At 42.1% G+C, this 116091-nt stretch overlaps 3 protein-coding genes across 4 annotated transcripts; 2 read left to right on the top strand and 1 right to left on the bottom strand.

Annotated features, from left to right (window-relative positions):
* Nucleotides 1-20044: 20044 nt before the first annotated feature.
* LOC133131578 (potassium voltage-gated channel subfamily V member 2-like) lies at nucleotides 20045-22645 on the top strand. The gene is made up of 3 exons (XM_061246950.1): nucleotides 20045-21346; nucleotides 21956-22190; nucleotides 22254-22645. Exons 1-3 carry the CDS (start codon nucleotides 20045-20047, stop codon nucleotides 22643-22645), a joined length of 1929 nt encoding a protein of 642 aa, XP_061102934.1.
* Nucleotides 22646-28469: 5824 nt separating this feature from the next.
* Nucleotides 28470-51700, bottom strand: LOC133130493 (uncharacterized). 2 transcript variants are annotated; one of them, XM_061245114.1, is made up of 15 exons: nucleotides 51493-51700; nucleotides 43068-44880; nucleotides 42622-42743; nucleotides 42469-42529; nucleotides 41702-41745; nucleotides 40385-40526; nucleotides 35695-35773; nucleotides 35501-35576; nucleotides 34942-35052; nucleotides 32614-32707; nucleotides 31996-32201; nucleotides 30749-30892; nucleotides 29967-30047; nucleotides 29366-29437; nucleotides 28470-28844 (listed from the first exon to the last, which is right to left on the bottom strand). In XM_061245114.1, the coding sequence occupies exons 1-15, from the start codon at nucleotides 51601-51603 to the stop codon at nucleotides 28794-28796; spliced, it is 3207 nt and encodes a 1068-aa protein (XP_061101098.1). In that variant the 5' UTR covers nucleotides 51604-51700; the 3' UTR covers nucleotides 28470-28793. The 2 variants fall into 2 exon arrangements, 1 of the variants encoding a protein (XP_061101098.1); XR_009708958.1 differs by lacking the exons at nucleotides 28470-28844; nucleotides 29366-29437; nucleotides 29967-30047; nucleotides 30749-30892 and adding an exon at nucleotides 33734-33761 and having other exon boundaries at nucleotides 32183-32201.
* Nucleotides 51701-53923: 2223 nt separating this feature from the next.
* Nucleotides 53924-72233, top strand: blm (BLM RecQ like helicase). The gene is made up of 21 exons (XM_061245929.1): nucleotides 53924-54456; nucleotides 55820-56586; nucleotides 57305-57449; nucleotides 57544-57656; nucleotides 58055-58181; nucleotides 58459-59174; nucleotides 59436-59612; nucleotides 59815-59933; nucleotides 60229-60342; nucleotides 60916-61014; nucleotides 64181-64329; nucleotides 64479-64585; nucleotides 65545-65705; nucleotides 66614-66809; nucleotides 67320-67510; nucleotides 68039-68183; nucleotides 68704-68903; nucleotides 69334-69529; nucleotides 69771-69893; nucleotides 70326-70533; nucleotides 71162-72233. The coding sequence occupies exons 1-21, from the start codon at nucleotides 54356-54358 to the stop codon at nucleotides 71334-71336; spliced, it is 4329 nt and encodes a 1442-aa protein (XP_061101913.1). The 5' UTR covers nucleotides 53924-54355; the 3' UTR covers nucleotides 71337-72233.
* Nucleotides 72234-116091: the final 43858 nt, after the last annotated feature.

The raw sequence follows: 116091 nt of genomic DNA, 5'->3' as shown, positions 1-116091 counted from the left end.
TAGACTAAGCAGGGGGCAAATCCCCCCTGGAGCAATGTGGGGTTAAAGGCCTTGCTCAAGGGCCCAACCCTACACTGGGGCTTGAAACGCCAACCTTCCAGGTCCTAGTCAAGCAAGTTTGCCAGTCGGCTATAGCCTGCCACCTTGTAATCTAGTGTATGAAAACTATTCAGTTGACATACTTATTCAAACACTGTCTTATTCTAGTTGATTAATATACTCAGTTCTTTTTCTTTTTTTTGGATGTCTAAATCACTACATTTCCAGATGGCCCAGGGGTGTTCTGTCCTCAGCAGACAATTGGGATTGGGAGAGGGTAGAATAGCAAACACTAATTATCATAAATCCACTATAAGCATGCAAAGCAGCTGGGCGAGTGCTTTCTCGATCTGTCACTTTTGGACCAGATAGGATATTGTCTCAAATACATTTGAATACAAAGAGGGGAACAATGCCATACTGCTCATTAGATGTGAAAATGCCTAATGCTATTAATGAGGTTTTACAATGTATTTGTATCTAAAGAATTTAGAGAAAAGGCCACAAGAGCAATTCACTGCGGTTACAATTCCCATTTCTCCATTTCTCCTGCGTGATTAATTATCGCATCTGTCCTATCAGAGGCTGTAGTGAAGAGGTCTGTTGGAAAACTGCAAATAAGCACTGGCAACAATCTTAACGTGCTTATGATAAAATTAAAATTAAAAACAGCCAGTGCCGTGCGTGACCTGAATCGTAATAAGGGGAATGCCAGAATCTTCAAGTTGGTGTCCATGGCGACCAAACAGAAGATTTTAAAACGCACAATAATGAGGCTCTGGGAAATGCTATTTATTATTCCTATCTGATTTGTGGTGAAGGATATTAATAATGCATGTCACTCTTGTTATTCCATAAGCCTCAGGCGTCATGTTCATTTTGTACAAATATTGCACAGCAAGGATTGCAGCTATGTGACTTCCATTAAAGGCTGCAAATAATTAAAAGCCCTTTTAATTGCATAATGCACGTGTAAGAACAAAAAGGTACTGAATGAACCTTAATGAAAATACGCACTGGAAAGAAAAAAAAGAAAAAATTAAGATTTTAAGAAATGTAGGTAATGAAAGAGCCCTGTTGTGTTAAATGTGATTTATTCAGTCTCTCCCCACGGCTTCATGCTGAAACACATTAGTGAGGAAATATATACGGTAGTTCATGCTCATCAGCGTTGTTATACATTGACCTTGAAACTATTCCTTCAATAGAGGAATATTAATATTAATAGAGCATATTAATGGGGCTTTCTGCACTCATATCTTTAAATACCATAAATAAATTTGCATTAAAGCGGCCCTTATATTAAATGGTTTAAAATCTGGGCGCCATTAGCTCTGGAGGTAAGAGCAGTGGTCTGGCAATCGGTTCGATTCCTGCCCTGGGTGTGTCAAAGTGTCCCTCAGCAAGACAGCTAACCCCTAAATGCTCCTGACGAGCTGTTTGGTGCCTTGCATAGCAGCCAAGCGCCGTGTGTGTGTGTGTGTGTGTGTGTGTGTGTGTGTGTGTGTGTGTGTGTGTGTGTGTGTGTGTGTGTGTGTGTGTGTGTGTGTGTGTGTGTGTGTGTGTGTGTGTGTGTGTGTGTGTGTGTGTGTGTGTGTGTGTATATGAATGGGTGAATGAGAAGCATCAATTGTACAGCGCTTTGGATGAAGGCACTATATAAATTCCAACCACTTACCAAAATGATTTGATCTCTGCTGAGTTCTAATTCTAAATAGTTAAAAAGCTAGTTAAACTGAGTTGGTCATTGATGTTTTATATATTTAATGTTTTATTGTTAACATTTAATTCATTACAGAAAACAAAATTGATCATTAAAGCCCACTGTTGCATTTTGCATCATGAAAAGGCCTCTACATGTATATTGTGATTTATTTCTCGTGTGGACGCAGCTGTGCAGTGTGTTTTTTATACTCAGCGTTATGGACAGAACGATCATGACCTGGTGAAAACCGCCAAGTGTCCCCGAGGCTTATCGGCAGAAGGTTTGCCGTCATGAAAAACCAGACAGACAATCATATGTAGAGTCAGCCAGTGAAAAAGAATCCCTCGTTGTACGTCATGGGGTGCGACATTTCCAACAGCTCCGTGATTTGGTTGTGCTTGAGGAGTTTATAAAGCGCCTGCCTGAGAGTCGCCACAGATCTAAAGAGTAAAGTAAGGCGTGGACACTGCGCTAATGGCTGAAGGGTACGTCCTGACGCATGAGAACGTGTTGGAACATGTTTGTCACCTGTGAGGAAATCCCAGGCCCGTGAGAGAGTGTGTGAGGCCGCCCTGATGGTGAGAGAGTGTGAGGCTCTGATGGTGAGAGTGTGTGAGGCTCTGATGGTGAGAGAGTGTGAGGCCTCTCTGATGGTGAGAGAGTGTGAGGCTCTGATGGTGAGAGTGTGTGAGGCTCTGATGGTGAGAGTGTGTGAGGCTCTGATGGTGAGAGTGTGTGAGGCCTCTCTGATGGTGAGAGTGTGTGAGGCCTCTCTGATGGTGAGAGTGTGTGAGGCCTCTGATGGTGAGAGTGTGTGAGGCTCTGATGGTGAGAGTGTGTGAGGCTCTGATGGTGAGAGTGTGTGAGGCTCTGATGGTGAGAGTGTGTGAGGCCTCTCTGATGGTGAGAGTGTGTGAGGCCTCTCTGATGGTGAGAGTGTGTGAGGCCTCTCTGATGGTGAGAGTGTGTGAGGCTCTGATGGTGAGAGTGTGTGAGGCTCTGATGGTGAGAGTGTGTGAGGCCTCTCTGATGGTGAGAGTGTGTGAGGCTCTGATGGTGAGAGTGTGTGAGGCTCTGATGGTGAGAGTGTGTGAGGCTCTGATGGTGAGAGTGTGTGAGGCCTCTCTGATGGTGAGAGTGTGTGAGGCTCTGATGGTGAGAGTGTGTGAGGCTCTGATGGTGAGAGAGTGTGTGAGGCCTCTCTGATGGTGAGAGAGTGTGTGAGGCTCTGATGGTGAGAGAGTGTGAGGCTCTGATGGTGAGACAGTGTGTGAGGCCTCTCTGATGGTGAGACAGTGTGTGAGGCCTCTCTGATGGTGAGACAGTGTGTGAGGCCTCTCTGATGGTGAGAGAGTGTGTGAGGCTCTGATGGTGAGAGAGTGTGTGAGGCTCTGATTGTGAGAGAGTGTGCGAGGCCTCTCTGATGGTGGGTCTCCTGGTGCTTCTGTCCAAACAGGTGCACGCATGCAGCCGCTCAAACAAAAGGGCGTCTTTCTCTGGTTTGTTTTTACTCTAGGAAGCATGGACGTGTATTGGCTGACTGCTTCTCTTTAGAAGAAGAAGAAACCATCGTAATCCTGTGGCTCTTGGACGGGGAGGGTTTGGTTGAAGGGGGGAATGTCAGAGTAAAAGTTTAACACGACCCTGTGCGCCTTGTGTCAAAAACCTAGAAAATGCAGTCACACACACAGCTTCTGCATTCAGGCAATGCTTTTGTCTGTTGTGGCTGAATGAAACATTTGTCACGTTTATCCCTCTTTTGTCACATTCTCTGTACGTCAGCGTTTCTGTTGGCCTCTCAATCAGCCTGAGTCCACCGGGCACATTTTAAAAGGCAGAACCGTTCTAAGAGCAACGTTTTGTTCAAAAGATGAAAATGACTCCTCGTACTCCTATACACGAGGAGTTCCATGATAGTGAAAGGTATTGAGAAATATTAAATAAAAGTAACGTGAGATTCCAGAGACTTAACCTCAGTCAGTACTGCCCCACAACCTACATGCCGCTGATTACTGGAGCTGCTATAAAGTGTTGCACTGAACTATTGTGGGACGTCATTTCATTCTGTTTCTGCAGCTCATGTGAGAATTGGCTCAGCTCTGTGAGAATTAATTAATGATTCATAATGCTCCCGTCTTGTGATGGATCTGGGAATTTTTACATTATTTTGTAATCAATAATCTCAAGGCAAATACGTACAAAAAACTCTGTACAGTAGATATCCTATAAGTGTTGCATTGTAATAGTTTGTTAGAATATGATGTCATTGATGGTTCCTCCAGGCTTATGTACAGTGGGATGCAAAAATTTGGGCACCACTGGATTAAATGTCTGCTGCAATGGATCAGTTTGTGATCCATAGCAAACCTGAACAATGAGACGATTCTGCATATTTTAAAAGCAAGATTGCTTTTTATTGACGTATTTTACTGTTTATGAATTATTTAAGGAAAAGGGCCCTGTGCAAATGTAAACCCTTTTGAATTATTCTCTGTTACTTTTTTAAAAAGATGATTACTCAGGCCCAGACCCAGGTGATTTACTTGTTAGGGCTTCAGTGACTCAGATGAGTGTAATTCCAGGGCTGACCTTTTAATTCTGAAGTAACTAGATGCCTGTTGTGGCTGTTTTAACAACAGTTTAAACAGTTTAAACAGTTGTCCAAGGATTTCAGAATGAAGATGGATAATTTCCCCCAACTTTAAACTTTAAACTTTAAACAACAAAAGACCTACATGGCAGAAAGAACAACCTCAACAGAAAATTAAGCGACTGAAGTATACAAAAGAAGACATTGAGGATCCTGAAGAGTTTTGGGACAATGCACTTTGGACTGACAAAACCAAAATTGAACTTTTTGGGCAGCACCAAAGAAGGTATATTTGGAGAAAAAAGGTGGATCCATTATGCTTTGAAATGTGTTGAACCATTTAGAGGCCATGGTAGTCCAGCTGCGCTTGCTGCTTCTGTTAGAACTACCTTGTCTGTTTCCACTAACAAGGGCAGTTTGTGTTTATAGTATATATGAATGAAGACCAATTTCCCCACATCCGGGATGAAAATGGCCTGCTGGCCTCTCTCTCTCTCTCTCTCTCTCTCTCTCTCTCTCTCTCTCTCTGAATACTTCAATACTTCTTCCATTTCTTTCTATTTGTCAGGGGAGATTATCTTATAAACCACATTTCATGCTGGCACTGTAGGATTATATGTACATATTGAAAATGCCAATAAATACGCTGTCAACATCGTTCATTTTGAAATGATGTCCTTCAGGCAAATGTTTAGGTTTGCCTCTAACTAAACACAGCTTATATAAGTTCACTACAGTTTGGTAAGTATTAATTACTCATTAACTTGATTTAAATTAATTACGCAAATTCAAACAAAGCTAGAATATTTTTCCAGTTCAAATGAGATGCTACAGTGCAGTCCATAAGTATTTGGTCATATAGGCGGTGCAGCATCCTAACGAGCTGCCGCCCCTGGCCCAGCGCCCCCCAGTGGACATTCACCTCCACGGCACCCCCCCGCCCTGCCTGCACAGACTGCACAGTAAACTTTCTGATATCCTTCATTTTGACCCTAAATCTTATCAGGCCACATGGGCCAGATTTGAGCTCCTATCAGTATCAGTCGAATCTAGGCATAAAATAACACATTTGAACACCTCTTATTTTCTGTGCTGTCTAACCTGTCGCCAAAGGCAACCAAATTTAAATGTACCTTTAGGGTTCAAAATAGTAGATTATTTTGTGGTGATTTTCACATTTGAGAGTTTTCCACCAATTTTCCCTTCCTTTTGTAGCTTTTTAAATAACACATTAACAATTAAGCATGGCTGGTGTTAATTTGTGTTGCTGACAGGTGAAATGAAACATGGTCAGGCTCCAGTCTGTTCTTGTCTAAACTCTACTTCATGCAACATTTGGGCAATATACTGTCTGTTATTGACACATGCTGATCGGATCGAGGGTTCAAACCCCGAGAGGCTAAAACATGTCCACTAAAGTGAAATACAACTTGCTTTTTATTTTGTCATTTGTGCTTGCAGAATCTTTTATCAGTATTTTAAATGCTCTGCGTTCTTTGCCAAAACTATCAATGAGCTCACATGTTTCTATATCACATTATGCCACTGATATGAGGAAGATCAATAAATATGGACAAAATACAAACAATGCTGCCCATCTTTTTTCCCTTATCTGATGGCAAGGAAGCCGAGAAGGATCACGTGTTCTCGCTGCTAAAGAGGGCAGGTGCCACATAGACACCATTCAGAGTCAGGTCTGTTCAGTCCTAACTCTCCTAATGCTCCATTCATGCATAGCAAAACACCATCTGCTCCTGTTTTGCCTCGAGCAATCACAGCTGACCAGAAAACCATGAGAGCAGCTGTTACGAAACAAAAGCCAAACAAACGGGCACGGAAAGGTTAGACATGAGTCCGCAGCGGAAAAATATTATTCAGGGCGGGTGACGGTAGATGATTGCTTCTCGTAAGCTGAAAGAAAAAAGCGGAAGGGTACTCAGTTCTGTGTACGTTGGAGATTATAACAAAAGCTGCTCCAGAGTAACAGTCTTTGATTCTTATTGCGTGCAAAATTAGTAGAAAAGATCTCTTAACCCTGCAGAGCAATACGCTGTCCAAAAAGAACAAAGCATATGTGTATTTTTTACACTTGGCGAAAACTAAAGCCATACACAGCCCAAAGTTAAAAACATAAAACCACGCAGACTACTATTTTCTGCTGGGTTTGTGTAGGAATGATTGTGTACGTTGAAGGAGTCTCCATATTAGACAGCAGGCTCTTGTATGAGGCTGACCTGGGAGCTGTTGAAGGGAGTGGTGAGGATGTGTGCTGACCGCTCGCATCCCTTCAGACCTCGGCTGTCTCCAGACTCTGCCTGGGAGCTGTGGGAGGGAGTGGTGAGGATGTGTTCAGACCTCGGCTCAGACCTCGGCTGTCTCCAGACTCTGCCTGGGAGCTGTGGGAGGGAGTGGTGAGGATGTGTTCAGACCTCGGCTCAGACCTCGGCTGTCTCCAGACTCTGCCTGGGAGCTGTGGGAGGGAGTGGTGAGGATGTGTTCAGACCTCGGCTCAGACCTCGGCTGTCTCCAGACTCTGCCTGGGAGCTGTGGGAGGGAGTGGTGAGGATGTGTTCAGACCTCGGCTCAGACCTCGGCTGTCTCCAGACTCTGCCTGGGAGCTGTGGGAGGGAGTGGTGAGGATGTGTTCAGACCTCGGTTCAGACCTTGGCTGTCTCCAGACTCTGCCTGGGAGCTGTGGGAGGGAGTGGTGAGGATGTGTTCACACCTCGGTTCAGACCTCGGCTGTCTCCAGACTCAGCCGTCTCTCACGGGCGTCTCGGCCGACACCCAGAGGAGCGGTCGCAGTCACCACCCTGTCCTCAGAGGGCACCCCGGTGCCGGCTCCGAGCGTCCTCCCCATGTCCCTGGTCCCCCAGTGCAGCAGAAACAGGCTGTCTGTCTCTGGGCCTTTCTGAAGGACTGCCAAATTCTTTGGATCAGACTATTTGGGGAAAACCTGTAGGAATGACCTCGTCAATGATGTCCAAAAAAAGAAAAAATGGAAGGGTCACTTGTAATAATAACAATGATATACATTTGCATAACACAGTTCCCATGATGATCCGATGTTTTTCATGATATCATGACAGTAAAAAGCAAATGGTCAGCGATGCGGTACACAAAAAAAAGTATTTGTGGAAGTCACCATGTTTGTACAGTTGATGTTTATCACCATGTATGTACAGTTGATGCTTATCATGGTCTCTTCAGCATAAATTGACATTGTGTACTAGAGACAGGGAGGGGGGTTTTGAGCTGGAAGGGGAGATATGGTGATCTGTTTTTATTTTGGAGCGATTTGTGTGCAGAGCTGAGGAGGCTCCTCACAGCCTGGGCTGTTTAATGCAAAGGCCATGTTCATTATTGCTTCCCTGGGAGGGTCAGGCTCCCTCGAGGAGAACAAGTGTGGGTTGTGTTTCTGTTAAAGGAAGTTCGGCACTTGACCCAAGGATTCGTTCAGCACTCAGAGTGATCCATTGTTTGTAATCTCTCATTGCTTGTACATTACAGAGGGGACAGGGGCCCTGTTTTTGTGCCAGCACTGTACTTTCTGCACCTTCTGCTGAGTAGCCAGGTGCGCAAGGTTCTCAAGCGATGTACATTTATAAGCAGGTACGTGCTACATTGTGCCGATCCGCTGACACAGAGAATCACATTCTTGTGTGGTGCGGTACCTCATCTCAAGTACTGTACACATTAATAGTATAAATGTTTCTTTTCAACATTTATACTGCTAATTAAACTGAATGTAAACTGAATACTGCTAATTAAACTGAAGGTTTTGCAGTAAGCACTCAGCTCTAAGTGTGCGGCACAGATGGCAAATGGGCTGGATTATGTTGAGTATAGTCTGCTAGGATATGGATATACAGTGCAGTCCGTAAGTATTTTGTACAATTTTTGTTCTTTTGCCACTATACTCCAGCACATTGGATTTGCAACTGAAACGATTAAAATGCAGTAACATTATTGGCATTTGGCAGAAGCTCTTATCCAGAGCGACGTACAGTTGATTAGACTAAGCAGGAGACAATCCTCCCCTGGAGCAATGCAGGGTTAAGGGCCTTGCTCAAGGGCCCAACGGCTGTGTGCATCTTATTGTGGCTACACCGGGATTAGAACTGCTGACCTTGCGTGTCCCAGTCATGTACCTTAACCACTACACTACAGGCCACCCCGAAAATGCAGTAATAACAAAGAAAGTGTTGACTGTCATTCGGTGATCGGGAGAGAAAGGAGAAATAACTTCCCCTTTCATACAGTCCCCCCAATTTTAGGGGACCAAGTGTAATTAGACAGTTGGCTTCTCAGCTGTTTCAGATTAGTCTGGTGTATTCAATTGCTTCCTTACTGTGGGTATGAGAAAGTGCACAGTATCTATTCTTGATTTTATACTTTTTATTGCCCTTATTTGTGTTTGTTAACATGAGGACCAGTCATTAGGAAGCCATTAAAAAAAAAAAAAAGAACAAAATGATTGGAGACATAGGACAAACAATTTGTTTTCCAAAAAGAAACAGATTGGAACAGCATTAAGAAGAAACATTATATTACTTGGATTGCCTTGGTCAAATTTAAGCCCTGTGTTTACAGTTGCCTTATAAAGTGGACCTCCTTCATTTTTCAGTTTTGCTGGATTTGGTGACATCTGTGGTGAGTGGTGGTCAAAAGGTCGTTTTTTCACTCCAAATATCACAGTTCCATTCGACACAAACCTATTACTGGAAGCACAGTGAGCGCATATTTCTCTTTGAAGATAACCCAGAGAAAGAAGACTGCCTAGAGACAACCAACAATGTTGGCAGACACAGTAATATTGAGCATATCGATTTTTAGACACGTTTTGCCCTTTCATATTTGGCATGCAAGTTCCTGTGCGTGTGTAATCACATTTGGACACTTGGCAAGACTTTCGAACCAGACACCATCAGAGGAAAATAGCCAATAGGGGAGCAATTAAAGAACGCAAATATATTGAATGGATATTGGGACAAAAATAAAAAGATATAAAAAATATGGCAATTTTGAATATGAAAATATTAAGGATTGAAACCTTAACCAGTTGTGAATTAAGTTAAAACCAGAAACAATGAAAAAAAATATATATATCTTTACAATCCTTATTTGGCCCTGCGATGTACTGGCGACCTGTCCAGGGTGTATTCCTACCTTTCGCCCAATGTATGCTGGGATAGGCTCCAGCCCCCCTGCGACCCTGTTCAGGATAAGCGGGTTAAGATAATGGATGGATGGATGGACAATCCTTATTTGACAGGTTGCTACAGGTTTGAAGACTCGAAAGGTTTGAAGACATCAGCATGAGCACAGAACCATGAAGATGATCATGGCCTCAGCCCAATTTGGAATGTTTTGACCTTAAGACTTTTCTCAGAGAGCAGTAGCAACTTACACTGAGCAGTATATTGTTTGTGAAGAAGTGTTTCAATTCCCTCATCTGCTGGTGTACTGTACCTGTTCTCTGGCCAGCACAGTGACCATTGTGGCTGAAATATCCACTTTAGTGGTTTTGTGGCTGTGAATTCCTCTTGAATTGCAGATGCTTTAGCCTCATCGGGAGATCAATAGCGGGCGTGGTTACCTATGTCCCGCATTGTCGCCACTTTTAATTCCCCTCATGCCTTCTGCTCCTACCTGTCTCGCACTCCCTTCTCCCCTCTGGTTTATTCATTTATAATGGTTAATGGACAGCAGGTTACCTTTACCCTGTAATGGATTGACTTGTAGTACGTTGGTAAATAATGGCTTTGAGATGGGGGGGGGGATTAATACAATTACATCAATACACGACCAAAGCAGTTTAATCACAGGGTGCTGGCAATTTGTCTTGTGCTGGGATGTGATCTGAGAGTGGAGGTTAGTCTATTTATCATATTGGCCCTAATGTTATGGGTATGCACTTTGTTGTACGTCGCTCTGGATAAGAGCGTCTGCCAAATGCCATTAATGTAATGTAATGTAATGTGGCAATTCTGTGTTCATAACCTGCTGTGACATCATCAGTCAACGTCTCATTTACAGACCCCATCTTTTCACACTCTCAGTAGAAGTGACTCAATTGGCTTCCACAAAGCGGGTGTTATGGGAACCGATCGGAACTGCTCACAGACACCAGGATGCGGTAAATAACAGGCTTTCATTGAAGCACACAGAAAACAGGTCAATGTCTGGCAAACAGGGCAATACAGGGTCAGCAGTAACGGGGTCAAGTCCAGACAAAGGGTCAAAGTCCAAGCAACCAGAGCAATGAGGAGAAGACAGGGGGATAGTCCAAGAACAGGCAGAGGTTAGAGCTGGGAGATCCAGCAGCGGGACTGGAGAACAGGAGGGCTGAAGGGCTGGAGCAGGGCTTGAGCAGAGATGGGTAAGGGAGGCAGGAGGACTGGAGCAGGATGGGATGACACAGGACTCGGAGCACGAATGCAGGGCACAAGAAGATCTGGCACAGAACAGTGAAACAGGCAGGCTTATATACAACACTGATGATGAGACAACGAGAAACGGGCGAGGCGATTACAAACAGAGGAAACGCATCAGGTGCTGGACAGGTAATCGGGAGACAGCAGAAACATGAAACGGAACATTGACACAAAATGTGAAAAGGGAAAACATTTAACAAAGCGGATACATGGAACGGGGTGAGTACATAGAAACAAACTATGCGACGGGAACACGGCACATTACAGCAGGATTACCAGATTAGCTGGATCACTGCACGGTGAGACTCCGGATTAATGGAGTCTTGAGGGTTTGCGTCTCCTTTTAAAATGCATGGCTTCCTTTGCAATGATCTTTGCACAACATATTCCCCTCCAGCAATGTCTGCCTGAGGCAGCGCAGTGCTGACCTTTACGCAGAGACTGGCATTTTCATTTTTAAGCAAATCAGCATTGGTAAATAAAGGGAAATTACTTTTTCAATGTCAATAGGTAGTCACATTTTTCTTTCAGGAGGTTGTGGGATTTTACATACAGTGGGGTGCAAAAATTTGGACACCCCTGGTTTGAATGTCAAACGAAGTTAAACAGGAGACCTTTCTGCAAATTTTAAAGCAAGATTGCTTTTTATTTTAATTATTTACTGTTTATAAATGATAAAAAAGGAAACGGGCCCTGTGCAAATGTTTGGGAACCCTTTTGGATTATTCTTTTAAGAAGAAGATTACTAAGGCCCAGATCCTTTAAAATTTGAAGAAATGCGGCATTTGTACCATTTAGAGGTCAGGTTCGCTTCTGTTCACTTAGATATATGATATGCACTTGTAAATCTCTTTGGATTAAAGGAGTCTACCAATTGTAAAAAATATAAATTGCAAAAGGCTTTCTGACCAGAGCTGCTGATGTTGTACTGTACTTTGTAGGCGCCGAGCCACACCACATGACTGGCATTTTTATTTTCTTCCCTCAGAAAATATGTGGTGATCTTGCATGCGTATTTTGAAAACCCCAGACTTCACTGGTGTTATTCTGCTGTTATTTACAGTGCATGGGTATATGTCATAGGCTAGTTGAGAGGTCTGCATGAATCATTAACCCTCCTTGTGTGTTGTCATCTGTGGAGTTACTTCAGTGATTTTATATTCTATATATGATGTGTTTTCAGAAGGTAGGTTTTTAATAATGCATTTGGTCTCATTAATTATTCAACAGAGAAGGCTTTTTTTTAAGTAGGCATCGTGAGCTGCCATAAATGGTGGGGAAGGTGGCCTTATAGGTACTGACAGGGCTGCATTTTAGGGAGCAACTCTCTATCAAGCAAAACTTTCAGACTGATGAAAGGTGAAAGGTGATTAAGCTAGTTCTGGCAGTGTGAGTCATGCAGGAGCATTTGTTTTGACCTTTCGCGTAGCGTTGAGAACAGGCTATCTCACAAGATGAATCACATTATAAAGTAAATAGAGGTGCTCACATGTTTCTGAAAAATCTAGTCTCCGTCTTGACCAAGAGTGTAAGGCTTTCTGAATAAAGGAAGAAAAATCCAAGAATCATAACATCAGCTGTGGCCCTGAAATACAGTCAGTAACTGGGTGTAAACTCAAGAAAAGAAAAATAAACATCTTTTTTTTGGGTGAAATTGTGGAAATGTATGAAATGGAATGGCGGTGGCTTGAATGGCGATGTCCGTGAGTGTATTTACCGCTCTCACACTTCTTCTTTGGTATCGCATAGAAACTGAATTTTTATGTGTCCTCTCTCATTTTAACATTCCAGTCACTAGAAAGCTACACAGACCTAATATCCAATTTTCTCTGCCAGTGTTTTCTGTGGAATGAAAAGTGAAAAGTCTCGTGGGTGTAGGACTGAGGTATGGGGAACTGAGATGCACCGAGCAATCACGTAGCTTACGCGCGTGTCCCAGGAACGCAATGTCCGTATTGGGAACGCAAGTTTATCTCCTTCTTTTCTGCCAACTTTGGGGCTTCCTGTGTCATCTTTTCTTCCCCTGGGGGGCGGTGAGTGTGTTTCCAGGTCACTGGATTCGGGTAGGGGAGTTCTGATACAATAGGGACACCACAACAGCTGCTGGGTTACCAGGTGGGGAATGAACTGGGCTGCATTTCCCAAAGCCTTCTTAATGCTACGTTGTTCACAAGTTATACCTTAGGCTGTACTTTAATGTTTCAGCGTGTTTCCAAGAACGTTCTTAGCTAAGTATACGTTCTGTAAGTGGTCCTTCCGTAAGGTTGGTCTGGACCACTCTTAGCTATACCTTAGCGATGTTGTCAGCTCACTCCGCTAGTGGCCACCACTGTTACGACCGCAAGCCTATGACTTTGTTTTTTTGGACACCGTAGTCCTAAAACTGGAAAAAATTATTCAGCACCACCTCCTCTAGCAATATCTCCATTTCATTTGCTGTGAAGCTGTGTGACCGCTTCTTTCTTTGTTTTGTTTTTTTGCCACAGCTTATGTTGTTTTTCGTGTTGGTGCGTTTTGCTTGTTGGTGCGCTTTTATTGAAAACGTCAGCCAATCAGAGAAAATAGTGAATTACATCAGTCATGTGATGGTTCTGGCAAATGGCACCATGACAAAGATATTAAAATAATGGAAATAAAACATGACATGCCAAAGAAGGCGTATTGCTAGGTGGCGTGGCCCAGATCTTTTAATTGCACAGATTTGTAACTGCAAATTCTGCAAATGTGAATGTGGCTAGCATAGCTCTCTGATAGAAGATTGCTCAGCAAAAGCAAACAACCTGGTTGTGAAAAGAACTTTTGAACTGTCGAAACGATCAAGAACAATCTCCAGGATTATATAGTTGGAGTAGTGCTGAGCCGCAGAATTCGGAGAGAATTTGGGAGAGTAGAATGTAAAAATGTGTTATTCTTGGTTTTGTAATCGCTTGCCTCTATTGAGATTTAGGTGCTCATGGTTTTGTAATAGGAGCTATCCAGTATGCAATGTAACGGCTAACATCATGGGCAGAGGGTGAACCAACAGTAGGCTAAGGCTGACACAGCATTTCCTCTGAAATGTACACTTTATTAGGTATTTATTAGACTATATTTTTAGACTTCTACTGCTGTAGCCTATCTTAGAGTTATGATGCGTTGTGTGTTCAGAGATGCTCTTCTGCATACCACGTGTGGTTATTTGTGTTACTGTCACCTTCCTGTCAGCTTTGACCACTGCTACTCATGTCATGGTTGACTCGCTTCATTGGGCAATAACTTTTGGGATTACGAGAGGGCGTGCCTGACGCATTCATGCTTCCCTCCTGCAGCTAGTATTGCTGATTGCACGAGGAGTTGGTAATCGCAAACAGGTGTGAGTGATCTATTTAAGCCAGGTCTTTTCTAAGCCCGGCACTTCTGTGTTACATTTCACGTCCTTTCATTCAGAAAGCCGGTAAAGAGAGTCAGGAGACTAGAACCCTTTTTAAATTAAAATGATTTCAGGACTTTCCCTAGTTAAGGCTGATGCATATTTTGGGGAACCCGTTTAGGGGTTTCCAGTTTAGGGTCTCGCTGCCTAACACTTCAGCTGTTTGATAGCTCTCTCTGAAATCTCCTTTCGCCCATCCACTTGTTTCAGTGTTAGCAGAGCTGAAATGTAAATATGTTACATTGCTGGTTGCAATAGATCTGCAGAAAAATGTTTTGTTGCTGTCATGCATTGTAGTAACTTAGCATTTTAGAGTCTATTAGAAGTTTTCCGAGATAATAAAATTACACAATTGGCCTGGAACTTATGTTACAGAAATGAGTAAAGATTTTCTAAATTTCCATTTGCACTGATTATGTTATTAACTGTAGTTCCCACTTGTCGTTCTAATCATACCGAGCTTATCTTCTAGTTGAACTTCATTTACACATTATTTTACGTTATAAGACTCCATGACTATTTTTAACGTAGGATTGAAGTGCAGCTCTGGAATTAGAAGGCTTTGATTTGGACAGTCTGTGTGCGGGTCCTGACCTCCTGATAATTGCCTTTGTGGGACCGAGTGCGTCTTAAGATGTCCCGAGGAATTTCTGAAATGTTAATTTCAATGGTCCTTTTTACAAGTATTCCCCTTGGTTAATTATAATTTTAAATTGTCCAGATAGTGAGTGTATATGCAGTAGGTAGATTTGCATTATGTGTCTTATATTTGCTGGTATTATCTCCCTTGTATAGCATTCTCCATTTGGCAGGCCTCATTGGCTATGAATGTGTACCATCACCATCACCCTCACCTGATGCCATTAGACTGTGAGGCCTATAAACATTCATTTTCTCACATGCAATATACATTGTTTTGTCATACCAGCAGGGCCAAGTGACTATTTTCCTATAGCTATTTCCCTTTGAGCAAGTGCACAACTTTATTCTATCTACAAATATCCTTTATTCTATCTAGGTCCTAGCTAACTAAGGCCTCTATACCATGTCACAGAGCACGTAACCACAGTCGATCATAATCTCATCCAATAAAAGGCTTGATTATACTCATGTGAAGGTTGAGATGTTTCAGGTTTCAGGTGAGACTGGACGTTAAAAATAAATATTAAAATGTTGACTTCCAGGGGCGTGTTGTGTAATTGGCAAATACAGTATTACATTAAAACGCAGTTCTCACTTTATGAAGAATTGACAGAATAATTTTAATACTATGCTCTTTGCACTGAAGATAAATGACTGCAGATGGGCTGAATGTTCTCTTGTGTATACTTATTATGTTCTTATTCTGCAATGACTCATTACCATCACATGTAATTTAATGTACCTTTCTGACTTTGTGTCTATGCTAGATCAATGGGTGAAAAGTTTCCCAATGTAAGCATTGCAGAGTTGTACAGTACAAATGAGATTTAAAGCCAGACCACTAGGATTGTTATTTGCTCAGGCCAAATCCTGAATGTGCAATATTACATTGTCCAAGCAAAATTATGAGAATATACAGGCACACACCTTAACAATGGCACTGATTTGATTGCAGGGACCTAACACTTGCTATAGTTGTGGCTTGCTTACAATGTTTAATGCACTTGTGTAAATCACTTTGGCTAAAAAAGTAAAATAGTGTTCAGGTCAAACCATGGCATAGCCCCAGTGCATTGTTCCCCAAACAATAAAATGACTTGCATTTGTGAAATGTTCAATCAATACATCATGCCATGTTTTAAAAGTGATATAATACGGTATGGCAATGATCCCTGCAGATGAAAAGGTCACAAATGCAATAAATTAATTGCAGCGATAAAAGTAAGATGGTCTTTCTATTATTGCCATGACTTTCTCTCTCTCTCTCTCTGACTCCTTGATTCACTGCAGTGAACAGGATTTTATCCTGCAACTAATGATTTTAATTTTCTGTTTTCAGTGTAATAAACATTGACAGGAGTGTGTGCCTTAGGCAGAGATGTCTAATGAGAAAATGAAATTAGTTTTTCGGTTGGCTGATCAGAAACATTGTATACATAATAATCAAGCCATTTATTTGAGGTCTGTATATGCATGTGTGTGAATTTACGTGTGTGTGTGTGTGTGTGTGTGTGTGTGTGTGTACGTGTGTGTGTGTGTGCCTGTTTGTGCCATTGTATCTAAGACCAACATCCTTTAGCAAGGCCTTCAGAATGTGGCATCTCATTTCAGGAATCTTATATGAAAATATTATGTTTTATTAATATTATTATTGTTATGGAGGCGGAGCAGACCATCTGTCTCTATTGAGTCCATTTAGAAATGTGAATAATCTTGTAATAAACTAAAAATAAACAGCATTCCTAATTGGTTGCTAGTTTAAACATCCATTCAAAATATGTTCATTTGAACCAAGCATTTTGTCCTGGAAAATAATGCAGATGCTAATTCATGCAGTTATTTTTCATTGTTACAATTGTTATTCCTGTATACCTACTCTACAGTTACAACAGTAGACAATGTTTAAGTTTGTTTAAATCGTACACAAACCGTTTGTGATCACCTCAAACATAATGTGAGTTAGTGTAGCAGCCAAGTGTACGCTCTCTGAAGTCACATTTCACAGCATTACCTGAGTAATTAAGTAAATAATTATGTTACAATTGTGCCAGTTCTCTCCTACCCTATTTAATTGAGGGAAGGAAGCATCTGCATTATTCCAAGTGGCACGAAATACACATGCACACACACACTCACACACACACACACTCTCACACACACACACACACATACACATACACACAGCCAATTATGCTGCTCCACGTGAGCCGGCCAAACGGACCAGGATGCGAGCCCTCACACGTTTCTGAGGAGGGGAGTTTTTTAAAGGACGTAACAGCACTCTTTTCAGGTATTGTGCTCTCTCTATCTTAATGTGCTTGACTGTCAAAAATGAATGAATGATATGTTAAATTATTTCTTGCTTAAATTGGTTTCTCAATATCAAGAGCGAAGGGCATTGACATCAAGGTCCGCTGAATGGAGACCTCTGTGGTCCTTGATGTGAACTTAATGAACAGCGCTGGAAGCAGGTCTCCTGTCTGATGAATGAGTGAGTAAGGGTTCACTGTTTCCCAGAGTCCTCTTCCCCTTACAGCTCGCTCTGCCATTGTGGTGCGATTGGGGAGGCCCCTACGCAGGGCCACCGCAGGTCCGGCCTTTAGTCATGTGACACACGAGGAGAACAAATTAATGGCTGTCTTTATGAAGCTCTCCCCCCTTGTCCTTAGTTTGCCTTGCTGTATATGCAGAAACTATTGGAACAGCAAGGTCAATTCCTTTGTCTTTGTTCTACACTGAAGACAATTTAGTTTGAGGTCAAAAGATGTACATGAGATGACAGATCAGAGTTTCAGCATTTTATTTCCTGATGTTTTCATCTAGATTTGTTAAACAACTTAGAACATATCACCTTTTGTATCAGACCACTCACACAAAAGTATTGGAACATCCTGAACATCCTTGCGTACTGAGCAACAGACATCAACCGAGGAAAATAACAGCAGTTGAGAAATTGTGTGGGCTGTGAAGAAAAACTCCAAAACATCGGTCAGTGACATCACAAACAATCTCCACGGGGCAGGGGTGAAGGTGTCTCAATCAACTGTTCAAAGAAGACTTAGAGAGCAGCAAAATAGAGGCTATACCACACAATGCAAACCACTCATCAGCAGTAAGAATCAGAAGGCGAGATTACAATTTGCAAAGAAGTACAGAGATGAGCCATAAAAGTTCTGGAACAATGTTTTATGGACTGATAAGACTAAGATTAAGTGAGTGAGACCAAAGTGTTTCATGATCCAAAACATAGGAGCTCATCTGTGAAGCACAGTGGAGGAAGTGCCATGGCTTGTGCTTGCATGGCTGCTTCTGGAGTCAAAAAATACAAACACTTGGCACGGGTTGTGGGTGCCCTCTGGTGGTCTCTTCAGGGCAAAGTGACAGATTCAGAATAGTGTTTTCCTCTTCAGGGCTGAATTCTCCTGCCCTGTTTTAACATATACAGTACTGTGCAGAAGTCTGAGGCACCCTAGACTTTATTATATTTATATGTATATATATATATATATATATATATATATATATATATATATATATATATATATATATATATATACATATAAATATATATATATGTTTCTTTTTTTGTGTATTAGTATGAAAGAACACATTTGAGATTTCCAAATATTGATTTTCCAAAGGATTTAATTTTACAGAGACATTTTTGTATTTAATTTGAAAATATTACATATTACTGTAAGCAATTGACTACTTTTTACATTAAAACTTGATAATGGCTGTCTGAGATCAGAAGCAAGGAGCCAACCAAAGTTTGCAGAAGAACTGCAGAAAATACTGATTTAATTCAGGTTTTGACTATTCTGCCAAATTACTAAAATGTAATATAAAATGTATAGTATGTTTATTTAGGACCTTTCATTGAATTTGAAAGAATCTTATCTGTACAGAATGTTATACAGGTGCCTAAGGCTTTTGCACAGTACTGTATATTTTTCATTTTACATGTGATGAGTTTAACCTTACGCAGATACAGTTGGCTCCAGAATTATTGGTGCCCTTGATAAAATTGGAGAAAAAAGGCTGCATATAATAATCAGCACAGATAATAATCTGTTATGTTATAATATGTCATGTTCATAGATATAAAATGTTTTTTATTCAGTATTGTTATTTCTGAAAATCATGTGTCAAAATTATTGGCATCCCAAACAATTAACGAAGTGAAATTGGCAAAACAATTTTACTTAATTCAGTTACTCACTAAAGTCTAATGGAACTATATTCTCATTCCATCACTTCCTGTTTCATTAGAGTATAAAGAGTATAAAAATGAGGTAACAAGCATGCAAAATCCCTTTGTCATCCATCAGCATGGGAAAAGCCCAGGAACTGTCAATTCAGAAGAGGCAGATGATTACTGATGATGTCTGGTAATGGGTGCAAAACAAATAAATAAATGGTTAAACGTACCACTTATTACTGTAAGAGAAATCATTTTTTTAAAAGTAAAACAATATGGAATGGTTGCAAACTTGCCAGGAAGAGGATGTAAGTGCATGTTGTCCGCATCAACAAAAGTGTTACAAAGTGTTAAAAAGCACATAGCCACTCAAAAAACACAAAGGGTACAGTTCAGATTAGGGCACCAGAACCAAGTCACAACATTCATAAAGGGCACAAGATTTTATATGCTACACTAAATGCAAATATTTTCAGAACATACAATATTTACATCCACACAAAATTATCTTCACAGTAGCTTCTTAATCAGGGAAACTTATTTCCATTAATAATGCCAGTGTTCTCAGTTTCCTGTCTGTTTTCTTTCATTTGACCTTGCAATGCGTACTGAAAAATTATGCCACAAACAGACATGTGGAAGGACAGACATTTTGTGTCAAAACATGCAGATTCAATAGTTCAACAAAAGGATATAAACCATGTTCATCCTGCCAATTGAATGTTTTTTTTGGTTTGTTTTTTCAATCAGAGCAGTATTATCATTATGCAGTGTCCACCCAGGAGATTTACATAGATAAGGCAAGAGGAAGTTGAGAGTGACCGAGTGCATGCAAGAGGATAATAACGTATAAGTAAGTCTGTCAGCGTGCAGATCCTTTCAGTCAGCAACATTACCGCGTTAGTGCCGCCTCTAGCTAGCGTCCTCCGTTCGGGGTATTAGAGACGAGTAATGCTTCCAGATGTAGAGATGCCGCGTGCTTAGCACTGTGCCACTTCAGCTGGCCGACGGGAGTCAAACAATGCTGAGCCAGAAGAGCAGGAGGTCCAGCCTTTTCCCCAACTACAAAGTTGGGGTGAGCACGACCGATAACCAAGACTCAGGAGTGGATTACAGCTTTCCGTTCGCCAAGGACAGCTGGATCAAGCAATGGACTTCCATGGAGGACGTGACCCGGGACATTTACGACATCTACGCTGAGTACGGGGAAGAGGAGAACCAATCGCCCACCAGGTTCCCCTCCCCTGCCAAGAATTACATGCTCAACATCAATGTGGGGGGGAAGGTGTACCAGATATCCTCCAGGGAGGCAGCAAGGTACCCCAAAACCAGGATTGGGCGGCTGGCTATATACACGGACCACAACAGGAAGCTGGACCTCTGTGATGATTACACGGTCCAGAACAACGAGTACTTCTTTGACAGGGACCCAGACATTTTCCACAACATCTTCAACTTCTACAGGACAGGCATGCTCTGGATTAAAGATGAACTGTGTCCCCGGAACTTCCTGGAAGAGATAAACTACTGGGGTGTTCGCATCAAGAGCACTCAGCGGTGCTGTCGGATCGCGTTCGAGGAGCGGCACGACGAGCTCAACGACCAGCTGAAGGTCCAGCAGGAGCTGAGGGAGGAGGTGGAAAAGGAGGAGAACGACGAGCTGTTTGACGTCATGGCCATGGGTCAGGTCCGCAGGGCCATCTGGCACCTGATGGAGAAGCCCTTCTCTTCCGTCAAGGCCAAGCTGATGGCGGTGGCCTCCAGCTTCTTTGTGCTGGTGTCCCTGGTGACCATGTCCCTCAACACGGTGGAGGAGATGCAGAACCACTCGCCCGCAGCCCTGAACGGGAAGACCTACGGCGAGTACACAGAGAGCTTCTGCATCACCTTCTTCACCATGGAGTACCTGCTTCGGCTGGTGTCCACGCCCGACCTGAAGCGCTTTGCCCGCGGCATGCTGAACGTCGTGGACCTGATGGCCATCCTGCCGCAGTACCTGCAGGTGGCCCTGGAGTACACGGAGGGCGAGGACCTGGGGATGCAGGACAGCGACATCCGGACCGTGGGGCAGGTGGGCAAGGTGGGCCAGGTGCTGCGCATCATGCGGCTCATGCGTATATTCCGCATCCTGAAGCTGGCCCGCCACTCCACGGGCCTGCGCGCCTTCGGCTTCACCCTGCGGCAGTGCTACCAGCAGGTGGGCTGCCTCTTCCTCTTCATCGCCATGGGCATCTTCACCTTCTCCGCCATGGTCTACACCGTGGAGCGTGACGTGCATCAGACCAACTTCACCAGCATTCCCCATTCCTGGTGGTGGGCAGCTGTAAGTAAAAGGATATCGAATTGGTGGCTTTGTATCTTCATTTCATCTTGAATTTTTGTCATTGTCTTGTCTCGAAACAATTTGATTGGTAATCTGGTAAATGGTCAACAAGCAGTCTGTTTATAATAAATCTCTTAAATCTATTAATATCAATATCCCAAGTATTTAAGTAAATGAAAGTAAATAACACTTAATATTTGGTGGCATATCCCTTGCTTGCAAAACCACATCAAGCCTGAGACCCATTGACATCACCAAACTGTTGCATTTTTCTTTTGTGATGCTTTTCCAGGCTTTTACAGCAGCCTCTTTCAGTTGTTGTTTGTTTCAGGAGTGGTTTCCCTTCAAGCTCCTCTTCGGGAGATGAAATGTATGCTCAATTGGGTTAAGGTCTAGTGATTGATTTGGAAGTGGCTTGCTTTTTCTGATCAAATTTTCTTTACGATACAACTTACTGTACAGGAATTGCTGCTGTCACATGTATAGTGCTGATCACATGCACATGGTTTGTGTATGCATGTGTGTGTGCATTCCTTGGTACATAATGCATAGGTGAGCTTGGTTAGAGAAAGGCATTTGTGATTGTGATTGTGATTCTCTCTCTCCCAGGTCAGTATATCCACAGTGGGATACGGAGATGTGTTTCCAGAGACACACTTGGGCCGGCTGTTTGCTTTCGCCTGCATATCATTTGGGATCATCCTGAATGGCATGCCCATCTCCATCTTGTACAACAAGTTCTCTGACTACTACGCCAAGCTCAAGGCGAACGAGGACACTTCTCATTTCAAAAACCGAGGCAAGGTGCGGTTTGTCAGAAGGGCAACAAGGAAAATTCAAGAGTGTTACAGGGCCCCTCTGCATTCATGACCAACAACCGCCCTGCACATCTGCTGGAATGTTCCAGTGTTCTCCCCAGAGACTGTACCAGTGTTCTACCCCGAGAATGTTCCAGTGTTCTCCCCAGAGAATGTACCAGTGTTCTACCCAGAGACTGTACCAGTGTTCTACCTTGAGAATGTACCAGTGTTCTACCCCGAGAATGTACCAGTGTTCTACCCCGAGAATGTACCAGTGTTCTACCCAGAGAATGTTCCAGTGTTCTACCCCGAGAATGTACCAGTGTTCTACCCCGAGAAAGTAGCAGTGTTCTCCCCACAAACTGTACCAGTGTTCTTTCCAGAGATTGTACCAATGTTCTACCCAGAGAATGTTCCAGTGTTCTCCCCAGAGAATGGACCAGTGTTCTCCCCAGAGAACCTGTGTCACCTGTATAAAGTCAAAACGGAGGTAGGATGAGCATAGATTTTTTTTTACCCATTATCCCAAGTCTGGACTTTCTTCAAGTACACTAGTTTTTTAAAAGTTTAGAAATTAAGTCATACACCTTGAAGACAGATATTAATCTTTACTGTTAATATGTATTATCTTTGGGAGTTTTTATTTTAATAAATATATGTCTTATTTATAGTCCTTTTCTGGGTGGTTTGAATGTCACAGAAAGCAGGAAATTTAATGTTGGATCATTTTGCTCAATGAATAAATTATAAAATAATAATGTTTTTTCTGTTTTTCTGTTGTACTGGGTTCACATTTTCAGGTTTTAGGACTTAGATGAAGATGAAGGATAGTTTAGCCAAAACATTTTTACATTAACATTTCTAACATCTCTTCTCAAATATATTTTCAGAAGTTAGTGTGTATTTTAAATGTGAAACTCTGGGAAATGGCTTTCCATTATTTTTGTTATGCAAATAAATTCAAGGGTAGATTCAAGGACAAATCTTAATAGCGCCATCTTAATGGAATCCCTGTTAGGTACCGAAGCAAAAGGTCTAAAGGTTTTCTTTGATTTCTAAAACAGAATTCTCTTTATTCAGGAATTCCACGACCCTTCACATACTGATGTACATTAGCATTTCCTTCACATACTGATGTACATTAGTATTTCCTTCACATACTGATGTAAGTTAGTATGTGAGAAGATAGGAAATGTCCACTTTTGAACAGTGAAACAATGTTTGTTTATCCCAGTGTAAATAAGACGCACCATCTGGCAGAATGTGAGGTCCCATAACTCATTTTTGTGCCTATGAGCGTGTCCAATACATTGAATTTAGCAAAGCCGATTTATGAATTTATAAACAGCTTGCCCCAAGGTACACATTTTAGTGCTTAGGAGCAGATTAGAGACTACATAAGTCATATACCATGCTTAGCCAGTACGGTAAAATGCTATAGGAGTTTGATATGCAACTAACACTAATCAATAATGTATTAAATCTCACAACTTTTACAGCACAAGATAATTGCAAAAAATAACCAAGAAAGCAACTTTGAATTCATATTGGTTTCAACGTGTTCCTTTATAGTCATCTTGCATATTTATCAGCTTTGCCTATATGTAGTAAACAATAAGAAATACATGATAGCAACTGTAGCATAGGAGCAAGGCAAGTCTGAACAGCAACACAAGCACATTCCAACACATGATAGCTAACTCATGAGTTGCTTTTAAAATACGGTCTAATAAATAAAATGACATGGTGCTGGTGCACGTATAGAAAATATATATATTTTAAAGAATCCTCTTATACCTTCATTACGGGTGTCATGCCACAAATGTGAATGGTGATGTTAGGATGATCTTGACTTAATCAGGTCATCTACATTTAAACCGATCTCCCTTTGCATGCAATCGATATCAACATAGATTTATCCAGGGACAACAAGGATGAAGGAAGAATAAAACCAACTAAAAGATATTGTAAGATTTTAATTTCATTGGATTTTTAAAACTGGCTACACTGTTAATGCCTTTTGATGTAATTTGGTATTACTGGACATACATTTGACTAAATTTTGCAATATAATTATAAATATAATTGCCATATTATTGATGTCTTTTGGTCTCAGGATTGCATAGCTTTCTTTTGCTCTAGACTAAAACAAACAAAAAAGGACATATAGGCTAATATAAATATTTGTAACTTGCAGAAAATGAGTAGGCCTACATATACACTCACTGTGTCAGGGAACATTTGTACTGCATTACTGCATTTAAGACAAGCTGAATTTTCTATCTTTCGATATTTTCACCTAAATATAATACAATAAACAACATATAATAAAATAACACAATAAACTGATACAGTATCTTAATACCTTCTAATAAAAATGAATAAAATAGTTCTTGCACATGAATTATATACTGTACACTTGCCAGGTTCAGGACCTTCAGACTTTGACAGATGCAGAAATATGAGTGCTTATGAGTTAATCTCTCGTTATTGTCCCATAGATACAGACTGCCTACAGATTATTCCTCCTCAGCATCTGGACAGTTATTATTACATGCCCTAATCCTTTGCTGGATGGGACCAATCGCAGAGATGGCAGGCTTTAATGCAGGTCGATAGAACAGGGCCAAGGAATGACAGAAACAGGGCAGTGCAGGAATAAACAGAGTTTACAATCAGGTCCAGGCATGGGTCAGAATCCAAGTCAACAGGGTACAGGGGATCAGGCAGGTAGACGTGGAAGAACAGGGTACAGGGGAGCAGGCAGGTAGAACAGGGTACAGGGGATCAGGCAGGTGGATGTGAAAGAACAGGGCACAGGGGATCAGACAGGTGGATGTGAAAGAACAGGGTACAGGGGATCAGGCAGGTAGAACAGGGCACAGGGGATCAGGCAGGTAGAACAGGGTACAGGGGATCAGGCAGGTGGATGTGAAAGAACAGGGCACAGGGGATTAAACAGGTGGATGTGAAAGAACAGGGCACGGGGGATCAGGCAGGTGGAACAGGGTACAGGGGATCAGGCAGGTGGATGTGAAAGAACAGGGCATGGGGGATCAGAGAGGTGGATGGGTCCGGTGCAGAGAGGGTGGTCCAAGGTTAAGTGAGGGTTGGATCCAGGGTAGGGCAGAGGAGCAGGCAGGTGGCAGGATGGGAAACCAAAACATGCAGGGCAAAGAACAGGCAGGTAACGGAACAGAGAAAAACATGGAAACGGAGCACGAACACAGAAATTGGGAACAAGGAAAAGGACTAAGCGAGAGACGCGGGACATGACAGGGAGAACATGAACCGGAACATAGAACAAGAAACACATAAAACAGGAAAGAGAAGAGACGATGAGAATAAGGGACGGAAAGGCACAAAACGTGGCACAGCCGCCTTAGTATCGGAGTAATGCCTGTGTAATGTAAGGACAGGAAGAATGATTTATAAAATAATAAGCCGCCAATTAGTTAATTTAATGTAAATACCCTCTCTCGTTTGCCGATCTGATTTAAGCTTTTTTCATTAAAAGCCTTAAAATGATAAATTAGAGTAGTACTTCAGTTTCATAATCAGTCTTCCACCTCACATCCTTACAGTCAATTCAATAAAAAGTCAGAAATTTTTTTTAAACTTTTTGTAATTTCTTCTCAAGTCTGAACTGTCTTAGGCATGAACACTCATGAATATCTGTACTGCCCTCTAGTGGTCATACCACGGCTACTACATTAAGCACAGTTCACGCCAATGAGGTAAGGTGGATAAACTAACCTTAAGACCAAACACAGAGGCATTAATGGACAGATATGGACCAGTGTCTGAACTACAGAAGACCCGTGGTGGTGATATTGACGGTGCTGCAGGTGCAGCGGCAAAGCTTGGCAAAGCGCTCCAATGAATCAATCTTCCTGTACCAGGTAATGTGCACCTAAAGTCATAACCCGTAATGTGTTGTTTAAATCATTATGTGTTGTGATGGTTGATGGTTTACCTTCACCTCAGTCCGTGCCGTGATTCCCAGAGCACCTCAAGCCTGTTGCTGAGGAGGAGAGGAGGACTGAGGAAATGGAGGAGGCACAGGAGGAAGGAGAGCAGCAGGCAGAAGGTCGTGTCTTTGCTCTTCCACGCCACTCAGACCCCCATATTCTTCATAACAGCTACAACCCTTACCTGCCTACCCTGTTCACCGTTACAATGCAGGGAATATGCATCATATACTTGTGACTCCAATAAAGAGCATAACATACCATATGAAATTAAAGCGGAATACAAAATAAAATATTTGAGTTATGTGAGAACTACAATTATATATTAATACTTTAATGCAAAATTAACAAGTTTATTTGGAATTTCTGTGACGGGAACGACAAATGAGTAGTTGTGTTGACATCTCAATACAACAAATGACATGTAGCACAAAGACCAGAAACATGAATACATTGCACTATTTATTTTCTCCAACCTCTGTCACAGAGAAAGAGGGTGTAGATTAAAAGAGTATGATGAGCTGAGGCTAAAGAAACATCTTTGTCCCTTCCTATGTGTTCATTATAATTGATAGTAATTGGCACAAACAATAACTGACTTGTTCCAGTTTGGCAGAAAGGAGAATCGTCAAGGGAAAAGAGTTGTTATGAGGGAGCCATATAAACAAAAACAAGGCTACTTAATTGTGACTGAGTGGTAAACACAGGTATAGTAAATTCAGCCATTGTAATGAATCCTTTGACATGTTGATGTTGAAGTTGTATTCGGTTAGCATACACATGTATGCTAACACACCAACACACAGATGTATGCTAACACACCAACACACACACGTATGCTAACACACCAACACACACGTATGCTAACACACCGACACATGATGAAAAACATTCTGCCCTCTGCCCGTCTTCAGGCCTGAGGAATAGAACTCATTGTCCCCCCACAATGGAGTTAAGCTGTTTACGTAATCATGAGAATATGGGTTTAAGGGAGCCTTCTTTACAGAAGATATTAAACAACATTTGCTAATGGCAACACGGAAAGGGAAAACCCAACATAACATTATCACACACAAGAATTTGGGAACGATTAAAAAATGAAAGCTTGAGTGAATTAAGAGTAACTTTTCAAATAATCAAATTTCATAATGACAAATGAATTTATTTGATAAATGAATGTTTTCAAATGCTCATCTCGGCAGGTTTTTCTGTCCATATCCTGTCACTCGTTTCATAAGCAATTACAAGACAACCATCTGAAAATATTAATATTTTTGTTTATCCTTAAATCGCAAGGATCCAAAACAAATCATTTTTCATCCCAGGGCTATGATATAATCCTATATTATGCTCTCATACGCCACCTTTATCCAATACACACTGAGCGCAGATGGAGTAAAAACATTTCATTAAGAATAAAATAATGATATTAAAGGCTACAGATAATTCAATATTGATGTTTCTGAGTCCAGGTTAAATAAATCCGAAGGATCTCTAATACTGTATATCCCATTGGCTTTCATGACAAGATGATGAAAATGTGAAAGTAAGGCATTATCAAATCCAAAATGTAATGCAATCTTCAAATAGGACATGCAATTGGCCTATGACACTGCTTAATGTCCCAGCCTATTGATGTTATACATACAGTACGCTCAGGTTAATAATGCAATTAGTTGGCAATATTCTAACGTTTCTGCACCCATAAAACAGTCTCACATGTGCGTGCTCTCTTGTACTGAAATACATGCGGTTGACAGTTGACAATTGATGGGTCACTATTTTTTATGATCCTTGATCTTGTGCAGTGGTACCAGGCTTGATACACTTAGAGGTAAGAAAAGGTGAGCATTGCGGGGCCGAATGGCCTGTGGATTTAATTGTGGCTTAGTTAAATATTAATGTTGTTAATGACTTGCCTTGATCTTTTACGAAGAATCACTGTCCATCCTTGATCTTGTACAGTGTTCCACACGTCTGGTCCTGGAGAGCCACAGTGTGCCATTTTTTGTTGTTAGTCAGCACTTAATTGATCAATTAAAACTGTTAATTACAGTTAACTCACCTCACCTGGTTTCTTGGGTCTGAATCAGTTGCTAATATTAAGGAAAAAAAAAAAAGCAGAGTGGCTTCATAGCCACTGGAAGTGAGGACCACTGGTCTAGTGTGATGCATTAAATGGATACTCGTCTTTAGAACTAAAAACCAAAAACGTGATTTTGTGTTTACTTTAAAATGGCGGTGGAGCTGATGCACAGCACTGTGGCCAGTATTAATCTTAATGGATCTGCCCCTCAGTTGGCCAGTTCCTTAACACTTTCGTCTTTTGGTTTTAATAAAGTTACACATAGCCTCAGTCAGTCAGTGTTTATTTTGTAGTAGCACAACCATTCACCCCAGAATGAAAATCTTTTGACACGTATAAAATAAAAGGCACCTGTCACCATCTTCAACTTTGAGATAGTTTTTCATTATTAAGAAAATAAGTGAAAATGATTTAAGTGAGGATTACAAGTATAGCAAATATTTGATAAAACGGTTAAATGCAAAGGCTACAGGATAAGAGGGATTAAAAAATAATTGTACTGTTTCTCTTTCACTGAACAGTTCATGGTGATTCTTGGTTTGAAGGAGGTAACACCCGAAAAGCTGGCTTCTGCCAGCGCTGTCAGCTTCTCAGGCGATGGCTTTGGCTTCAGGCAGGAAGGTCTCCCAATGTTTCATCACCTGAAATAAACCACAGAGAGGCCAGAAGGGCTGTTACACTGTGCCACCAGAAAGGACCCCCACATTCCTCATTTATTTCATGCGAAGTAATAAAATATACTGGATTTTCCCTACTCTCACATAACCTTATGCTGCACTCACATGCATCACAGTAGATGGCATTTACTATCCAGTACAGGACAGTATAAATTATTTTATGTTAAATACCAGGACAAACAAGGGCTGAGATCCCTTACAAACATAAATATTACTGCTTGTAACATTTCAATTTTTTACATTGTGTCATATTTTGTTTTACAAATTTGTTATATTCACACTAGTTATAATAGCAAAGGCTAAATATTGTCTAATAATCTCCATCATATTATTGAGGGCTACTGTTGTGTCGCAAAATATGTGTATTCAGGAGGGCAACTTTGAGAAATTAACCATCACATCAACACGCTCTCCCACACTCACAATCCTTGAAATGCTAAAACCTTATATTATCAGTTTATAAATGTATCAATATAATATTTCACCTGTTGCTCTGAATGCAGAAGAGACTCCAGGTATCTGAGGATCTGGGTCTTGAAGTCTCTGGCTTTCTCTTTCTGTAAGATTCCAAACCAGAAACACCTCAGCCTTCTAGGCCAAGCAGAACAACTCACCTACGCATTTATTGCTTGTGGTGGACGTCTAGGCTATTTATTATAAGAACAAAAGTGCATGGCTAATATAAAATAGTATATAATAAGAGTAAAGGCACAACAAGAAATAGTAGAGCAATAGAGTAAAAGTGCAACAAAGGATACTTTCTGATGACTCTCTCATTGAGAGTGAAAATGTCAGGTTGCAAAGTGCCAGAAGAAACAGAATTATATGAAATGTTTTGGGGGGAGGGGGAGTAACATTGATTGAGTAACATTGAGTACATTGATCACCGTCACTGCACAAGCTGAGTCACAAACATGTGAGAGGCCCTATATCAGCTAGCACATTGTCAGAAACTTCTGCAATCATCTAAAATATCCTGCATGTCACACAAAAACCATCTGGGCCAGACGGAACCATAAATTAAATTAATGTAATATCAAAAACTCCGGAAACTGAACAATGTCTTTCAAGGAGAAGAGTCATCACCTCAAACCACAGAACTTCATTTCGAACAGTCGCAGAAATCTTCTCAAACTCTCTTTCATACTGAGAGACTTTGGACTCCCACTGCAGAAAAAAAACAGATTGACACATAAATTACTGTTTGCCATTCAGCCTATGTGTTGTCAATGTGTAGCGTGGTAGTGTGGCAGTGTGTGGTAGTGTGTGGCAGTGTGTGGTACCTCAGCGATCTCATCCTTGACCAGTTGCAGTTTGTCCGCTTGTTGAGATCCGTTTTGGTGTGGCACAGTAGTGTGTGGCAGTGTGTGGTAGTGTGAGGCAGTGTGTAGCTGTGTGTGGCAGTGTGTAGCTGTGTGTGGCAGTGTGTGGCAGTGTGTGGCAGTGTGAGGCAGTGTGTGGTAGTGTGTGGTAGTGTGAGGTTATGTGTGATAGTGTGTGGCAGTGTGAGGTAGTGTAGTGTGAGGCAGTGTGTGGCAGTGTGTGGTAAAGTGTGGCAGTGTAGTGTGAGGTAGTGTGAGGCAGTGTGAGGCAGTGTGTGGCAGTGTGTAGCTGTGTGTAGCTGTGTGTGGCAGTGTGTGGCAGTGTGTGGCGGTGTGTAGCTGTGTGAGGCAGTGTGAGGTAGTGTGTGGCAGTGCGTGGCAGTGTGTAGCTGTGTGTGGTAGTGTGTGGTAGTTTGTGGTAGTGTGTGGTAGTGTGAGGCAGTGGGAGGCAGTGTGGCTGTGTGGCTGTGTGTGGCAGTGTGTGGCAATGTGTGGCAGTGTGTAGCTGTGTGTGGCAGTGTGAGGCAGTATGTGGTAGTGTGGTACCTCAGCGATCTCATCCTTGGCCAGCTGCAGTTTGTCCGGTTTGTTGGCCCACTGCAGCTTGGCCTCCACCTCCCGCTGTTTCTGCAGAGTGTTCTGAGCATTCTGCCAATGCTGCCACACCTGGATCCGCTGGTCAAAGCAGTTCTGCACACACACACACACACGCACACACACACACACACACACACACACACACACACGCACGCACGCACGCACGCACACGCCCAATAGTGTTAATGAATGTGTGTGTACAGCGTAATGGGTGTTTGTGTGCATGTGGTTACGTTCGTGTACATGGCAGTATAATACCGTCTGCGTGTATGATGGAGTAACGGTTTTTGCTTGGCACTTGTTGCATGTGAAAACAGATATGTAAAAATTCCATCTCTCCTTGGTTGTAAATTTTTTATTTTTTTTACAACCAATAGAATCCTACAATATACCCACTACCAAGAAAGGTATAAAGCTAAATTGCTCATTGGATTCTTCCCCAGTTTCTGTCCTGTGATGTTTTTCTTGGTTTTTGCCTTTATAATTTTTCTCCCCATGTTTTTTTTCTTTGTGATATGGTTTATTGGTTCACATAATAAAAACATCTAAGTTTCTGTCACGCTTGGCTGTCCGGCTTATGCATTTTCCATGATAGCAGGATTGATCTCGAACAGAACAACCTCCTCCCTGATTCAGTCAGAGGTCTGCTGAGAACAGCATAGGGGGTGTCAGGGAAAACCCAGAAAATGGGTCACTGCTGGGGTACCAGCTGGAGTCTGGCGAGGAGTGAGTGTGTGGTGTGTTGGGGCATGTTGAGCGGCCTGTGTGAGGACCCTACAGTGTGTTTGTGAGGATGTTTGGTGTGTGGATACAGTGAGGTCCTTATGCTGAGGCTCATACAGTGCACTCAATGTGAAAATAAAGTACACAGCCTCAAATTCAGGCTGACAGTCTGCATTTCTTCCAAAAAGATTTGTGTTGCCAAAAACTAAAATTAAGCCATTTAAGCCATACACAATTGTAAACTTTATCAAAATGAGCTAAAATTCCTGATTTTCCATTTCCCATGAAGAGGGCTGTCAATGATCTTGAGTTGTGCAAAGCAACTTGGAAAAATCTGGGAGACGAAGTTTGTGCACCCCCATGTGGGCATGGAGTGACATAACATGTGACAGAGTAACACAGAGTTTGCGTTGAGTATAATGACAATGGTGTTCAGCAGTATTTTTGTAGGTGGTTCTTTTTGTGAACATTACCCGCAGCGCCCCCAGCAAGCGGATGTTGTCGGTGAGCAGCTCGGCGAGGATGGAGTAATCGCTGATGGCCTGGTCCTGCTGCAGCTGCTCCACCTGGGCCTCCAGCTCGGCCAGCTGGGTCAGCACACAGGACAGCGCTGTGTTGTCCTCCGAGCTCCCCAACACCGCCACGCTCTTAGCAAACTGCGCTGTGCTGCCCGACATCTCTGCGTCACACACAACACACACATCAACCACTGCAATACAACACACATAGCATGAACAACCACTACAATACAACACACAGAGCATCACCAACCACTACAATACAACACACACAGCATGAACAACCACTACAATACAACACACAAAACCTATAAACAACCACTACAATACAATACAAACCCGTAAACAACCACAATACAAACCCATGAACTACCACTACAATACAATACAAACCCGTAAAAACAACCACAATACAAACCCATGAACTACCACTACAATACAATACAAACCCGTACACAACCATTACAATACACACTCGTGAACAACCACTACAATACAAACCCGTAAACAACCACTATAATACAACACAAACCCATAGACAACTTCGAGTATATGTGTGTGTGTGTCTCTCACCTTTTCTGTGGGTGACCATCGAGCCTACTATGGCGTGGAGCTTTCTCAGCCTCAAGTCTTCGGACTCGACGTGCTGCATCTTCTGCTCAAACCACTGAGAGAGAGGGGGAGGGACAGGAGGGAGGGAGAGAGAATGGGGAGGAGAAAGGGAGTGAAAGAGGCAGAGAGGGAAAGGAAGAAGAAAGGGAAGAAGGGTGAGCAAGAGAAGAAAGAAAGAGAAAGGGAGGCATGGGAGAGACAGTTAATTTTTATTAATTTTTTACGCTAGAATGGCCAGCGCTGTTCACAAACTGAATAACCGAGGGGATCACGTGATCTACCAGGTTTCTAGAACTAGTGTCCATGGGGTGGCCAAGGCTACTTTAGGGGATCCAAAATCTATAAACATAAAAAAATAACCCACAAAACAAGATATACATTTAGAAACACATAAGTTAATATTATTATAATGTGCCTCAAGAACGGGAATAACTTCAAATAATTTGGATAAAATAATTTTGCTTAATGCTAAACACAAATGAATGAGAGCCTGCTAGCCAGCGGTCTGTGGAGAGTGTGGATAGCAGGAAACTTTTCAGTGAAGTTAATATTCTGATTTCCAACTGCAGTATGGGTCAGCGCTTTAAAATACTTTCCTCAATTTCAGAACTGAACAAAGTCCACCACAAGTAGCTTTTTAGCTAATGTTAGCTGACAAGCGAGATGGCAAAGCCCAAGTTAGCTGACTGATCTACTGTCGGCCTATAGTTAGTAAAGTGTCCTACATTAATTTATCCAAATTGTTTGAGGTACCGCAAATATGATATTTTCATAATTTCGTTAATGTATCTGGTTGATAAGAATGAATACATCCACCAGCCACAACTTCAATTTAAAACATACTTTCTAACCTCAACTGTTTACTTCCTAGTGGGCAGGTGTAATTATTCTTATCAACAAGTCACGTCACAGAAATTTGGGGTGACACCCGGGGTGACCAATCAGGGGGCGGACTGACTGACGTAGTGCGGTCTGCTCCTATGGTGTCTGAGTAGGCGTTCTCCGGCCCTTAAAGCACAGGCCTATGCCATTAGATTCAGGCTACACCCCCGACACACCCACCAGACAGGAACAAACATACCTCAAAGCCTGTTGCAAAACGTTGCAGACTGTAGGGAGAAAACATATCGTTCAACACAGAAACCGTAGCAAAGCGTTTTCAGATCAGAAGATGGCGAGATTTCAGGTGTAGCCAGTCCCCCCTTGGCCACTGATACTGGGCTAGTACTCAAGCTGAATAATGACATTTACCGACATTGTATTTAGACCAACATGATCACAGACTGGTAGGGTTGTAAGCCTGCTATGATGATATGCCAAGTGATGCAGTTGTACACAATGCTATGTTAGGATGAGGGGGAACCTACTATAGCCCATTCATTTAGTGCCACGTGATTTACTTATGAGGATTGGAGGCATCCAGACGGTTTTTCACCCACGCATGATTTTGTTTTTCTTTGTGTAGGAAGAGGGGGTGTGGAGACTGGGCTTCAGCATTACATTAATGGCATTTGGCAGACGCTCTTATCTAGAGCAACGTACAGTTGATTAGACTAAGCAGGAGACAATCCTCCCCTGGAGCAATGCAGGGTTAAGGGCTTTGCTCAAGGGCCCAACAGCTGTCCGGATCTTATTGTGGCTACACTGGGATTAGAACCACCGACCTTGCATGTCCCAGCTATGTACCTTAACCACTACACTACAGGCCACCCTGTATGATGTTCATATGCCAATGAGATCAGGACATATACCGGTACGCGCGCAGACAGTTAACGGGACATGTGGGTATGATTTGTCAGCATGCGGTCAATTAATGCGATGCTGTTTCTCCAGCACCAGCGTCTCTACATTCGGGGCTGGTGGGGCCCAGCCTCACCACTAGATGGCAACATTGCATTCTTAACTCTCATTTCATTTCTCATCTCTGAAGCACTTCAGTGAAGAAAATTAATTTTGAACCGCTCAACCTTTGATAGATCTTATCGGTAATTCCTCTTTTGAAATGCACTCAAAGTAATGCTAATATTTTTTTTATGCCAGACCCACTATGACAACCATTTATTTAATATTGTGGAAGGCAAGGGGTTCCAAACAGGAGAACGAGATTTCCTGACACGGGAGCCACGTGGACGAGGCATATATTCGGGAATCGCATCAAACACAGTCAAGGTTCATAAATAGAGGTCATTACGCCACAGCTGCTAACTCTGAAGCTGCTTTCACATGGTTAACATTCATTCTAGTGACCGTTATTTTCTGTGATGTGCTCGGAAAGAAAGGAGCGCTCACAGCATCAGACTCTTCCATCTTCATGGTCATCCTGCTGATGGCTTCAGTGGCGCGACTAATCATCTTCCAGATGCCAGCGCCAGTCAGAGTGTTTCTCACTGGCCGGGGAAACTGCAACACACACACACACACGCACACACGCACACACGCACACACGCACAAACGCAGGCGCACACACACGCGCACACACACACACGCGCACACACACGCGCACACACACACGCACACGCACACACACACGCACACACGCGCACACACACGCACACACACGCACGCACACGCATGCACGCACACACACACACGCACACACCAGTGAGGAACAGTAAGGAACAGTGACGTCATCATACTAGTGGCATCACAACATCAACCAATGACATTGCCATACAAACCAGTCTTACCACCAACCATGAACCTAATGCAATAAGCATTCAATCTGCATTCTCGGCATGCGGCTGTTGAGGGTTACTTTTGATAAAGAGCTGTAACTACACTATACTATTCTACACTATATTACACTACACTCCACTATACTATACTAGCCTTTGCTTTATGCCCTTACCTCCTCTTTCTCCAGGAACTCCAGGACATCCGGGTCCTGTATGAGAGAGGGGTGCGAGACCACCCTCAGCAGGTACCTGAGGGAACAGCATGTCATTTGGGCATGTGATTGGGGTAAAGCATACGGTGCTGCTGGTTCTGGTGACGGTGTGGTGATGATCTCCGTTCGTGATACACAGTGCGCTTCAGTCTCACCTCTCCAACGCGGCTCTCCTTCTTTCCACAAACTCGGCGGATGAAGAGTCCTCCTTTCCCACCTTCAGCTTCGTCATCCCTGGCAAACCACAACGCACCCGCTTAGTTCACGCAAAAGATGCAACTGCTAGTCAGAACTGGTCCACTTCCTGCGTGAACATACATGCCAAAGTAGAGAGCGCAACCCGCAGCAGCCTTCCGTAATGTTCAGTGATATGCCACTCGACACGAGCTTGAAATAAATGCTTTCCAGGATCCTCGTACTTGGAACCGAAAATTCAGGATTTTTTATTTCTATTTAATTATACATTTTATTTCGAATTAATAATATTTAGTAGCCCCTCCGAGGAATCGCCACCTTAACGTGGTGGAGGGGTTTGTGCGTCCTGGTGATCCTGGGAGCTAGGTTGTCGGGGGCACTGTTAGCCCCCAGTAGGGTCTCCCAAGGCAAATTGGTCCCGGGGGAGGGGCCGGACTAAGAGCGATTCAAAGACTCCCATGACACGGCCACACAAAGACCCAGTTACCTCGCCCGGAAAAGGGAAACCGGGGCCCCCTGCTGGAGCCAGACCCGGGAGGGGAGCTCGTCGGCGAGCGTCTGGTGGCCGGGCCTTATCCCATGGGGCCCGGCCGGGCACAGCCCGAACTGGTCACGTGGGGTCGCCGCCCTGTGGGCTCACCACCTGCAGGGGTCGGCATCGGAGTCGGGTGCTTTGCCCAACGGGCAGTAGGCAAAGGCGGGGATCCGGGCGTGCTGATCCTCGGCGTCGTAGACTGGTTCTGGGGACGTGGAACGTCACCTCTCTGGTGGGGAAGGAACCGGAGCTAGTGCGGGAGGCGGAGCGGTACCAACTAGATATAGTTGGGCTCACCTCCACGCACAGTACTGGTTCCGGAACCAAACTCCTGGAGAGGGGCTGGACTCTGTTCTTTTCTGGAGTTGCTCAAGGTGAGAGGCGCCGGGCGGGTGTGGGGATACTCACAAGCCACCGGCTGAGCGCCACTGTGTTGGAGTTCCACCCGGGGAACGAGAGGGTCGCTTCTCTGCGACTACGTGTCGCTGGGGGGAAGGCTCTGACTGTCATTTGTGCGTATGCACCAAATGGCAGTTCAGAGTATCCGGCCTTCTTGGAGTCACTGGGTGGCATCCTGGAAAGGGTGCCACCCGGAGACTCCATAGTTCTGCTGGGCGACTTCAACGCTCACGTGGGCAATGACGGAGAAACCTGGAGGGGGGTGATTGGGAGGAACGGCCTGCCTGATCTGAACCCAAGCGGTGTTTTGTTATTGGACTTCTGTGCTGGCCATGGATTGTCGATAACAAACACCATGTTCGAGCATAGGGTAGCTCATAAGTGTACTTGGTACCAGAGCACCTTAGGCCAAAGATCGATGATCGACTTTGTGGTCGTATCATCAGACCTGCGGCCGTATGTCTTGGACACTCGGGTGAAGAGAGGAACAGAGCTGTCAACTGATCACCACCTGGTGGTGAGTTGGATCAAGTGGCCGGGGAGGCTGCCTGACAGACCCGGTAAACCCAAACGTGTAGTGAGGGTGAACTGGGAACGTCTGGCGGAGGCCCCTGTTCGCGAGGTCTTCAACTCCCACCTCCGGAAGAACTTCTCACGCATCCCGGGGGAAGCTGGGGACATGGAGTCCGAGTGGGCCATGTTCAAAGCCTCCATTGCAGAGGCGGCAAGCAGGAGCTGTGGCCAGAAGGTCATCGGTGCCTGTCGGGGCGGCAACCCAAGAACCCGCTGGTGGACACCAGCGGTGAGGGAGGCCGTCAAGCTGAAGAAGGAGGCCTTTCGGGCTTGGCTGGCCCGGGGGTCTCCTGAAGCAGCAGACAGGTACCGGGTGGCCAGAAGGGCTGCAGCTTCGGCAGTCGCTGAAGCAAAAACCCGGGTATGGGAGGAGTTCGGGGAGGCTATGGAGAAGGACTTTCGGTTGGCCTCGAGGAAGTTCTGGCAAACCATCCGACGACTCAGAAAGGGAAAGCAGGGCTTGTCTCAGGCTGTTTTCAGCAGGGGAGGAGAACTGCTGACCCGGACTGGGGATATTGTCGGGCGGTGGAAAGAGCACTTCGAGGAGCTCCTGAACCCGAACAACACGTCCTCTGTGGAAGAGGCAGAGCCTGAAGACTCGGGGGAATCTGCACCTATATCCCTGGCGGAAGTTGCTGAGGTAGTCAAAAAGCTCCTCAGTGGCAAGTCGCCGGGTGTAGATGAGATTCGCCCTGAGATGCTGAAGGCTCTGGACATTGTTGGGCTGTCTTGGCTGACACGCCTCTTCAGTGTCGCGTGGAGATCGGGGACAGTACCTGTAGAGTGGCAGACCGGGGTGGTGGTCCCCATTTTCAAGAAGGGGGACCGGAGGGTGTGCTCCAATTACCGGGGTATCACACTCCTCAGCCTCCCTGGGAAAGCTTACTCTAGGGTACTGGAAAGGAGGCTCCGACCGACGGTCGAACCTCGGATTCAGGAGGAGCAATGTGGCTTCCGTCCTGGCCGTGGAACAGTGGACCAGCTCTTTACCTTGGCAGGGTTGCTGGCGGGGTCATGGGAGTTTGCCCATCCAGTCCACATGTGCTTTGTGGACTTGGAGAAGGCTTTCGACCGTGTCCCCCGGGGAACCCTGTGGGGTGTACTGCGGGAGTATGGGGTACCGGGGCCGTTGTTACGAGCCATCAGGTCCCTGTATAACCAAAGTGAGAGCTGTGTCCGCATTCTCGGCACAAAGTCAAGCACGTTTCCGGTGGGTGTTGGACTCCGCCAAGGTTGCCCCTTGTCACCGGTCCTGTTTGTGGTATTCATGGACAGGATCTCAAGGCGCAGCCGAGGTGAGGAGAGTGTCCGGTTTGGTGACCTCAGAATCGCATCTCTGCTTTTTGCGGATGATGTGGTTCTGCTGGCTTCATCGGACCGTGACCTTCAGCACGCACTGGAGCGGTTTGCAGCCGAGTGTGAAGCGGCCGGGATGAGAGTCAGCACCTCCAAGTCCGAGGCCATGGTTCTCTGCCGGAAAACGGTGGATTGCTCCCTCCGGGTTGGGAACGAGTCTTTGCCCCAAGTGAAGGAGTTCAAGTATCTCGGGGTCTTGTTCACGAGTGAGGGTAGAAGGGAGCGTGAGATCGACAGGCGGATCGGTGCAGCGTCAGCAGTAATGCGGGCGTTGCACCGGACCGTTGTGGTGAAGAAGGAGCTGAGCCGGAAGGCGAAGCTCTCGATTTACTGGTCGATCTACGTCCCAACCCTCACCTATGGTCACGAGCTTTGGGTAGTGACCGAAAGAACGAGATCGCGTATACAAGCGGCCGAAATGAGCTTCCTCCGTAGGGTGGCCGGGCTCAGCCTTAGAGATAGGGTGAGGAGCTCGGACATCCGGAGGGAGCTCGGAGTAGAGCCGCTGCTCCTTCGCATCGAAAGGAGCCAATTGAGGTGGTTCGGGCATCTCATCAGGATGCCTCCCGGGCGCCTCCCTTTGGAGGTTTTCCGGGCTCGTCCAACTGGGCGGAGACCCCGAGGGAGACCCAGAGCCCGCTGGAGAGATTATATATCTCTCCTGGCCAGGGAACGCCTCGGGATCCCCCAGGAGGAGCTAGAATGCGTTGCTGGGGAGAGGGACGCCTGGAATACCCGGCTTTGCCTACTGCCCCCGCGACCCGACTCCGGATAAGCGGGTGACGATGGATGGATGGATGGATGGAATATTTAGTAGCCCAGGGTAAAATGTATCCACACAACTATCATAGCTAAAAAATCTGCTCTTCGCATCATTCATTCAGTAGCCTACCACTGTAACGGCCTGTTTCACAATCCCTGTTCTTTTATTTTCCTCTCTATTGCTTTCCAAAACTTTCAGGTCCATTGTAGATGTAGATGTGTCAGAGATGATCCTCTAGAGAAGACAACGCCAGCAGAACCCCACAGGGTTCAGCACAAGAAGCAATCCCCTGGCAAGCTTCGAGAGTAGAATGGCCAGGTTACAATTTGCAAAAACATTCAAAAGTCCCCTAAAAAGGGGCGGGGGGACTTCATTATTATTTTTTAATGCTTCACACATTACCCGATTTGGATGTAAATACCCTCAAATTTAAGGGGACAGTCTGCACGTTAACCTCACATTTATTGTTCCATTTCAAGTCTAATGTGCTGGACTACCTAACATAAAAAAAGTTAAGTTAGTTTATTTTATGTGAAAAAGTAATATCTGGTCTCACCACCTATAGCAGCAATAACTGCAACCAAACACTTTCTATAATTTGTTATCAGCTGACCACTTCTGCTTTATTAAAGAAGGCAGACGGCATGGACTGCTCTTTTCAGGTCCTCCCACAGCATAAGTTTTGGATTCAAGTCAGGACTTTGACTAGACCACTTTTCAATGTTTTGAAGCTGCATGATGATGGGGAAATAATTAGGGAGGTTGAACAATGAAACAGGGTATGGTTTTAGAGCTAAATCTTGAGCCATGAGTCAGCCCTTCAGGTCCAGAACTCATGAGCTAACCCTTCAGGTCCAGAACTTGTGAGCTAACCCTTCAGATAATACACCACTGCTAGCTCTCTCTGAAAACCGGAAATTGTAAACTGACTACATGGCAATAATATCTAGACTGTGGGTATATTTTTATAAAATGATTTGATAAAATAGAATTTTTACATGATTCTAGGATGCCAACAGCTTACCCAGAATGCTCTTCTCTGGTGGAGGGGGCACAAGGTATCCGTTCTGTGAGTGTTTTTCTGTCAGTTTTTCATAAAGTGCCAGAAAATCACTGAACCTACGGCTGACAGTGAAGGCGTGGCTGCAGAACACGGCCAGCGTGGTCTGAAAGGGACACAAGTGCAATTACTGAAACTGGCACAGAAACCCAAACATTTTGGCAAAATCTGAACCTGAAAATTAGGCATACTTTCTCATTTGGCAAAAAATATGATCTTCTCGTGGAGAGCTAGCCCTATGTAAAAAAGTACTCTTTAACCCCTTACGTATCGCCCCTGTTCTTGACACAAATTTGAAATGGTTATTATTCTTGAACCCTTTTGACTACAGGCATAATCCTGATCTCTTGTGAAAGCTAACCCTTTGGGGTTTGTTCAACAAGAGGCAGAATTACTCTAAATATTACTAAAACAGTTACAGAAGCTCAAACACAGTGAAAGGGCTTTTTCTCATGGAAAAAAGTTTGTGAGTGCACAGAGATTATTGTGGCTGTGCGCTTAGAAATACAATGAAGCCATAGTCACAGCACTGGACAAATCCCCTTTCAAATTTGAAGATGACCAGAAATGAACATTCTGCATTGTTTTGTCTAATCTATGTCTAGTCAGTTTTCCAAAAAGGACATTTGAAGACTCCAAAAGGACAAAAGGAAATTAAATAATAGTATGGGTCTTATGAGGTGTAAAATACTGCATTTTGCCAAGTAAAATACACCAATCTGCCATAACATTAAAACATTAAAACACCCTGCATAAACATCAGTTCCTCCCTCCTTTGGAATTACATGGTACAGCATGTAGTGAAACCTGTAGGAATAGATCCCATTTAAATATGGTGGGTGGTCTTAAATATTAAATATTCTACAGGTCAAGATTAACTGAAGCTCCTAAACCGTATGTAGATCATTATATGTATTGCACTGCTGCCACACAATTGGCTGATTAGATAATCACATGAATAAGTAGGTGTAATAAAGTAAAAATGTTCCTAATAAAGTGCTTGGTGAGTGTATCACATTGAACACATGCCTTTTTTTTTTTTGAAGCACCAAATATGCTGAAAAAAAGGTAAAAATCGGTGATGACAAGGCGGTGATCAGTTCTTGCACTCGAACACTACCAAATAATTATGAACATGGATTCATATTGCCCCAAATGCACCGTGCAAGTAAAGTGCTCTACAAATCAGTTAAGTCCAGTCTTGAAGCCATGCTCGATACCATCTAGTCCGTAGGTAACTGTCGTGTAGTTTGTTTGAGCTACTTAGTCACCGATACATACCTGTGTGGAGACCTTGTAGGCCATGTAAGCATTCATGCCATCCCCTAAAAAAGAAACAACAATCAACACAAAGGAAGATGATATTAAGCCTCCATTTCAGGGCACTGTGCTGGAGACGTATCTGACACGTTTACCCTGATGCATAATAAGTTGGCCCAGAATGCAACCCTGTTGGACCTAACTAACATTTGTGGTGGGAGACTCTACTGAGCGTCTACTGTCTACTGTCTACTGTCGTTCTCCTGTAACAGCCTCCACCCATGCGGACACTGCCTCACTGAATGAGCTGCAGTCCATGGCTCATCCTGTGGTGCGGTAGGAGCCTTCATGGCTCATCCTGTGGTGCGCTAGGAGCCTTCATGGCTCATCCTGTGGTGCGCTAGGAGCCTTCATGGCTCATCCTGTGGTGCGCTAGGAGCCTTCATGGCTCATCCTGTGGTGTGGTAGGAGCCTTCATGGCTCATCCTGTGGTGTGGTAGGAGCCTTCATGGCTCATCCTGTGGTGCGCTAGGAGCCTTCACTCCCTGGGCCATTCAATAAGGTTCAGACTCTCTAGAGCCCATCTACCATCATGGAGAGTGTAATAGTGAACGAAGGCACTCTCGATCCCAGTCTGGGCCACACTATAGGGCCCATCTGGTCAATACTACTGAGAACAGACTAAAAAAAGACAGACATAATTTCATGGGAGGGGTTAACATTGAGAAAAACGTGTCGCTTTGGGTGGCACATCCACCCAGATTGCAGGGGGGAGGGGAGCTGCTTACCCACTTTCTCAGGGTTGGTGACAGTGATGTTGACCTCAAATGCATCCGTGCTCTCCTCCTCCTTGAAAGACAAAACCAAACATGAGAACCAGCACCACTTTCCTTGGTAAATTAATTGTAATGTTTTATACTACCCCTGTGAATATGCAGTACCTCTTGTGGGGAATCAGCTGTCGCGGGCGTATCGGAGCTGGGGTCGAACAACGTGGGGACGTTGGATACCTCCATCTTCTGGACATCGTGTGCGCTGTCCAAGGACAGTTCAACAGTGGCCTCTGTACCAGAGACAGCACACTGTCAAAGGCAGTCATCAATCACAGCTCAATATCAGAGAGCTTAGTGTGTCAGTTCAAAACATCAAACATCACTGAAAATCAAGATGTGGTGAAGATCGGCGTGACCTGTATACCTTTTCTGAATTTCTGATGATTTCACACACAGAAGCTGAACACAGTCCCATTTATGGATTGTGTCTTTGCTTTCAAAGACACAATCGGAAGTGCTCTGGCAAACTAGAGTGTGTTATACCAAGGCAGAACAACAACATTTCCAGTCTAACCATGGTTTGAAAGGTTCTTACTGAAGAATGAGGATGATACCTGTAAATATATCCTGTACTTCCTCCTCTGTCTGCATGCTGAGGGCCTTGGAGACAATGCTGTTGGTGGCCACGCCTTCTTCACTGAATATATCAGCCAAAGGTTCACTGGAGTCACTGGATGTCACTGCAGGAGGCTGAGGTTGGCTGGGAATTTCCGCAGTGATATCAGCCAATGGGTCAGTAAAGACACAAGGAGGTGATGCACTGGAGATATCAGCTAGAGGTTCACCAGAGATATCAGCCAATGGGTCAGTAAGGACACCAGGAGGTGATGCACTGGAGATATCAGCTAGAGGTTCACCAGAGATGTCAGCCAATGGGTCAGTAAAGACACCAGGAGGTGATACACCAGAGATATCGGCCAATGGGTCAGTAAAGACACCAGGAGATGGTGCACTAGAGATATCAGCTAGTGGTTCACCAGAGACATCAGCCAATGGCTCACATGTGATATCAGTTGGTGCTTCACTTGCGATATCAGACAATACCTTGCTGGAGAGATCTACTTCCAGTTCACTGAATGCATCAGCCAATTGATCATTGGAGATTTCACCTGGTGGCTCACTAGAGACACCAACTAGTGGGTCATCATCCAATGATTCAATGGATATATTAACTGGTGGTTCACTAGTGATATCAGCCAGAATTTCATTAGAATTTTCATCTGGTTGTTTATTGGAGATATCACCTGGTGGCTCAGTAAAGATATCAGGAATTGGCTCACTAGAGATATCAACTGGTGGTTCACTTGGGCTACTAGCTGGAGGTGCACAGCAGATTTCAACATGTTGTTCACTGGAGGCATCGACTGGTGGTTCACTATGAATATCCTCTGGCAGTTCAGTTGAGATATCAGCTAATGGTTTATTAGAGATATCATCTAGTGTTTCACTAGAGATATCAAGCAATGGTGCACTGGAGATATCAACTGGCGATTCACTTAAGACATCAGCCACTAGTTCACTTGGGGTATCAGCCAATAGTTGACTGGAGATGTCAACTGGTGATTCACCCAAGATATCAGCCACTGGTTCACCCAAGATATCAGCCACTGGCTCACTTGGGGTATCAGCCACTGGTTCACTTGAGATAGCAGCCAGTGGTTCGCTGGAGATGTCAGCTGGTGGTTCATTTGAGATATCAAGCAATGGTGCACTAGAGATATCAACTGGCGAGTCACTTGAGATATCAGCCACTGGCTCACTTGAGGTATCAGCCAATGGTTCACTGAAGATGTCAGCAAAAGGCTCACTTGAGATATCAGCCAGTGATTCACTAGAGGTATCAGCCAGTGATTCACTAGAGGCATCAGCCAGTGATTCACTAGAGGCATCAGCCAGTGATTCACTAGAGGCATCAGCCAGTGGTTCACCGAAGATGTCAACTGGTGGTTCACTCAAGATGTCGGACAGTGGTTGGCTTGAGATATCAGCCAGTGGTTGGCTTGAGATGTCAGCCAATGGTTCACCGAAGATGTCAACTGGTGGTTCACTCAAGATGTCGGACAGTGGTTGGCTTGAGATATCAGCCAGTGGTTGGCTTGAGATATCAGCCAATGGTTCGCTTGAGATATCAGCCAATGGTTCACTGAAGATGTCAACTGGTGGTTCACTCAAGATGTTGGCCAGTGGTTTGCTTGAGGCATCAGCAGGTGGTTCACTGGGGATAACAGCCGGTGGTTCAGTAGATATATCAGGGCTTGATTCATTGGATATATCAACGGGCAGCTCACTGGGAATACCAGCATTAGCAACACTGAAGACATCACTTGGTGATTCAAAAGGCTCTGTCCGGGTTTCCAATGGCTTGCTCTGGAAAAAGAGTAAATTTGGTCTGAGTACACAGATGACCAAACACACACAGAATAATATATAGGTATGAATAGGGATGTGTACCGAGAGCCGGTATTTTTTGGTACCGGTTCCTAATTGGTCGGTACCAGAGTACCGCTAAAGATTCTGGACAAATGATACGGTTTTAAGAGTCTACCTAACCGTTGCGTAATTATGACACTGCCGCCGTCGACAGGTTATGACGCAGCGCCCCGTTGTTTTCTCTAGTAGTCAATATGTCGGCCGTAAGAGCTAAGTGCTCCAAGGTATTGGCTCACTTCATCAAACTCAATGAATCCTCGGCTCAATGCAATATATGCAAGAAAGTAGTTGCGTCAAAGGGGGGTAACACCAGCAACATCATGAAACACTTGCAGTCTACCCATAGCATAAAGCTATAAGTGTTTGACTGCCTAAACAACGCGTCTAAAGTTAGCAACCCGGCAGACGCTAACAACACCATGCCCTCCTCCGTGCAGGCAGACTCCGACAGTGCTTCTTCATCAAGTCACGGTGAGTGTATGAATCATTAAAGGGGAAGTGAAATACTAGATTAAGTTGGCATAATTTACAAGATTGATTCCCAATATATACATCTGTTTAAGGTTTAAGGTTTAATACTGCCAGTAAAGCTGGATTAAAAATAATAAGTAATTAAATTACCCTTTTTTAAAAGATGCGCAGCGCCATTTTATCCGAGTGTATAGTGGCGTCACTGGAATGGTTGGTATGGAATTCGACATTACGTCTCATTCACTTTAGTTAAAAAGATTAGCTGATAATCACTGTCTCGATTGAAAATAAGGAACCTCCAACCTAAAAAGCAATGCAAGGGGGACACTTTTGTATTGCCCTGGGTGCAGTAATGAATTTTATCTTGATATCGATAAATACCGGCACCGATAAGGATTATCGGTATTGGTATCGGTATCAATAAAATCCTAATGATACACATCCCTAGGTATGAATGCAGTCAATTAAAATGAGCACAGGATTCTGCAGGACCCATGGAACTCCACAGGTGACACTGCCCTTTGATGATCGAAATATCGCAATGCGCAGAATATGTTCCACTTATCCACACATGTTCATGCTATACAGATAATATCCTCCAACACACCAACACAACAAATCTAAATTGCATGGCGACAGAGACATTGCATTGCGGAAACAAGCGTTACTACGAACACTATGGAAATGCTGATTCATTTGTAGTTCAAATAGGCAATTATTATTTAAACTCCACTTTTCTTTCATTTCTAACAGGTAAGAATATTGATTACCAAAACGTGTGATGTTTAAATATAAATCCCCATCTAACATAAAGTAAGCCAATCCAAACCCCTGTCTACGGGTGGGCTGGGATTGGCGTTGCCCACCCAGCAATAAGCCTTGCCCACCCACTCATCTGCCTATCCAATGAAAATTCACCGTTAAAGCTATTTTTTTGAGCATTCATCGTTTTCTGTAATTTTGTCATTGGTCATCAAAAAATGCACTGCTTTTCTATTGCCCATTTTGAAGGCGTGGGTGTACTTAGTCAGTGCTCCTCCTTGTGTTGTGTGTTCAGAGATGCTCTATATTTTATTTTATGTTTATTTACGATTCTTTTGTTTTTTATATACATATAACTAATATTTTTATATTTTCTGCTGATGTCCAGCTGCCTGTTTGTGTGTTTGGCCTGGCACTTTTTCTTTAATTTTGTTATAGAAATAAAACAAAAGTTAAGGCCCCCGAAGAGGGGGGATGGTGGCAGGCCAAAAAAAACAACAAAAAATACCACCATCTAAGCGGCTATCAGCCAACCAAAGCAAAATGTGCGGGCCATAAGCCCGCACTATCCATAAGGCTAGGTGATTGTAAATTGAAACTCTTTATTCAAATCTATTAAACTGCATCATCAATTAATTCAAGGTCAGTTCTCTCAAATATATAGCCAACTGCACTTCCCTATCGTAACAGCCCATCTGAAACAAAAACTGGGCTAGTATATTATCAGAAAAAAAATCTATTTCTACACATGATGAATAGCCTATCCACCTACTGCTAACTATTGACAAAATTAATCAGGCATTGCCATAAATCTGTTGTTCTACAGAATCAAGTCCCTGGGGTCAGGGTTTAGTCTATTGCGCCATGCTTTTTCATCATTGATTATGCAATCTATATTATTTCCTCGTACACAACCCATACTATCATTTAATTTTTATTTTTCCTTTTTGGAAACCTGCCGAGACATAGCTCAGAAAAAGCTATGCAAATTTGGAAGGGATTTGTCCAGCGTTTTTACTGTGGTTCTATTGTGTTTCTAAACCCACCAGCCACAGTATTAAATTTTATTCCGAAACATCAAAAAAAAAGTGAAAGGTGAATCTCTTGTGGAAATCGCACGCAGAATCTATGAAGAGACTGTACCTTATGTAGTTTATTGAATGACCAACCAGGAAAGAAGTCTTACACACACTACACACACTACACACACACACACACACTCGTAGACAGGCCAGAGGTCTTCCAAAGAATACAGAAATACAGTCAAAGAGCTGAGCTGGTTAGTTCGTAGCAGTTTTGAAACACATAAACAACATTTTGACAGCAAATCATCTTGTGCCGCCTGCCTAAGAGCACCTCCTTCCAGGCATTGTCTTGCTGCTTGCCATCTCACCTATCTTTTCTGTCTTTTCTTCTTCTGCTACTTATATAAACATCACAACAGTGTTTTCTGCCTGTATATTCATCACACACACAAACACGCAACCTTTACCTTTAAAGACAGACGCAGACAAACTTAAATGCACTTAAAAAGCGTTTTTCCCTCACAATGACTAAATTTATTAACGTAAAAAATAAAAAAACTACTAGAAGAAATATTATGAAATATGTGAAAAATCCAGTTGTCACAAAGCAGCTTTACAAAGAGCCCAGGCCTGAGACCCAGTCAGAGCAGGCCTAGGGCATCAGTGGAAAGGAAAATCTCCCTGACGACCAGGAAGAAACCTTGAGCAGAACCGGGCTCAGCGGGGGAGCCCATCTGCTTCTGGCCGGCACTGGGCAAACAGTGAGTTTAACGGTAGTATAATATGTAATATATAAATGAATTAAATCAATAATTATACAAATAATAATTACGCAGACAACAGATATATCTGGGAAGGTCTAGCTCTTGGCACAAGGAGGGCAGAAATGGCAGGTTAGGCTGTGGTGCTTCAGCTACAGCACCAGGCCGGAGCCCAGAGCAGAGGGGAGGAAAGCCGAAACAAAACAAAGATTCATGGATGGTAAAAGTGGTAAGATTAGAAAGAGAACAGGGTGTTCCCCAAAAATTTAAGTAGTAGGCCAAAGAGATAAGGTAGCCGGCCAGGGGTGTTCAGAGGATGTCTCCTGGCCTTTTTTTCTGATGTAATTTGGAGGCTTCTGGTGGATTTTAATAGGTTTTAAAGGTTTTTGATGACTGGACTCAAAGCCACAGAGACACCATCAAGGTGTAATGTAATGTCTGGCATTTTGTTTCTGATGGACTTTGGGACCAACAACCAGAGTCAACAAGGAGAACATTTTGGCCATCCATTCCTTTAGGTCTTTGAGGCAGGTTTCCATGTTTGATAGTTTCACAATGTCAGCCAATTGTGTGGCAGCAGTGCAAAGAGTACAATTATGTAGATACGGGTCAGGAGCTTCAGTTAATGTTCACATCAACCATTAGAATGGGTAAAAAATGTGATCAAAGTGACTTTGACCGTGGAATGATCATTGGTGCCAGACAGGATGGTTGGCCTGCTGATCTCCTGGGATTTTCATGCATACTAGTCTCTAGAGTTCGCAAAGAATGGTGCAAAAAACTAAAAAGAATCCAGTGAGCAGCAGTTCACAGGAGAATGTCCAGACTGGTCAAGGTGACAGGAACACAAATAACCACACATTACAACAGTGGTATGCCGAATAACATCAGTACTAGACTCTACAGCAGTAAAGGTCTAAAAAATAAGTCTAATAAATACCTAATAAAGTGATTGATGAGTGTATATCTAGGTTATATATTTGATATATTAGAAATACATAATGAATAAAATAACTTAGAGAGCCCACAGTGGCTATACTGGTAAGGGCAATTGGACTCCTAGTATGTAAAGTTGTATGAAGGATACCAACCCACAAAATACCAAAGGTTTTCTAGAAAAGTTGATTAAGGATGTAAATGGTAAATGGCTAGCATCAATATAGCGCCTTTATCCAAAGCGCTGTACAATTGATGCTTCTCATTTACCCATTCATACACACACTCACACACCAACAGCGACTGGCTGCCATGCAAGGCACCAACCAGCTCATCAGGAGCATTTATGGGTTAAGTGTCTTGCTCAGGGACACTTCGACACACCCAGGGAGGGATCGAACCGGCAGCCCTCCGACTGCCAGACGACTGCTCTTACTGCCTGAGCCAAAGTTGCCCCTTCAGCATATCATAACTTCAACATATCTGAAGTAGAGGGTTGGGTGAAATTTCTGACACTGGTTTTCAGGTGGGCCATGTACAAAAATGCACCAAAAATGGACAAATTGAATATTCCATGAGTCATAGCTCAGCTAACGTTATTATTAACATGTTTATCTCTAGAATGAAAAAGTGCTCTTAGATGACTCCTTCACAAATAAAATGACACTGAAAGTATGTTTATGTTGGGCCACTATCACATTTCCTGCCACATCGCATTTTTCATTGCGGTGCCTGGCAAACTCGAAATGCCTCTGCTGGGAAAATTAAATGCAGTATGAAGCTAAAGTTCACAAATTCTGTATCTCATAACCCAAGAGAAGCTGTGGTATGACCTCCTGGAGTTGGCATGGAATGGCCCAGATATTCTCCAGCAGCACTTTCTTCTGCACCAGTAGGGCATATATGATTTATCTGATAGAATCTCAGTCAATCAGCATACAATGCTGGTCGAGCTGCATGTTAACGCCTGTTTTCCGTTCTGGTTCCTCAGTGGTGGAATAACTTGCCTACCACTGTCAGGACAGCAGAATCCCTCCAAGTATTTTGACACAGACTAAAAACACACCTTTTCCAACCTTAGTTCTCCCTCCTGATCCCCCCTCCCCCTTTCCGATATCCCTCTTGTCTAACCCATAAATAGATAAATACATTAAAAAAAGAATTGCACTTACAATGACTGTATTTTGGTTTAGAACAGCACTTCATGTGTATTTTACTAGTTATGGATGTGATGCTTTAACTTGTGGAAGAACCTATGCACTTGTAAGTCGCTTTGGATTAAAAGCGTCTGCCAAATGAGTAAAATGTCAAATGTAACATACAATAATGTTTGCTGTTGTATTAAAACATTTCCTTCCTTAAAAAGTAATAATTCCCAAATAAACTATTTTTTAAGTATTTAGCATTAAAGCTAGTATTAACGCTTATTGTGATTAAATAAAAGGAAAGGATTAGCATTTTTGTGATGGAGTGGCATAAAATCTAAACATAACTCATGACTCCAGTGGAAACATACTGTAAAAAGCCTACAGGAAATGGGCAGTAAGTGCTGCACAGGGCACTTGGAATCATATATTTGCATTCCCTATATTAGACATGTCCAGGTTTATTCTGAAAGGCCTGATGTGGGTACATGGTTTTTGTTTTAGCTTAGCACTGAGACACCTCAATCCGCTGATCAAGGTCTTGAATGAAGCCCATGACTTGTTCATTTGTTGAATCAATTGTCACTGGGCTTGGGTACAACCAAAACCTGCACCCACATTGGCCCTTTTCAGATTGGACTGGGCACCCCCAACAGAAACACTGTGAATTACAGCGACATCATTGACGAATGAATGACCAATTAGAAATAACATTTAGAAGCAAATTAGAAATAAATTAAAATTAGTTTGTTGCTGTTAGTCGCTCAGGAAAACAGATGCCCAATATTCTCGGGAAATGTAAATGTAGCACACTCAACTTTACTGCAAGCAAGCAGTTCGATATAAAATGTAATGCAAGTGACCAGTAGAATAGTATAGCTTATTATCGCACGTGCCAGCCAACCTTTTCAGCAACCCCTGCCACAGGGTGGAACATATTACATAAATGTTCCCTTACTACCGGGAACATTTGTTACTGCCTCCTGCCCCCACCAAGTTATGCGCAATTCGAAAATTAAGATATGTATTCAAACATCTGCACGCTTTACGGTATCACTGCAAAAACTATCGGCGGTTATTCTGGATATATACACTGAACTATTTTATTCGATTTGTGTGTAAAGACACAACAGAGGGGTGTGTCTAGCCTTTGTGGGAATCTCTTGCGAGTCTAATTGTTGCCCATGACAGGTATGGGAAGGCATTGTATAACTTCACCATGCAGCGCATACACCGAACTACCGAAAACAAACTTAACGCTTTAACAGGTCTAACATCCCAGAAAATATGTAACTGGTTAGCCGGCGAGATGCTTTGGTGTTAATAGTTTACCAAACCTAGAAATATACGCCCATTCTTGTGCTCACAGACTCAGCAAGAAAGTAAAGTAGCTTTCTGCGCATTCGTGTCTGGATCACGAACGGGCATGCTACAGGTTCGCGTACTCACAGTGCCGAAGATATCAAATATTTCACCACTGTCTCCGTCTACAATCTCAGCGTCAGGCTCATCTTGTTCTTCAGAGAATCGAGGGGAACTTCGCTCTGCGTTGGCTGCCATCTTTACTCAATGCAATAAACTTGACTGAAGATACGAGCAATAGCATACTGCGGTCACGCCACCCGCACTTTGAAAAACGTCGCTCAAACTATCAGCACTTTCAATTTTGGTGCGCGGCTACAGTGTGCTTTACGGTGTTTTTAATGCAAATGTAGAGCAGGGAAAGTAATGGCTCGCGCTTTCAATACTTAAACAATACTTAAACTTTTCGGGTGTCTTTAAAAAGCCAATAATGACAATAATACAAACATAGAATATACAGCCATGAACTACATACTTTTTTTAAACTTCAGATTTGAGTGCCATATATTTTGTGTTTTTTGGACGACCCAATGTTACGCTGTATGAGGGGTGAAACTCAAAAATGAAATAATAGAGTTGATTAATTATGAAAAAAGAGTTGATAGAAGAAACAGAATTGATTGTTGAAATAAAGACAGGAATGATTTGATTAAAAAACATCTGATAAAAGCAGAACAAGCATTTGAGAAGTATATTTATCGTTCATCGTGTCTCTTTTCCGTTCAACGTGTTTACTCGCGTGAGTATTTATCGTTTAACTTATACGCTGAACAATGTGTCAATAAAAAACCACGCCCACGACCCCTCAGCGATCTGCTCGACTCTCCACCACTTTCGACTGCTCTACGAGGCGCTGCCATAGAGCGTCAATAGAACTGGAGCGGGTGGTAGAAAACACAATTATTAATTTTGTAATAATTGTAAAGGTCAGTTACAATTATTACAAAATGAGTACTGACCAGAACCATAAGAAGAGCTCATACTACACCGATTTTTAAATCATTGCATTAGCTGCCTGTTTAGGGTTGATTTTAAGATCCTTTTACTGGTTTATAAATCTCTAACGGCCTGGCGCCCAGCTGTTCGTCAGATTCGCTTTTAAGGTATGAACCAGATCGATCCCCCAGGGCCTCTGGGAAGGCCCTTGTAACTATGAAACTAGAACTAGAACATACGGTGAGGTGCTGGAATGGCCTCCCAGAGAATCTGACGGTAGCTGAGAATGTTGACATTTTTAAACCCAAACTTAAAACACACCTTTTTAGCCTGGCTTTTAACGAGGGTGCTTTTAGTCTTTTAAGTCATTTTTCTTTTTTTTTCTTTTCATTTAGTTTCTTTTTCTTTGTCTTCTATTTATTGCCTTGTTTTGCCATTTTCTGACAGCTCTATAAATTACCCTGACCCAATCAAATCTTTAGGATACACCTGCAGCTGTAGCCGGAACTCATACACATGTGAGATAAGACGATTGAGTCAATTAAATAATTAAGACCTGAAGTTGGCACAAAATCCTGAAGCGGATCGGTCATTGTTGTGCACTCGTCCCTGGTTTTGGATAGGCACTCTCATACGTCGCTCTGGATAAGTGAGACTGTCAAATGCCGATAATGTAATGTAATGTAACGATTCAGCAACATGAACAATGGACACAAGAACGATTTTGCAGGAAACAAAATTATTGACCGTAATAATATCAAAATGACAATATACGAAACGATTCTGTGCAGGGAACTCAACCCAGCATATCGAGTTGAGTCAATCACAGCCGCATACTTGTTCATGGTGCGTGTGCCTGCGTAGCAGGGCCGTGCAGTGTGACGTAAACCCATGCGTACCAAATTGGAAATAAATAAATCCTAGATCTTCTGGGCCTCATAAAAAAATGGGTCGCTGGACAGTAATTAGTTCAGTGTGAAGACATTTTAGAATTCTAAAGTACGGTCCAGAAAAATATAATTTTGTAAATTCGTAATTTTGAATGGACTTCAATGGGGAAATGTGCTTTTTGGCACCACAAAACTGCAATACCTCGGGGAACCACTGAAGTTTGCGAGCTTCTCAGAGAACGGCAATTACTGGCCCCCTGGCATACTCTGGTGCCAAAAGCCCCATAGTCCAATATAGTCGCCTCCACGAATTGGCTTCTTGCGCCATTGAGCAGCTCCCATAGGAATCCATGAGACCGGACATCGGACACTGTCACCACGTGACCACGCTTCCTTTCTAGCGATTATACAGTTCAATGGTCTCTACTTATTAGACAGACAACACAGAAGGAATTGAGGTCAATTGAGCTTGACCAAAACAGTTCCCCAAACGGGTAATTTCTAGAAAGATTAAACGAAAAAAATATTGCCTATCCCGTGAAATCTTTGCGTTCCAGATCTTGATGGGTCCTGATTGGACCCCAGCATACCTTTGACCCTACACTTGAACCAATGGCAAGCCTTTCTCTAGAAAGCGCCACAAAACATCAAACCCAAAGAGAGCTCTGTAACTAGCTGCTGCAAGCGTTGAGTTAGCGAGCCATATGGAAAAATGTAACGTTGAGCAAGCCTGATGATAAGTTTATTACTATCTGACGTGAATTCGCATTGATGTTATCGCTAACTTTTAAAAATTGTCGCAGCGCAAGCTACTAAAATTTGTCTTCAGTTGTCTGTCATTCACTGATCGCTATCATCTGACGCGGTACAGTCCGAGATAGAAGGAAACCCCAAACGTCGTTTCCACTTTTATTTGCAATTATTGACTAATAACGGTGACTACTTGTTTGGTAGACATTTTTTCGCTTTATTTTTCAGACTTCTGACTTGTCTAGATTGCATTTGGAAGGATTGCAACACTACAAATGTTGCTCAGATAAGTAGCTGAATGTTAAAATGAAATAGTATAGTTTATGTAGTTAACGCAATTATCCCGCTAACATTTGCTGAATTACAATTTCACGATGCCGGTTCTTCCTCAAAATAATCTGAACGAACAACTCGAGCGATACAATATTAAGGCTACTCGCCAAAACAAACCATCGCTCTCCAAATCCAACCCCGGGTAAGTTTGTTTTTTTTGGTCTAATTCTCGCTAATAGTTTTATTAATAATTTTTAAAAACCACGTCTTAAGTGAAATATTTGCATTTGCTGAAAACAATTTAACTAATCAGCTCTTTCAGCCATGTATAATGTCTACGGTACGTCAGACAGCATGTGGTCACCACTGGGCAGATTGTTCAAGATTCAAACCTCTCATATAATTCATAATTATAGAGTAGTGCACTGTAAAAACTTGAAATTAAAGTATAAAAGCAATATACCTATTTTGCTAGCACTTTGCTAAAGCATACCATTTTTAAACAAGTGTGAATAATGATCCTGCAATAAAGTGTATCTTGTACAGTATAGTGTATATTGCTGTGATCTCATAAATATAGGCCTACTCTATGTCGTTCTGGATAAAATTGTAGAAGCAGATGTATAGCCTACTGTATGTACATATATTGGTCGATGTATATGTATGTATGTGTGTATACACACACACACACACACTCACTTTATTAGGAATATTTTTACTTTATTACACCTACTTATTCATGTGATTATCTAATCATGCCAATTGTCAGCAATGGCAGCAGTGCAATGCATACAATCATGTAGATACGGGTCAGGAGCTTCAGTTAATGTTCACATTAACCATCAAAATGGGAAAAAAAAAGTTACTTTGGCCATGGAATGATTGTTAGTGGCAGACGGTGGTTTGAGTATCTCAGAAACTGCTGATCTCCTGGGATTTTTACGCACACTAGTCTAGAGTTAAATGGTGCAAAAAAAAAAGAAGAAAAATGAATCCAGTGGGCAGCAGTTCTGCAGACAGAAACACCTTGTTAATGAGAGAGGTCATAGGAGAATGGTCAGACTGGTCAGAGCTGACAGGAAAGTGACAGTAATGCAAATCACCTCACATTACAACAGTGGTATGCAGAAGAGCATCTCTGACCACATAGCACGTCATAACTCTGAGTGGAAAGGCTACAGAAGTAGAAGTGAAAAAAACCCTGAAAAAAAAAAAGTAATAAATACCTAATAAAGTGCTCACTGAGTGTATATTTTTAAAGATTTAATGATGTTTGATAGAGTAGCCGGCCAGCTATACGTGAGTAGTCAGCCATTTATCTGGCAGCCGGTGCTTGGGGAACACATTTGAGCCATGCTATATACATATCAGTTGAAGAATAGTGCTGATGTTGGGCTGGAATAAGGCTGCGTATGTCTCACCCTGGCTGACAGTTGTCAGGCTGCGCTGATGCTTTGTTGGAGCGGTCTACTATCTGGGCATGGCCATCTGTTTTTTGGATAACTTGCTCATAACCTTGTTTAATATTCAGATGCTGATTTGCGATTCTTGTCTGAATTTTACAGGGTTTTTTCATTCAAGAAATCGCCGGTCACCACTCCTGTAGCTGTCGTCTCAAACGTAGCGTACTCGAATGTTTTATCAGAGCGGAAGGTCAATGCCTCTCCTGGCGTAATAGTGTCTAAACCTTTGACATCTTTAAGAAAGCCTGAGAGGCAATGTGCAAAAGCCACCAGTTCTGTCACTCCAAACTCCAATTCCAAGCTGCAAAGTGTCACCTTGGAAAGAAGGCCTTCACTTAAGTTTACTCCAGCATTATGCTCGGCTCGAACTCCTCCACCAAACCGAGATGCAGGAGGCATGGCGAGCAGTGTTGTTAAAGACGGCATGTGTGACGCCTCTCTCGACGATTGGGATGATTTGGATGACTTTGAAACTCCTGTGCGTGAAAGAAGTGACTTCTTGTCCAGTCTGGGTGATTCAGGCAACAGAAGCAACAGAAGCAAGGATGGCATCATCAGCTCAGAGAAGGCAAAACACAAACAGATTGATGGGGCAAGTAAAGTCCTTCACAGAGCTCTGGGGATCGGTGCTAATGGAGAACACCAGAACACAGCACATTCGCACAGAACGGAGGAAAACCACTTGGACAGTGCTTTGGGGAATGCAGTTTCTTCTAGCCGTCTTACTACTAAGAGTCCAGCAGCCAAGGAGCGGGAGGACTCTCCTGTTCAAATGAAGAAAGAGTATTTGTTCGGTCAGGCCCGGTGCTCACTGAGTGACAGCATGGGCAAACACAAAAACGCTCCCAGGTCACCTGCTCCAAAGACGGGTGAGTTGGTGTCTTGTCTGTGCTGTTATTCTCCAAGTAATTGATGGTTGAGAAAGAGATCCACTGTGAATGACTTTAATGTTGCTTGTGGATTGAAGGCATCTGTGGTCCTGTGTAGGATTTGGTCATACGGTGCAGTCCGTATGTATTTGGACAGTTATTACAATTTCTGTTCTTTCGGCACATTGGATTTAAAATTAAACAATAAACGTGAGGTTAAAGTTCAGACTGTCCCCTTTAATTTGATGGTATTCAGCTCAGTATAATAATCGTCTACAGTTCACTTTGTTCATTGACATCTTTTCTTATTTCTCAGCCTCATAATCACTTTATTTACTGTCATTGGTACAGGCTCTGGGCCTCATGTTTGTGGAATCAAGGCTAGATACTGAAAGATTTCTTATACCTGCATTAAGGAAGTGATTGAACACAATTCAGAAGCAGCTGAGAACCCAACCGTCCAATTACTTTTGGGCCCGTACAATGGGGGAGGGGTCTATCTATATAAAGGGGATGTGATTGATTCCTACACGCGTCACTGATATGGATGTAATTGCCCTCAAATGAAAGGGGACAGTCTGCACTTTTAACCTCACGTTCATGGTGTCATTGCAGACTCAATGTGCTCGACTACAGAGCCAAAAGGACAGAAATTGCACGTTTTATAATTCCAGCTCGTTTATTGGGTTTAATCCTGGAAGTGGTCTGGTTTGTGCAGGTGAGCGATGCAGTTGGACAGATGCTGATATCATAGACATTGAAGAAGAGTCTTTGCTGGAGGATGAAGACAATAGGCATAAGTTCATTCCTCCATCACTGGAAGTTGAAGTTCTCAACACGCCTTTCTCTGCAAAGGCACCGAGGTATAGATTTCATCCTGACTAACGCTCTAAGAACTTGTTTTTACACGCCACTGTGTTCTACTGAAGTTAACTGAGCAGGTTGTTTTTCCCCTAGCAGTGCTGATGTTACTGACTCCGGTCCTGTGGACCAGATTTCACCTGAAAGATCAGACTCTGTCATGCTGGGAAGTCCTACGTTTTCTGAAGTCCATTCTACAAACTGCAAAGGTAAACAAGTTTATTTTATCATTATAAAATCACAAAACACAATTTCAGCCATTGAGCGGTTACAGTTTTTCATTACAATTATTATTAAAATAACTTAAATCATAACTAATGATCACCTTTAATAACAGGCTGCTACTTATTTATGATATTTATGCACCAGCTGTACTTCAGTTCAAACATAGCCTAGTTACCTATAACTTGAAATCCTATTAATACTCTTGATTTATGCATTAGTAAGTGGTGACACAGCGGCAATAAGCTCAGAACGTAACTAGCTTTACATATAGTTTCATAGCAGTTTCACACATTGCTTAGGGGTAGCAACCCACCTGAGATTCAAACCTGCAGCTTTCTGGTATATAAGTGCTATTCTAACTTCTGTGCTGTGCTGTTGACAGGTAAGGTCGTGCAGTCACAGATCTTAGATGTCATGGAGTCTATCTGTGGCCTGGTGGACTCCATCCCAGAACACCAGCTGATGTCACTCACCTGCGGAAGAGAGCTGGTACAGCTCAGAGCTCTCAGGTGAGGGAGAGATCCAACCGTCCATAGAGATACTATGCCTTTCAGGTGTACCCAGGGTGTTAATCACATTTGAAAGTTCCTCTACATGTTTCTATGTTATTTGTTAAGGTCTTATTGCTCCCTGATGCGTGTCTTTTTATGTGATTATTTACTTAGTTGTAGTTTAATGACTGGCATGGACCAGCTCTAACGTCACCCATGCAGGCCATCGAGGAGGAGATTTAACTGCATTAATTGTTTAGTGAATCCTAAGGTTCTGATGTGCTGTTGTCCGTAGAAAGAAGATGCTGGCAAAGCCATCCAAAATGCTGCTGAGGACAAACAGTTTGGAGGCCAGTTCAGAAACACGTGAGCCCCTGCTTCCAGCTCGTCCTAACCCCAGGTCTTTCAGCCCGCCTTTAGATGTTGGAGCAAGTTTTGGCAGGTGCTCCCAGCTCAAGAAGTCTTCTACAGTTGGCTATGAGAGCAGCATTTTCAACAACTCTGACTCCGTCCTCAGTGGAGTCCAGACCCCTGATCCCTTATGCAGGCTGGGTGGCCACTCTGATCTCAGTTTGACTAGTGGGGGCAGGGACGGGTCCTCCAAGAGCTGTTATGACCAGTCACTGTTCAGCACCAATTTCTCCACCTCGTCCCTTGGACGTTCTGACCAGGAGCGGACTTCTGGAAGCTTCTTCTCGCCGAAGAGGTCCGTAAGCGATGCGCAGATGAGCGATTTCTCTGAGAAAGCTGAGCCCACTGCTGCCAGCTCGGAGCCAACGGTGGACGACTTCTTCATCGACGATTTCGACATTGACCACTTTGATGAGTCGGACCTTCTTGATTACTCTGAGAATGTGGTTGACAGCACTATCAGTGCCTCTTCTGGCACTAAGCAGCAGCCCAAGTCTGTTGTTCATCCACTTAGAAATGGGGAGCACAGCAAGACAGCTTGGGAAATTAAGGCCACACCCCAAACACCTGCTGCTCAGCCTCCAAAGGTGAACGCACCAGGTAAGTTTCCATCATTTTTATTTTGATTAAAAATTGGCGGAGGAGCACAGGAAAGAATAATATCATTCTATAGCTCTTTTACCATTAAATAATGATATTGCTACAACTTGATGCATATTGCTACAATGCCATTAAAATTTTTTTAGCTGAATCAAAGGGTGATGCTCTAGAATAATTTGCTTGCTAGAGTTGTTTGTTTAGCGCGGAGGCAGAGATGGCCATTGGCTGTGAGTCTCAAGGCTCTGTCTCTCATTGGTTCAGGGCCTCCTTCCAGGAACCCCGCCCACGATCGCTTCCGCGGCTTCGGCTTCCCCCACTCCTCGGAAATGACGAAGATCTTCCACAAGCGCTTCGGCCTGCACCAGTTCCGCTTCAACCAGCTGGAGGCCATCAACGCCACGCTGCTGGGGGAGGACACCTTCGTCCTGATGCCCACGGGTGAGTGCCCAGCCTGACTCTTGACCACATGCTCACGGGTGAGTGCCCAGCCTGACCCCATTCTGACCCCATCTGTCTGTGTGTCTGTGTGTCTGTGTGTCTGTGTGTCTGTGTGTGTCTGTGTGTCTGTGTGTGTCTGTGTGTGTCTGTGTGTGTCTGTGTGTGTCTGTGTGTGACCTGAACGGGCTCTCTGCTCCTTTAGGTGGGGGAAAGAGCCTGTGCTATCAGTTACCTGCTTGTGTGTCAGCTGGAGTCACTGTGGTGATCTCACCACTGAAATCTCTCATCGTGGACCAGGTGCAGAAACTCACCACTTTGGATGTAAGTAAAACTAAAACTAAAGCTGTGTGTTTGTCTATGGTGTTGTATCGTGTGAGTGTGTGTATGGTGTTGTATAGTGTTTGTGTGTGTGTGTGTGTGTGTGTGTGTGTGTGTGTGTGTGTATATGGTGTTGTGTAGTGTATAGTGTTTAGTGTGTGTGAGTGTATATGGTGTTGTGCAGTGTATAGTGTGTGTGTATGGTGTTGTATAGTGTATAGTGTGTGTGTATGGTGTTGTATAGTGTGTGTGTGTGTGTGTGTGTGAGAAAGTGAATACCTGTTCTGTACCGTTTCAGATTCCAGCCACCAGTTTGTCGGGTGAGAAGAGTGACAGTGCGGCTGGGAGGATTTACATGCAGCTGTCCAAGAAGGACCCCATTATTAAACTGCTGTATGCCACCCCGGAGAAGGTGGGCAACCAAACCTCTAAAAAAACAAAAAACATCCAGTGAGCAGCAGTTCTGCGGGCAGAAATGCCTTATTAATGAGAGAGGTCAGGAAAAGGGCCACTGGCCAGACTGGGTGTTTTTTGTTTTTCGCTTCATTCTCTGCAAACTCTAGAGACTGTTTTGCGTGAATATCCCAGGAGATCAGCAGAACCTCTTGACCATGTCTGCATGCTTTTATGCATTTAGTTGCTGCCACATGATTGGCTGATTAAATATTTGCATTATCAAGCTGACAGGAAGGTAACGCAAATAACCACACAATACAACAGTGGTATGCAGAAAAGCATCTCTGAAGAACGTATCAAACCCCTTAAGTGCGCAGTGAGTGTAGATTATTATCCATATTTATTATATGCAGCCTTTTTTCTCTCTTTTTATTACGGGTGCCAATACTTCTAGTTCACCGTCATGGAACTTAAGTTAAGGATTTATAAACTTGCAAATGGATGTTAAACCTGCAAAGCTCTCTCAGGTGTTGGCATCTTACCTGTATCCGTGCAGTTCCTCAGGTGTGTATTGCCATATCTTCCTCAGGTGTGTGCCAGTGGCAGGATGATCAGCGCCCTGCAGAACCTGTATGAGAGAGGACTGCTCGCACGCTTCGTCATCGATGAGGCTCACTGCGTCAGCCAGGTCTGTGTGTGTGCGGTGCTCACTGCGTCAGCCAGGTCTGTGTGTGTGCGGTGTGTGCAGTCATGTGCAGTGATGCTCACTGCGTCAGCCAGGTCTGTGTGTGTGTGTGTGCAGTGTGGCTCACTGTGTCAGCCAGGTCTGTGTGTGTGCAGTGTGGCTCACTGCGTCAGCCAGGTCTGTGTGTGTGCGGTGTGTGCAGTCGTGTGCAGTGATGCTCACTCCGTCAGCCAGGTCTGTGTGTGTGTGTGCAGTGTGGCTCACTGTGTCAGCCAGGTCTGTGTGTGTGCAGTGTGGCTCACTGCGTCAGCCAGGTCTGTGTGTGTGTGTGTGTGTGTGTGCAGTGTGGCTCACTGTGTCAGCCAGGTCTGTGTGTGTGCAGTGTGGCTCACTGCGTCAGCCAGGTCTGTGTGTGTGTGTGCAGTGTGGCTCACTCCGTCAGCCAGGTCTGTGTGTGTGTGCAGTGTGGCTCACTGTGTCAGCCAGGTCTGTGTGTGTGCGGTGCTCACTGCGTCAGCCAGGTCTGTGTGTGTGCAGTGTGTGCAGTCGTGTGCAGTGATGCTCACTCCGTCAGCCAGGTCTGTGTGTGTGTGTGCAGTGTGGCTCACTGTGTCAGCCAGGTCTGTGTGTGTACAGTGTGGCTCACTGCGTCAGCCAGGTCTGTGTGTGTGCGGTGTGTGCAGTCGTGTGCAGTGTGGCTCACTGTGTCAGCCAGGTCTGTGTGTGTGCGGTGCTCACTGCGTCAGCCAGGTCTGTGTGTGTGCAGTGTGTGTGCAGTGAGTCAGGTCTGTGTGTGCAGAAGCAGTGGCCAACTTGTAGGGTTGTATGGTGTTAGGGTTTCCCGCTTGGTCACAGTTTTAAGGTCTGGCAGTTACAAGTAAAAACACCTTTGACGTTCCTACAAAAACATAAAAAATACATCTACAGTGGTGTGAAAAAGTGTTTGCCCCCTTCCTGATTTCTCATTTCTTTTGCATGTTTGTCACACTTAAATGTTTCAAATCATCAAACAAATTTAAATATTAGTCAAAGACAACAAAAGTAAACACAAAATGCTGTTTTTAAATGAAGGTTTTTATTATTAAGGGAGAAAAAATCCAAACCTACATGGCCCTGTGTGGGGGGAAAAAGTGATTGCCCCCCCTGTTAAAACATAACTTAACTGTGGTTCATCAAACCTGAGTTCAATTTCTCTAGCCACACCCAGGCCTGATTACTGCCACACCTGTTCTCAATTAAGAAATCACTTAAATAGGACCTGCCTGACAAAGTGAAGTAGACCAAATGATCCTCAAAAGCTAGACATCATGCCGAGATCTAAAGAAAGTAATTGAGCTCTATCAGTCTGGAAAAGGTTATAAAGCCATTTCTAAAGCTTTGGGACTCCAGCGAACCACAGTGAGAGCCATTGTCTGCAAATGGCGAAAACATGGAACAGTGGTGAACCTTCCCAGGAGTGGCTGGCCGACCAAAATTACCCCAAGAGCGCAGCGACGACTCATCCAAGAGGTCACAAAAGACCCCACAACAACATCCAAAGAACTGCAGGCCTCACTTGCCTCAGTTAAGGTCAGTGTTCATGACTCCACCATAAGAAAGAGACTGGGCAAAAATGGCCTGCATGGCAGAGTTCCAAGACGAAAACCACTGCTGAGCAAAAAGAACATTAAGGCTCGTCTCAATTTTGCCAGAAAACATCTTGATGGTCCCCAAGACTTTTGGGAAAATACTCTGTGGTCTGACGAGACAAAAGTTGAACTTTTTGGAAGGTGTGTGTCCCATTACATCCGGCATAAAAGTAACACTGCATTTCAGAAAAAGAACATCATACCAACAGTAAAATATGGTGGCGGTAGTGTGATGGTCTGGGGCTGTTTTGCTGCTTCAGGACCTGGAAGACTTGCTGTGATAAATGGAACCATGAATTCTGCTGTCTACCTAAAAATCCTGAAGGAGAATGTCCGGCCATCTGTTCGTGACCTCAAGCTGAAACGAACTTGGGTTCTGCAGCAGGACAATGATCCAAAACACACCAGCAAGTCCACCTCTGAATGGCTGAAGAAAAACAAAATGAAGACTTTGCAGTGGCCTAGTCAACGTCCTGACCTGAATCCTATTGAGATGCTGTGGCATGACCTTAAAAAGGCGGTTCATGCTCGAAAAACCCTCCAATGTGGCTGAATTGCAACAATTCTGCAAAGATGAGTGGGCCAAAATTCCTCCACAGCGCTGTAAGACTCATTGGAAGTTATCGCAAACGCTTGATTGCAGTTGTTGCTGCTAAGGCTAATAATAAAAACCTTAATTTAAAAACTGCATTTTGTGTTTACTTGTGTTGTCTTTGACTAATATTAAAATTTCTTTGATCTGAAACATTTAAGTGTGACAAACATGCAAAAAAAAAAAAAAAAAAAAAAGAAATCAGGCAGGGGGCAAACACTTTTTCACACCACTGTATGTCTATTAAATGCCGATATACTATGCTTTTGTACCCCGCTTCCGTCTCTGGTGGCCTCTTCATAAGAGTATTCTTATTTAATGTTGCGCCAATAAGTGATGATAAAAATAAAATAAATTTAAGCTATCAATTTATTTGTTGTATATTGTCATCTTGAGGACTGTAAAGCACTTAGTGTGCTTATTTTCTCTAGCGCATCTGTAGGGTTTTTCATGGTTTAGGGTGTTCTGCCAGGAAGACTCCGCTGGCTACAGGAAGTGTTTACAAGCTGTTATAGTTGCCTGAGGAGCAGTTACAAAGGACTAACTGACGGGGCTCCCAATCTTTTGCACAGGACCTTTTTCCTTTTTTTTATTATTTTATAACTAACAAATTCTTATGAAAAATAATCTTGCTTTAAAATTGGAGGAAATGCCGTCAGACATACCGTTTAAGTGAACGCTCCTGTTCACTTGGATATTAATTGTAAAATACTCTTTGACCAGGGGTGCCCACATTTTTGCACACTACTGACTGTAACAGTATTGCGCTCATTAAGGAGTGAGGATCCCACTGTGAACGCATGTCTCAACTACACGAGAGGACGTCAGTGTGGCAGTGTATCTGAAATTGCACACTCAGCTCCTGTTTGATGTATGCGTGTTCTTTGTGTCGGGGAGTTGTGGTGTCAGCGTTTCACATCTCCGTTAACATGACTGCTGCTCTCTGCAGTGGGGTCACGATTTCCGGCCGGACTTCAAGCGCCTTCACGAGCTGAGGCAGAAGTTTCCTGGCGTTCCCATCATGGCACTGACCGCCACGGCCACGCCCCGTGTGCAGAAGGACATCCTGCACCAGCTGCAGATGAGCAAGCCCCAGATGTGTGTTACATAATATTTCTGTTTTGAAAAGCCCTGTTTTTATGTGTTTTTAATGTATCCTTTTCCCACCATTGCTTATTTTATTTGGTTCACTTTTTTCTTTTCTTTTTTTTCTTTTCTCTACTCACTCTAACTTTCACTCATTGCAGATTTACCATGAGTTTCAACAGGCATAACTTGAAGTATGCTGTGCTGCCCAAACAACCCAAAAAGGTGGATGAGGACTGCATTAACTGGATAAAGAAACACTATCCAGGCAAGTCCATTTCCCAGCGTCACACTTTCCAAGCATGCCCTCTCTGTATTAGCAGATGATGCAGTGATCTATTCAGATCAAATCTCATCTCAAATTACTTCCCTTGCCATTATACTGCACAGCCCCCACTTATGCACCAGACTGAGTTAGCAGCTCACTTCCCTTACCGTTATACTACACTTCTGCTTCAGACTGAGATAGAAGCAAATGGTGCGGGCAGTGAGGCTGGTGCGGGCAGTGAGGCTGGTGCGGGCAGTGAGGCTGGCGTGGGCAGTGAGGGGCAGTGAGGGCAGTGAGGCCGGTGTGGGCAGTCAGGCCAGTGTGGGCAGTGAGGCTGGTGCGGGCAGTGAGGAGCAGTGAGGCTGGTGGGCAGTGAGGCTGGTGTGGGCAGTGAGGCCGGTGCGGGCGGTGAGGGGCAGTGAGGCCGGTGTGGGCAGTGAGGCTGAGCCTGGTGCGGGCAGTGAGGCTGGCGTGGGCAGTGAGGCCAGTGCGGGCAGTGAGGCTGGTGCGGGCAGTGAGGCCAGTGCGGGCAGTGAGGCTGGTGCGGGCAGTGAGGCCAGTGCGGGCAGTGAGGCTGGCGTGTGCAGTGAGGCTGAGGCTGGTGCGGGCAGTGAGGCTGGTGTGGGCAGTGAGGCTGGCGTGGGCAGCGAAGCTGGCGTGGGCAGTGAGGCCAGTGCGGGCAGTGAGGCTGGTGCGGGCAGTGAGGCTGGTGCGGGCAGTGAGGCTGGTGCGGGCAGTGAGGCTGGTGCGGGCAGTGAGGCTGGCGTGTGCAGTGAGGCTGAGGCTGGTGCGGGCAGTGAGGCTGGTGCGGGCAGTGAGGCTGGCGTGGGCAGTGAGGCCAGTGCGGGCAGTGAGGGGCAGTGAGGCTGGTGCAGGCAGTGAGGCTAGCGTGGGCAGTGAGGGGCTTTGGGGCTGAAAGTGAACTGCTGCTCTTCTTGTTGCCATTCTTGTGCACGCAGAGGGTTCTGGGATTGTGTACTGCCTCTCCCGTAATGACTGTGATACGATGGCGGACAGCCTGCAGCGGGCCGGCGTAGCGGCGTTGGCCTATCACGCCGGGCTGAACGACAGTGACCGCGAGTACATCCAGACCAAGTGGATCAACCAGGACGGCTGCCAGGTATGACAGGCCCAACACTCCCATCCACTCCCTCCACTGCAGAGCCACTGCCAGAGGCATTACCATGACCAAGCGCACACAACCAGCACAATTACCACAGCACCAGAATAGGGCTAGAGCCACTACACACGTGAATGAAATGAGATATTAAGTGTGTGAATACCTGGCAAAGTGTTTTCAGTGCTGATGATTATTATAGTGAACAAGAGATCAGAACGACAGCTTAAAATCAACTGATCAAGAAGGTGCTGTAATTGTAAACTTCAGTCCAAACGCTTCTATGAGCAGGAGTAGTCAGCCATACAGTGCAGTCCATAAGTATTTGGACAGTGACATACTATTATTATTATTTATTTATTTATTTTGCTCTGTGCTCCAGCTCATTGGTTTGTAATGAAGCAGTTGATATGAGGTTAAAGTGCAGACTGTCTTTGTGACTGTAATTTGAGGCTATACAGTCCCCTCCAAGAGTATTGGAACAGCAAGGATTTGTTCGACAACTTGGAGCATATCACCTTTTGTATTAGACCATCCAATTTTTAGATGAGCAAAAGTGTTGGAACATGTACGTAGCTATATATTGACATGGCTATTAGCCATACGCTGCTTTACATGTCTAACGATGGGGTGATTGCATTAAAGTGCAACTGAGAATGTACATGGACGTGTTTTCAGTGCCGTATTGTCTCTCTGACAGATTTGCGGTTTAGTTCTCAAGTGTGAAACAAATCCATGTCACAAGTCACACGTCACGAGTCACAAGAAACCCACAATCCTGACTCGAGTCACGCTTGAGACTCGTTCCAGACATAATGCAACACCTGTTCCAGCAACACCGGTTCCAGCTTCCCTTGTTTCTGAGGGGCTGCTTGTCCTTGTTTTGTTTCCCTCTCGCCCTGCCCCCCCAGGTGATCTGCGCAACCATTGCGTTTGGTATGGGCATCGATAAGCCCGATGTGCGGTACGTCATCCACGCCAGTCTGCCCAAGTCCATAGAGGGGTACTACCAGGAGTCCGGGCGCGCGGGTCGGGACGGGGAGATCTCCCAGTGCGTGCTCTTCTACTCCTACACCGACGTCATTCGCATCAAGAGACTCATCACCAGTATGTACCCCGCTGGTCTTCGGCTCAACATGGAGCCGCATTCTAACCCTCACTGCGCTCGCTGCAGGCCGCACGCCTGAGACACCCCTTTGCACTGACAATCCTGCAGTGAGAATTTGTATCACACCACAATAGTTTAATAGTTTGGGGTTTTCCGTTCATCCGAACGCCTTTTCTTAACTGTTCAAATGATAACTTGCTGTGATAAACAGGGCGGCCTGTAGCGTAGTGGTTAAGGTAAATGACTGGGACACACAAGGTCGGTGGTTCTAATCCCGGTGTAGCCACAATAAGATCCGCACAGCCGTTGGGCCCTTGAGCAAGGCCCTTAACCCTGCATTGCTCCAGGGGAGGATTTTCTCCTGCTTAGTCTAATCAACTGTACGTCGCTCTGGATAAGAGCGTCTGCCAAATGCCAATAATGTAATGTAATAAACGGCCACTTTGTAAATCAGTCAATCTTTGGTTCATAAGCTGGTGAAGAAAAGCTCCCTTTTCTCTCCTCCACAGTGGACAGGGAAGGCACCCACCAGACCAGATCCACCCACTTCAACAACCTTCACAGCATGGTGCACTTCTGTGAGAACCTGATGGAATGCAGGAGAATGCAGCTGCTGGGGTATTTTGGGGAGCACACGTTTAATCCCAATTTCTGCAAGGAGCACCCTGAAGTCATCTGTGACAACTGCGCCCGCCCAAGTGTGAGTTTATTCCACTGTGCTCTGCACCTCAATTCATTTCATTTAAGAATGTAAAAAACAACACCCAGAGGCTCTCTGCTACACAGGCTCTGTGGATCGTAGTATCGCCATCTTGAAAGGCAACCCTCTCTGCAGGAAAGAAATACATTCGCATAAAATGAAGATGATCACTAGGTGCCATTGAACCTGAATAACACCAATTGGCTTAAAAAAAAAATTCCTTTAATCTCCTTTGAGTAAGTCTTATTTCTGAAAGTAGGATTGTTTTCTTTGTCTGTTATGCAGTGGAGACTATCGAAATAACCGATAGTGAATCCAAAAAGGTCATATTAGTCTTTCACATTGCTGTGGAGGTATTTTAGCCCACTTCTCTTTGCAGAACTGCTTCAGTCAGACAAATGCATAGGTTTAATAAGCCATGTATAAAAAATGATCACCTCAGGGTTGAAGGAGTAAGAAAGAATGGGCAGCGACCGTGTCTTCTCAGGGTTACGAGTTCACACAAAGATCCTCTCTGTGCGCTCTCAGAAATACAAGGCCCGAGTCGTCACGGAAGACGTGAAGAAGATCGTGAGGTTTGTGCAGGACAACTGTGAGAAGGTTGGATTCCGGCAGCGCAAATCTGCACAGCAGAGCAGGCTGACTCTCCACATGCTGGTGGACATTTTCCTGGGTAAGAGAAAACCCGAAAGGTCCTTAAAAAGATGAGATGTTCAGGATTCCTTGTTTTCAAGATTTTTAATACGATGGAAATAATCCTGAGAAATAATAGTCTTTGCAGAAACAATGGTGGTTTTATGCACCTTTGGTGCTTGGCCCCCTAATATGTATTATTCCCCAAACCTTATGGAGGACATGTGTCTATTGGAACTAAAATAAGTTTGAATGCCATATTATTGTCCTTATTAATCACAGAGTGACAAGATGTTGTAGCTACACAGATGTGGTAGCTATAACTTCTTTTCCCTGGTTATGGGTATGCACTTTGCACTTTAGTGTACGTTGCTCTGGATAAGAGCATCTGCCAAATGCCATTAATGTAATATAATGTAATGCGATGTAGTGGTGTATGGGCGAGTGGAAGGCACGGTTGAGAGACCCCCTTTTTACTTCTCGACCCGGAAAGCTGTAAATGATGTGAAGTAGTTTTGGGACGGGTGCGCTGATCCCGCTGAAGCCCGCTCTGCTCGCAGGGACTAAAAGTGCCCGCATCCAGACGGGGCTGTTTGGGGTTGGTGCTGCTTACTCCAGACACAATGCTGACCGGCTGTTTAAGAAGCTGGTCCTGGACCACATCCTGGAGGAGGATCTGTACATCACTGTGAACGGCCAGGCCGTGGCTTACATCTCCATGGGCCAGAAGGCCAGCGGCGTCCTGAGCGGATTCTCACAGGTCACACAGATTTTCTTTACTTTTATATTCACCAGTTTTGTTTTAATCCTTTCTGTTCCTCGCAGGCTTTGAGTTTAAATAACACATTAAATAACATTGACTGGGACCCGGAAGGTCGGTGGTTCGATCCCCGGTGTAGCCACATTTAGATCCTCACAGCCATTGGGCCCTTGAGCAAGGCCCTTAACCCTGCATTGGTCTAGGGGGGATTGTCTTCTGCTTAGTCTAATCAACTGTAAATCGCTTTGGATAAAAGTGTCAGCCAAAATGACATGTAATGTATTGTAACAGTTTTGGTCCCTTGGAGATACTCTTTTATTGATGTTGTTTCTGTCATTTGTGTCTTTCTGTTTCACCCTTGCATTTTCATTTTATAAAAAATGTTTGTTCCTCCTTCCCCTGTCGCTCTCTCCCGGATTGCGTCTCTCAGGTGGAGTTCTACGAGACGGAGAGTGCGTCTGCCATCAGGAAGCACAAGGCTGCGGTCACTAAGAGCGTGTCTCAGAGGGAGGAGATGGTGCAGAAGTGCCTGCAGGAGCTGAACGACCTGTGCAAGAAGCTGGGGAAGGTGTTTGGCATTCACTACTACAATATCTTCTCCGCTGGCACACTCAAAAAGATCGCAGGTAGCTGTCGCTTTCTCTTCTGTCCAGTGATTCACATGGAGAGATTATGCCACATTCTTCTCATTCCAGACTACAGTAGCCCCGGGATCACAGTCTAGTATGAGAACAGAGACAAACAACATCCCATACTGTTAATGTAACTGTGAACTGCTGACAGAGCCTGTCTGTCTGTTTAAGTAACTGTGTGAACTCCTGACAGAGCCTGTCTGTCTGTTTAAGTAACTGTGTGAACTGTTGACAGAGAGCCTGTCTGCGGACCATGAGGCACTGCTGCAGATCGATGGTGTGACTGAGGACAAACTGGATAAATATGGAGCAGAGCTCATCGAGATCCTACAGAAATATTCAGAGTGGCAGCTCCCTGGTGAGTGACATCACATTTATCTCTAACCCGAATAAAACATACAAGAGTAAAATAGATTTTTGTTGACCTCCTGAGCTGAGTCACAACAACTTGTAGTCGGGTGACTGTCCTGCGTCAGGTGGAAAGCAGGGACTTGTAGTCCTATTGTGCCAGTAACTGCAGGGGAATGGCTTCTTCCTCATGTTTCATTTGGCTCCTACTGTAAGTGCTGAAACGCACCAGGACTGCGGTTTGCGATCCCTGCTTTAGGTGGTGAATCTCTTCTGTTGTCTCCTGATTTCTATGTCATATGGGAGTTGGGATTAGGACGAGGTTTGGAAAGACTTTTTGTGTGCCTCTGAAACATTCTCTATATTTTCCGGATCCTTCCGTCCCCCGCTCAACCAGCAGTTGTGTTCCTCCCGCTCACGGCCTTCCCTTTTCCGTCTGCAGCGGAGCAGCCAGAGAACACGGGCGGAGCTGGAGGATGGATCGACTTGAGGAGGAGTGGAGGCAGAGAAGAGGAAGAGGAGGAGGGCGAAGGGATGTCCACCTACTTTAAAGGACAAAACAGCAGAGGGGAGAAGCGCAAGAAAGCCTCTTACTTCAAGAAGCCAAAGAGGCGGAGAGGAGGGAACGGAAACCAGAACTCCTCCAGAAGGTGAAGGTGCCGCCCTGAGAATTAAACGTGCTGCCCTGAGAATGCACGTGGCCAGTAACTGCCCTGAGAATGCATGTGGCCAGTAACTGCCCTGAGAATGCATGCGGCCAGTAACTGCCCTGAGAATGCACGTGGCCAGTAACTGCCCTGAGAATGCATGTGGTCAGTAACTGCCCTGAGAATGCATGTGGTCAGTAACTGCCCTGTGAATGCATGCGGCCAGTAACTGCTCTGAGAATGCATGTGGCCAGTAACTGCCCTGAGAATGCATGCAGCCAGTAACTGCCCTGAGAATGCATGTGGTCAGTAACTGCCCTGAGAATGCATGTGGCCAGTCATGTGCAGCCCTGAGAATGCATCAGTCAGAAATGTTGTGGGTGTGGGCGGGAATGGAACCCAAACAAGCAGCTCTGCGCAGGGCCCATTCCCCTGACACACTGCCTGTGTGACTCAGCTGGAGCAGGTCATGATTGTACCTGGCCTTGCAGTTACTCATTCCTGTGGTGCCTCGTTTTGTGACTCGCCTGACCCCATCCGTTGTGCCGTTTCTTCGATATTCTGCATAAGTCTTTAGCCCTCCTCTACGGCAGTCATTGGTGATTTCACCTGCGCGTTTCCTCCCGGACAGCTACGGCAGCGGTGGTGGTGGCCGGTCGTGGAAAGGGAAGGCCCAGGGAGCTCAGAGTGGCGCCAGGAGCGCGGCCCCCCCCACGGCCGGGAGACGGCCAGGCATCATGGCACTGCCCACCCCACAGACCCATCAGCGGCCCTTCCTGAAGCCCACCTTCTCTCACCTGGGTTAGGTGTGCTGTGGGGGCCTCTTCTCTCACCTGGGTTAGTTGTGCTGTGTGTGGGGGCCTCTTCTCTCACCTGGGTTAGGTGTGCTGTGTGTGGGGGCCTCTTCTCTCACCTGGGTTAGGTGTGCTTTGTGTGGGGGCCTCTTCTCTCACCTGGGTTAGGTGTGCTGTGTAGGCCTCTTCTCTCACCTGGGTTAGGTGTGCTGTGGAGCCCTCTTCTCTCACCTGGGTTAGGTGTGCTGTGGAGGCCTCTTCTCTCACCTGGATTAGGTGTGCTTGCTCCTTCAGACACTGGACCTTTTCCCCATACTGACATTACTGGACACTGCTGCTGTGATTTGTATAAAATGTTTATTTATCAATTTTAACAGTCCCGGTTCTGTTGTATATGTACAGTTTTTTCTCCTCAAAGTACAGATTTCAACGATACGTTCCTTTTTTCAGTTCTGTTGGCTCCTAGAGTTTCTGAAGTGTTGCATGAATCAAAGTTTTGTTGCAGTCACTGGGGAATTATGGCCCTGGTTCTGACCGTAAAATTGAGTGCCAATGTGTCCCAACAAGTGGCCGTTTGGGTGTGGTGGGGTGGGGAAAGTGTCACACTGTTGTTTTTTTATTTTTATTTTAATTGATTTGATTTTATTGAATGCTGTATGATGGATGGCAGTGGGAACGTTTTGAGTGTTTATTTTGTGCTCAGCTGGCTACGCAACTCAAACTCACTCAAGTGGAAATGTTTTAATTGTGCATTATCGCCAGTATTGGGCAGATTTATTGGTAAATATAATTTCAAACTACATTATCTATTAACGTATTCTGTTTGATTACTCAGAAAGTAACCTGGTTTCTTTTGAATCACTTCCAGTTTTGTTGGTATGTTTCCAGAATAAATGTGTTTGCAAAACAGTTTGTATGTTTCTGGTAATTTTTTCTTGGAACCACTGTACACACTCGCCTCCTGCTCATCCTCCTGTGGTATGTGTGTCGTATGTGTGTCGTATGTGTGTCGTATGTGTGTCGTATGTGTGTCGTATGTGTGTCGTATGTGTGTCGTATGTGTGTGTGTGTGGTGTGTGTGTCGTATGTGTGTCGTGTGTGTGTGTGTGTCGTATGTGTGTCGTATGTGTGTCGTGTGTGTGTCGTATGTGTGTGTGTGTGGTGTGTGTGTCGTGTGTGTGTGTGTGTGTCGTATGTGTGTCGTATGTGTGTCGTATGTGTGTCGTGTGTGTGTCGTGTGTGTACATACAATATATACCCCAACTTGACAGCACTTTGTTACTTCCCTCAGGTGTCAAGTGGTAGGAGGGAGTGCGTAACATATTTTGATGGGTGTTGAGCATGTTCAGTGGAAATAATGGGGGCCACACAAGAATTAAAGTTCAAAACGGTGTATTATACAAAGTGCTATTTACAAAAGTAAACGGTACAAACACATATAGGTCACAAGGCCAAGGGACATGGATGTTGCCAAATGAATGAAATAAACAAAACAAAACCTAGCTAGTCACAAAGATGGACTGACAGGCTTTTGTTTGTAGCTGGATAAGTCAATCTGGCTATTCTAACATAACAAATTATACAGTTGGCAACCACCCCTTTCCTAATGTGTCTAAAATGCGAATTCCACCTACGTGTAGCAATGGTGTATAGAGGCCTCTGTTTTACCTGCCCCAGGGCCTGGACTATACACAGACAACCTCACATACACACAAGTAGGGGAATAACTGGTTTGGAGTATTAACACACATACACAAATGTAACAGAGTGAGAGATAAGTGAGAGAGATCTATAAGCGCTGAGCGCCAGCAAACGAACAACTTTTATCTTGGGGAGGAAGGATGTGATTGGTGGAGGCGGGACCAGGATGACGATGATTGACAGGTGGGACAGCGAATGGAATCGTGTTTGGCCACCTGCAGTAAAAACGGAGGGAAAAACAGGGAACACAAGACAACAACATAGGAGGTAATACACTTTCTTCAGAAAAACAGAATTATGCTAAAGTTAAGGCATGAATAAAGCATCTTCCAGTGTTCCAATTCCCATTGGGAGAACAGGGGCACCCCCTAGTTTGGGTCGAAGTTGCAGATCATGTCTGTTACATGAACATTTGGATCGAAAGTTTCCAAAATGTATTTCTGTTCAACATAGCTTGTTGTAAGATGCACTGTCCATGGAAAGGTAACCCACGAAAAAGCACTTGTGAAAAATATAGAAGTGACAGGCTCAGGTTTTTAAACCCACCCGTGAAGCATGCTTCACTTGTGTCTTCAAATCATGTGCGCTCTCGTGGTCGTTCTCGACATGATCACTGACATTAAGTCTAACATTCAGAACGTCACAGTTCAACTCAGTCGCCACTTGCATCGGCCACTTTTTTGGGTTGTAAAGGGCTTCCGTATTGTATTGAGAATTGAGATCGAGAGATAGTGTGTAAGGGGATTATTATAGCAATTGTTTGAATTTTAATGTTTGAGGCGTTGTATGTATTGATTTAAATTGTTAAAAGTTTAGACTAGAGCTAGCTGGAAAATTGCTATCATAAAGGTTAGCCAACAAACGTAAACTCGCCGAGCTCAAACAGAACAAGGGCCGCTTCCACGAGAAGTTAACGTCTGTTCAATGTTTTTCGCGTGAGGAATGCTGTTTATGATTGTGATTGCTTTTTGACTATCTCACACAATCAAACTCTTTGATTGATGTGAATTGGAACAATAACTAGAGACAAATGAATACACGACGCCCCAGTGTTTGGAAGACTGTGGTGGTCTGAACACCGCTGAATAAATCTGTTCGTCGTCTCTCGTTAGCAACAACTTCCCCGCCACAATTTCAGTGTATCACAATTCCCATGCCATTGTATGTTGAAATGGTTCGCGTATGTGTCTTTTACCACGTTTTTTATGAAAACGGAAGGAATTCAACTTTACACGCACAGAAGAACCGTCATGAAATTCGTCATGAAAATTGCACAATTCGGAACATGGTGAGCTAACTGAATGGTATCTAACTATCGTGAATTCGGCTGTAGAATTTCATTAGGTTTTTTAAATGAATGTGATTCTGCTGGATTGTGGAAAGGTTGCGATTGAAACATCAAGACCAGGCCCAGGCCGAAAATGAACTTGATCCAACGAATGCTTTCGGTAAGTCATCAAATGTGGTATGAAAAAATTGGAAGGGACAGGAAGCTACCTTGCTAACGATCGATATGTATTGCTGGTCAGGTGTGTTATTTAAGTGCGCTGCTGTATGGTTGTTTGCAATTGCAAAGCAAAACGAAACGGTGCAGAAAACCCGTGCAATTCTCATAAATTGATGCGATTTAATTCCTGGGTCGTCAGGAGCTGCCATTTTGCGGGCATAACACGAGTGAAAGTTCGGATAACGGGGGGAACTGAAACTGAACTATAAAGAGCCGACTGAAGTTCTTCCCCGCAAGACGACGTTCTCGTACGAGATAGAGTGAAGTTGTCGCAAAAGCATTTTTGTAGAGTAAATGCACAAGCTGTTCGTAATTCTGCGTTATGTCAACGCTGCTGGGATAATTCAAGTATGTTTCAATTATTTTCTTCGATGTGTCATCAGGCAGGGATGCTGCTTAGATTTTTAATTTTGTTTATCATGAGATGGCTGGTTACAACTACAGGCAGAAACCTGGGTAAACATCCATCCATCCATCCATTATCTGAACCCGCTTATCCTGAACAGGGTCGCAGGGGGGCTGGAGCCTATCCCAGCATACATTGGGCGAAAGGCAGGAATACACCCTGGACAGGTCGCCAGTCCATCGCAGGGTACACACACCATTCACTCACACACTCATACCTACGGGCAATTTAGACTCTCCAATCAGCCTAACATGCATGTCTTTGGACTGTGGGAGGAAACCGGAGTACCCGGAGGAAACCCACGCAGACACGGGGAGAACATGCAAACTCCGCACAGAGAGGCCCCGGCCGACGGGGATTCGAACCCAGGACCTCCTTGCTGTGAGGCGACCTGGGTAAACATGAATGATTAAAATATTGTTTTGTTTATCTATTGAATAGGCATAGGTGATAGATGATGATATGTAAAGCTGACTGTTAATAAATGTGCTGAGTACAGGACTACTTGTCATTGTATTTTATTTTTCTGTTGATCCTTTTAGAGAGGACCGTTAAATTCAATGGAAGGACCATCGTGATTCATTTAAACCTGTTTAATGGACCGCCTGTAGCTGGCTGTGCTTCAAGATTCCATTGAAGTATTGATTTGCCAATACATACCCCAACTCCTAGCACTTTCTTGAGAAAAACAGAATCACACTAAAGTTGTGGTATACATAAAGGCGTCATAGATGGGCATCTGAACTCCCAGTGGTAGATGAGGAGTCACCCCCAGGTTTTTGGCAAAGTTGCTGAATATCTTGTCTTTTGCAAGATGAGTTGAATCTCTAGCACAATTCCAGCTACCCCAAAATGAAGCACTTATTTTTAAATAACAGAAATTGCTGCTCCAGTTTGAAGAAACCAAAATGTTTATTGCTCGGCATAGCTTGTTGGAAGATACACAGCCCACTGAAGTATACCCCATAAAAACACACAAACTAAAAATGTACGTAGGGCCGTATTTGTTTATGTTGATGATTTCTCATTAAACAGTGGTTCTGGAGAAGATTTCTTTGATGTTAATGTTTTCCAAAATATGCCCCAACTTGATAGCACTTTCCTCAGAAAAACAGAATTGTGCTAAAGTTAAGGTATGAATAAAGCATCATCCAGTGTGACTTAATAATTCCCAGCGGGAGAACAGGGGCACCCCCTAGTTTGGGGTGACGTTGCAGATCATATGTCTGTTACATGAACATTTGGATGGAGAGCACAATTGTAGCTACCCCAAAATGAAGCACTTATTGTAAAATTACAGAAATTGATGCTTCAGTTTGAAGTAACCAAAATGCGTAGGTTTCCAAAATGTATTTCTGTTCGACATAGCTTATTGTAAGATGCACTGTCCACGGAAAGGTATCCCATGAAAAAGCACTTAGGAAAAATATACATAGGTAAATGCTTTTCATAGGGCCCCATTTGTGTATCTGGATTGGTTCTCTTGATACTGTGACTGATGTTGTTACTGAAAGATTTCTTTGAAGCTCTGGTTTGCTAAAAATATGCCCCAACTTGATAGCACTTTCTTGAGAAAAACAGAATCATACTAAAGTTGAGGTATACATGAAGGCGTCATAGATGGGCATCTGAACTCCCAGTGGTAGATGAGGAACACCCCCAGGTTTTTGGCAAAATTGCTGAATATCTGTCTTTTGCAAGCTGAGTTGAATCTCTAGCACAGTTCCAGCTACCCCAAAATGAAGCACTTATTTTTAAATAACAGAAATTGATGCTCCAGTTTGAAGTAACCAAAATGTTTGTTGCTCGGCATAGCTTGTTGGAAGATACACAGCCCACTGAAATATACCCCATAAAACACACAAACTAAAAATGAAGGTAGAGCCATGTTTGTTTATGTTGATGATTTCTCATTAAACGGTGGTTCCGGAGAAGATTTCTTTGATGTTCATGTTTTCCAAAATATGCCCCAACTTGATAGCACTTTCCTCAGAAAAACAGAATTATGCTAAAGTTAAGGTACATTTAAAGCCGGTGCCATTGTAACACAGACGTGACACAGGCCTCCGGTTCTGCTGTGAAGTTGTGGATAATCTGTCAGCTTTGTGAACATTTGAGCCTCTACGCCAGTTACAACTAGCTCATAATTAAGCGATTACAGGTAAATGTAAAAAAAGAATGCTTATATTTGAAGTAAGCCAACTGTGTTGGTCATCAAAATAGTTTGTAATTGATTTTGTTTAGTTGTACTGCTTGCAAATTGAAGATTCATTGCCCCCTGAGCATTACTCCATAAAAAAAAGGACTTAATGAATAAGGAAGAACAAGTTAATGCTATTGAGAGTCTGAATTGACTCAAAGCCACTAAACTGTGTATAAAAGTAAAATATATACATTTGTAAAGCAAAACTAGTTTGTACAGCACTCACTTCAATGAATTGTTCCTTGAATATTCTGGGCCACTGCTTGCTCTCTTCCGAAGAATTGAAATGATCTGTATTGACCGTCAGAGATTCCTCCTGGTATTAATAGTGAGATGTGCGCCGTTTGACCAATGGGGCTCATTGCCCTGCCCCCTTTACCAGCCAATGTTATAGTAGCATTGGCCATCATGTTGATTTGGTGTAAACGATCCTAAGGGAGGGAAGTGACACATTTGTCTGGCACTTTATATCACAATGTTTTGAAAAGACAACATATGAAACTAGAATGCAGTCTTGAGGGTCAGAAAATCATGTTTAGAACATGTTCATCAAAAATTTCTGGTAGCACAATTACTGCTCTTTTTCCTGCAAGATTGAATTGAAGTACACGTTTGCCAATACATACCCCAACTTGATAGCACTTTCTTGAGAATAACAGAATTATGCTAAAGTTAAGGTATGAATAAAGCATCATCCCGTGTGATAGACTTAATAATTCCCAGCGGGAGAACAGGGGCACCCCCTAGTTTGGGGTGAAGTTGCAGATCATATGTCTGTTACATGAACATTTGGATGGAGAGCACAATTGAAGCTACCCCAAAATGAAGCACTTATTGTAAAATTACAGAATTTGATGCTTCAGTTTGAAGTAACCAAAATGCGTAGGTTTCCAAAATGTATTTCTGTTCGACATAGCTTATTGTAAGATGCACTGTCCACGGAAAGGTATCCCATGAAAAAGCACTTAGGAAAAATATACATAGGTAAATGCTTTTCATAGGGCCCCATTTGTGTATCTGGATTGGTTCTCTTGATACTGTGACTGATGTTGTTACTGAAAGATTTCTTTGAAGCTCTGGTTTGCTAAAAATATGCCCCAACTTGATAGCACTTTCTTGAGAAAAACAGAATCATACTAAAGTTGAGGTATACATAAAGGCGTCATAGATGGGCATCTGAACTCCCAGTGGTAGATGAGGAGCACCCCCAGGTTTTTGGCAAAGTTGCTGAATATCTGTCTTTTGCCAGATGAGTTGAATCTCTAGCACAGTTCCAGCTACCCCAAAATGAAGCACTTATTTTTAAATAACAGAAATTGATGCTCCAGTTTGAAGTAACCAAAATGTTTGTTGCTCGGCATAGCTTGTTGCAAGATACACAGCCCACTGAAATATACCCCATAAAACACACAAACTAAAAATGAAGGTAGAGCCATGTTTGTTTATGTTGATGATTTCTCATTAAACGGTGGTTCCGGAGAAGATTTCTTTGATGTTCATGTTTTCCAAAATATGCCCCAACTTGATAGCACTTTCCTCAGAAAAACAGAATTATGCTAAAGTTAAGGTACATTTAAAGCCGGTGCCATTGTAACACAGACGTGACACAGGCCTCCGGTTCTGCTGTGAAGTTGTGGATAATCTGTCAGCTTTGTGAACATTTGAGCCTCTACGCCAGTTACAACTAGCTCATAATTAAGCGATTACAGGTAAATGTAAAAAAAGAATGCTTATATTTGAAGTAAGCCAACTGTGTTGGTCCTCAAAATAGTTTGTAATTGATTTTGTTTAGTTGTACTGCTTGCAAATTGAAGATTCATTGCCCCCTGAGCATTACTCCATCAAAAAAAGGACTTAATGAATAAGGAAGAACAAGTTAATGCTATTGAGAGTCTGACTTGACTCAAAGCCACTAAACTGTGTATAAAAGTAAAATATATACATTTGTAAAGCACAATCAGTTTGTACAGCACTCACTTCAATGAATTGTTCCTTGAATATTCTGGGCCACTGCTTGCTCTCTTCCGAAGAATTGAAATGATCTGTATTGACCGTCAGAGATTCCTCCTGGTATTAATAGTGAGATGTGCGCCGTTTGACCAATGGGGCTCATTGCCCTGCCCCCTTTACCAGCCATTGTTATAGTAGCATTGGCCATCATGTTGATTTGGTGTAAACGATCCTAAGGGAGGGAAGTGACACATTTGTCTGGCACTTTATATCACAATGTTTTGAAAAGACAACATATGAAACTAGAATGCAGTCTTGAGGGTCAGAAAATCATGTTTATCAAAAATTTCTGGTAGCACAATTACTGCTCTTTTTCCTGCAAGATTGAATTGAAGTACACGTTTGCCAATACATACCCCAACTTGATAGCACTTTCTTGAGAATAACAGAATTATGCTAAAGTTAAGGTATGAATAAAGCATCATCCCGTGTGATAGACTTAATAATTCCCAGCGGGAGAACTGGGGCACCCCCTAGTTTGGGGTGAAGTTGCAGATCATATGTCTGTTACATGAACATTTGGATGGAGAGCACAATTGAAGCTACCCCAAAATGAAGCACTTATTGTAAAATTACAGAATTTGATGCTTCAGTTTGAAGTAACCAAAATGCGTTTGTTTCCAAAATGTATTTCTGTTCGACATAGCTTGTTGTAAGATGCACTGTCCACGGAAAGGTATCCCATGAAAAAGCACTTACGAAAAATATACATAGGTAAATGCTTTTCATAGGGCCCCATTTGTGTATCTGGATTGGTTCTCTTGATACTGTGACTGATGTTGTTACTGAAAGATTTCTTTGAAGCTCAGGTTTGCTAAAAATATGCCCCAACTTGATAGCACTTTCTTGAGAAAAACAGAATCATACTAAAGTTGAGGTATACATAAAGGCGTCATAGATGGGCATCTGAACTCCCAGTGGTAGATGAGGAGCACCCCCAGGTTTTTGGCAAAGTTGCTGAATATCTGTCTTTTGCAAGATGAGTTGAATCTCTAGCACAGTTCCAGCTACCCCAAAATGAAGCACTTATTTTTAAATAACAGAAATTGATGCTCCAGTTTGAAGTAACCAAAATGTTTGTTGCTCGGCATAGCTTGTTGCAAGATACACAGCCCACTGAAATATACCCCATAAAAACACACAAACTAAAAATGTACGTAGGGCCGTATTTGTTTATGTTGATGATTTCTCATTAAACGGTGGTTCCGGAGAAGATTTCTTTGATGTTCATGTTTTGCAAAATATGCCCCAACTTGATAGCACTTTCCTCAGAAAAACAGAATTATGCTAAAGTTGAGGTACATTTAAAGCCGGTGCCATGTAACACAGACGTGACACAGGCCTCCGGTTCTGCTGTGAAGTTGTGGATAATCTGTCAGCTTTGTGAACATTTGAGCCTCTACGCCAGTTACAACTAGCTCATAATTAAGCGATTACAGGTAAATGTAAAAAAAGAATGCTTATATTTGAAGTAAGCCAACTGTGTTGGTCCTCAAAATAGTTTGTAATTGATTTTGTTTAGTTGTACTGCTTGCAAATTGAAGATTCATTGCCCCCTGAGCATTACTCCATCAAAAAAAGGACTTAATGAATAAGGAAGAACAAGTTAATGCTATTGAGAGTCTGACTTGACTCAAAGCCACTAAACTGTGTATAAAAGTAAAATATATACATTTGTAAAGCACAATCAGTTTGTACAGCACTCACTTCAATGAATTGTTCCTTGAATATTCTGGGCCACTGCTTGCTCTCTTCCGAAGAATTGAAATGATCTGTATTGACCGTCAGAGATTCCTCCTGGTATTAATAGTGAGATGTGCGCCGTTTGACCAATGGGGCTCATTGCCCTGCCCCCTTTACCAGCCATTGTTATAGTAGCATTGGCCATCATGTTGATTTGGTGTAAACGATCCTAAGGGAGGGAAGTGACACATTTGTCTGGCACTTTATATCACAATGTTTTGAAAAGACAACATATGAAACTAGAATGCAGTCTTGAGGGTCAGAAAATCATGTTTATCAAAAATTTCTGGTAGCACAATTACTGCTCTTTTTCCTGCAAGATTGAATTGAAGTACACGTTTGCCAATACATACCCCAACTTGATAGCACTTTCTTGAGAATAACAGAATTATGCTAAAGTTAAGGTATGAATAAAGCATCATCCCGTGTGATAGACTTAATAATTCCCAGCGGGAGAACTGGGGCACCCCCTAGTTTGGGGTGAAGTTGCAGATCATATGTCTGTTACATGAACATTTGGATGGAGAGCACAATTGAAGCTACCCCAAAATGAAGCACTTATTGTAAAATTACAGAATTTGATGCTTCAGTTTGAAGTAACCAAAATGCGTTTGTTTCCAAAATGTATTTCTGTTCGACATAGCTTGTTGTAAGATGCACTGTCCACGGAAAGGTATCCCATGAAAAAGCACTTACGAAAAATATACATAGGTAAATGCTTTTCATAGGGCCCCATTTGTGTATCTGGATTGGTTCTCTTGATACTGTGACTGATGTTGTTACTGAAAGATTTCTTTGAAGCTCAGGTTTGCTAAAAATATGCCCCAACTTGATAGCACTTTCTTGAGAAAAACAGAATCATACTAAAGTTGAGGTATACATAAAGGCGTCATAGATGGGCATCTGAACTCCCAGTGGTAGATGAGGAGCACCCCCAGGTTTTTGGCAAAGTTGCTGAATATCTGTCTTTTGCAAGATGAGTTGAATCTCTAGCACAGTTCCAGCTACCCCAAAATGAAGCACTTATTTTTAAATAACAGAAATTGATGCTCCAGTTTGAAGTAACCAAAATGTTTGTTGCTCGGCATAGCTTGTTGCAAGATACACAGCCCACTGAAATATACCCCATAAAAACACACAAACTAAAAATGTACGTAGGGCCGTATTTGTTTATGTTGATGATTTCTCATTAAACGGTGGTTCCGGAGAAGATTTCTTTGATGTTCATGTTTTGCAAAATATGCCCCAACTTGATAGCACTTTCCTCAGAAAAACAGAATTATGCTAAAGTTGAGGTACATTTAAAGCCGGTGCCATGTAACACAGACGTGACACAGGCCTCCGGTTCTGCTGTGAAGTTGTGGATAATCTGTCAGCTTTGTGAACATTTGAGCCTCTACGCCAGTTACAACTAGCTCATAATTAAGCGATTACAGGTAAATGTAAAAAAAGAATGCTTATATTTGAAGTAAGCCAACTGTGTTGGTCCTCAAAATAGTTTGTAATTGATTTTGTTTAGTTGTACTGCTTGCAAATTGAAGATTCATTGCCCCCTGAGCATTACTCCATCAAAAAAAGGACTTAATGAATAAGGAAGAACAAGTTAATGCTATTGAGAGTCTGACTTGACTCAAAGCCACTAAACTGTGTATAAAAGTAAAATATATACATTTGTAAAGCACAATTAGTTTGTACAGCACTCACTTCAATGAATTGTTCCTTGAATATTCTGGGCCACTGCTTGCTCTCTTCCGAAGAATTGAAATGATCTGTATTGACCGTCAGAGATTCCTCCTGGTATTAATAGTGAGATGTGCGCCGTTTGACCAATGGGGCTCATTGCCCTGCCCCCTTTACCAGCCATTGTTATAGTAGCATTGGCCATCATGTTGATTTGGTGTAAACGATCCTAAGGGAGGGAAGTGACACATTTGTCTGGCACTTTATATCACAATGTTTTGAAAAGACAACATATGAAACTAGAATGCAGTCTTGAGGGTCAGAAAATCATGTTTATCAAAAATTTCTGGTAGCACAATTACTGCTCTTTTTCCTGCAAGATTGAATTGAAGTACACGTTTGCCAATACATACCCCAACTTGATAGCACTTTCTTGAGAATAACAGAATTATGCTAAAGTTAAGGTATGAATAAAGCATCATCCCGTGTGATAGACTTAATAATTCCCAGCGGGAGAACTGGGGCACCCCCTAGTTTGGGGTGAAGTTGCAGATCATATGTCTGTTACATGAACATTTGGATGGAGAGCACAATTGAAGCTACCCCAAAATGAAGCACTTATTGTAAAATTACAGAATTTGATGCTTCAGTTTGAAGTAACCAAAATGCGTTTGTTTCCAAAATGTATTTCTGTTCGACATAGCTTGTTGTAAGATGCACTGTCCACGGAAAGGTATCCCATGAAAAAGCACTTACGAAAAATATACATAGGTAAATGCTTTTCATAGGGCCCCATTTGTGTATCTGGATTGGTTCTCTTGATACTGTGACTGATGTTGTTACTGAAAGATTTCTTTGAAGCTCAGGTTTGCTAAAAATATGCCCCAACTTGATAGCACTTTCTTGAGAAAAACAGAATCATACTAAAGTTGAGGTATACATAAAGGCGTCATAGATGGGCATCTGAACTCCCAGTGGTAGATGAGGAGCACCCCCAGGTTTTTGGCAAAGTTGCTGAATATCTGTCTTTTGCAAGATGAGTTGAATCTCTAGCACAGTTCCAGCTACCCCAAAATGAAGCACTTATTTTTAAATAACAGAAATTGATGCTCCAGTTTGAAGTAACCAAAATGTTTGTTGCTCGGCATAGCTTGTTGCAAGATACACAGCCCACTGAAATATACCCCATAAAAACACACAAACTAAAAATGTACGTAGGGCCGTATTTGTTTATGTTGATGATTTCTCATTAAACGGTGGTTCCGGAGAAGATTTCTTTGATGTTCATGTTTTGCAAAATATGCCCCAACTTGATAGCACTTTCCTCAGAAAAACAGAATTATGCTAAAGTTGAGGTACATTTAAAGCCGGTGCCATGTAACACAGACGTGACACAGGCCTCCGGTTCTGCTGTGAAGTTGTGGATAATCTGTCAGCTTTGTGAACATTTGAGCCTCTACGCCAGTTACAACTAGCTCATAATTAAGCGATTACAGGTAAATGTAAAAAAAGAATGCTTATATTTGAAGTAAGCCAACTGTGTTGGTCCTCAAAATAGTTTGTAATTGATTTTGTTTAGTTGTACTGCTTGCAAATTGAAGATTCATTGCCCCCTGAGCATTACTCCATCAAAAAAAGGACTTAATGAATAAGGAAGAACAAGTTAATGCTATTGAGAGTCTGACTTGACTCAAAGCCACTAAACTGTGTATAAAAGTAAAATATATACATTTGTAAAGCACAATTAGTTTGTACAGCACTCACTTCAATGAATTGTTCCTTGAATATTCTGGGCCACTGCTTGCTCTCTTCCGAAGAATTGAAATGATCTGTATTGACCGTCAGAGATTCCTCCTGGTATTAATAGTGAGATGTGCGCCGTTTGACCAATGGGGCTCATTGCCCTGCCCCCTTTACCAGCCATTGTTATAGTAGCATTGGCCATCATGTTGATTTGGTGTAAACGATCCTAAGGGAGGGAAGTGACACATTTGTCTGGCACTTTATATCACAATGTTTTGAAAAGACAACATATGAAACTAGAATGCAGTCTTGAGGGTCAGAAAATCATGTTTATCAAAAATTTCTGGTAGCACAATTACTGCTCTTTTTCCTGCAAGATTGAATTGAAGTACACGTTTGCCAATACATACCCCAACTTGATAGCACTTTCTTGAGAATAACAGAATTATGCTAAAGTTAAGGTATGAATAAAGCATCATCCCGTGTGATAGACTTAATAATTCCCAGCGGGAGAACTGGGGCACCCCCTAGTTTGGGGTGAAGTTGCAGATCATATGTCTGTTACATGAACATTTGGATGGAGAGCACAATTGAAGCTACCCCAAAATGAAGCACTTATTGTAAAATTACAGAATTTGATGCTTCAGTTTGAAGTAACCAAAATGCGTTTGTTTCCAAAATGTATTTCTGTTCGACATAGCTTGTTGTAAGATGCACTGTCCACGGAAAGGTATCCCATGAAAAAGCACTTACGAAAAATATACATAGGTAAATGCTTTTCATAGGGCCCCATTTGTGTATCTGGATTGGTTCTCTTGATACTGTGACTGATGTTGTTACTGAAAGATTTCTTTGAAGCTCAGGTTTGCTAAAAATATGCCCCAACTTGATAGCACTTTCTTGAGAAAAACAGAATCATACTAAAGTTGAGGTATACATAAAGGCGTCATAGATGGGCATCTGAACTCCCAGTGGTAGATGAGGAGCACCCCCAGGTTTTTGGCAAAGTTGCTGAATATCTGTCTTTTGCAAGATGAGTTGAATCTCTAGCACAGTTCCAGCTACCCCAAAATGAAGCACTTATTTTTAAATAACAGAAATTGATGCTCCAGTTTGAAGTAACCAAAATGTTTGTTGCTCGGCATAGCTTGTTGCAAGATACACAGCCCACTGAAATATACCCCATAAAAACACACAAACTAAAAATGTACGTAGGGCGGTATTTGTTTATGTTGATGATTTCTCATTAAACGGTGGTTCCGGAGAAGATTTCTTTGATGTTCATGTTTTGCAAAATATGCCCCAACTTGATAGCACTTTCCTCAGAAAAACAGAATTATGCTAAAGTTGAGGTACATTTAAAGCCGGTGCCATGTAACACAGACGTGACACAGGCCTCCGGTTCTGCTGTGAAGTTGTGGATAATCTGTCAGTTTTGTGAACATTTGAGCCTCTACGCCAGTTACAACTAGCTCATAATTAAGCGATTACAGGTAAATGTAAAAAAAGAATGCTTATATTTGAAGTAAGCCAACTGTGTTGGTCCTCAAAATAGTTTGTAATTGATTTTGTTTAGTTGTACTGCTTGCAAATTGAAGATTCATTGCCCCCTGAGCATTACTCCATCAAAAAAAGGACTTAATGAATAAGGAAGAACAAGTTAATGCTATTGAGAGTCTGACTTGACTCAAAGCCACTAAACTGTGTATAAAAGTAAAATATATACATTTGTAAAGCACAATTAGTTTGTACAGCACTCACTTCAATGAATTGTTCCTTGAATATTCTGGGCCACTGCCTGCTCTCTTCCGAAGAATTGAAATGATCTGTATTGACCGTCAGAGATTCCTCCTGGTATTAATAGTGAGATGTGCGCCGTTTGACCAATGGGGCTCATTGCCCTGCCCCCTTTACCAGCCATTGTTATAGTAGCATTGGCCATCATGTTGATTTGGTGTAAACAATCCTAAGGGAGGGAAGTGACACATTTGTCTGGCACTTTATATCACAATGTTTTGAAAAGACAACATATGAAACTAGAATGCAGTCTTGAGGGTCAGAAAATCATGTTTATCAAAAATTTCTGGTAGCACAATTACTGCTCTTTTTCCTGCAAGATTGAATTGAAGTACACGTTTGCCAATACATACCCCAACTTGATAGCACTTTCTTGAGAATAACAGAATTATGCTAAAGTTAAGGTATGAATAAAGCATCATCCCGTGTGATAGACTTAATAATTCCCAGCGGGAGAACTGGGGCACCCCCTAGTTTGGGGTGAAGTTGCAGATCATATGTCTGTTACATGAACATTTGGATGGAGAGCACAATTGAAGCTACCCCAAAATGAAGCACTTATTGTAAAATTACCGAATTTGATGCTTCAGTTTGAAGTAACCAAAATGCGTTTGTTTCCAAAATGTATTTCTGTTCGACATAGCTTGTTGTAAGATGCACTGTCCACGGAAAGGTATCCCATGAAAAAGCACTTACGAAAAATATACATAGGTAAATGCTTTTCATAGGGCCCCATTTGTGTATCTGGATTGGTTCTCTTGATACTGTGACTGATGTTGTTACTGAAAGATTTCTTTGAAGCTCAGGTTTGCTAAAAATATGCCCCAACTTGATAGCACTTTCTTGAGAAAAACAGAATCATACTAAAGTTGAGGTATACATAAAGGCGTCATAGATGGGCATCTGAACTCCCAGTGGTAGATGAGGAGCACCCCCAGGTTTTTGGCAAAGTTGCTGAATATCTGTCTTTTGCAAGATGAGTTGAATCTCTAGCACAGTTCCAGCTACCCCAAAATGAAGCACTTATTTTTAAATAACAGAAATTGATGCTCCAGTTTGAAGTAACCAAAATGTTTGTTGCTCGGCATAGCTTGTTGCAAGATACACAGCCCACTGAAATATACCCCATAAAAACACACAAACTAAAAATGTACGTAGGGCGGTATTTGTTTATGTTGATGATTTCTCATTAAACGGTGGTTCCGGAGAAGATTTCTTTGATGTTCATGTTTTGCAAAATATGCCCCAACTTGATAGCACTTTCCTCAGAAAAACAGAATTATGCTAAAGTTGAGGTACATTTAAAGCCGGTGCCATGTAACACAGACGTGACACAGGCCTCCGGTTCTGCTGTGAAGTTGTGGATAATCTGTCAGCTTTGTGAACATTTGAGCCTCTACGCCAGTTACAACTAGCTCATAATTAAGCGATTACAGGTAAATGTAAAAAAAGAATGCTTATATTTGAAGTAAGCCAACTGTGTTGGTCCTCAAAATAGTTTGTAATTGATTTTGTTTAGTTGTACTGCTTGCAAATTGAAGATTCATTGCCCCCTGAGCATTACTCCATCAAAAAAAGGACTTAATGAATAAGGAAGAACAAGTTAATGCTATTGAGAGTCTGACTTGACTCAAAGCCACTAAACTGTGTATAAAAGTAAAATATATACATTTGTAAAGCACAATTAGTTTGTACAGCACTCACTTCAATGAATTGTTCCTTGAATATTCTGGGCCACTGCTTGCTCTCTTCCGAAGAATTGAAATGATCTGTATTGACCGTCAGAGATTCCTCCTGGTATTAATAGTGAGATGTGCGCCGTTTGACCAATGGGGCTCATTGCCCTGCCCCCTTTACCAGCCATTGTTATAGTAGCATTGGCCATCATGTTGATTTGGTGTAAACGATCCTAAGGGAGGGAAGTGACACATTTGTCTGGCACTTTATATCACAATGTTTTGAAAAGACAACATATGAAACTAGAATGCAGTCTTGAGGGTCAGAAAATCATGTTTATCAAAAATTTCTGGTAGCACAATTACTGCTCTTTTTCCTGCAAGATTGAATTGAAGTACACGTTTGCCAATACATACCCCAACTTGATAGCACTTTCTTGAGAATAACAGAATTATGCTAAAGTTAAGGTATGAATAAAGCATCATCCCGTGTGATAGACTTAATAATTCCCAGCGGGAGAACTGGGGCACCCCCTAGTTTGGGGTGAAGTTGCAGATCATATGTCTGTTACATGAACATTTGGATGGAGAGCACAATTGAAGCTACCCCAAAATGAAGCACTTATTGTAAAATTACCGAATTTGATGCTTCAGTTTGAAGTAACCAAAATGCGTTTGTTTCCAAAATGTATTTCTGTTCGACATAGCTTGTTGTAAGATGCACTGTCCACGGAAAGGTATCCCATGAAAAAGCACTTACGAAAAATATACATAGGTAAATGCTTTTCATAGGGCCCCATTTGTGTATCTGGATTGGTTCTCTTGATACTGTGACTGATGTTGTTACTGAAAGATTTCTTTGAAGCTCAGGTTTGCTAAAAATATGCCCCAACTTGATAGCACTTTCTTGAGAAAAACAGAATCATACTAAAGTTGAGGTATACATAAAGGCGTCATAGATGGGCATCTGAACTCCCAGTGGTAGATGAGGAGCACCCCCAGGTTTTTGGCAAAGTTGCTGAATATCTGTCTTTTGCAAGATGAGTTGAATCTCTAGCACAGTTCCAGCTACCCCAAAATGAAGCACTTATTTTTAAATAACAGAAATTGATGCTCCAGTTTGAAGTAACCAAAATGTTTGTTGCTCGGCATAGCTTGTTGCAAGATACACAGCCCACTGAAATATACCCCATAAAAACACACAAACTAAAAATGTACGTAGGGCGGTATTTGTTTATGTTGATGATTTCTCATTAAACGGTGGTTCCGGAGAAGATTTCTTTGATGTTCATGTTTTGCAAAATATGCCCCAACTTGATAGCACTTTCCTCAGAAAAACAGAATTATGCTAAAGTTGAGGTACATTTAAAGCCGGTGCCATGTAACACAGACGTGACACAGGCCTCCGGTTCTGCTGTGAAGTTGTGGATAATCTGTCAGCTTTGTGAACATTTGAGCCTCTACGCCAGTTACAACTAGCTCATAATTAAGCGATTACAGGTAAATGTAAAAAAAGAATGCTTATATTTGATGTAAGCCAACTGTGTTGGTCCTCAAAATAGTTTGTAATTGATTTTGTTTAGTTGTACTGCTTGCAAATTGAAGATTCATTGCCCCCTGAGCATTACTCCATCAAAAAAAGGACTTAATGAATAAGGAAGAACAAGTTAATGCTATTGAGAGTCTGACTTGACTCAAAGCCACTAAACTGTGTATAAAAGTAAAATATATACATTTGTAAGGTACAATTAGTTTGTACAGCACTCACTTCAATGAATTGTTCCTTGAATATTCTGGGCCACTGCTTGCTCTCTTCCGAAGAATTGAAATGATCTGTATTGACCGTCAGAGATTCCTCCTGGTATTAATAGTGAGATGTGCGCCGTTTGACCAATGGGGCTCATTGCCCTGCCCCCTTTACCAGCCATTGTTATAGTAGCATTGGCCATCATGTTGATTTGGTGTAAACGATCCTAAGGGAGGGAAGTGACACATTTGTCTGGCACTTTATATCACAATGTTTTGAAAAGACAACATATGAAACTAGAATGCAGTCTTGAGGGTCAGAAAATCATGTTTATCAAAAATTTCTGGTAGCACAATTACTGCTCTTTTTCCTGCAAGATTGAATTGAAGTACACGTTTGCCAATACATACCCCAACTTGATAGCACTTTCTTGAGAATAACAGAATTATGCTAAAGTTAAGGTATGAATAAAGCATCATCCCGTGTGATAGACTTAATAATTCCCAGCGGGAGAACTGGGGCACCCCCTAGTTTGGGGTGAAGTTGCAGATCATATGTCTGTTACATGAACATTTGGATGGAGAGCACAATTGAAGCTACCCCAAAATGAAGCACTTACTGTAAAATTACAGAATTTGATGCTTCAGTTTGAAGTAACCAAAATGCGTTTGTTTCCAAAATGTATTTCTGTTCGACATAGCTTGTTGTAAGATGCACTGTCCACGGAAAGGTATCCCATGAAAAAGCACTTACGAAAAATATACATAGGTAAATGCTTTTCATAGGGCCCCATTTGTGTATCTGGATTGGTTCTCTTGATACTGTGACTGATGTTGTTACTGAAAGATTTCTTTGAAGCTCAGGTTTGCTAAAAATATGCCCCAACTTGATAGCACTTTCTTGAGAAAAACAGAATCATACTAAAGTTGAGGTATACATAAAGGCGTCATAGATGGGCATCTGAACTCCCAGTGGTAGATGAGGAGCACCCCCAGGTTTTTGGCAAAGTTGCTGAATATCTGTCTTTTGCAAGATGAGTTGAATCTCTAGCACAGTTCCAGCTACCCCAAAATGAAGCACTTATTTTTAAATAACAGAAATTGATGCTCCAGTTTGAAGTAACCAAAATGTTTGTTGCTCGGCATAGCTTGTTGCAAGATACACAGCCCACTGAAATATACCCCATAAAAACACACAAACTAAAAATGTACGTAGGGCGGTATTTGTTTATGTTGATGATTTCTCATTAAACGGTGGTTCCGGAGAAGATTTCTTTGATGTTCATGTTTTGCAAAATATGCCCCAACTTGATAGCACTTTCCTCAGAAAAACAGAATTATGCTAAAGTTGAGGTACATTTAAAGCCGGTGCCATGTAACACAGACGTGACACAGGCCTCCGGTTCTGCTGTGAAGTTGTGGATAATCTGTCAGCTTTGTGAACATTTGAGCCTCTACGCCAGTTACAACTAGCTCATAATTAAGCGATTACAGGTAAATGTAAAAAAAGAATGCTTATATTTGAAGTAAGCCAACTGTGTTGGTCCTCAAAATAGTTTGTAATTGATTTTGTTTAGTTGTACTGCTTGCAAATTGAAGATTCATTGCCCCCTGAGCATTACTCCATCAAAAAAAGGACTTAATGAATAAGGAAGAACAAGTTAATGCTATTGAGAGTCTGACTTGACTCAAAGCCACTAAACTGTGTATAAAAGTAAAATATATACATTTGTAAAGCACAATTAGTTTGTACAGCACTCACTTCAATGAATTGTTCCTTGAATATTCTGGGCCACTGCTTGCTCTCTTCCGAAGAATTGAAATGATCTGTATTGACCGTCAGAGATTCCTCCTGGTATTAATAGTGAGATGTGCGCCGTTTGACCAATGGGGCTCATTGCCCTGCCCCCTTTACCAGCCATTGTTATAGTAGCATTGGCCATCATGTTGATTTGGTGTAAACGATCCTAAGGGAGGGAAGTGACACATTTGTCTGGCACTTTATATCACAATGTTTTGAAAAGACAACATATGAAACTAGAATGCAGTCTTGAGGGTCAGAAAATCATGTTTATCAAAAATTTCTGGTAGCACAATTACTGCTCTTTTTCCTGCAAGATTGAATTGAAGTACACGTTTGCCAATACATACCCCAACTTGATAGCACTTTCTTGAGAATAACAGAATTATGCTAAAGTTAAGGTATGAATAAAGCATCATCCCGTGTGATAGACTTAATAATTCCCAGCGGGAGAACTGGGGCACCCCCTAGTTTGGGGTGAAGTTGCAGATCATATGTCTGTTACATGAACATTTGGATGGAGAGCACAATTGAAGCTACCCCAAAATGAAGCACTTATTGTAAAATTACAGAATTTGATGCTTCAGTTTGAAGTAACCAAAATGCGTTTGTTTCCAAAATGTATTTCTGTTCGACATAGCTTGTTGTAAGATGCACTGTCCACGGAAAGGTATCCCATGAAAAAGCACTTACGAAAAATATACATAGGTAAATGCTTTTCATAGGGCCCCATTTGTGTATCTGGATTGGTTCTCTTGATACTGTGACTGATGTTGTTACTGAAAGATTTCTTTGAAGCTCTGGTTTGCTAAAAATATGCCCCAACTTGATAGCACTTTCTTGAGAAAAACAGAATCATACTAAAGTTGAGGTATACATAAAGGCGTCATAGATGGGCATCTGAACTCCCAGTGGTAGATGAGGAGCACCCCCAGGTTTTTGGCAAAGTTGCTGAATATCTGTCTTTTGCAAGATGAGTTGAATCTCTAGCACAGTTCCAGCTACCCCAAAATGAAGCACTTATTTTTAAATAACAGAAATTGATGCTCCAGTTTGAAGTAACCAAAATGTTTGTTGCTCAGCATAGCTTGTTGCAAGACACACAGCCCACTGAAATATACCCCATAAAAACACACAAACTAAAAATGTACGAAGGGCCGTATTTGTTTATGTTGATGATTTCTCATTAAACGGTGGTTCCGGAGAAGATTTCTTTGATGTTCATGTTTTCCAAAATATGCCCCAACTTGATAGCACTTTCCTCAGAAAAACAGAATTATGCTAAAGTTGAGGTACATTTAAAGCCGGTGCCATGTAACACAGACGTGACACAGGCCTCCGGTTCTGCTGTGAAGTTGTGGATAATCTGTCAGCTTTGTGAACATCTGAGCCTCTACGCCAGTTACAACTAGCTCATAATTAAGCGATTACAGGTAAATGTAAAAAAAGAATGCTTATATTTGAAGTAGGCCAACTGTGTTGGTCCTCAAAATAGTTTGTAATTGATTTTGTTTAGTTGTACTGCTTGCAAATTGAAGATTCATTGCCCCCTGAGCATTACTCCATCAAAAAAAGGACTTAATGAATAAGGAAGAACAAGTTAATGCTATTGAGAGTCTGACTTGACTCAAAGCCACTAAACTGTGTATAAAAGTAAAATATATACAATTTTAAAGCACAATTAGTTTGTACAGCACTCACTTCAATGAATTGTTCCTTGAATATTCTGGGCCACTGCTTGCTCTCTTCCGAAGAATTGAAATGATCTGTATTGACCGTCAGAGATTCCTCCTGGTATTAATAGTGAGATGTGCGCCGTTTGACCAATGGGGCTCATTGCCCTGCCCCCTTTACCAGCCATTGTTATAGTAGCATTGGCCATCATGTTGATTTGGTGTAAACGATCCTAAGGGAGGGAAGTGACACATTTGTCTGGCACTTTATATCACAATGTTTTGAAAAGACAACATATGAAACTAGAATGCAGTCTTGAGGGTCAGAAAATCATGTTTATCAAAAATTTCTGGTAGCACAATTACTGCTCTTTTTCCTGCAAGATTGAATTGAAGTACACGTTTGCCAATACATACCCCAACTTGATAGCACTTTCTTGAGAATAACAGAATTATGCTAAAGTTAAGGTATGAATAAAGCATCATCCCGTGTGATAGACTTAATAATTCCCAGCGGGAGAACTGGGGCACCCCCTAGTTTGGGGTGAAGTTGCAGATCATATGACTGTTACATGAACATTTGGATGGAGAGCACAATTGAAGCTACCCCAAAATGAAGCACTTATTGTAAAATTACAGAATTTGATGCTTCAGTTTGAAGTAACCAAAATGCGTTTGTTTCCAAAATGTATTTCTGTTCGACATAGCTTGTTGTAAGATGCACTGTCCACGGAAAGGTATCCCATGAAAAAGCACTTACGAAAAATATACATAGGTAAATGCTTTTCATAGGGCCCCATTTGTGTATCTGGATTGGTTCTCTTGATACTGTGACTGATGTTGTTACTGAAAGATTTCTTTGAAGCTCAGGTTTGCTAAAAATATGCCCCAACTTGATAGCACTTTCTTGAGAAAAAAAAACAGAATCATACTAAAGTTGAGGTATACATAAACGCGTCATAGATGGGCATCTGAACTCCCAGTGGTAGATGAGGAGCACCCCCAGGTTTTTGGCAAAGTTGCTGAATATCTGTCTTTTGCAAGATGAGTTGAATCTCTAGCACAGTTCCAGCTACCCCAAAATGAAGCACTTATTTTTAAATAACAGAAATTGATGCTCCAGTTTGAAGTAACCAAAATGTTTGTTGCTCGGCATAGCTTGTTGCAAGATACACAGCCCACTGAAATATACCCCATAAAAACACACAAACTAAAAATGTACGTAGGGCGGTATTTGTTTATGTTGATGATTTCTCATTAAACGGTGGTTCCGGAGAAGATTTCTTTGATGTTCATGTTTTGCAAAATATGCCCCAACTTGATAGCACTTTCCTCAGAAAAACAGAATTATGCTAAAGTTGAGGTACATTTAAAGCCGGTGCCATGTAACACAGACGTGACACAGGCCTCCGGTTCTGCTGTGAAGTTGTGGATAATCTGTCAGCTTTGTGAACATTTGAGCCTCTACGCCAGTTACAACTAGCTCATAATTAAGCGATTACAGGTAAATGTAAAAAAAGAATGCTTATATTTGAAGTAAGCCAACTGTGTTGGTCCTCAAAATAGTTTGTAATTGATTTTGTTTAGTTGTACTGCTTGCAAATTGAAGATTCATTGCCCCCTGAGCATTACTCCATCAAAAAAAGGACTTAATGAATAAGGAAGAACAAGTTAATGCTATTGAGAGTCTGACTTGACTCAAAGCCACTAAACTGTGTATAAAAGTAAAATATATACATTTGTAAAGCACAATTAGTTTGTACAGCACTCACTTCAATGAATTGTTCCTTGAATATTCTGGGCCACTGCTTGCTCTCTTCCGAAGAATTGAAATGATCTGTATTGACCGTCAGAGATTCCTCCTGGTATTAATAGTGAGATGTGCGCCGTTTGACCAATGGGGCTCATTGCCCTGCCCCCTTTACCAGCCATTGTTATAGTAGCATTGGCCATCATGTTGATTTGGTGTAAACGATCCTAAGGGAGGGAAGTGACACATTTGTCTGGCACTTTATATCACAATGTTTTGAAAAGACAACATATGAAACTAGAATGCAGTCTTGAGGGTCAGAAAATCATGTTTATCAAAAATTTCTGGTAGCACAATTACTGCTCTTTTTCCTGCAAGATTGAATTGAAGTACACGTTTGCCAATACATACCCCAACTTGATAGCACTTTCTTGAGAATAACAGAATTATGCTAAAGTTAAGGTATGAATAAAGCATCATCCCGTGTGATAGACTTAATAATTCCCAGCGGGAGAACTGGGGCACCCCCTAGTTTGGGGTGAAGTTGCAGATCATATGTCTGTTACATGAACATTTGGATGGAGAGCACAATTGAAGCTACCCCAAAATGAAGCACTTATTGTAAAATTACAGAATTTGATGCTTCAGTTTGAAGTAACCAAAATGCGTTTGTTTCCAAAATGTATTTCTGTTCGACATAGCTTGTTGTAAGATGCACTGTCCACGGAAAGGTATCCCATGAAAAAGCACTTACGAAAAATATACATAGGTAAATGCTTTTCATAGGGCCCCATTTGTGTATCTGGATTGGTTCTCTTGATACTGTGACTGATGTTGTTACTGAAAGATTTCTTTGAAGCTCAGGTTTGCTAAAAATATGCCCCAACTTGATAGCACTTTCTTGAGAAAAACAGAATCATACTAAAGTTGAGGTATACATAAAGGCGTCATAGATGAGCATCTGAACTCCCAGTGGTAGATGAGGAGCGCACCCTCAGGTTTTTGGCAAAGTTGCTGAATATCTGTCTTTTGCAAGATGAGTTGAATCTCTAGCACAGTTCCAGCTACCCCAAAATGAAGCACTTATTTTTAAATAACAGAAATTGATGCTCCAGTTTGAAGTAACCAAAATGTTTGTTGCTCGGCATAGCTTGTTGCAAGATACACAGCCCACTGAAATATACCCAATAAAAACACACAAACTAAAAATGTACGTAGGGCGGTATTTGTTTATGTTGATGATTTCTCATTAAACGGTGGTTCCGGAGAAGATTTCTTTGATGTTCATGTTTTGCAAAATATGCCCCAACTTGATAGCACTTTCCTCAGAAAAACAGAATTATGCTAAAGTTGAGGTACATTTAAAGCCGGTGCCATGTAACACAGACGTGACACAGGCCTCCGGTTCTGCTGTGAAGTTGTGGATAATCTGTCAGCTTTGTGAACATTTGAGCCTCTACGCCAGTTACAACTAGCTCATAATTAAGCGATTACTGGTAAATGTAAAAAAAGAATGCTTATATTTGAAGTAAGCCAACTGTGTTGGTCCTCAAAATAGTTTGTAATTGATTTTGTTTAGTTGTACTGCTTGCAAATTGAAGATTCATTGCCCCCTGAGCATTACTCCATCAAAAAAAGGACTTAATGAATAAGGAAGAACAAGTTAATGCTATTGAGAGTTTGACTTGACTCAAAGCCACTAAACTGTGTATAAAAGTAAAATATATACAATTTTAAAGCACAATTAGTTTGTACAGCACTCACTTCAATGAATTGTTCCTTGAATATTCTGGGCCACTGCTTGCTCTCTTCCGAAGAATTGAAATGATCTGTATTGACCGTCAGAGATTCCTCCTGGTATTAATAGTGAGATGTGCGCCGTTTGACCAATGGGGCTCATTGCCCTGCCCCCTTTACCAGCCATTGTTATAGTAGCATTGGCCATCATGTTGATTTGGTGTAAACGATCCTAAGGGAGGGAAGTGACACATTTGTCTGGCACTTTATATCACAATGTTTTGAAAAGACAACATATGAAACTAGAATGCAGTCTTGAGGGTCAGAAAATCATGTTTATCAAAAATTTCTGGTAGCACAATTACTGCTCTTTTTCCTGCAAGATTGAATTGAAGTACACGTTTGCCAATACATACCCCAACTTGATAGCACTTTCTTGAGAATAACAGAATTATGCTAAAGTTAAGGTATGAATAAAGCATCATCCCGTGTGATAGACTTAATAATTCCCAGCGGGAGAACTGGGGCACCCCCTAGTTTGGGGTGAAGTTGCAGATCATATGTCTGTTACATGAACATTTGGATGGAGAGCACAATTGAAGCTACCCCAAAATGAAGCACTTATTGTAAAATTACAGAATTTGATGCTTCAGTTTGAAGTAACCAAAATGCGTTTGTTTCCAAAATGTATTTCTGTTCGACATAGCTTGTTGTAAGATGCACTGTCCACGGAAAGGTATCCCATGAAAAAGCACTTACGAAAAATATACATAGGTAAATGCTTTTCATAGGGCCCCATTTGTGTATCTGGATTGGTTCTCTTGATACTGTGACTGATGTTGTTACTGAAAGATTTCTTTGAAGCTCAGGTTTGCTAAAAATATGCCCCAACTTGATAGCACTTTCTTGAGAAAAACAGAATCATACTAAAGTTGAGGTATACATAAAGGCGTCATAGATGGGCATCTGAACTCCCAGTGGTAGATGAGGAGCACCCCCAGGTTTTTGGCAAAGTTGCTGAATATCTGTCTTTTGCAAGATGAGTTGAATCTCTAGCACAGTTCCAGCTACCCCAAAATGAAGCACTTATTTTTAAATAACAGAAATTGATGCTCCAGTTTGAAGTAACCAAAATGTTTGTTGCTCAGCATAGCTTGTTGCAAGATACACAGCCCACTGAAATATACCCCATAAAAACACACAAACTAAAAATGTACGTAGGGCGGTATTTGTTTATGTTGATGATTTCTCATTAAACGGTGGTTCCGGAGAAGATTTCTTTGATGTTCATGTTTTGCAAAATATGCCCCAACTTGATAGCACTTTCCTCAGAAAAACAGAATTATGCTAAAGTTGAGGTACATTTAAAGCCGGTGCCATGTAACACAGACGTGACACAGGCCTCCGGTTCTGCTGTGAAGTTGTGGATAATCTGTCAGCTTTGTGAACATCTGAGCCTCTACGCCAGTTACAACTAGCTCATAATTAAGCGATTACAGGTAAATGTAAAAAAAGAATGCTTATATTTGAAGTAGGCCAACTGTGTTGGTCCTCAAAATAGTTTGTAATTGATTTTGTTTAGTTGTACTGCTTGCAAATTGAAGATTCATTGCCCCCTGAGCATTACTCCATCAAAAAAAGGACTTAATGAATAAGGAACAACAAGTTAATGCTATTGAGAGTCTGACTTGACTCAAAGCCACTAAACTGTGTATAAAAGTAAAATATATACAATTTTAAAGCACAATTAGTTTGTACAGCACTCACTTCAATGAATTGTTCCTTGAATATTCTGGGCCACTGCTTGCTCTCTTCCGAAGAATTGAAATGATTTGTATTGACCGTCAGAGATTCCTCCTGGTATTAATAGTGAGATGTGCGCCGTTTGACCAATGGGGCTCATTGCCCTGCCCCTTTTACCAGCCATTGTTATAGTAGCATTGGCCATCATGTTGATTTGGTGTAAACGATCCTAAGGGAGGGAAGTGACACATTTGTCTGGCACTTTATATCACAATGTTTTGAAAAGACAACATATGAAACTAGAATGCAGTCTTGAGGGTCAGAAAATCATGTTTATCAAAAATTTCTGGTAGCACAATTACTGCTCTTTTTCCTGCAAGATTGAATTGAAGTACACGTTTGCCAATACATACCCCAACTTGATAGCACTTTCTTGAGAATAACAGAATTATGCTAAAGTTAAGGTATGAATAAAGCATCATCCCGTGTGATAGACTTAATAATTCCCAGCGGGAGAACTGGGGCACCCCCTAGTTTGGGGTGAAGTTGCAGATCATATGTCTGTTACATGAACATTTGGATGGAGAGCACAATTGAAGCTACCCCAAAATGAAGCACTTATTGTAAAATTACAGAATTTGATGCTTCAGTTTGAAGTAACCAAAATGCGTTTGTTTCCAAAATGTATTTCTGTTCGACATAGCTTGTTGTAAGATGCACTGTCCACGGAAAGGTATCCCATGAAAAAGCACTTACGAAAAATATACATAGGTAAATGCTTTTCATAGGGCCCCATTTGTGTATCTGGATTGGTTCTCTTGATACTGTGACTGATGTTGTTACTGAAAGATTTCTTTGAAGCTCAGGTTTGCTAAAAATATGCCCCAACTTGATAGCACTTTCTTGAGAAAAACAGAATCATACTAAAGTTGAGGTATACATAAAGGCGTCATAGATGAGCATCTGAACTCCCAGTGGTAGATGAGGAGCGCACCCTCAGGTTTTTGGCAAAGTTGCTGAATATCTGTCTTTTGCAAGATGAGTTGAATCTCTAGCACAGTTCCAGCTACCCCAAAATGAAGCACTTATTTTTAAATAACAGAAATTGATGCTCCAGTTTGAAGTAACCAAAATGTTTGTTGCTCGGCATAGCTTGTTGCAAGATACACAGCCCACTGAAATATACCCCATAAAAACACACAAACTAAAAATGTACGTAGGGCGGTATTTGTTTATGTTGATGATTTCTCATTAAACGGTGGTTCCGGAGAAGATTTCTTTGATGTTCATGTTTTGCAAAATATGCCCCAACTTGATAGCACTTTCCTCAGAAAAACAGAATTATGCTAAAGTTGAGGTACATTTAAAGCCGGTGCCATGTAACACAGACGTGACACAGGCCTCCGGTTCTGCTGTGAAGTTGTGGATAATCTGTCAGCTTTGTGAACATTTGAGCCTCTACGCCAGTTACAACTAGCTCATAATTAAGCGATTACAGGTAAATGTAAAAAAAGAATGCTTATATTTGAAGTAAGCCAACTGTGTTGGTCCTCAAAATAGTTTGTAATTGATTTTGTTTAGTTGTACTGCTTGCAAATTGAAGATTCATTGCCCCCTGAGCATTACTCCATCAAAAAAAGGACTTAATGAATAAGGAAGAACAAGTTAATGCTATTGAGAGTCTGACTTGACTCAAAGCCACTAAACTGTGTATGAAAGTAAAATATATACATTTGTAAAGCACAATTAGTTTGTACAGCACTCACTTCAATGAATTGTTCCTTGAATATTCTGGGCCACTGCTTGCTCTCTTCCGAAGAATTGAAATGATCTGTATTGACCGTCAGAGATTCCTCCTGGTATTAATAGTGAGATGTGCGCCGTTTGACCAATGGGGCTCATTGCCCTGCCCCCTTTACCAGCCATTGTTATAGTAGCATTGGCCATCATGTTGATTTGGTGTAAACGATCCTAAGGGAGGGAAGTGACACATTTGTCTGGCACTTTATATCACAATGTTTTGAAAAGACAACATATGAAACTAGAATGCAGTCTTGAGGGTCAGAAAATCATGTTTATCAAAAATTTCTGGTAGCACAATTACTGCTCTTTTTCCTGCAAGATTGAATTGAAGTACACGTTTGCCAATACATACCCCAACTTGATAGCACTTTCTTGAGAATAACAGAATTATGCTAAAGTTAAGGTATGAATAAAGCATCATCCCGTGTGATAGACTTAATAATTCCCAGCGGGAGAACTGGGGCACCCCCTAGTTTGGGGTGAAGTTGCAGATCATATGTCTGTTACTTGAACATTTGGATGGAGAGCACAATTGAAGCTACCCCAAAATGAAGCACTTATTGTAAAATTACAGAATTTGATGCTTCAGTTTGAAGTAACCAAAATGCGTTTGTTTCCAAAATGTATTTCTGTTCGACATAGCTTGTTGTAAGATGCACTGTCCACGGAAAGGTATCCCATGAAAAAGCACTTACGAAAAATATACATAGGTAAATGCTTTTCATAGGGCCCCATTTGTGTATCTGGATTGGTTCTCTTGATACTGTGACTGATGTTGTTACTGAAAGATTTCTTTGAAGCTCTGGTTTGCTAAAAATATGCCCCAACTTGATAGCACTTTCTTGAGAAAAACAGAATCATACTAAAGTTGAGGTATACATAAAGGCGTCATAGATGAGCATCTGAACTCCCAGTGGTAGATGAGGAGCGCACCCCCAGGTTTTTGGCAAAGTTGCTGAATATCTGTCTTTTGCAAGATGAGTTGAATCTCTAGCACAGTTCCAGCTACCCCAAAATGAAGCACTTATTTTTAAATAACAGAAATTGATGCTCCAGTTTGAAGTAACCAAAATGTTTGTTGCTCAGCATAGCTTGTTGCAAGATACACAGCCCACTGAAATATACCCCATAAAAACACACAAACTAAAAATGTACGTAGGGCGGTATTTGTTTATGTTGATGATTTCTCATTAAACGGTGGTTCCGGAGAAGATTTCTTTGATGTTCATGTTTTCCAAAATATGCCCCAACTTGATAGCACTTTCCTCAGAAAAACAGAATTATGCTAAAGTTGAGGTACATTTAAAGCCGGTGCCATGTAACACAGACGTGACACAGGCCTCCGGTTCTGCTGTGAAGTTGTGGATAATCTGTCAGCTTTGTGAACATCTGAGCCTCTACGCCAGTTACAACTAGCTCATAATTAAGCGATTACAGGTAAATGTAAAAAAAGAATGCTTATATTTGAAGTAAGCCAACTGTGTTGGTCCTCAAAATAGTTTGTAATTGATTTTGTTTAGTTGTACTGCTTGCAAATTGAAGATTCATTGCCCCCTGAGCATTACTCCATCAAAAAAAGGACTTAATGAATAAGGAAGAACAAGTTAATGCTATTGAGAGTCTGACTTGACTCAAAGCCACTAAACTGTGTATAAAAGTAAAATATATACATTTGTAAAGCACAATTAGTTTGTACAGCACTCACTTCAATGAATTGTTCCTTGAATATTCTGGGCCACTGCTTGCTCTCTTCCGAAGAATTGAAATGATCTGTATTGACCGTCAGAGATTCCTCCTGGTATTAATAGTGAGATGTGCGCCGTTTGACCAATGGGGCTCATTGCCCTGCCCCCTTTACCAGCCATTGTTATAGTAGCATTGGCCATCATGTTGATTTGGTGTAAACGATCCTAAGGGAGGGAAGTGACACATTTGTCTGGCACTTTATATCACAATGTTTTGAAAAGACAACATATGAAACTAGAATGCAGTCTTGAGGGTCAGAAAATCATGTTTATCAAAAATTTCTGGTAGCACAATTACTGCTCTTTTTCCTGCAAGATTGAATTGAAGTACACGTTTGCCAATACATACCCCAACTTGATAGCACTTTCTTGAGAATAACAGAATTATGCTAAAGTTAAGGTATGAATAAAGCATCATCCCGTGTGATAGACTTAATAATTCCCAGCGGGAGAACTGGGGCACCCCCTAGTTTGGGGTGAAGTTGCAGATCATATGTCTGTTACATGAACATTTGGATGGAGAGCACAATTGAAGCTACCCCAAAATGAAGCACTTATTGTAAAATTACAGAATTTGATGCTTCAGTTTGAAGTAACCAAAATGCGTTTGTTTCCAAAATGTATTTCTGTTCGACATAGCTTGTTGTAAGATGCACTGTCCACGGAAAGGTATCCCATGAAAAAGCACTTACGAAAAATATACATAGGTAAATGCTTTTCATAGGGCCCCATTTGTGTATCTGGATTGGTTCTCTTGATACTGTGACTGATGTTGTTACTGAAAGATTTCTTTGAAGCTCAGGTTTGCTAAAAATATGCCCCAACTTGATAGCACTTTCTTGAGAAAAACAGAATCATACTAAAGTTGAGGTATACATAAAGGCGTCATAGATGAGCATCTGAACTCCCAGTGGTAGATGAGGAGCGCACCCTCAGGTTTTTGGCAAAGTTGCTGAATATCTGTCTTTTGCAAGATGAGTTGAATCTCTAGCACAGTTCCAGCTACCCCAAAATGAAGCACTTATTTTTAAATAACAGAAATTGATGCTCCAGTTTGAAGTAACCAAAATGTTTGTTGCTCGGCATAGCTTGTTGCAAGATACACAGCCCACTGAAATATACCCCATAAAAACACACAAACTAAAAATGTACGTAGGGCGGTATTTGTTTATGTTGATGATTTCTCATTAAACGGTGGTTCCAGAGAAGATTTCTTTGATGTTCATGTTTTGCAAAATATGCCCCAACTTGATAGCACTTTCCTCAGAAAAACAGAATTATGCTAAAGTTGAGGTACATTTAAAGCCGGTGCCATGTAACACAGACGTGACACAGGCCTCCGGTTCTGCTGTGAAGTTGTGGATAATCTGTCAGCTTTGTGAACATTTGAGCCTCTACGCCAGTTACAACTAGCTCATAATTAAGCGATTACAGGTAAATGTAAAAAAAGAATGCTTATATTTGAAGTAAGCCAACTGTGTTGGTCCTCAAAATAGTTTGTAATTGATTTTGTTTAGTTGTACTGCTTGCAAATTGAAGATTCATTGCCCCCTGAGCATTACTCCATCAAAAAAAGGACTTAATGAATAAGGAAGAACAAGTTAATGCTATTGAGAGTCTGACTTGACTCAAAGCCACTAAACTGTGTATAAAAGTAAAATATATACATTTGTAAAGCACAATTAGTTTGTACAGCACTCACTTCAATGAATTGTTCCTTGAATATTCTGGGCCACTGCTTGCTCTCTTCCGAAGAATTGAAATGATCTGTATTGACCGTCAGAGATTCCTCCTGGTATTAATAGTGAGATGTGCGCCGTTTGACCAATGGGGCTCATTGCCCTGCCCCCTTTACCAGCCATTGTTATAGTAGCATTGGCCATCATGTTGATTTGGTGTAAACGATCCTAAGGGAGGGAAGTGACACATTTGTCTGGCACTTTATATCACAATGTTTTGAAAAGACAACATATGAAACTAGAATGCAGTCTTGAGGGTCAGAAAATCATGTTTATCAAAAATTTCTGGTAGCACAATTACTGCTCTTTTTCCTGCAAGATTGAATTGAAGTACACGTTTGCCAATACATACCCCAACTTGATAGCACTTTCTTGAGAATAACAGAATTATGCTAAAGTTAAGGTATGAATAAAGCATCATCCCGTGTGATAGACTTAATAATTCCCAGCGGGAGAACTGGGGCACCCCCTAGTTTGGGGTGAAGTTGCAGATCATATGTCTGTTACTTGAACATTTGGATGGAGAGCACAATTGAAGCTACCCCAAAATGAAGCACTTATTGTAAAATTACAGAATTTGATGCTTCAGTTAGAAGTAACCAAAATGCGTTTGTTTCCAAAATGTATTTCTGTTCGACATAGCTTGTTGTAAGATGCACTGTCCACGGAAAGGTATCCCATGAAAAAGCACTTACGAAAAATATACATAGGTAAATGCTTTTCATAGGGCCCCATTTGTGTATCTGGATTGGTTCTCTTGATACTGTGACTGATGTTGTTACTGAAAGATTTCTTTGAAGCTCTGGTTTGCTAAAAATATGCCCCAACTTGATAGCACTTTCTTGAGAAAAACAGAATCATACTAAAGTTGAGGTATACATAAAGGCGTCATAGATGGGCATCTGAACTCCCAGTGGTAGATGAGGAGCACCCCCAGGTTTTTGGCAAAGTTGCTGAATATCTGTCTTTTGCAAGATGAGTTGAATCTCTAGCACAGTTCCAGCTACCCCAAAATGAAGCACTTATTTTTAAATAACAGAAATTGATGCTCCAGTTTGAAGTAACCAAAATGTTTGTTGCTCAGCATAGCTTGTTGCAAGATACACAGCCCACTGAAATATACCCCATAAAAACACACAAACTAAAAATGTACGTAGGGCGGTATTTGTTTATGTTGATGATTTCTCATTAAACGGTGGTTCCGGAGAAGATTTCTTTGATGTTCATGTTTTGCAAAATATGCCCCAACTTGATAGCACTTTCCTCAGAAAAACAGAATTATGCTAAAGTTGAGGTACATTTAAAGCCGGTGCCATGTAACACAGACGTGACACAGGCCTCCGGTTCTGCTGTGAAGTTGTGGATAATCTGTCAGCTTTGTGAACATCTGAGCCTCTACGCCAGTTACAACTAGCTCATAATTAAGCGATTACAGGTAAATGTAAAAAAAGAATGCTTATATTTGAAGTAGGCCAACTGTGTTGGTCCTCAAAATAGTTTGTAATTGATTTTGTTTAGTTGTACTGCTTGCAAATTGAAGATTCATTGCCCCCTGAGCATTACTCCATCAAAAAAAGGACTTAATGAATAAGGAAGAACAAGTTAATGCTATTGAGAGTCTGACTTGACTCAAAGCCACTAAACTGTGTATAAAAGTAAAATATATACAATTTTAAAGCACAATTAGTTTGTACAGCACTCACTTCAATGAATTGTTCCTTGAATATTCTGGGCCACTGCTTGCTCTCTTCCGAAGAATTGAAATGATCTGTATTGACCGTCAGAGATTCCTCCTGGTATTAATAGTGAGATGTGCGCCGTTTGACCAATGGGGCTCATTGCCCTGCCCCTTTTACCAGCCATTGTTATAGTAGCATTGGCCATCATGTTGATTTGGTGTAAACGATCCTAAGGGAGGGAAGTGACACATTTGTCTGGCACTTTATATCACAATGTTTTGAAAAGACAACATATGAAACTAGAATGCAGTCTTGAGGGTCAGAAAATCATGTTTATCAAAAATTTCTGGTAGCACAATTACTGCTCTTTTTCCTGCAAGATTGAATTGAAGTACACGTTTGCCAATACATACCCCAACTTGATAGCACTTTCTTGAGAATAACAGAATTATGCTAAAGTTAAGGTATGAATAAAGCATCATCCCGTGTGATAGACTTAATAATTCCCAGCGGGAGAACTGGGGCACCCCCTAGTTTGGGGTGAAGTTGCAGATCATATGACTGTTACATGAACATTTGGATGGAGAGCACAATTGAAGCTACCCCAAAATGAAGCACTTATTGTAAAATTACAGAATTTGATGCTTCAGTTTGAAGTAACCAAAATGCGTTTGTTTCCAAAATGTATTTCTGTTCGACATAGCTTGTTGTAAGATGCACTGTCCACGGAAAGGTATCCCATGAAAAAGCACTTACGAAAAATATACATAGGTAAATGCTTTTCATAGGGCCCCATTTGTGTATCTGGATTGGTTCTCTTGATACTGTGACTGATGTTGTTACTGAAAGATTTCTTTGAAGCTCAGGTTTGCTAAAAATATGCCCCAACTTGATAGCACTTTCTTGAGAAAAACAGAATCATACTAAAGTTGAGGTATACATAAAGGCGTCATAGATGAGCATCTGAACTCCCAGTGGTAGATGAGGAGCGCACCCTCAGGTTTTTGGCAAAGTTGCTGAATATCTGTCTTTTGCAAGATGAGTTGAATCTCTAGCACAGTTCCAGCTACCCCAAAATGAAGCACTTATTTTTAAATAACAGAAATTGATGCTCCAGTTTGAAGTAACCAAAATGTTTGTTGCTCGGCATAGCTTGTTGCAAGATACACAGCCCACTGAAATATACCCCATAAAAACACACAAACTAAAAATGTACGTAGGGCGGTATTTGTTTATGTTGATGATTTCTCATTAAACGGTGGTTCCGGAGAAGATTTCTTTGATGTTCATGTTTTGCAAAATATGCCCCAACTTGATAGCACTTTCCTCAGAAAAACAGAATTATGCTAAAGTTGAGGTACATTTAAAGCCGGTGCCATGTAACACAGACGTGACACAGGCCTCCGGTTCTGCTGTGAAGTTGTGGATAATCTGTCAGCTTTGTGAACATTTGAGCCTCTACGCCAGTTACAACTAGCTCATAATTAAGCGATTACAGGTAAATGTAAAAAAAGAATGCTTATATTTGAAGTAAGCCAACTGTGTTGGTCCTCAAAATAGTTTGTAATTGATTTTGTTTAGTTGTACTGCTTGCAAATTGAAGATTCATTGCCCCCTGAGCATTACTCCATCAAAAAAAGGACTTAATGAATAAGGAAGAACAAGTTAATGCTATTGAGAGTCTGACTTGACTCAAAGCCACTAAACTGTGTATAAAAGTAAAATATATACAATTTTAAAGCACAATTAGTTTGTACAGCACTCACTTCAATGAATTGTTCCTTGAATATTCTGGGCCACTGCTTGCTCTCTTCCGAAGAATTGAAATGATCTGTATTGACCGTCAGAGATTCCTCCTGGTATTAATAGTGAGATGTGCGCCGTTTGACCAATGGGGCTCATTGCCCTGCCCCTTTTACCAGCCATTGTTATAGTAGCATTGGCCATCATGTTGATTTGGTGTAAACGATCCTAAGGGAGGGAAGTGACACATTTGTCTGGCACTTTATATCACAATGTTTTGAAAAGACAACATATGAAACTAGAATGCAGTCTTGAGGGTCAGAAAATCATGTTTATCAAAAATTTCTGGTAGCACAATTACTGCTCTTTTTCCTGCAAGATTGAATTGAAGTACACGTTTGCCAATACATACCCCAACTTGATAGCACTTTCTTGAGAATAACAGAATTATGCTAAAGTTAAGGTATGAATAAAGCATCATCCCGTGTGATAGACTTAATAATTCCCAGCGGGAGAACTGGGGCACCCCCTAGTTTGGGGTGAAGTTGCAGATCATATGACTGTTACATGAACATTTGGATGGAGAGCACAATTGAAGCTACCCCAAAATGAAGCACTTATTGTAAAATTACAGAATTTGATGCTTCAGTTTGAAGTAACCAAAATGCGTTTGTTTCCAAAATGTATTTCTGTTCGACATAGCTTGTTGTAAGATGCACTGTCCACGGAAAGGTATCCCATGAAAAAGCACTTACGAAAAATATACATAGGTAAATGCTTTTCATAGGGCCCCATTTGTGTATCTGGATTGGTTCTCTTGATACTGTGACTGATGTTGTTACTGAAAGATTTCTTTGAAGCTCAGGTTTGCTAAAAATATGCCCCAACTTGATAGCACTTTCTTGAGAAAAACAGAATCATACTAAAGTTGAGGTATACATAAAGGCGTCATAGATGAGCATCTGAACTCCCAGTGGTAGATGAGGAGCGCACCCTCAGGTTTTTGGCAAAGTTGCTGAATATCTGTCTTTTGCAAGATGAGTTGAATCTCTAGCACAGTTCCAGCTACCCCAAAATGAAGCACTTATTTTTAAATAACAGAAATTGATGCTCCAGTTTGAAGTAACCAAAATGTTTGTTGCTCGGCATAGCTTGTTGCAAGATACACAGCCCACTGAAATATACCCCATAAAAACACACAAACTAAAAATGTACGTAGGGCGGTATTTGTTTATGTTGATGATTTCTCATTAAACGGTGGTTCCGGAGAAGATTTCTTTGATGTTCATGTTTTGCAAAATATGCCCCAACTTGATAGCACTTTCCTCAGAAAAACAGAATTATGCTAAAGTTGAGGTACATTTAAAGCCGGTGCCATGTAACACAGACGTGACACAGGCCTCCGGTTCTGCTGTGAAGTTGTGGATAATCTGTCAGCTTTGTGAACATTTGAGCCTCTACGCCAGTTACAACTAGCTCATAATTAAGCGATTACAGGTAAATGTAAAACTGTGTTGGTCCTCAAAATAGTTTGTAATTGATTTTGTTTAGTTGTACTGCTTGCAAATTGAAGATTCATTGCCCCCTGAGCATTACTCCATCAAAAAAAGGACTTAATGAATAAGGAAGAACAAGTTAATGCTATTGAGAGTCTGACTTGACTCAAAGCCACTAAACTGTGTATAAAAGTAAAATATATACATTTGTAAAGCACAATTAGTTTGTACAGCACTCACTTCAATGAATTGTTCCTTGAATATTCTGGGCCACTGCTTGCTCTCTTCCGAAGAATTGAAATGATCTGTATTGACTGTCAGAGATTCCTCCTGGTATTAATAGTGAGATGTGCGCCGTTTGACCAATGGGGCTCATTGCCCTGCCCCCTTTACCAGCCATTGTTATAGTAGCATTGGCCATCATGTTGATTTGGTGTAAACGATCCTAAGGGAGGGAAGTGACACATTTGTCTGGCACTTTATATCACAATGTTTTGAAAAGACAACATATGAAACTAGAATGCAGTCTTGAGGGTCAGAAAATCATGTTCATCAAAAATTTCTGGTAGCACAATTACTGCTCTTTTTCCTGCAAGATTGAATTGAAGTACACGTTTGCCAATACATACCCCAACTTGATAGCACTTTCTTGAGAATAACAGAATTATGCTAAAGTTAAGGTATGAATAAAGCATCATCCCGTGTGATAGACTTAATAATTCCCAGCGGGAGAACTGGGGCACCCCCTAGTTTGGGGTGAAGTTGCAGATCATATGACTGTTACATGAACATTTGGATGGAGAGCACAATTGAAGCTACCCCAAAATGAAGCACTTATTGTAAAATTACAGAATTTGATGCTTCAGTTTGAAGTAACCAAAATGCGTTTGTTTCCAAAATGTATTTCTGTTCGACATAGCTTGTTGTAAGATGCACTGTCCACGGAAAGGTATCCCATGAAAAAGCACTTACGAAAAATATACATAGGTAAATGCTTTTCATAGGGCCCCATTTGTGTATCTGGATTGGTTCTCTTGATACTGTGACTGATGTTGTTACTGAAAGATTTCTTTGAAGCTCAGGTTTGCTAAAAATATGCCCCAACTTGATAGCACTTTCTTGAGAAAAACAGAATCATACTAAAGTTGAGGTATACATAAAGGCGTCATAGATGAGCATCTGAACTCCCAGTGGTAGATGAGGAGCGCACCCCCAGGTTTTTGGCAAAGTTGCTGAATATCTGTCTTTTGCAAGATGAGTTGAATCTCTAGCACAGTTCCAGCTACCCCAAAATGAAGCACTTATTTTTAAATAACAGAAATTGATGCTCCAGTTTGAAGTAACCAAAATGTTTGTTGCTCAGCATAGCTTGTTGCAAGATACACAGCCCACTGAAATATACCCCATAAAAACACACAAACTAAAAATGTACGTAGGGCGGTATTTGTTTATGTTGATGATTTCTCATTAAACGGTGGTTCCGGAGAAGATTTCTTTGATGTTCATGTTTTCCAAAATATGCCCCAACTTGATAGCACTTTCCTCAGAAAAACAGAATTATGCTAAAGTTGAGGTACATTTAAAGCCGGTGCCATGTAACACAGACGTGACACAGGCCTCCGGTTCTGCTGTGAAGTTGTGGATAATCTGTCAGCTTTGTGAACATCTGAGCCTCTACGCCAGTTACAACTAGCTCATAATTAAGCGATTACAGGTAAATGTAAAAAAAGAATGCTTATATTTGAAGTAAGCCAACTGTGTTGGTCCTCAAAATAGTTTGTAATTGATTTTGTTTAGTTGTACTGCTTGCAAATTGAAGATTCATTGCCCCCTGAGCATTACTCCATCAAAAAAAGGACTTAATGAATAAGGAAGAACAAGTTAATGCTATTGAGAGTTTGACTTGACTCAAAGCCACTAAACTGTGTATAAAAGTAAAATATATACAATTTTAAAGCACAATTAGTTTGTACAGCACTCACTTCAATGAATTGTTCCTTGAATATTCTGGGCCACTGCTTGCTCTCTTCCGAAGAATTGAAATGATCTGTATTGACCGTCAGAGATTCCTCCTGGTATTAATAGTGAGATGTGCGCCGTTTGACCAATGGGGCTCATTGCCCTGCCCCCTTTACCAGCCATTGTTATAGTAGCATTGGCCATCATGTTGATTTGGTGTAAACGATCCTAAGGGAGGGAAGTGACACATTTGTCTGGCACTTTATATCACAATGTTTTGAAAAGACAACATATGAAACTAGAATGCAGTCTTGAGGGTCAGAAAATCATGTTCATCAAAAATTTCTGGTAGTACAATTACTGCTCTTTTTCCTGCAAGATTGAATTGAAGTACACGTTTGCCAATACATACCCCAACTTGATAGCACTTTCTTGAGAATAACAGAATTATGCTAAAGTTAAGGTATGAATAAAGCATCATCCCGTGTGATAGACTTAATAATTCCCAGCGGGAGAACTGGGGCACCCCCTAGTTTGGGGTGAAGTTGCAGATCATATGACTGTTACATGAACATTTGGATGGAGAGCACAATTGAAGCTACCCCAAAATGAAGCACTTATTGTAAAATTACAGAATTTGATGCTTCAGTTTGAAGTAACCAAAATGCGTTTGTTTCCAAAATGTATTTCTGTTCGACATAGCTTGTTGTAAGATGCACTGTCCACGGAAAGGTATCCCATGAAAAAGCACTTACGAAAAATATACATAGGTAAATGCTTTTCATAGGGCCCCATTTGTGTATCTGGATTGGTTCTCTTGATACTGTGACTGATGTTGTTACTGAAAGATTTCTTTGAAGCTCAGGTTTGCTAAAAATATGCCCCAACTTGATAGCACTTTCTTGAGAAAAACAGAATCATACTAAAGTTGAGGTATACATAAAGGCGTCATAGATGAGCATCTGAACTCCCAGTGGTAGATGAGGAGCGCACCCCCAGGTTTTTGGCAAAGTTGCTGAATATCTGTCTTTTGCAAGATGAGTTGAATCTCTAGCACAGTTCCAGCTACCCCAAAATGAAGCACTTATTTTTAAATAACAGAAATTGATGCTCCAGTTTGAAGTAACCAAAATGTTTGTTGCTCGGCATAGCTTGTTGCAAGATACACAGCCCACTGAAATATACCCCATAAAAACACACAAACTAAAAATGTACGTAGGGCGGTATTTGTTTATGTTGATGATTTCTCATTAAACGGTGGTTCCGGAGAAGATTTCTTTGATGTTCATGTTTTCCAAAATATGCCCCAACTTGATAGCACTTTCCTCAGAAAAACAGAATTATGCTAAAGTTGAGGTACATTTAAAGCCGGTGCCATGTAACACAGACGTGACACAGGCCTCCGGTTCTGCTGTGAAGTTGTGGATAATCTGTCAGCTTTGTGAACATCTGAGCCTCTACGCCAGTTACAACTAGCTCGTAATTAACCGATTACAGGTAAATGTAAAAAAAGAATGCTTATATTTGAAGTAGGCCAACTGTGTTGGTCCTCAAAATAGTTTGTAATTGATTTTGTTTAGTTGTACTGCTTGCAAATTGAAGATTCATTGCCCCCTGAGCATTACTCCATCAAAAAAAGGACTTAATGAATAAGGAAGAACAAGTTAATGCTATTGAGAGTCTGACTTGACTCAAAGCCACTAAACTGTGTATAAAAGTAAAATATATACAATTTTAAAGCACAATTAGTTTGTACAGCACTCACTTCAATGAATTGTTCCTTGAATATTCTGGGCCACTGCTTGCTCTCTTCCGAAGAATTGAAATGATCTGTATTGACCGTCAGAGATTCCTCCTGGTATTAATAGTGAGATGTGCGCCGTTTGACCAATGGGGCTCATTGCCCTGCCCCCTTTACCAGCCATTGTTATAGTAGCATTGGCCATCATGTTGATTTGGTGTAAACGATCCTAAGGGAGGGAAGTGACACATTTGTCTGGCACTTTATATCACAATGTTTTGAAAAGACAACATATGAAACTAGAATGCAGTCTTGAGGGTCAGAAAATCATGTTTATCAAAAATTTCTGGTAGCACAATTACTGCTCTTTTTCCTGCAAGATTGAATTGAAGTACACGTTTGCCAATACATACCCCAACTTGATAGCACTTTCTTGAGAATAACAGAATTATGCTAAAGTTAAGGTATGAATAAAGCATCATCCCGTGTGATAGACTTAATAATTCCCAGCGGGAGAACTGGGGCACCCCCTAGTTTGGGGTGAAGTTGCAGATCATATGTCTGTTACTTGAACATTTGGATGGAGAGCACAATTGAAGCTACCCCAAAATGAAGCACTTATTGTAAAATTACAGAATTTGATGCTTCAGTTTGAAGTAACCAAAATGCGTTTGTTTCCAAAATGTATTTCTGTTCGACATAGCTTGTTGTAAGATGCACTGTCCACGGAAAGGTATCCCATGAAAAAGCACTTACGAAAAATATACATAGGTAAATGCTTTTCATAGGGCCCCATTTGTGTATCTGGATTGGTTCTCTTGATACTGTGACTGATGTTGTTACTGAAAGATTTCTTTGAAGCTCTGGTTTGCTAAAAATATGCCCCAACTTGATAGCACTTTCTTGAGAAAAACAGAATCATACTAAAGTTGAGGTATACATAAAGGCGTCATAGATGGGCATCTGAACTCCCAGTGGTAGATGAGGAGCACCCCCAGGTTTTTGGCAAAGTTGCTGAATATCTGTCTTTTGCAAGATGAGTTGAATCTCTAGCACAGTTCCAGCTACCCCAAAATGAAGCACTTATTTTTAAATAACAGAAATTGATGCTCCAGTTTGAAGTAACCAAAATGTTTGTTGCTCAGCATAGCTTGTTGCAAGATACACAGCCCACTGAAATATACCCCATAAAAACACACAAACTAAAAATGTACGTAGGGCGGTATTTGTTTATGTTGATGATTTCTCATTAAATGGTGGTTCCGGAGAAGATTTCTTTGATGTTCATGTTTTCCAAAATATGCCCCAACTTGATAGCACTTTCCTCAGAAAAACAGAATTATGCTAAAGTTGAGGTACATTTAAAGCCGGTGCCATGTAACACAGACGTGACACAGGCCTCCGGTTCTGCTGTGAAGTTGTGGATAATCTGTCAGCTTTGTGAACATCTGAGCCTCTACGCCAGTTACAACTAGCTCATAATTAAGCGATTACAGGTAAATGTAAAAAAAGAATGCTTATATTTGAAGTAGGCCAACTGTGTTGGTCCTCAAAATAGTTTGTAATTGATTTTGTTTAGTTGTACTGCTTGCAAATTGAAGATTCATTGCCCCCTGAGCATTACTCCATCAAAAAAAGGACTTAATGAATAAGGAAGAACAAGTTAATGCTATTGAGAGTCTGACTTGACTCAAAGCCACTAAACTGTGTATAAAAGTAAAATATATACATTTGTAAAGCACAATTAGTTTGTACAGCACTCACTTCAATGAATTGTTCCTTGAATATTCTGGGCCACTGCTTGCTCTCTTCCGAAGAATTGAAATGATCTGTATTGACCGTCAGAGATTCCTCCTGGTATTAATAGTGAGATGTGCGCCGTTTGACCAATGGGGCTCATTGCCCTGCCCCCTTTACCAGCCATTGTTATAGTAGCATTGGCCATCATGTTGATTTGGTGTAAACGATCCTAAGGGAGGGAAGTGACACATTTGTCTGGCACTTTATATCACAATGTTTTGAAAAGACAACATATGAAACTAGAATGCAGTCTTGAGGGTCAGAAAATCATGTTCATCAAAAATTTCTGGTAGCACAATTACTGCTCTTTTTCCTGCAAGATTGAATTGAAGTACACGTTTGCCAATACATACCCCAACTTGATAGCACTTTCTTGAGAATAACAGAATTATGCTAAAGTTAAGGTATGAATAAAGCATCATCCCGTGTGATAGACTTAATAATTCCCAGCGGGAGAACTGGGGCACCCCCTAGTTTGGGGTGAAGTTGCAGATCATATGACTGTTACATGAACATTTGGATGGAGAGCACAATTGAAGCTACCCCAAAATGAAGCACTTATTGTAAAATTACAGAATTTGATGCTTCAGTTTGAAGTAACCAAAATGCGTTTGTTTCCAAAATGTATTTCTGTTCGACATAGCTTGTTGTAAGATGCACTGTCCACGGAAAGGTATCCCATGAAAAAGCACTTACGAAAAATATACATAGGTAAATGCTTTTCATAGGGCCCCATTTGTGTATCTGGATTGGTTCTCTTGATACTGTGACTGATGTTGTTACTGAAAGATTTCTTTGAAGCTCAGGTTTGCTAAAAATATGCCCCAACTTGATAGCACTTTCTTGAGAAAAACAGAATCATACTAAAGTTGAGGTATACATAAAGGCGTCATAGATGAGCATCTGAACTCCCAGTGGTAGATGAGGAGCGCACCCCCAGGTTTTTGGCAAAGTTGCTGAATATCTGTCTTTTGCAAGATGAGTTGAATCTCTAGCACAGTTCCAGCTACCCCAAAATGAAGCACTTATTTTTAAATAACAGAAATTGATGCTCCAGTTTGAAGTAACCAAAATGTTTGTTGCTCAGCATAGCTTGTTGCAAGATACACAGCCCACTGAAATATACCCCATAAAAACACACAAACTAAAAATGTACGTAGGGCGGTATTTGTTTATGTTGATGATTTCTCATTAAACGGTGGTTCCGGAGAAGATTTCTTTGATGTTCATGTTTTCCAAAATATGCCCCAACTTGATAGCACTTTCCTCAGAAAAACAGAATTATGCTAAAGTTGAGGTACCTTTAAAGCCGGTGCCATGTAACACAGACGTGACACAGGCCTCCGGTTCTGCTGTGAAGTTGTGGATAATCTGTCAGCTTTGTGAACAACTGAGCCTCTACGCCAGTTACAACTAGCTCATAATTAAGCGATTACAGGTAAATGTAAAAAAAGAATGCTTATATTTGAAGTAAGCCAACTGTGTTGGTCCTCAAAATAGTTTGTAATTGATTTTGTTTAGTTGTACTGCTTGCAAATTGAAGATTCATTGCCCCCTGAGCATTACTCCATCAAAAAAAGGACTTAATGAATAAGGAAGAACAAGTTAATGCTATTGAGAGTTTGACTTGACTCAAAGCCAGTAAACTGTGTATAAAAGTAAAATATATTCAATTTTAAAGCACAATTAGTTTGTACAGCACTCACTTCAATGAATTGTTCCTTGAATATTCTGGGCCACTGCTTGCTCTCTTCCGAAGAATTGAAATGATCTGTATTGACCGTCAGAGATTCCTCCTGGTATTAATAGTGAGATGTGCGCCGTTTGACCAATGGGGCTCATTGCCCTGCCCCCTTTACCAGCCATTGTTATAGTAGCATTGGCCATCATGTTGATTTGGTGTAAACGATCCTAAGGGAGGGAAGTGACACATTTGTCTGGCACTTTATATCACAATGTTTTGAAAAGACAACATATGAAACTAGAATGCAGTCTTGAGGGTCAGAAAATCATGTTCATCAAAAATTTCTGGTAGCACAATTACTGCTCTTTTTCCTGCAAGATTGAATTGAAGTACACGTTTGCCAATACATACCCCAACTTGATAGCACTTTCTTGAGAATAACAGAATTATGCTAAAGTTAAG

This window comes from Conger conger, chromosome 6 (assembly GCF_963514075.1).
Source record: "Conger conger chromosome 6, fConCon1.1, whole genome shotgun sequence".
Lineage (NCBI taxonomy): Eukaryota > Metazoa > Chordata > Actinopteri > Anguilliformes > Congridae > Conger > Conger conger.
This window is presented reverse-complemented; position numbering and strand designations above follow the sequence as displayed.

What these genes read in the sequence shown, in the direction of transcription:
- LOC133131578 (XM_061246950.1), top strand. Translation starts at nt 20,045, where the DNA reads ATGCTGAGCCAGAAGAGCAGGAGGTCCAGCCTTTTCCCCAACTACAAA. An exon ending in ATTCCTGGTGGTGGGCAGCT is followed by an intron (nt 21,347 to 21,955) that starts GTAAGTAAAAGG and finishes TCTCTCTCCCAG; the next exon opens with GTCAGTATATCCACAGTGGG. An exon ending in AACAAGGAAAATTCAAGAGT is followed by an intron (nt 22,191 to 22,253) that starts GTTACAGGGCCC and finishes GGAATGTTCCAG; the next exon opens with TGTTCTCCCCAGAGACTGTA.
- blm (XM_061245929.1), top strand. Translation starts at nt 54,356, where the DNA reads ATGCCGGTTCTTCCTCAAAATAATCTGAACGAACAACTCGAGCGATAC. An exon ending in CAGATGAGCAAGCCCCAGAT is followed by an intron (nt 64,330 to 64,478) that starts GTGTGTTACATA and finishes CACTCATTGCAG; the next exon opens with ATTTACCATGAGTTTCAACA. An exon ending in GCTGGTGGACATTTTCCTGG is followed by an intron (nt 68,184 to 68,703) that starts GTAAGAGAAAAC and finishes CTCTGCTCGCAG; the next exon opens with GGACTAAAAGTGCCCGCATC.
- LOC133130493 (XM_061245114.1), bottom strand. Translation starts at nt 51,603, where the DNA reads ATGGCAGCCAACGCAGAGCGAAGTTCCCCTCGATTCTCTGAAGAACAA. An exon ending in AGATGGAAGAGTCTGATGCT is followed by an intron (nt 32,708 to 34,941) that starts GTGAGCGCTCCT and finishes CCTCTCTCTCAG; the next exon opens with TGGTTTGAGCAGAAGATGCA. An exon ending in ATGAAGTTCTGTGGTTTGAG is followed by an intron (nt 29,438 to 29,966) that starts GTGATGACTCTT and finishes GGAATCTTACAG; the next exon opens with AAAGAGAAAGCCAGAGACTT.